Source organism: Schistocerca nitens, chromosome 7 (assembly GCF_023898315.1).
Source record: "Schistocerca nitens isolate TAMUIC-IGC-003100 chromosome 7, iqSchNite1.1, whole genome shotgun sequence".
In the NCBI taxonomy this organism is placed as follows: Eukaryota; Metazoa; Arthropoda; class Insecta; order Orthoptera; family Acrididae; genus Schistocerca; species Schistocerca nitens.
This window is the reverse complement of record NC_064620.1, coordinates 354,647,695-354,791,873: the sequence shown is the minus strand read 5'-3', so window position 1 is coordinate 354,791,873 and position 144,179 is coordinate 354,647,695. Positions and strand designations below refer to the sequence as shown.

General features: G+C 41.5%; 2 protein-coding genes and 3 non-coding genes across 7 annotated transcripts; 2 read left to right on the top strand and 3 right to left on the bottom strand.

Moving 5' to 3' along the window:
- Positions 1 to 19,277: 19,277 nt before the first annotated feature.
- On the bottom strand, positions 19,278 to 19,991 carry LOC126195618 (uncharacterized). The gene has a single exon (XM_049934244.1). The coding sequence runs from the start codon at positions 19,989 to 19,991 to the stop codon at positions 19,278 to 19,280; it is 714 nt and encodes a 237-aa protein (XP_049790201.1).
- An 11,438-nt stretch (positions 19,992 to 31,429) lies between these two features.
- Positions 31,430 to 140,768, bottom strand: LOC126194750 (vacuolar protein sorting-associated protein 35). 3 transcript variants are annotated; one of them, XM_049933024.1, is made up of 16 exons: positions 140,307 to 140,521; positions 140,161 to 140,197; positions 136,124 to 136,325; positions 133,579 to 133,702; positions 116,971 to 117,169; positions 116,559 to 116,753; positions 109,746 to 109,829; positions 103,623 to 103,835; positions 96,612 to 96,760; positions 72,962 to 73,169; positions 57,347 to 57,456; positions 55,695 to 55,863; positions 50,757 to 50,936; positions 50,121 to 50,360; positions 39,242 to 39,385; positions 31,430 to 34,329 (listed from the first exon to the last, which is right to left on the bottom strand). In XM_049933024.1, the coding sequence occupies exons 2-16, from the start codon at positions 140,167 to 140,169 to the stop codon at positions 34,150 to 34,152; spliced, it is 2,406 nt and encodes an 801-aa protein (XP_049788981.1). In that variant the 5' UTR covers positions 140,170 to 140,197; positions 140,307 to 140,521; the 3' UTR covers positions 31,430 to 34,149. The 3 variants fall into 3 exon arrangements, with proteins under 3 accessions (XP_049788981.1, XP_049788980.1, XP_049788982.1); XM_049933023.1 differs by lacking the exons at positions 140,161 to 140,197; positions 140,307 to 140,521 and adding an exon at positions 140,644 to 140,768; XM_049933025.1 differs by lacking the exons at positions 140,161 to 140,197; positions 140,307 to 140,521 and adding an exon at positions 140,617 to 140,632.
- Trnat-ugu (transfer RNA threonine (anticodon UGU)) lies at positions 130,420 to 130,494 on the bottom strand. Its single transcript has one exon. It is a non-coding gene; the product is annotated as a tRNA-Thr (tRNA).
- On the top strand, positions 130,708 to 130,782 carry Trnat-ugu (transfer RNA threonine (anticodon UGU)). The gene has a single exon. It is a non-coding gene; the product is annotated as a tRNA-Thr (tRNA).
- On the top strand, positions 131,114 to 131,188 carry Trnat-ugu (transfer RNA threonine (anticodon UGU)). Its single transcript has one exon. It is a non-coding gene; the product is annotated as a tRNA-Thr (tRNA).
- Positions 140,769 to 144,179: the final 3,411 nt, after the last annotated feature.

The following is a 144,179-nucleotide window of genomic DNA, read 5'->3' as shown; positions in this document are numbered from 1 at the left end:
GCAAACTTGAGAGGTATTGTCCAGCTTTGCTTCAGAACGTCGGACCAACAACTCTTTTTCCTCATCACTAAAATCCGCAAACCATTTTAAAGCACCTTTTTTGGCAAAGAAAGTGACATGACACTTTGTTCCACTATCTCCTTGCCCAATTGAGCAGGAAGGTATGCTGTTCCCTTCTGCATCCATCTCTAATCAGTAACTAAATAATGTATTTGGCCTCTAAGTGCAAAATAATCTGCTTAATTTTCAGACAAATTGCTATTGAATGAAATTATACACAATGTATAATACCAATGAAAAAATCTAATAAGAGATATATGCTATAAAAGACACAATCAAAACAATTTTTTGTAAATTAGATTACAAACTTTGATGGTCTTACGAATCACTTAACAAGCCACACTCACTCAAGAGAACCCACTCACTATGCTGCAGACACAGCACTGAAATACTGATTGTTCAAACAAGGCTCACCATAATGAAACAGTCTGATTGTTAAAGTACTTGTTGCCATTATATTTTCTATAAACAGCGAATCCTATGAATTTTCTCTGTGAAACTAGTGGCTACGTATTTACCAAGGTAGTAGGCTACATTTAAGTGTGATTAAATACAAAATTAAAACTCTTAGATGTTTAACCAACCAATTTCACGTTTCCCTAATAACTTTAAGACAAAAATTCACAGGTTACAACACCTAGGTATTAAAATCTCTGCAATATTGATCGGAAAATTTACATCACTTGATGCATGGTTCAAGCAAACTGATTCTTTTTTGGAAAAATGTTTTATACAACTGAATACAAAAATTAGGTCATTTTCCACTTGTAAATATTAACAATTTTGAGAAGTACAAAAAATATGAACCTATTATTCATTGAATTCTTTATGATCTCTCTGTTTTTTTTTTTTTTTTTTTTTTTTTTTTTATACAAATGAGAAGAGTTTTATGCAGATGAACACTTACGATAAAAGCAGAAGTGCTACTTCTCATAGTTTTCAAGTTTTTCTGACAGTCTCATTGCTTATTTACCAGATCTTTTTATTTTAATTATTCAAGGCACTAATAAACATTTATTAATCATAATAAAAGGTTTCAGGTATAATTTGAGTGCCAGAAAAATGTGTTCAAACTTTCAGTGCGCCTCTTTGATGATGGGCCTTATATGCTTGCATTGCAAAACCAAATCCACTTTTCTAGATAGTTTAGAATATGCTCTTTCTAATGACCATAGTTTAGGAGAGGTTGGAGAAAACACTTTTATGAAAAAATTGACTAAAAATACCCATTTTTAGCACTTTTTGAAAAATCGTCAACTTCACCCTAGATTTGTGAAATAATGGAAAGCAATAGGAGAATGAAATTTTATATTCTAAGACCTTGTGTTGGTGAGTTATGGTGTACAAAGTTTCATGTACATTGCACAATTACTTTTGGAGATATAAAAAACTAAAGTTCGCATTTTTTTTAAACAGCTATTTTTTCGCCCAACTTTGCTTCATATTATCTATATGAAAATTGCTCAGAAATCCTTTTCTTAATATTTCACTTTAAGGAGCTCTAAAAGTTGTATAAGATGGCCAAGTTTTGTTTCTTTCATGCAAATACTTACAGAGATATCTCATCTCAAAGTTGCCGAAAATTCAAGGATGCACTATTGGAAGCTGTGCTATGGTTTCAAACAAGTGACTATATCTCTGCAAGTATTGAATTTCTGAAACTGAAGCTTTACCAGTGTTCATTGAGAACATGTGTGAATGTTCATACAAAATTTAATCAAAATCCATGAGGGTCATCTGGGAACATTTGTCGATATTAGACCACTTGGCACGGAATGGCCCATTGTAATGTCTTTGTAGACATGTCAAGAAAAAAAAGTGATATTACAAAATCAATAATAAATGGGCTATCTGTTCATGACATATAGCATCTTGTGTTTAATGTTGAAACTTGTCAGGAAAAAAAATATATTAAATCTGAGTACGGGAGGGTAATAAATCAGTCACCAGAATTTTAGGCTGTTGTTCAAAGACATGAACTGCACAGATGTTTACAGTTCTGACTCAAATGGAAAATACAAAGCATTCATTAATAAAATTATTTCATCTTTTTAAAACTGTTTTCCCCTAAAGGTAACTCAAATGAAACAGAAGTCTAAAAATAAGCCATGGATTACACGAGGAATAACGATATAGTGTGGAACAATAAAGCAAGTAATCCAGAAATTTAAGCAGCTTTGTCACGAGAAAAAGATAATTACATCAGGCAAAAAATGAAAACTATGTGAGATATAGGGAAGACAGAGACAGGTGGGGCCAGAAACAAAGAGGAACAGGTAGCTCTAAAAATAAATGTGACATTGGTAACAAGTGCATGTAGTGTTGCAAACCTCATAAACAAGTACTTTGTTTCTGTTAATGACAGCTTGGGGTTATCATTTTTGGTAAACAGCGCAATGGAGTATTTGAGTCCAGTCATACATACATACATTAATACTTGTTCCATAGATCATGAATGCGACATTTTGTAATGATGTGGAACGCGTCACTCTAACAAAGTTTTCTTTACGCAAGGTAATTTTTATATATATATAAAATAGAAAGAAACATTCCACATGGGAAAAATATATTAAAAACAAAGATTCCATGACTTACCAAACGGGAAAGCGCTGGTAGATAGACACAATAAAAAAACACACAAACACACACACAAAATTTCAAGCTTAACCAACGGTTGCTTCGTCAGGAAAGAGGGAAGGAGAGGGAAAGACGAAAGGATCTGGGTTTTAAGGGAGGGGGTAAGGAGTCATTCCAATCCCGGGAGCGGAAAGACTTACCTTAGGGGGAAAAAGGACAGGTATACACTCGCACACACACACATGTATGTCTGCTTGTGTCTGTATATGTGTGGATGGATATGTGTGTGTGTGCGAGTTTTTACTGTACTGTTATGAGAATCTTGTGATAACATCTCCTGTACCTGCCTGTCTGAGCTTCTCATTAAGCTTAATTTCAATCAATGTTGGACGATTGGACAGCTGATCTTAGCCTAAAAAAGAAATATTCCCATGAGTTTCAGTGCCCCCCCCCCCCCCCCTTAAGATTTTGCTATCATCCCAGCCAGTTCACCCTTCCCTTTCCTACTGAAAAGCAGGCCATGTCTTGTGAAGTACCACCTACCTACCAACAGGAATCAAACCTATGCCTGACAAAGTAGCTGACCGAAGCAGCTGATCTAGCTCCATATTGACTCTCCTGACAGAGCTGTTCAATTGGGGCTGATCATACTGCATAAAAGGAGGAACCAAGCCAACATTTTATTGCTCATTGCAGTTGCTGTATTTACAAATAACTTCAGTAAAATGGAAATGACACCCACATCTCTCAAAGAAGTAGCATCCATCGCAAAATCCTTAAAATCTAAGTAGTCTAGTGTTTATGATAATAGAGGTGGTAAGTAATAAGACTCACTTTATATTCTAAGCACTACTTCTCAGTACATTTATTTCTTAATGCAATTTGTTGCAAGTAATAGATCTCTGTTTCCAACCAATAGCTCAATACATAGTATCAACACTAGGAATAAGAACAATCTATGTAAAACCTAAAATCACTTACCTTGGTCCAGAAAGAGGTCCAATACTCGGGAACACACATTTTCAATAAATTGCCATCAACCATAAAAAAACTTGGTTTCAGATAAAGCATAGTTTAAACAGTGTTTGAAAGACTTTTTGATATGTAACCCCTTCTACTTTATACATGAATATCTTAACAGGGACCGTTAGACCAGTAGTTGGTCACAACAGTCAATATTAGGTATTTTGTGTATTACAAATTTATAACTGTTTCATTCTGATAGAGCATTAATTCTGTAAATATTATTAGGTCCAGTTTATTGTAATGAATTCATCTGTTTTGACAATCTCTTGAAAAATGATCAGGTTAGTGAGTATTATATTCAGATGTTTGTTTTTTATGTGATACTGTCTGACTTGTTCCACACCCACGGGAGTCATCTCAGCAAATCACAGTTTGGGTTCGAGAAGTTTAGCTCTACTGAGAATGCCATTTGCATGTTCACTAACAGGATTATAAAAGCATTAAATAACAAAATAGCGCCAGTTGGTATTTTCTGCAAGCCACGTCAGGCATTTGACTGTGTGAATCACAATATTCTCCCAGATAAATTGACGTTTAATGGAATTTATGGTATAGGCAACCAGTGGATAATCTCATCTAACCAAAAGAATTCAGAAGGTTGTACTTAGTAATTCAATCAGTATAGTCTGGAAATAAATCACGAATGGGGTTCCCCAAGGCTCATTCTTAGGTCTACTTCGTTGCGCATATACACACGCCAAAAAAAGTTTTGCATCACCCCGGTTCCTAGAACTCCTGAAGATAGACATTGACTATTGATATTGTATCACAGACACCGTCCTTTTAACTTCAGAGATGTCACTAAACTTGCCCAAAGATGTAAACAACCATGCATGAGCAGCACCTTTTTGATGGAGAGAGTCCAACAGCCAATCATTTCCAGTCATTCCACCAGGAAGGAGGTACATGGCTCATTTTGTCTGTAGTTCAACCATACCTAGAAGGTCAATACCGTGGTTCGATTGTGTCTGCATTGTTACTTTGTGCCAGGAAGGGCTCTCAACAAGTGGTGTCCAGGCATCTCGGAGTGAACCAAAGTGATGTTGTTTGGACATGGAGGAGATACAGAGAGACAGGAACTGTTGAAACATGGCTCACTCAGGCCGCCTAAGGGCTACTACTGCACTGTATGACCGCTACCTTCGAATTATGGCTCGGAGGAACCCTGACAGCAACGCCTCCATGTTGAATAACGCTTTTTGTGCAGCCACAGGATGTCGTGTTATGACTCAAACTGTGCACAATAGGGTGCATGATGTGCAACTTCATTTCCGATGTCCATGGCGAGGTCCATCTTTGCAGTGATGATACCATGCAGCGTGGTACAGATGGATCCAACAACATGCCGAATGGACCACTCAGGATTGGCATCACATTCTCTGTACCAATGAGCGTCCCATATGCCTTCAATCAGACAATCATCGGAGACATTTTTGGAGGCAGCCCAGTCAGGCTGAATGGCTTAGACATACTGTCCAGCGAGTGCAGCAAGGTGGAGGTTCCTTGCTGTTTTGGGGTGGCATTATATGGAGCCGACATACGCCACTGGTGGTCATGGAAGGCGCAGTAATGGCTGTATGATACGTGAATGCCATCCTCCAACCGTTAGTGTAGCAATGTCACCAGCATATTGGCGAGGCATTTGTCTTCATGGATGACAATTCATGCCCCCATCGTGTGCATCTTGTGAATGACTTCGTTCAGGATAACGACATCGGTTGGCTAGAGTGGCCAGCATGTTCTCCAGACATGGAACCTATAGAACATGGCTGGGGTAGATTGAAGATGGCTGTTTATGGACAATGTAACCCCCAACCACTCTGAGGGATCTACGCTGAATCACTGTTGAGGAGTAGTGCCTTGATGAACTTTTGGGTAGTATGCCATGATGAATACAATACATCAATGCAAGAGGATTTACTACTGGGTATTGAAGGTACCGTTGTCTTCATCAATCTGGACCACCACTGTGAACGCCTCACTGTATGGTAGTACAACAAGCAGTGTGTGGTTTTCATGAGCAATAAAAAGGGCAGAAATGATGTTCATGTTGATCTCTGTTCCAATTTTCTGTACAGGTTCTGTACAGGTTCTCGGAACCAAGGTGATGCAAAACTTCTTTTTGATTTGTGTATGTGAATGATTTTCTGTCTAATACACAATAAACAGAGTTACTTGTTTTTGCAGATGTCACTAGTATTGTAATCAATTGAAGCATACATACAGAAACAGAAGAAATGGTAAACAGAGTTTGGCAAATAGTCTCACCCTCATTTTTTAAAAGACAATCAGTTCTGCTCATCTGCAGGTACTACACCAGTGATACGTGTGTCAATTCACTTAGCCGGAGCCATGTTTTTACACTGTCAAATGCAAATCAAACAAACCTTTGTAGGAAAGACTGACAGTTATATGTGTCCCAAAAGTTCAGACAGCAAGTCAGTAAGTACTGAGCACAGAAGGGAAAGCTGAAATGTTGAGGGAATACATGGAAGGTGTATACAAGGAAAGAACTTGAAGGCAGTGTTATAGAAAGGGAAGAGGAACTTGAAGGCAGTATTATAGAAAGGGAAGAGGAAGTGTAGTGGACTGACAAGGCAGCCAGTCCACAGTGACGGGTAGCCGAAAGGGCACACGTACACACACGCCGACTGGCGCGAAGTCTGGAACAGGATTCGTAATGAATGCAATAAAGAAAAGAACGTAGCTATGGAATATACTTAACTTTTAATCCTTATTTGTATACAGCATTCTTGATGATACAAGTGAGACTATCTTGAGATACATGCAATGTTACAAATGGTGCCTTGCTAGGTCGTAGCCATTAACTTAGCTGAAGGCTATTCTAAATGTCTCGCGGCAAATGAGAGAAAGGCTTCGTACGTGTAGTCGCTAGCAATGTCGTCCGTACAACTGGGGCGAGTGCTAGTACGTCTCTCGAGACCTGCCTTGTGGTGGCACTCAGTCTGCGATCCTGACAGTGGCGACACGCGGGTCCGACATGTACTAATGGACCGCGGCCAATTTAAGCTACCACCTAGCAAGTGTGGTGTCTGGCGGTGACACCACAGGAAGTAAACAAAGAAGAGATGGGAGAGCATTGAAAGAACTAAGTTGAAATAAGGCCCCTGGAGTAGATCACATCCTCTCTGAGTTATTGAAATCTTTGGGATAGCTAGGAAAATTATTCTACCAGATGCACCAGATGTGTGAGACAGGTTAAATACCCTCAGATTTGAAGAAGAATGCAATAACTCCAACACCAAATAAGTCAGTGTGAATACTACTGATTCATTAGTGTAATAAGTCATAATTGAAAAATACTGGCACAAATTATGTACAGAAGAATGAAAAAATTGGTAGAATTCGACATCGGGCGGGAAAGAAATGCGGGAACACGCGAAGCCTTACTGAACCTATGATTTATCTTAGAACATAAGTTAAAGAAATCTACTTATTGCACTTGTATATGTAGTGAAAGCTTTTGGCAGTGCTGACTGGAATACACTCTCTGAACATTCCAGAGATAAAATAGAGAGTAAAAAGTTTTTCACAACTTGTGTGGTAACCAGACTGCACTTATAAGAGTTGAAAGATGTGAAACAGATGCAGTGGTTGAGAAGTGAACGAGACAGGGTTGTAACATGTTCTCAATGTTATTTAATCTGTACATTGCGCAAGCAGTTAAAGAAAAAAAGGAGAAATTTGGAAAGCCGGCCGCGGTGGTCTCGCGGTTCTAGGCGCGCAGTCCGGAACCGTGCGACTGCTACGGTCGCAGGTTCGAATGCTGCCTTGGGCATGGCTGTGTGTGATGTCCTTAGGTTAGTTAGGTTTAAGTAGTTCTAAGTTCTAGGGGACTGATGACCACAGCAGTTGAGTCCCATAGTGCTCAGAGCCATTTGAACCATTTGAACCAAATTTGGAAAGGGAATTAAAGTACAGGAATAATAAATAAAAACTTCGCAGTTTGCTCATGGCTTTGTTATGCTGTCAGGAACAGCAAAGGATTTTGAATATGAGAAGATCACCAACAAAAGTAAAACAAGGGTAGTGGAATATATTTGAATTAAATGAGGTGACACTGAGGGAATTACATTATAAGATGAGACACTAAAACTAATAGATGAGTTGTGCAGCAAAATAACTGATTATAACTGAAGTAAAGAATATAAAATGCAGACTGGCTATAGCAATAAAAGCATTTCTGAAAATGAGAAATTTGTTAACATCTAATGTAAACGTAAGTATTATATGGTCTTTTGTGAAGGTATTTGTCTGGAGTGTCACCTTGTATAGAAGTGAAAAGTGTATGATGTGCAATTCGTAGAGATTAGGAGCTTTTGAAATGTGTTCAGAAAATTGCTGAAGATTACGTGGGTACATTGAGTAACTAATGAGGAGATACTGAATATAACTGACGAAAAATTTATGACACAACTTGACTAAAAGAAGGGAACAGTTGATAGGACACATCCTGAGGCATCAAGGAATCGTCAGTTTGGAAGGAATCGTCAGTTTGGTAATGAAAGTAAGTGTGGGAGGTAAAAATTGCGGAGGGAGACCAAGGGAAGGATACAGCAAGAAGATTCAAATGTTGTAGGTAGCAACAGAAATGAAGAGGCTTGCACAGGATATACTAGGTGGAGAACTGCATTAAATCAGTCTTTGGACTAAAGAAGATGATAACAAGAACAACAACAACAATGAACACGAATTATTTGTGGTGTTAATTTAACTATTAGGTGACCACAATACTGCATCTGGGAGTGAGGGCACTTAGGTTGGCTATTGTGACTTGTTATTGTGATATTTCATGAGGACACAATGAACCATGTGACAGTATATGCAAAACTGTCTTGAAATCATTCACAATGAGATGCATTATCTTTAGTCATCACTATACTTGTTTTTTTTTTTTTTTTTTTAAAGTCACTGCATGGCCAGGGGATGCTGAGTGCAGTAATCTCGTGGTTGGGTAATGCATACTGCAAAGGCCTGTACAAAGAAATGGGACTACTAGCTGCTGCTTGTCAGTATATTTATTCCTTAATTAAATTTGCAACAGGTAATAGAACTCCTTTAAAGTCTACTACAAATAAGAATAGTCTTGTATTTAAACTGATTAACTTTGATATACAAAGATACCCGTTACCCAGGAACACAAATTTTCTATAACTTGCCTGCAGCTATTATAAGTTTAGCTTTTACATGATACGGTCACATTAATGTGACCACCTATCAGAAGCCTGTATAACTATCTTTTGCAGCGTGTATGTGCAGGAAGAGAATCAGTGAGGTTTTGGAAGGTACTGACAGGCATTTGTTTTGTTTTAGGGCGCAAAAATAACTAGGGTCATTCGCGCCCACGTTAGAACTGTGGAATATGAAGACAAAGAGAGGAGTTGAAAATGACTACATGTTAATACCAATGGACGGAAGAGAAGAGAGATAAAAACGGGGACACGGAGAAAGAGGTATAAAATATGCCCTAGAGAAATGGAAATCTGGAACTAAAGATTAAATGTCCTTCGCCATATTGCTAAGATGGATGAAAAGTAGAACACGGTCGACAGCCCGCGCGTCATTTGCTAAAAAGGTCAATAAGTCAGACGGCAAACACAAATGAGAACGTAAGTGGTTCATAAAAGGGCATTCCGTCAGGAAATGGCAGACCATCAAAGGTTGAAGGCGATGAGCACAAAGAGGTGGGGGAGCACCACTTAACAAAGGGTGATAGCTAAAAAGACAGAGCCTGATATGCAACCTAACTAAAGTGATCTTCTCATGGAAAGTGGGCTGAGAGTAGGTCGTCAAAGCTGCTGGGAGAGGATTAATAGCCCAGAGCTTATTCATATGAAGGGAGCACCAGTAGTGATGCCATAGTGACACCACCTGCTGATGAGCGGCAATGCGGAGATCATTGGAAGGAATGTAAGAACTAGCAGCCTGAGGCACAAGGACTGCAGCCTTGGCAGCAGCGTCAGCGGCCTTGTTTCCTATCAGACTGATGTGACCAAAAACCCACATAAACACAACGGTGACTCCATCAAGAGTGAGCAAGTGACAGATTTCCTGGACACCTTGGACTAGGGGATGGACAATGTACAGCACACATAGGCTTTGAAGGACACAGAGAGTCGGAGTACGTGAGGCAATTGAAAAGCCTGTGTGACCAGATGTACTGTGTGGCCTGATGCGGGGCGAAGAGCCATGCTGTAAACACTGATCAGTGTTCTTGAAGCCAATAACAAAAAATGTCGATGCCAATGATGAAGGCACACCTGACACCAGGGTCAGTCCGAGAGCCATCAGTTTACACAAAGGCACTATCGCTAAGTTCTGTGTGAAGGTCGTGAAACTGAAGACATTAGAGTGAGGCAGGAATAGTGTCCTTAGGAAGCGAATGAAGGACAAGGTGAACACGGGCCGCCGCATGAAGCCAAGTTGGTGAAGGGTTCACACCCATCGGGAAAGTGGCAGGTAGTATAAAGTTAAGCTGCTGGAACAAGAGCCGAAAGCGAACTCCAGAAGGTAACAGAGAAGAGGGACGCGCAATGTAGTAGCTATCAAAGGAGATATCAAAGAAGGAGGCATAGGATCGATGACCACCTAAGGCACACAAATGGCATGCATATCTGCTGAAGAGAAAGTCATGGTGGTAGGACAGCGCTAGTTCACCAACTTCTGCATACAGACTCTCAACTGGGCTAGTGTAAAAGGTGCCAGTGGCTAAACAGATGGCATGATGGTGGGTAGTATTTAGATGGTGTAAGAGGGACGGACGAGTAGATGCACAAACGAAATACCCATAGTCGAGTTTTATGCAGACAAGGGACCGGTACAAATGGAGGATGGTGGTTTGATCTGCTCCCCAGGAAGTACTACTGATGACACATAGGACATTGATGGACCACATACAGTGGGCTGCCAGGTAAGACATGTGGGAGGACCAAGAAAGTTTCCTATTGAGCATGAGCCCCAGGAATTTTGTGGTTTCAACAAACGGAAAAGCAACAGGCCCAAGATGTAAAGATGTTGGAAGAAACCAATTGCACTGCCAAAAATTTATACAAACAATTTTGTCAGCGGAGAAATGAAAGCCATTGTCGATGCTCCATGAGTAAAGGCGATAGAGACATCACCGAAGATGCCGCTCAATGAGAGAGGTTCGTGGGGGACTGCAATAGATGCCAAAATCGTCAACAAAAAGGGAGCTGGAGATGCCCGGTGGGAGACAGGCCATCATTATAGGGTTAATGGCAGTAGCAAAAAGGATGACGTTCAGGATGGAATCCTGAGGCACAACAGTTTCCTGGATACACGTCTGACAAGGCAGAACCCACACTTACCTTGAAAATTCTGTCTTTTAAAAATTCCTGAAAGAAACAGGGCATGCGGCCATGGAAAACCCACGTGTAGACAGTACAGATGATACCACTCCTCCAGCATGTGTCGTACGCTTTCTCGAAATTGAAAAACATGGTGACAATCTGAGATTTCCACAGAAATCCATTCATGACATGGGTATACAAAGTGACAAGATGGTCAACTGCAGAATGGCATGCTCAAAATCCACACTGTGCAATTGTTAGTAAATAGCGAGACTCGAGCCACCATACCAGCTGGGCATGAATCATACGTTCCATCACCTTGCAAACACAGCTAGTGAGAGAAACTGGTCTTTAGCTAGAGGGAAGGTGTTTGTCCTTACCAGGCTTAGGTATGGGTATGACAGGACTTCACGCCAGTGTCTCGTTCTGCGTATGAAGGAGAAAGTGCTCACCTGCAGAGAAAGGTGCTGCAACCTCTAAATGTGAACATCGTCTGGCCCTGGGGCAGAGGATTGGGATGAAGTGAGAGCACGATGTAGCTCTCTTATAGTAAAGGCAGCATCGTTGCACTCACTATTCTGGGAAGAGAAGGGAATTGCCGAATCTTCCTCCACTCATTTCTGATGGAGGAAGGCAGAGTGATAATGGGAGGAGCTTGAAATCCCCAAAAAGTGGCGGCCCAACATGTTGCAGATAGCAATAGGGTCCACTATGACATCATCTGCTGCTGTCAGGCTGGAAATTGCGGAACGGCCCTTGGTCCTAGAGAGCCATCGGAGGGTGGCCCACGCTACGGAAGAGGTAGCAGAACTGTTAAAAGAACTAATAAATGGAATCCAGCTAGCTTTTTTGCTATCCTGAAGAATGTGACGACACTGTACATGCAGTTGTTTATAATGAATGCAGTTTGCCATCATAGGATGACAAAAATGCGGAGAGGATGTCTCGACTCGTGAATGTCATCGCAGCATGCCTCAGTCCACCAAGGGACCGGGACATGGCACAGTAAAGAAGAAATGCAAGGAATGGAAAGTTCTGCGGCTGTAAGGATATTCCAAGTGGTCATTGTAACTAGAGAAATGTTGTTCATCAAAGGTCGCCAGGGAGGAGTAAAGCCTCCAGTCGGCCTTAGAAAGCTGCTATTTGGGTGTGCATGTAGGTGGGGTAGGATTCAGCAATCGGATGGCACATGGGAAATGGTTGTGTGAGTAAGTGTCAAAGAGAATGGACCACTCGATATAATGGGCAATCTGGGCAGTGCAGAAGGAGAGGTCCAAATGGAAATAGGTGTATGTGAAGTCTGAAAGGAATGTGGGTGCTCCCATGTAAGGCAGATGACGTTAAGGTGACTGAGGTCATCCAAGAGGGCACCTCTCTGACAGGTTCTGGGCGAACCCCAAAGGGTATCGTGTGCATTGAAGTCACCAAGCAGCAGAAAGGGGCGAGGGAGTTGCCCAATAAGCTGGAAGAATTCTGCCCTTGTGATCCCGAATGGCAGAGGGATGTGAATGGTACAAAGGGAAAAGGTCAAATGCGTAACAAAAATTTGGACTGCAACAGCTTGGAGCCAGGTAGTCAGGGAGATGGGTTGACTGTTAACATTATCCTGGACGAGCAGCATGACTCCCTCATGGGACGGAGTGCCATCCTTGGGGGGAAGGTCAAAGCAGACTGGGAAGAAATGTGAGAGCTCAAAGTTGCCGTGAGGATGCAATTTTGTTTCTTGGAGGCAGAGTACAAGTGGACACTGCGATTCTAATAGCAGCACTTTGTTGGATCAAAGGTGCAAACATTCCATTGGAGGAGGAAAAAATGAAGGGGTGTCACCTTGGGGGCTGCCGAGTGGCAACCTTCAAAGACTTGCTGCTACAGAGTCAGGAGGATGCTGCTCCGTGAGGTCTGCAGAAGCATTGGCATTCTCCTTCTGTCGGTCTGCGGAGTCAAGGGCAGAAAAACAGTTAGTGGTGCTCACTGGCAACACGGAGGTCAGCCGGGCAAGGGTACCATGCGGCAACACCATTGGAGAGGAGCTCTGAGTTGGTGAAGGAGAAGGCCACTTCCCTTGGCTTGACTTCTTGGAGCCTTTCCAGTTGGCAGAAGAAGACTCAGATGTTTGTTGGCTGGAGGGATGTAGGAAGTCTTTGTGGGAGTATTGCTTCTGTCCTCTATGGTGTGCCGGTTGTGTAGTAGGTGACTTTGCCCTGTGAGGTGAAAATTTGGTGGCTTGTTACAAAGCTGCATGAGGAGGCGGGGATGCTGCCATTACACTGGGCGATTGTACAACCGTGGTGCTAAATTTGAGGTCACATGTCTGTGTGGCCACGTCTTTTGTGGAGCAAGATGTAGCAAGAACAGTACTGTAGGTGCCAGATGGAAGAACACAGAGTTTCCAACTGGCCAGAAACTTGCGAGCAACCGGGTAAGGAGCTTTGTCCTTCACCCAGATTGAGCTACATGGAACAATCTCGGGATGAGATGGCATGGTCACTATTGCAGTTGATACAGTGAGAAGGAGGAGGAGCATCCCTATCACTTGTTACATATTTGGCCGGATGTCAAAACGGCTCTCGAGTGTGGTTGTAATGATGACACTGGTAGCAGTGTATTGGGTTCGGAATGTACAGTCGTACTTTGATAACTTCATAGCCTGCTTTGATCTTTGACAGAATAACCACTCTATCAAAAGTGGGAAAAAGAGTGTGTGTGGGCACTAAGGATGCATCTACTTTTTTGTTCACCTGATGGACTGCAATGACACTCTGATCAGAGAGGTACTTTTGGACTTATGCCTCAGTCAGACTATCGAGCAGCCTAGTGTAAATAACACCATGGGAAGAATTCAGCATGCAATAGGCCTTTGCATCAACAGGATAACCATGGAGGAGCGAATGTTCAAGCAATTGTTGTGCTTGAGAATCAGTAGTAGTCTCCGAAAGCAAAGTGCCATTTCACAAACGAGAGCAGGATTTCACAGAGCCAGCAATTGCATCAACTTCTTTCTGAATAGTAAACAGATTTACCACAGGAAAGGACTGACCATCTTCAGTATGTGAAACCATGGGGAACCATGGCACAGCTGGGAGGCTCTTTGAATCATTAGCCTCATTCCATTTACATTTGGCAGACGTTGACGGTGAAAAAGACGATTGGCTCATTGCGAAAAAATCCCCCATGATTGCTAACATCTCCAATGGCACTCTCCTTCCAAGTGGAGACCCCCTCAGAAGGGGGCACTCCACCATAGGTGATTGTTCACACCTTCTGAACACCCAACAGAGGGACCTATCGGCAATGTGGGAAGGTAGTAGCTCAGGCAATCACCCCTCCCTGGGCCTGGCTTTTGCCAGGGGGTACGTGCAAACCCAATGTGTCAACCTGGTCTTGGAATTATGCATTACCCAGTCACCTGTTACTTGCCAGACATGTGGGCTGGCCTTCAGGAGCACACAGGGAGGAAGAAGAAAAAGAGGAACTTCCAATGTAGAAGCAGAGGAAGGATAGGAGAAGGGTAATGAAAAAAAGAAAGAAGGAATGAAAGACAATGGAGAGACTGTTCTGATATTGGTGACTGAATATGCAGAACACATTTCCTACAGCATCCCAGACATGTTCCCCAAGGGAGGAGAAAAAGAATAGCAAGAGGATAGACATGCAGCATGGAAGGGGAAAGGTGCTGCAAGGCAGGACCCCTGTGGTAGCCAAGCTTGAACCCACCAAAGAGTGGTGAGCCCCCTGGGAGCACTGACAGGCATGTAGAGCCATGCCAACTCCAGCGCTGTGGCCAACTGTGCTAGGTTTCCCTGTTGCAGATTCATGGTGCAGACTGCCCATTGAGGTGGTCCTACAGATTTTTGATTGAGTTTATATCTGGGAAGTTGAGTGCCCAGGGGAGCATGGTACACTCATCCTGGTGCTCATTGGACCATGCACATACTCTGCTAGTTGTGTGACATGTTGTATTGTTTTTCTGATGGACGCCATTGTACCAAGAGAAAAACAAACTGCATATAGAGTGGTCATGGCCCCCAAGGATAGACACATACTTACGTTAATCCATTGTGTCTCCCAGAATCACAGATTTACCCAGGAAATGCCATAAAAACATTTCCCAGACCATAATGTTCCCTTGCCTAGCCTGGACCCTTATGATGATTATTGCAGGGCCGTACACTCTAATGACCATCTGGCCGAAGGAGCATAAAAATTGATTCATCGTCACCTGTCTCCATTCAGCAGATGTCCAGTTGCAGTATTAGCCTGCGAATTCCAGCCTTTGTCACTAGGTAACAGCAATCAGTATGTTTGCTTGAAAAAGGTGCCTGCTGTGGAGGACCATATACACAGCATTAACTGAATGCTTATTGAGGAGACACTGATGGTATCCCCTGGTTTGTGTGGGTGGTCATTTGCTCAACATATCTATTCATATATCTCCACGGTCATAATTCACCCCTGTCATCTATGGCTTATGTTTCCGCAGCTGCCTTGGTGCTGGTTTCAGATACCACCATTTTGCCATACTTGCTGCACTTTAACCCTGGTGGCGCACAAACAGTTCACAAAGTCAGCTATTTTGGATGTGCTTCTACCCTTGGCCTGAAAGCCAGTGATCATGCCCTTTTGAATGTCAGGTAAATCACTCCATTTCTGCATTACAACAATCGCTGTACTGTTTTCCAAGTATCCGCACCCTCCACTACCAGTACTGCCATCTTGAGTGGTTACTGCACAAAGACAGTGGTCACATTAATGTGACTGGACCATGGAACAAAGTACAGTATCATTTAAGAGGGGCATAAAGTATTTGTTGGTGGACAATTACTCCTACTCCAAACTCCACTGACAAATATCTCAGTTGAAACAATTAATGTATATTAATAAAATATCATATAACATGTATATTACATAAAATCTGACTTCCAGTGCAGTAATGCAATCTATGAAAGTAAGTATTAAATTGTAAGCTGAATAGATTACTACTCACCGTAAAGATGAGATGTTGTGTTGCAGACACAATGAAAAGCCTGTTAAACCTTTAACTTTTGGCCTAAGTCTTCATCAGAAAAGAAAAACCCACATGAATTCACACAAAGAAGTACATATCATGCACACCTTACTACTATCTCTGGCTGCTCAGACCACTCTGCAATTGAAACGTTTCGAATGGGAGCAACAATCTGTAGGGGAGCAGAGAAGGGGGAGGGGCAGCAAGGATGGGGTAGGGAAGAGGAAACACTGCTGCCTGGCAGTGTGTGCAGACAAGGCTACCTGGCGCAGTGTTGGGAGGCTGCAGAGGAGGGAGGGAAGAGAAAAAAAAGGGAACAGAAATGTGAGAAGCAGAGGAGGGGTAAACATCAGCAGGTGCATTGGCAGAGAGCAGTGGATATTGAGGGTGAGGGGATGTGAGTTGAGGAGGGGTGACACATTTCAGTTTCAGTTTGGCCTGAGCAGCCAGAGAAAGCACTCGTGTTTATGAGGTATGGTTGCTTCTGTGTTTTTTGTTGAAAGCTTAATGTATAACAATCTTTTTGTAGTGTCTGAAACTCAATACGTCAGCTTTATCGCCAGTAGCAATCTGTCCTTTCCATAACTGTTGATATTCCAACTTGGAAATTCCATTGTTTGAACTGTAAACTCTTTATTTCTTGATGATATTTGGCTACAATAACGTAAGAATCATCTCTTGCACTTCGGTTAATATGCATACACATACCTGTGACAAATTAGATATATATTAGATAGATATTTTTTAATTAAAATATGTTTCAGATTTCTGACCTAAGTCCCACATTCTTGAGGACCATTTCATGTAATATTTGGGGGAAGGACACTAGCGTATCAAATTTTTTGTAAATATGTATTGTGCGTTATTGTTCCTGTAACAATGCTCTTCACTTCAGGTGGGTATCCGTGGGTTGAGTGGAGCCCGTGCAAGGCATCATGATGGCCAAGGAGTATCATACGCTGGTTTCAGACCAAATACACCACGTCATGACGATCATGTTTCGCAACAACAGTGGCGTTTTTCAGTAAGGTAATCCACCGTGTCACAAGGCCAGGAGTGTGATGGAGTGGTTCAATGAACACAGTGCTGAGTTCCAATTGATCTGGAGGCCCTCCAGCTTGCCAGATCTGAACCCGATCGAACACGTGTGGGGTATGATCAAATGTGGCTTCAGAGCTTGACGCCCCCTCCAGGGAATTTATGGGAATTATGTGCAGATATGGTGCCAACTCCCTCCAGCAATCTACCAAGGCCTCATTGCTTCCATGCCACGACACTTTGCTGCTGTATCCATACGAAAGGTGGACATACTGGCTGTTAGGTAGGTGGTCATAATGTTCTGGCTGATAAGTGTAGTGCGATATTATCGGTTTTCTTCCTGTTGTATTTCATGTTAAGTGAACTTTATTTTCAGTTTGTCCAATGTTGACATTGAGTGCATATCTGTTTAACTTCTTTGTAGTATGTGGATTCGAAATTAACTTGGAACAGTCTTACAGAATACATTTTTAAAAAGCCGTTACTTTTCTTCTGTTGGATAAAATATGCTCGTGTTTCTGAAAAACAGTTGTTTGGGTCTAAGCTTTCTTTGACTGCTATCTAACTTATGGCACTCTTTTGTGGGATTTTGTTTGGCAGGAGAAGGCCATGAGGTGTGTCTGGAATTTCCAAAATTAAAATATCTTGTCAGTCTTATTTTAAACAGTATGATGTATATAACAGTCCCATCTCACTTTGGCAACTGTTTTGCCACAGTGGATACACTGATTCCCGCCAGACCACCGAAGTTAAGCACTGTCGGGCATGGCTGGCACTTGGATGCGTGAACATCTGGGCCACCATGCACTGTTGCCATTTTTTGGGGTGCACTCAGCCTCGTGATGCCAATTGAGGAGCTACTCGGCTGAACAGTAACACCTCTGGTCAAAGAAAACCATCATAACCACTGGGAGAGTGGTGTGCTGACTACTCACCCCTCCTGTCTGCATCCTTGGCTGAGGATGTGGCCTGAAGATAGAGTGCTTTTTTGGAGTGCATCTTACTTTACATACTATTGCCTTCTGCATGCCAAAGAAAAATATAATAGTCGAAGTGTCAAGCATTAAAGATACCTTCAGCTCGACTTAAGAAAACACAGTGTAGTTACGAATGCCGAAATATTTTAAATCTGTTCAAAAGATAATCCAAATTAGTAAATAACTGATAAATTTAATTATACCTTCAGTCAGTACATTATTTGTGTGTTCTTGTATCTCTCTCTCTCTATTCGTGTAATTGGTTCTGACTCTTCGTGACCCCATGAACCAAATCGCGCCACTTTTTCCTGTCTTGCACTTTCTCCCGTAGACCTTCCAGGTTGGAACACATTGCTTCTGTGATGCCATCGATCCATCTCATCCTCTGAAGTCCTCTTCTTCTAGTTCCTTCAATCTTCCCCAGCATTAATGTTTTTTCCAGCGAGGCATGCCTTCGCATTGTTTGTCCAAAGTAGGTCAGCTTTTGTTTTAACATTAGACCTTCCAGGTAGAAATCTGATTTCATTTGCTCCAATATTGATCTGTAGGTTCTCTTTGCAGTCCATGGAACTCTAAGAAGTTTCCTCCAACACCACAATTCGAAGGAGTCAATTCTTCGCTATTCAGCCTTTCTAATGGTCCAGGTCTCACATCCATACATCACAACTGGAAAGACCAGAGCCCTCACAGTACGGATCTTTGTTGCTAGTGTTATATCTCTGGACCTTATAACCTTGTCAAGGTTTGACATCGCCTGTCTACCGAGCAACAGGCGTCTCCGGATTCCATGGCTGCAGTCGCCATCAGCAGATATCTGGGAACCGAGATAACTGAATGTGGTCACTACCTCCATGGTTTCTCCTGCTATATCCCACGAATTGGTAGGTGTAGTTGCCGTAATTTTCATTTTCTTCACATTCAGCCTAAGACCGGCCTTTTCACTTTTGTCTTTCACCTTCAGCAAGTGTGTTCTCAATTCTTCTTCACTTTCTGCCAACAGGATCGTATCATCCGCGTACCTGAGGTTGTTTACATTTATTCCAGCTATTTTAATTCCTGTTTCTCCTTCATCTAGCCTCGCATTCCTCATAACAGGTTCTGCATACAGATTGAATAAGTACGGTGACAGTATGCAGCCTTGCCAGACTCCTTTCTGAATCTTTATCCATTTCGTTGTTCCATACATAGTTCTCACCGTGGCTTCTTGGTCAAGGTATAAACTCCGTATCAGATGAATGAGGTGATCTGGTACACCCACGTTTTTCAGTACGTTCCATAATGTGTTGTGATCGATGCAGTCAAAGGCTTTGGCGTAGTCAATAAAGCAGAGGTACACATCTCTCTGGAATTCTCTTGCTTTTTCCATAATCCATCGAATGTTAGCAATTTGACCTCTAGTTCCTCTTCCTTTCCTAAATCCAGCTTGTTCTTCTGGTAAGCTCTCGATCTAGATATTGGCGAAGTCTTATTTTGTAAGATTTTCAACATGACTTTGCTAGCATGTGAGATAAGTGTGATTGTTCGGTAATCTGAGTGTTCTTTAGAACTTCTCTCCTTTGGAAAGGGGATGAATACTAATCTTTTCCAGTCTTCTGGCCACTGCTGTGTGATCCATATTTTTTGACATATTGAGTGCAGCACTTTCACTGCATCCTTTCCAGTGACTTTATACAATTCTGCTGGTATTTCATCATGTTCACTAGTTTTGTTATCAGCCATATTTTCAAGGGCCCACTGGATTCCGCTCTCCAAAATATCTGGCTCTAGTTCTAAATTAACATTAACATCAGCAGTAGGAGCCCTGTCATTATGCAGTTCTTTCTTGTATAGGTCTTCTACATATTCTGCCCATCTTTCCTTAACATCCTCTGCTTCACTCAGATCTTTCCCGTTTCTATCTTTTATCATTCCAATTTTTGCCTGGAATTTTCCTTTAATTTCTCTAATTTTCTTATAAAGATGTCTTGTCTTCCCCATTCCGTTCTTTTATAGGATTCTTTATTTAAGTATTTGTTATCCGTTGGTGTATGAATTTGGATTTCAAAATTCTGGCTTCTGTAAAATACAGCATATTTCTTTTTTCTATTTACCCAAATAGAAACAGCAATGTTTTGAAACCCAAATTTAATTTGTAAACACTGAAAAAGATCAACAGGAACTTTTAGCACAAGTAAGATTAGGAAAATGTACTTTTAGTAAATAGTATGTAGTATTACTATACAATGTGTAACCACATTTTTTCTAACATGTCACTCATCACTGTAAAAATTATTTTTTAATTACCCATGACAACATCAAAAGCCTGAAGATGGATTATTAAATAGATAAATTAGATTCTTGAATCTTTCTTGACATGTCATGTACAAGTGATCGATACTTTGCCACTTAAGCCTGTCGCAACATAGTGATGGTGACCCTCTCTTGAACTCATCCAATATGTGATGATGATTCCTGTGAAAGTTCACTGCAAGTCTCAACCAATTCTAGGCAAGATCAGTGGGGTCATTGTCAGCAAATATCCCATGGCTTTCCATTCAGCTGATTTCTGGAGCAAGGTGTCTTATGAGGTAGGCAAAGTGTTACATTGGGCATTGAATCAGCCTCACGTTTCAGCTGAAAGTTGCAATCATTTGCATGTGTGCCCACTGTTTTGTGAAAATTTCACAATGGCATCACAGTTTGGACTCTAAATTTATTTACTAGTTTTGTGAGCTTTACCAATTTCTCAAGTGAATTTCTGATAAATTTTAATATTTCCAGCTGAAGGTGCTAGTCGAATGTTAACTGTTTGTCACGAGTTAGTCACAGTTGGGATTTGGATTTATTTGCAGCTGCTAGTTCACTCAGGATCTGAATTAATAATATTTGTCACAAATGAGACATGTACATTTTTTTGAGGTGCAACGAACAGTTGGGACTCGTATTTATTCTTCATTTGTTGAACACAGATTTATGAGGGATGATCAGTAAGTAATGCAACACATTTCTTTTCCTGAAAGCAGGTTGATTTTAGTCAGGATTCCAATGTACCACATTATTCCCCACTCTTCTGGCTACAAAACCCCATTTTTTCAAAATAATCTCCGTTTAATGCGATGGCCTTACGCCATCTTACTGGGAGGACCTGTACGCCTGTGTGGTACCACTGTACTGGTCGACATCAAAGCCAATGTGTTGCTGCATCAATAATGTTCCATCATCCATGTACTGCTTCTCCCAGAGCACATCCTTCATTTGGTTAAACAATGGAAGTCGGAATGCGCGAGATCAGGAGCACAGGGTGGAAGAGGAAGAACAATCGAAAGACGTTTTGTGAGCCTCTCTTGCATGCACAGACTTATGTAAGGCCTTGCCTTATCATGGAAGAAGAGTACTAGTTCAAGTGCGCTTTTGTAGCAGTGACCATGCAGGAGTCACAGCTATGCATGGCTGGACTGCATGCGAGAGGCTGGACAGGTTTGCCTGCAGATTTTAGCAGTTTGTTTAAGCACACTTGGTGGAAGACTTTACTGTTAGTACTAGACTTTCAGTTTTATTTCAAACCATTTGCCTTGACTTCAATAATTTATAGTAGCCTGCAACTACACTATACTTTATTTGTGCACTTCTAGGGATCTTGGTGCAGTTAATTTATTAATAGAACTGAAAGCAGAGGATGCAACCTATTCCTACAAAACAATAAGCCATAGACAGTACTTTGGTTGCATTATTCTGCATTGTTGTATAATTTATTATTAATGGAATGGTATTAACAAAGCTGAAGTACTTTATGGTATTGATAATAATACTGTTTCATTTCTTGATAGCAACCTGTCAACTGGATTTGCTAGAACAAAACACACTTGTCTTGGCATACAGTATTTTAGATGGTAACTATACTTTGACACTGCTTCTGATAATCTTACTCTCAACTGAATATTTTTGAAGACAGAGAGAATTTCTATCTACAGTATCTCTCTTCCAAGTTAGTTCTGAACAATGACTGCCAGTGGTTGTGATTCTGTTATACCATTTTTTATGACAAACCTAGTTGGTCCCCATGTTTCATCACAGTTCATATTTCATCACCATGGTCATATAAATCATTTAATATTTGCGTCACTCCCAAGATATAAGGAAGTGGTTGGAACTAGTTGTCATCTGTCGTTGCACTACGATTCACAACTATCAGGAATTTTAGTGTAAAAAATCCAAAGATGGACTAAACAACAACAACAACTGCTACTACTACTACAGCTGTGTTGTAATGGTGTTGGTCTTCAGTCCAAAGACTGCTTTGATGCAGCTCTCCTGACTAATCTATCCTGTGCAAGCTTCTTCATAGTTACTACAACCTCCAACCATTTGAATCTGCTTACTGTATTCTTCCCTTGGTCTCCCTCCATAATAACTCCACCACCTGCCTGCCACACTTGCCTCCATTACCAAACTGGCTACTCTTTAATGCCTCAGGATGTGTCTCTTAGTCAGGGTAAAAAAAGACATCTATGGTATAACACGACTCCATTCACTACCTTCTCATTGGTTAACCAATCTACCCATCTTATCCTCAATCATTTTCTGTAGCACCAAATTTGAAAAGCTTTTCATCTAGACTGAACTGCTTATCATACATGTTTCACTTCTGTCCAAGGCTACACTACAGACAGATACCTTCAGAAGAGACTTTTTACATCTACATCTACATCTACATGATTACTCTGCAATTCACATTTAAGTGCTTGGCAGAGGGTTCATCGAACCACAATCATACTATCTCCCTACCACTCCACTCCCGAACAGTGCGCGGGAAAAACAAACACCTAAACCTTTCTGTTTGAGCTCTGATTTCTCTTATTTTATTTTGATGATCATTCCTACCTATGTAGGCTGGGCTCAACAAAATATTTTCGCATTCCGAAGAGAAAGTTGGTGACTGAAATTTCGTAACTAGATCTCGCCGCGACCAAAAACGTCTTTGCTTTAATGACTTCCATCCCAACTCGCGTATCATATCTGCCACACTCTCTCCCCTATTACGTGCTGCCCTTGTTTGCACCCTTTCAATGTCCTCCGTCAATCCCACCTGGTAAGGATCCCACACCGCGCAGCAATATTCTAACAGAGGACGAACGAGTGTAGTGTAAGCTGACTCTTTAGTGGACTTGTTGCATCTTCTAAGTGTCCTGCCAATGAAACACAACCTTTGGCTCACCTTCCCCACAATATTATCTATGTGGTCTTTCCAACTGAAGTTGTTCGTAATTTGTACACCCAGGTACTTAGTTGAATTGACAGACTTGAGAATTGTACTATTTATCGAGTAATTGAATTCCAACGGATATCTTTTGGAACTCATGTGGATCACCTCACACTTTTCGTTATTTAGCGTCAACTGCCACCTGCCACACCATACAGCAATCTTTTCTAAATCACTTTGCAACTGATACTGGTCTTTGGATGACCTCACTAGACGGTAAATTACAGCATCATCTGCGAACAACCTAAGAGAACTGCTCAGATTGTCACCCAGGTCATTTATATAGATCAGGAACAGCAGAGGTCCCAGGACACTTCCCTGGGGAACACCTAATATCACTTCAGTTTTACTCGATGACTTGCCGTCTATTACTACGAACTGCGACCTTCCTGACAGGAAATCACGAATCCAGTTGCACAACTGAGACGATACCCCATAGGTCCGCAGCTTGATTAGAAGTCGCTTCTGAGGAACAGTGTCAAAAGCTTTCCAGAAATCTAGAAATACGGAATCAACTTGAGATCCCCTGTCGATAGCGGCCATTACTTCGTGTGAATAAAGAGCTAGCAGCGTTGCACAAGAATGATGTTTTCTGAAACCATGCTGATTGCGTATCAGTAGATCGTTCCCTTCGAGGTGATTCATAATGTTTGAATACAGTATATGCTCCAAAACCCTGCTGCAAACTGACGTCAATGATATAGGTCTGTAGTTCGATGGATTACTCCTACTACCCTTAAACACTGGTGCGAACTGCACAATTTTCCAATGTGTAGGTACAGATCTATCGGTGAGCGAGCAGTTGTACATGATTGCTAAGTAGGGAGCTATTGTATCAGTGTAATCTGAAAGGAACCTAATCGGTATACAATCTGGACCTGAAGACTTGCCCGCATCAAGCAATTTGAGTTGCTTCGCAACCTCTAAAGTATCTACTTCTAAGAAACTCATGCTAGGAGCTGTTTGTGTTTCAAATTCTGGAATATTCCATTCGTCTTCCCTGGTGAAGGAATTTCGGAAAACTGCGTTCAATAACTCCGCTTTAGCGGCACAGTCGTTGGTAACAGTACCATCGGCACTGCGCAGCGAAGGTATTGACTGCGTCTTGCCGCTTGTGTGCTTTACATACAAACCGAATTTCTTCGGATTTTCTATCAAATTTCGAGACAATGTTTCGTTGTGGAACCTGTTAAAGGCATCTCACATTGAAGTCCGTGCCAAATTTCGTGCGTCTGTAAATTTTAGCCAATCTTCGGGATTTCGCGTTCTTCTGAACTTCGCATGCTTTTTCCTTTGCCTCTGCAACAGTGTTCGGACCTGTTTTGTGTACCATGGGGGATCAGTTCCATCTCTTACCAATTTATGACGTATGAATCTCTCAATTGCTGTTGCTACTATATCTTTGAATTTGAGCCACATCTCGTCTACATTTGCATAGTCAGTTCGGAAGGAATGGAGATTGTCTCTTAGGGAGGCTTCTAGTGACACTTTATCTGCTTTTTTAAATAAAATTATTTTGCGTTTGATTCTGGTGGATTTGGAAGAAACAGTATTGAGCCTAGCTACAACGACCTTGTGATCACTAATCCATGTATCAGTCATGATGCTTTCTATTAGCTCTGGATTGTTTGTGGCTAAGAGGTCAAGTGTGTTTTCGCAACCATTTACAATTCGCTTGGGTTCGTGGACTAACTGCTCGAAATAATTTTCGGAGAAAGCATTTAGGACAATCTCTGAAGATGTTTTTTGCCTACCACCGGTTTTGAACAAGTCTTTTTGCCAACATATCGAGGGAAGGTTGAAGTCCCCACCAACTATAACCGTAGTTTATGTTAGGTGTTGTGTTTCTCTTTGAGAAATGCTTTTCTTGCTACAGTCAGTCTGCATTTTATATGCACTCTATTTTTCTACCCAAATAGCAAGCCTCATAACTAACAGTGTCTCATTTTCACATCTAATCAGTGTAACCTGGATTTATTCGACTACATTCCGCTGCCCTTGTTTTAATTTTTGTTGATGTTCATCTTACAATCTCTTATCAAGCCACGATCCATTCCGTTCAATCACTTTTCCAAGTGCTTTGTTGTCTCTGACAAAATTAGCACACAAACTTTTTTTTTGTTCTTTCTGTTTCTTCTTCCTGAACTTAAATCCACTCTCCAAATTGCTTCTTGGTTTTCTTTATTGCTTGTTCAGTGTGTAGTTTCAATAAACTGAAACCGTGTCTCACTGGCTTCTCAATCACTGCTTTCTTCTCGTGTCCTTTGACTTGTACGACTGCAGTCTAGTTTCTATACAGGCTGTAAATAATCTTTTGCTCCCTGTATTTTAACCTTGCTATGTTCAAAATTTCAAAGAGTGTATTCCAGTCAATATTAGTAAAAGCTTTCTCTAAATCTCCAAATGCTATAAAATTTCTTTAACTTATTTTCTGTGTTAAGATCATGGGTTAAATTTTGCACCGTAGTTTCTGCAGCATCCAAATTTATCTTCACCGAGGTCGGCTTCTGCTAGTTTTTTTGCATTCGTCTTTAAATAATTTGTGTCAGTATTTGTAAATCATGAATCGTTTAATTTGATAGCTTGATAATATTCACAACTATCAGCACTTGCCTCCTTTGTAAATTCTGTATTATTCTTGAAGTGTAAAAATATTTTATCCATCTCATATCTTGCACACCACATGGAATAGCTCTATCAAGGGTGTCTTTTCCCGAGGATCTCAGGGAATGAAGGATTCTGAGGGAATGTTGTCTAGTCCAGGGACCTTCTTTTGACTTTAGTTATTTGATGCTCTGCCTGTATAAGCTTATTAATATTCTAACTGTTCAATGAAACTTACACTATATATTTCCAGTCCTACATGTTTGAATGTTCCCTGGTCTTCTGTAGTCATAACATACATTATGTGATCAAAAGTATCCGGACACCCCCAAAAACTTATGTTTTTCACATTAGGTGCATTGTGCTGCCACCTACTGCCAAGTACTCCTATCAGTGACCTCAGTAGTCATTAGACATTGTGGAAGAGCAGAATGGGGCACTCCACGGAACTCACGGACTTCGAATGTGGTCAGGTGATTGGGTGTCACTTGTGTCATATGTCTGTACGTGAGATTTCCACACTCCTAAACACCCCCTAGGTCAACTGTTTCCGATGTGATAGTGAAGTGGAAACGTGAAAGGACATGTACAGCACAAAAGCGTACAGGCTGACCTCGTCTGTTGACTGACAGAGACCGCCGACAGTTGAAGGGGGTCGTAATGAGTAACAGGCAGACATCTCTCCAGGCCATCACAGAAGAATTCCAGACGACATCAGGATCTACTGCAAGTACTATTACAGTTAAGTGGGAGGTGAGAAAATATGGATTTCATGGTCGATCGGCTGCTCGTAAGCCACACATCAAGCTAGCTAATGCCAAACGATGCCTTGCTTGGTGTAAGGAACATAAACATTGGATGATTGAACAGTGGGAAAACGTTGTGTGGAGCGATGAATTAGGTACACAACGTGGCAATTTGATGGCAGGGTGTGGGTGTGGCGAATGCACGATGAACATCATCTGCCAGCATGTGTAGTGCCAAAAGTAAAATTCGGAGGTGATGGTGATATGGTGTGGTCATGTTTTTCATGGAGGGGGCTTGCACCCCTTGTTGTTTTGCATGGCACTATCACAGCACAGGCCTATATTGGTATTTTAAGCACCTTGTTGCTTCTCACTGTTGAAGAGCAATTCGGGGATGGCGACTGCATATTTCAACACAATCAAGCACCTATTCATAATGCACAGCCTGTGGCAGAGCGGTTACACAACAATAACATCCCTGTAATGGACTGGCCCGCACAGAGTCCTGACCTGAATCCTACAGAACACCAGTGGGATGTTTTGGAACGCCGACTTTGTGCCCAGCCTCACTGACCGACAGCGATACCTCTCCTCAGTGCAGCACTCTGTGAAGAATGGGCTGCCATTCCCCAAGAAACCTTCCAGCACTTGATTGATCGTAAGCCTGTGAGAGTTGAAGCTCTCAAGGCTAAAGCCGTCGGTACACGGACCGTGCAACCGAACGCTGAGTGTGCCGAGTTTCTGTCGTCATAGCGTGGAATAGCACATTTGGGAGTCTTTCCGAACGTGCAGAGCAATATCTAGCATATCAGATATTCTGAGCTTGCGTCTGAGCGTTGACCAATGAGAGGCCACAATGTCACCTACGTCACATGCACGCCGTCTTCCTTCAGTACGGAGTTGTGAGGCGCCATATTGGCATTCATTTCAAGCCTGTACGTATAATGCCGTTTCTGGGCACCAGCAAATTGAGAATCACTGGAAAACCCATTGTTAACTGTGTGATTCGTTCCAATAAAATAATGAGAAACATCATATTCGTGGCAAAATAATTATTGTAACTTGTGTATTATGAGAGTATGCTATTTGAAGGCAGTGACACACTGAAGATCCACATCGACGATTAAAGTTTTCAGCAAGACCTAACATGCTATGATTGAGGAGTAAACCCTTGGTGTTGGTTTAACGGAGTGAGTAGCGTCACTGATCCCCATGCAGGATCAACTTTGGGCAGTGGTTCGGGACTCGATACTTTGAAATTTTTTTCAAACATTGCGTTTTTATTAGATTTTGATAATTTATTATTAGTTTAATGTAAGTATATACTATAATATTTGATGTTATGTAAATAGTTGACCTTTTCTTGAAGGGTGACTGTTTGACTGGCTTAATCTATAGGACAGTTTGTGCTACTTGTATAAAGATACATAGTTGCCATTTAAATTAAGGCACTTATCGTAGCGATGGACGAGCTTGGAAAGTCCTTTGTCGTAAAATTCGGCCGCCTGCACCTTCAACCACGTGGTTAATCAGTAACCTGGTAGAAATACGATTTTTGTGGATTTCCTGGAAAAAGGCACTACAATAAACTCTCAAAGGTATTGCCAAACTCTGCACAACCTCAGAAGAGCAATACAAAACAAGCGCAGGGGAAAGTTGGGCTCAAAGATCTTGCTGATTCACGACAACGCCCGGGCCCACACGGCAAATGCCTCTCGTGAAGTTCTCGAATCTTTTAAGTGGGAGTTGTTTACTCATCCGCCGTACAGTCCCGACCTGGCACCGAGCGACTTCCACTTATTCCCAGCAATGAAGAAGTGGTTGGCTATGCAGCGTTTTGATGACGACGCACAGCTTCAAGAAGAGGTAACCACGTGGTTGAAGGCGCAGGCGGCCGAATTTTACGACGAAGGAATCTCCAAGCTCGTCCATCGCTACGATAAGTGCCTTAATTTAAATGGCAACTATGTAGAAAAGTAGTATTGAAATGTGGCTTTCATCTGTATATAATAAAAAAAATTTCCAATGCTTTTATTTTTAATTCCAAAACGTTATGTACTTTGTGGATAGCCCTCGTATTTTGCTCCTTTTTCTTTTATGGTTTGTAATTCATATGTTGCAAAGATTCTGCTACTGGGTAAGAACAGTGATCAAGTCAGGTTGACCTTAGGGTTTTACTAAAATGTGGGAATGATGAAATAATGTTTATATTATGCAGAGAAGTATTGTGAATTTGTATCGCACTGTTTGTAGAGGAACTTTTATAAGCCTTTGTCCTTATTGATTGGAGATGGTACTATCTTTCTCGTGGGCGATGGAGGAAATATGCGTTTTAATGGAGCTAATGTGGGAATATTATGTGCGCCCTTCTCGTAAACAGTGTGATTTACGAACTAGAAACATCCCGCAACTGCTGCTGGAGTGCGTTGTGATCGCGTATACCACGTTGGGGCCCACGTACCGTAGGGGCCAATGTACCGTATGCACAAGTTGAGTCATTTCTGAGCGCTGAACTCAGCACGCTCAACATTGATGTTAAACAGCACGGCCTGTGTGCCGACGGCTTAAGGATGGGCCAACACCAAATTGAATTCCAGTGTTACTGATTGAGGGCGCCACGAACTTTTAAGTCTTTTTAAGCCAGATGTCTGGATTTTTTGATCATACAGTGTATGAAAAATTCACTAACCTGTGAAGTGTGGAACTTGATGGCACACTAACTTTCCCTCTACATTAATATCTACCTGCTATTTGATTTAACAGTGTTACTTGTAAACAGGCATTTATTGTTATTATAAGCAAATAACTATTTATTCTTTGACAACTGTCTGTGTAGTTATGCAAATATTAATTAAATAGTAGTTGTACATGGCAATTGCTTAATTGAAACTGCAATATATTCTCTCTTTTTCCTTAAGAGCACATACCTGATAGTAAAATTATGTTCAGTTATATATTCTATTTGTACTTACACAGTTTATGAGTATAGTTACAGGTAATTTTTAATGCAGTCTATAGAACTAGTTCTGCAGATACTCCATATCTACAGAATAAAAAGAATGAATATTTGGAGTTTGTGTGAGCATGAATGTACCTACATCATTTTAAAGACTTATTATCAAATGTGTGTAAATGTGGCATTGTGCTGACCACTTACATGTAAGTTATATTTTAAAATGAAAATACATGATAAATGTCTTAGTGCTATTTTATTGTAACATTAGAGAGCATTGAATTTTTTTTAGTCTTCAGTGTAATATATGGTAGTTTATAATAACTATGTAGTTAATAAATTACTGAGAAAGGAAGTCTGGTGGTCTGTGCAGGAACGTATTTTCTTTATTTATTTTGTTTCAGAAGCACTATTAAATTCCTAGGAACAACTGAATGGATAAACAAATTCTACACACTGCTGTACCACACTGTTCCATATATCCACCACGAAAGAGAAATGTCAGGAATGTGAAATTATTATACATTAACAATTTGAAGAGGCTGTTGGGAACTGGAGTAAATTATTTGTGCTTATATTGCAAAAATTTGACATAGAAAAGTTAACAAGAAGGCTACAGCTATTGAGATGGGGGACTGCTTCTTTAGAATACAATACATAAGATAGCTGTGATACAGAAATAGCCCAATACTCTTAAGTAAAATCAGTAAAGGGTGGCACAAGGAACTGGGGAATTTTGGACGTTAGTGTTGTTAACACTAGTGCCAGCAATTCAGAACCAATACACAATAGTTCTGAACACAGTGTCTTTTACTAATCGTACAGTACTGCAGTGGTGTGGAATGTGCTACTGCTGTGAGAGCATTTTACAAGCAGGGTGACAGGTGTGAGTGCTGCACAAAGGGACAGCATTACAAGCTAGAGATAATGGACATGTCCCACCTGCTCATGGATTTAGAATGGGGATGAGCAGTTTTGAAGAAACTGCTCCAGCCTTGAAAAATATGCCTCCTGATGGTGTTCAAGTGGTACGCCACCTGATGGAGCTTGTACGTACCCAAGAGATCATTGCAGCTGTTCGCATTTCCATCGTGAAGACGCCTTACAGATTCATTTGACTATGCATATCTGGGCTAGAGTTTGAGTGACAAATTGTGCAAAGAATACTGTACGAATTAAAGTTACACTCATATGAGTTACAAGTTGTGCAGCAATTAAATCCACGAGATGCTGTGTAGGGAGTTAAGTGAATGGGTGAGGCTAAAACCAACGAGGATGCCAATTTCCTCAGCATCGTATGGATGTCAGAAAAGTTTACTTCCACCTTAATGAATACTTTAACAAACAGAATTTCCATTACTGGGCACTGGAAAATCCTTTAGAGCTTCACAAGCGTCCATTACATAGTGCCAAGGGGACAGTATGCTGTGCTGAATTGTGTCATGGTGTCATTGGTCCTTAATTTTTTGAATGTGAGGATGGCACTGCAACAACATCTGCTCAGAGATCAGGACTCTATAAACAGGGTGTGAGCCTACAGAAGTACTGTATACATTCACTTTGGGTAATAAAGAATGTTTTTCCTGTCCTTATTCATGCAAATAATGCTGCTTCATCATTTCCTGTTTCCTTGCAGCAACGTGTAAAAAAGATTATCAACTTTGGAAATCTTCAGTAACGATATATATAAAACAGAAGAATCCACCACATGGAATTTTCAAGCTAATTGTAATCTCAGTCTTAAGCAAATGTTAGCCTTTCAGTTATTCAGGTCCAAGTTTAACTTTCATTAAACTAAACAAGTGAAGCATTCAAAAAAATAACAGGTAGGCACACAAATTATTGTGTTGAGGAATGGATTCAGAGCACAGCATACGACAGAAACAACTTTATTAAAAAATAGTACAATTAGAATCTCTTCATTACAAATTTTATTTTACTCATTTTGTAAAAAAATTACATATTTAATGCCTAAACTAGTTAACTGGAAATAAGGTAAATCTACGACTCACCCTGAAGTCTATTTACAGTTCAGACAAAATTCAATTGAATGGAACTATGTAATATTCACATGAAATCTGCAACAACAGATGTAATAAATATGTACACAACATGATTTATATTTGTACAATATATCACACACAATGGGAAACGAAGACTAGTAAAAACAAAATGATGGTTTGCACAATAGGAATTTCCAAAACAGGCACTATAATATATATATATTAAATAATGAATATAACAATACAAATTTTGTCAACCATGATCTGTATGAATCATTTCCATTATTCTGAAAATTAAAACAGTAACAAATATTTTCATGGTAAATAGTTTACCACTGACCCACTTTCATACATAGGTAGAAAATACAATTCAGCTCTTTCATATAATTGTGTGTCTGTTTTAATATCTGCATTGCCCTAAATGAAAATGTTCTTAGAATATTAGCACCTGATACTGTGAGTCAAATCCTATTCATTGTAAGTTGATGATTTTCGTAAGCTCCAAGACTACTGAGATATAGCCTTTTGGTTTCTTTTAACATTTTTTTGAAGGTTGCATACTGTAATAATTAATAGGCATGAGCGACAAGCATGTGGAATGTGCGGATAGTTTCAAGAAATGTTTGTGTGTGTTCAGAATACAATGAAATTGAGATAACAAAAGAAAAGGCAAGACTGAAAAGGCACTAATGAGAGATGCACCATAATTTTGAGCTGATTATTTCACACAGAAATAAGACTTTAAGTGAAACTTATTTAAAATATGGGTGGAATTGGGGAAAAAAAGCTGCACATTTCGTAGGAAATTTATGTCCCAATTAGATCCTTGGGATAAGCAAATGCAAATGATGTAACTTCAGAGGAGAGAGAGAGAGAGAGAGAGAGAGAGAGAGAGAGAGAGAGAGAGATGCCATTGGAAGCAGTATTCTCTGATACTGTTTTGATTAACAAATATGCATTTACTGCTGACATCCACTTTACGTTAGATTTAATGTTTGGCAAGAATCATTCACATGCACACAATTAAGTTTCCAATGGCAAGATGACGTGCTTTTTGACATATGAACATAATCAAAAGGGAAACAATATGATCAACAGAGCATTTTGCAGGACACATCACGAAACCTTACATTTACAGTGACTTAATAGATAAGAATTAAGTGTGTGCGTGCGTGTGTGTGTGTGTGTGTGTGTGTGTGTGTGTGTGTGTGTGTGTGTGTGTGTGTGTGTGTGTGTGTGTCAAAATTTAAAAATGCTACAATCTGCTCTAAAACTCAAATCCCATTTAAATTCTTTCATAATAAGTCACCTAAATGAAGAAATCGTTAGTTCTGCACCATATATAGACTTCTTTAATTGATAATTTTTCATATAGTGTGCCACAAATGTAGGCAGTGACTTCACTATCACCTGATTGCACAGGTAATTTCTGCTCATGTGAAGAAGAGGCTTTGACAACCCCAGGAAAATTTGGTAAGAAATTTTAATGTATTTTAACGAGGGAAAAATTTAATTGTTAATATCCCACTCAGTCACATGAATTATCAGCTAAGGTCAAGCGATATGGATAAGGATTGTTGTCAATACACTTTGCAGAACATATAATGTGAAAATGTTGATATAATTAGTATGACATTATACACAAAATTAAATGACTGTCCAAACTGTATTAATTGAATCACAATAATAATACTAATGCCACTGCTAAGAAATAAATGAGTATGATAACAGTGTTGAAACCCATGCATGAAGCTGCCAGACCCACACATGTGCAGCCCCCCCTCCCCCACTACACACACCCGTGCATGTTGATTGGTTTTTATTTATCTTATGTTTTGAGATTCCTTGGCTTCACAACAGATTTCTTTCTTATCCACATAGACTTTGTCCATATATATTTTTGAGGACTGCAGTGTGGAAAACTTCTGCACCAATTGTAATTAGAGCTTTTGCTTGTTAAACAGGAACTAGAATGTTCTCTAGACCCCTGACTAGATTTCTGACATACATTAACGAGATAAAGGATCACAATGTTAAAGATATTTTGCATGAATTTTAGCAGAAATTTGGAATCACATCACATTATCAGTCAGAGCATTGCTAATCACTGTGATTAAGCTCAGTTACTCTTATCACCAATTGTGCAATCAGAAAAAAGACTTACAAGATTTTTATGCAGGTTTCGCTGTTGTTTAATCCTTCACGATGAGGAAGTTCAACTTTAACAATAATTATCGACAACTGTAAAAATACCTTCCCACATCAACAAAAGTTAAGCATCATTCCATAAACACAACACCATCAGTTTCAAAGTTTCACAGACAGACATATACTAATATTACCAAAACAATACACAGTTGTGTGTCTCTGATCAGGCCATGGAATTTTGTACTTGACAGTTGCTAGGAAGTTTATTATGAGACAGCAGAAACAAATCTCTGTTGGAGATTGTATCACGCCAACATTGCACCATCAATGATAACATCTCCAAAGCAAATATTTGTATACACGTTATCCACCAAGTCAAATCAATTACCAATGGAGACCTATAACAGCATGTTCAGACAATCAATATGCCATCCAAGATGAACTAGATAGCTAGTCCCTCGTAAGAGGGACCATCAGATTCAGGAGATTCTAGTCGCATGCGAAGGTGCTCTAATGTATTGCTGAGGTGTTTTGTTATCTGGTCAGTTTCTTCACTAGCTTCTAGATTTGGCAGTTCCTCACTGATCTTTGCAATTAGTTGATTCAGCATTGTCACAGTAACCTGAAACAAAGAGTCACTTTGATAAATTATGCTTTCACCAATCCTCACCCTCATAGTTAACAAAAAGCAAACCAAATCTCTCATACAAGCTCTATTCAGAAAATAATGGAACTATTTTCCAGATGTTGTTGTTAATTTTACAGATTATTGGTCCTTCTCCTCTTCAAAGTCCTCCCATCACCTGTTTATACACTTAACCTAGTGATGTTGCCATTTCAGGAAGCAGTACTCGACAGCTTTATTCGAGATGGCCTGAGAGATCTGCGATGAATTTGCTTTGACATCCTCAATACGCTGAAAACAGTGGCCTTTCAGCACTGATTTTAATTTCAGAAATAAGAAGAAATGACAAGGACCTAGGTATGGGAAGTGAGGCCAAGGACCTAGGTATGGGAAGTGAGGCCAAGGACCTAGGTATGGGAAGTGAGGCCAAGGACCTAGGTATGGGAAGTGAGGCCAGGAGGACAGCCATCTGATTTTGACGCAATACTGAGAAACTGAACAAGCTGAGGGTAAAGCTGCATTGCTGTGGTGCAAGAACCACGAATTCTCTTTTTGCAGGTTTTTCCATGTAATCACAGCAAAATGCCTTGAGATTACACACGGTTCACTATTTCACCTTTTCTGAATGTCAAAGTCATCAGTTGTAGTGGATGTGGCCTTTCTGCTCGAGGATAATCTTTAATTGGCTGATAACTACTTTTAGATCTTGAAACTCATTTGCACAATTGCATGCAACATAGATCACCATCTCCACAAGCTTATTTCAGAAGATGTAATATTTCTGTAGTAGTTTTCCCCAGTTCGATGCAAAATTTTATGTTGCACCATTGCTCCAGAAAATCACACATTTGAAACAACTCCACGAACACATAACATGATGCACTCAAATAATGATATCACGAAAACTAAATGAGGTAATAACACATTGTTATAAAAGAGGTAATGTGCAAGGTAGTGTTGCCAACCGCATATCACTAAGTATATCTATCGGCGTGCAGTTCAAAATGTTCAGTTATTTTCTGCATAGACCTCATAAGCATTGTGCATGCTTCTTATTTCAAATGTTAGTAAAATAATTTATTAATGATTTGATTCAGCTGTATTGCAATAGAGAGGTCCCGATAAACTCTCATTTCAGACTTTTTTCCTTTTTTTTGGGTGGGGGTTTACTTATGATTATACAGTGGAATCTTGTTAGCACATCCCTTCCTCATAGTATTTTCAGTTTTGGAAGTCCCAGTCCCAATTGAATTAAACACACATCAAAATATCTTGTTTATACATTCTCTCTCTCCACTTAGCACATTAAAATTTGGTGGTATCAGTCCTGTTTGGCTGTTGCAACTTTTTCCGCAGAGAGTTTGGAAGTGGTGGGAGTGGACATTTGCAGCTGAGGGGTGAAGAAATGTGTGGGGAGAGACAGCATATTCAGTGCCGGCAACTTTGTGTGCCATACAGTAGTAATAGTAGTAGTAGTAGTGACGTAAGGAAGTAGTTTGTATAGGATGACAATAGAATGACTTCCACTACTACCAACAAGTACCGGTTGGAGGCAGGGGCAAGTTGTAGAGGCCAAACAAGAAACTATTTATTAACATGTAACTCAGTCACTGGTGTTCTTTGTTCATATTTAGCATTTGACTATCAGCGTGTGATTCCTTTCTGTACTGACATCATGGACAAAAAGACAGTGAGATAGTTAACTGAAGGAAAGTGCAACATTATTTAGGAAGTGACAAAAAATTCTCTTCATGTGAAGCATGTTGATATTGCACGAGACTTTTACTGAGCAAACAAAAAATGATTGACGCAATATGTATGGAAGGAGGAAATGGCTAACAAACACAAGTGTACGATGGCAGTTTCCAGAACTGGAAAATGTGCTACTGAAGTGGATAAAACAAGCACATGCCTTGAGTATTTCGACTGATGGTACTGAGGTTCATGCTAAAGCAATATATCTGGCACAAAATCTGGGACTCACAGATTTCAAAGCATCCAATGGTTGGATCGAGAGTTTGAAGAACTGACACAATTTACCTTTTAAATGTGTTTTGTGTGAGGCTGTTCAGTCATGGAAAACTAATCTTCCATCAATCATTGAAAGGTACAGTCCCAGTGATGTTTTTAATTCAGATGAAATGGGTTTTTTTGTCACTTTCTGCCTGACAAAAATAAATAAATAGAGTTCAGAGGCGAGAAATGTCACAGGGGAAAATTTAGTAAAGAGAAACAGTCTTATTATGTTGTAATGAAAGTGGAACATAAAAGCTGGTGGCACTAATTGGAAAGGTGAAGAGTGCACAATGTGTAAAACTGTGTGGACATTTCCATGTAACTATACATTTACCCATGCTTTCATATTAAAGACAACTACATTCGAACTATTCATGCATGCAAGGCTGGGTGTTGGAAGTAAGAAAATCATTCTTTTTACTGATTAGTGTGCAGTGCATCCCCAAGATATGTTGTACCCGTGTAATATAAATGTAGAGTTTTTTCCTCCTAACTGTACGAGTCACCTTTAGACACTCGACCAAGGCAGTATAAAATGACAAACAAAAATACAAGAAGATTTATGTACACAGGAATTTGGCCTGTCTTCAAACTACAATGAGAAAGGTAATGATCTTGGACACTATGCATTTTGTAAGACATGGGATTCTGTACAATAGAGCACAATCTCAAGTTGTTTCAAAAAGGCTGGCTTTCATTTGGTACTTACAGAAGACATCACGCCAAAAAATGAAGGAATTGCTGCTGAACAGTGACAGCAAATAATGGGGCAACAACAAAACAAACACTGATTACCTTAGTTTTGATGCATATGTTGACTGTGACAAAGGTGTGGCCACCTGTCAGTCCATGATAACTGATTAAGTCTTGCAGAAACGGATGACAGAGAAACAACAAGAAAGTGAATATGTGGAAGAACCAGAAACATTGCCAGTTTCTACACTATCGAAAACTACTGAAGCAATGGACTCAATTATGCATTACATGCCAAGTTCTGTAGTCAACAGAAGTGATGACTATATTAACTAAGAGTGACAATACAATATTAAAATTAGGACAAAAGATACAGTCAACTATTGATAAGTTCTTCAAACCTCTGAGACGACAGGACTATGTACCGTAAGATGTACAATATACCGATAGTTTGTTAAATGGCAACCCCTATTCAAATACCAGTAGAGATTTACTAATTTAGAGATGCTAAATGAACACATTAGAATAAAGAAGCATAAATTTAGAAAATATGGTGACTTTTGCTGAATCCAATATGTCAGATTTGTATATTTCTGCTATTAGCCAACTGGAATGCACTAGAGTCATATGACACAAGAAAGTCGCCTCTAACCTACAGAGTACAAACCTGCCTGGTAACATGATATTTAACTTTATTAATGAAGTTGGAACATGTTTAAATTGTTTCAAAATATGTATAATAAGGGTATGGGAGTTATGTGTCTATTCTTAAAAGTTTTTTCTGTGACTGGTATAGTGACTGATAGCTTTAAAATTTTAGTAAAACCATTCTCAAAAAGATCCTTACCTAAGAGCTGCAAGTGCTGATGCAAATGAATACTGTATTTTAAAACAGTAACATTCTTCAGCCAACTGGCACTAGTCCCTTGTGCTGGGAAAATATTACATTAACCTCTTCCCAGAATTAGGAATGAGTGTTAGCTGCTTGAAGAATGTGCCCTTTTGAAGCTGCTCATTTGTATTGTTCATGGTAGAGCCTAGGCAGGGTCCTTTATTAGATTTGTTATACTAATGTTTAAAGTATATTCAGTCACTTCACTTGTCGAAGAAAAAAAACTATGTGTGGATATGTTACTCACCATAACTTAGTTATACGTATCTAGTAACATTGGCTTAAACTCGTCCCCGCTTCATGAATAAATATAAACATCACATTCCAGGTTTGTATTCTGGACTCTAGAGGCTACGCTCTGATGTTACATGACTTCCCTGCATTTCAGTTGGTTGATGGCAGACATTTGTGTGTCCAACATGGATTTAGCCAGTGCTTTCAGATTTTTGTTCCTTGCATACTAATGTGTAATTATGAGAATTTCTGGGTGTGATTTTCTGAACATATTTCAAAAAGGTGTATTCTGAATTACAATTTTTTGAGTTAGCTCATATCCTCAATTATGGGACCTTTAATTCTGCATTCTCACAGTCGAAAAAATCAAATCATTACAAATCAGATATTTTTCAGAAGTATGTTCTGTCACTTATGACATTCAACATCTGGCATCCCTTCAAAAATGTGCATTAAGATTCCACTGTACTATAAAATTACATTTGCAACACATTCTTTCTGAGACAACCGTAAAATAAAACTCAACTGACACAATAAATGAGAAAAATGCTATGGCTAATGGGGTCCTTAAGTTTGCCTGTAATCAGTAACACAGAAATGTTCCAATGCTCAGCTCAAACCTGTTGTTTAACTTGGTTACAGCAACTTGAGAAACAATGCACCAAGTTCAATGGTAGTCTCACTGAACCTGTTACTTTCACCAACACTCTTTGTAGATTGTACCGATAGCTTTCAAGACCTTTTCATAAGTGTCTTATTAAAAGAAAACTGGTTGAGATTTGTGACATAACTACTGCAACCCTGTACTTACTTGGTACATATTGCTGTCTTTGACGTATGTGTGTGATATTCATTCGTGACAAGTCAGTGTATGATAGAAACTTGCTTGGTACCGGTATTACTTCTCTGTATGTCCTAACCCCCCCCCCCCCCTCCCCCCCAACGGTTTCACTGTTTTTCCTTGCTGAGCGTATGCACAAGGAGGGCCACAAAGGTATAATACTTAAAAAAATTCTAATCTGGCAGTACAGGATTATACGTCAAAATATTATTTGAGAATTTTTATGTTGGTACCTGTTCACATCCCTTCTCATAGAAGTATATGTAATGATTGAGCAATTCAACAAAGAGCTGCATCTGAACCAATGGATCCATGCACTGACTGCTGATCCGAACACCTTTCTTCAGGCATTCCAAAACACGCCTTTCATCATGAATCTGAAAGTAAAGAGTTATTTTAGCTGAATTACAGGAAAATTATAAGAAAATATCTAGATTTTTTTCTGTGGCAAGCACAATCCAAATTCCTTTCCCAATTCTTTTCAAAAGTGAGCTAGTGCCCCAGCTTTGTTCTTAGGGCAACATTTTTTATGACATGTATGAAATTACATTGCCATCATGAACAAAGTGTTGAAACACACACACACACACACACACACACACACACACACAGATTCACTTGAGAAAATTACAAAATTATGGGATAGAATTGTTTGGTTAGTTTGTGTATCTTAATACAAAGATCTTTGCCTTCCTTCGTCCTCACAGTGGGTAGGTGTGTCTCATTCTAGGGTCTGAGTGAACTGCCTTTACTTTTTTCCCTCCATATAATGGTTCCAAATAGATTATATAGAGTGCCTGCATTAAACATACAATAATATAAAATGTAATTACTTCAAATGTAATTGAGATTCATTGGCAGTTTGTTTTCTCTGTTTGCTTGTGGCAGTTGATACCGGCTGCACATGTGTGTAACTACTTTGCTTCACATAAGTGCGTCAGTAGTCATGTAAACTCCACAGCAGCAGGTGTTCTGTGTGCTTTCTCTTGCAGAGGTAACATCTATTACACGGACACAATCCTTGGCACAAGTACTGGTTGCAACCAACTGGCAATGTTCACATTTATATGGCAATCAAGAAATAGGACAAGCAGCTTCGGGGAAACTGGAGGTTTGCTCTCGATGGGGAGAGGTAGTCCATCAATTACATGGCCCCCTTGAAGTTCAGACATTATCCCAATGTGTGTGTGTGTGTGTGTGTGTGTGTGTGTGTGTGTGTGTGCGCAGCTAGCATTCTAACATACCTCTGTAACATTTGGAACAGTTTCAACTGAAGTTGGTAAACATGCGACTTAATACCAGGAGACCGTTACCATTTGTGAAGATGGAGGGGGGGAGTGGGAATGTAGTAATATGTAGGCAAAACTCTGGGGTGTATGGAGCAACTAAAATTAAACTTTGACTTATGAAATGGAAAATAAATTGTTATGGTAAGATGTCTCAGTGCTCTTAGGGGTGGGATGCAGTGGTGCATGTGAAGCAGGTGAAATGCAAAAACGTTCAGAAACAAATATGTATTAGTTATCACACCCTTAGTTTTCAGGTTTGACTGATCAAAGTCCTGATGACATTGTACACGAGGGGGAGGGGGGGGGGGTGGTTGTAGGAGGGAGGGTAGGACTCCTAGGAGGAAGGATAGTGGATGAAATTTGAAAATAACTGATATTAGTAATAAATCCACAACTTCACAGGTCACTGGGCAGTTTAGCAATCATTCTCATGACATTTGTGATGGTGTGGATAGAGTATAATATAAAAACAAACAGAAACTGTGGTGAAACTTGCGTGAAAGGCAAAGGTCCTGAGTTCGAGTCTCGGTCGGGCACACAGTTTTAATCTGCCAGGAAGTTTCATATCAGCGCACACTCCGCTGCAGAGTGAAAATCTCATTCGAGAAACTGTAAGTATTAGTGTTGCATCCATAAAATTGTCTCCACAGTTAGGTAGGGGGTATAGGATGAGGGTGGGATGGGGCAGCTGACATTTAAAGCATAAATTGTGACATGCATGGGGCACTTTCAACTGAATTTTGTACACATGTCAATATGTAGAGAGACATTCAGTTTATGACATGCCTATCACCCAAAGGCGTGGGGTTGGCAAAGTGGTGACATGGAAAAATAACTGAAAATGAGTGATATTAATGTCACATCTATAACCTTCAAGGTCATTGGTTGCATTTTGATAGTTCCAATGACAGGGCAGGTATAGTGGGGGTGACATGTCAAAATAATCTAAATTAGAGGTGAATCTGAAGTTTTTTAGGCTGCTAGCTGGTTTGACGAAAGCAGGGACATTGTGATACATAACCGAACCGTCAGTCAGTTACAGACGACAAGTGAAATTCTCAAACCAGGAACTCTTAATTAGTGAAATGTTGGCAAAATAACATGAAGTAAGGGAGTATTTTTATGAATATCCAGGGAAAAAAATGTGTCTATAGAAACAAGTGGTGGTTTGTAATGAGAATTTCTGAAGAAAAATTAGAAACAGTTCCACCTGTGAATTTTGTTGTCTTTATACCACCCAGTCGTAAAACTACATACAAGGATGGCACTGATTAAGAAAATGGAGATATAAATGTGAGAAATGACAAGAAGGGGGGAAAAAAAAAGAAAATACTGGTGACAATTACAAACGTGTGCATTGAATCGATCAGTTTAATGAGAGAGTCCTTGCAAAGACGTGGAATGCAGAAGAATAACTATAGAAAACTGATCGTTGGAAATATTTAAATTGCAGGGGCCATAATAATACAGAAATTGTTGAGTGCAGCTTATATAGGCACGAGTACTGATTTCTACAAATTCACTTACTCTGTTTATGAGATTTGAGACAGACTCATGGTTTGATATACAACAATGGATAAATAGAAATATTAAGGAGGAGGGAAGTTGAACCTAGTCCATGCACTAATTCATAGGTGGTGAGGCGTAGCGCCTTTGCATTGCTCCTGTCACTTGTTAGGACGATACCATTATAGGTATGAGTCATCGACAGATGTCACCAGCTGACATGGACCTGAGTTACAGAGCTGCACGTAGTTGTATTAGTAGGCGGCAGAGGTCATTAGTTGACGGACAGTGATAGCAGCCGTAGTCAAAACAATGTTGTAAAGTTATGTCTGACTAATATTTACTGTATTTGCATAATTATAATTGTTTTATATGTGTAGTAATTAGCAATTTGTGTGTGTGTTGTATGAGTGAAGAAGAACAGAAGTAAATGAAAATTGTTTTGTTTGTTCACGAAGTACCAGCTAAACTATACAGGGGATTTACTATAATTAAATGTGCAGTCAGTTTATGGTACTAATAAATCGTGAGTAGAACACAAATTAATCAGTAATTTCGGAAGGAGTAATTTTATATTTGATACTTTTCTAAATTTATTTATTTAGCAATTGCCATAGAAAGAAATGTTTTACTATGATTGGTCATTGAAGTAAAGCGCAGGTTAGCGCAGTATAATACTACAACCTGATTGCTGTTTGTGATATCAGCCAATCAGAAAAATGCAGGCTCGCGCCAATCTATGCTGGGAACAAAGCCTTTGGTGTGATCTAGGAAAAGTTGGGGCTGAGGGTTCGAACTAGTAACATCTCAATTGAAAGCAGCACTGACGAAAGTACTGTATGTCGCGGAAAAATGCTAATTATGAGTTCGCGAAGTAGTACAAAGCGTATTTAAGTGAACGGTATAGTGAAAGTCATGTGGAATTTCTGACGGAATATCAAAATTATTGCTTTTGACTGTTAGTTAAAACCGCGTGGCGTGTTGTGCGATCTAAGACTGGAACAGGTATTACGTGTAGAGCAGAGTGCACAACATTTGAGCAAGCATTTTCATAACTAAATGATCTAGTGAACTCTATTAACTTCGGTAACGGGTGTAAATACCATAAACTGGCTACATGTGTGATTGTGGTGTGCGTGGGAGCTTTACATTGTGTAGACATTTAGTACAGACTTGGCAGTATTAACTGTGATCTTTATCGTAAAAATACACCTGAAAAATTTACATTGCCAAGTTAAAACTTTTATTTCAGTAGCTGGCCACATCGCATTTACCGGACAATTCTATGTATGCTGCGACCTGCAGTAGACAGTAGTGGTCTAGTATTTTCTACTACAGCTTTTAGCTAGACAAATGAACATTGCTGGACATTGGCAGGGCGGTAAAAGGAAACGTGCCGCGCCGCAGTGGGAATTGCTAGAACTTTTAAACATGCAATGAAGTCAAGTAGGTATGTTTTGTTGGTCACATTTGTTCGGGTTGGTAAGTGATTTTGGTACATGCAGGCCAATCAAGTTATGTATGCACTTAAATTCTACATCATTAAACTAGATTTAACAGTTCATGTGTGTACTGCCAGTTAACAGTGTCCAGCAGATACACTATTTCATTGATCAGACATGTGGCCATTGTCAGGTGTTCTGACGAAATGACCTTGTGGGGGCAGAAGACTGACTATTGTACTATCCCCTTGTGGATCGCACTGTTTGCCCATGAGCACGCACTGACAGGGCATTGTGGCTGCGGCAACATGCAAGTGGGCATCCCACCTGCCGTGGCTGCCAGCTCATGTCGGCACCCCATCCACTGTGGCTGCCAGTTCCTTATGTCTGCTGGTTGCCAAGCCTTGCTGAGACTTTACCTGCATTCTCAGTTGACAAGATTGTCTGTGGTGCATAATGCAATGGTCTCTATAATCATGCTGCCTAGTATTTCAAAGTTTGTGTTCAAATCCTGGTGTGTGTGTGTGTGTGTGTGTGTGTGTGTGTGTGTTTTCTACTGCACGGATCTTGGACAAACAGTGCTCTGTGACTGCCAACTTGTTGGGATACATCAGCTGAGTGTGCTGCTGGTGTTCCTGGCATTGATCTTCTACATCCACATCCATACTCTGCAAACCACAACAACTTGCACAGCCCATTCCATTCACATATGTGGGAAGAATTATTGTTTTAATGCCTCTGCGCATGCTGTAATTATTCTAATCTTGTCCTCATGATCTCTATGTGAGTGAATGTAGAGTAATCATTTACAGTCAGTTCTTGAAACTTTGTTAGTAGACTTTCTCGGGATAGTTTACATTATCTTCAAGAGCCTGATTACTGTGACTCTCTCCCACAGGTCATATCAACCTGTGATCATTCGTGCCGCCTTTCTCAGTATATGTTCAATATCCCCCATTTGTCCTTTTTTCTACAGGTCTACACATCTGAGCAATATTGTAGAATGGGTCACACAAGTGATTTGAAAGCAATATCCACTGTAGACTGACTGCACTTACACACTATTCTAACAGTAAATTGAAGTCTACAACCTGCCTTGCTCACAACTAAGCCTACATGATCATTCCATTGCATATCCCTATGAAGTACTACACCCAGGTATTTGTACGAGTTGGCCAATTCCAACTGTAACTCACTGATATTGTAGTCATAGGATACTACAGTTTGTTTTTATTTGTGAACACCTTTTCATTTCTCAACATTTAAAGCAAGTTGCCATCCCTATGAAGTATTACACCCAGGTATTTGTACGAGTTGGCCAATTCCAACTGTAACTCACTGTTATTGTAGTCATAGGATACTACAGTTTGTTTTGATTTGTGAACAATTTTTCATTTCTCAACATTTAAAGCAAGTTGCCAATCTTTGCACCACTTTGAAAACTTATTAAGATCTGACTGAAAATTTATGCAGCTTCTGTCAGACAGTACCTCATTACAGATAACTCATCTCCAAAAAGTGTGAGTTACTATTAATATAGTCTGCAAGGTCATTAATATACAACATGAAAAGCAAGGGTCCCAACACACTTCCCTGGGGCACACTAACTTACTTCTATATCAGACGATGACACTCTATCCAAAATTTTAGTTCCTTTCTCATTCGTTAGGGACTGAACACTAACTTTGATGCTACTGACAGCCTTTACATACAACCAGAATTTCTTTGGGTTCTGCGAAGGATCACTTGACAATATTCTGCTACGGCAGTCATTGAAGGAATCACGTATTGCTCTCTTGACAGCCAAACATGTTTCATTCAGCATATCTCTATCTATAGCCCTAACATTTTGTTTTAGATCTATTACGCAGTAATCTCTGTTTCTTTAGAAGCTTCTTTACAGTAACTGTATAGCATGAAGGTTCCCTTCCATTATGAACTGTACTACTGGGTATGCATCTATCGAATGCATGGTCAACTATTCTTTTAAACTTGAGCCAGAGTTCCTCTATAGCCTCCTGACCTGTGCTGAAAGTTTCAAGTTTCTTATTGAGATACGACACTACCGATTTTTTATCTAGTTTACTGTTTGTTTGGGTTGTCCTTTGTACTCTGGTAATCATTTTTGCCATAACCGTGTCATGGTCACTGGTAACAGTTTCAATATGGACATACTCAAAGACATCAGTTGTATTTGTTGCCATTAGATCCATGATGAGAAATGAAAAAGCAAGTATATGGGGGTAAGTCAGATGAAAATAGATAGTTGGGTAAAAAGTAAGTGAATTCCTTATTATTTCAAAAGTTATCACCTTAAATATTAATACATTTATCCCATTATCAGAGACAACTGTCACTACAATGTTTGTGGTTTCGTAGAGAACCCTGATTGTACCCAGAATTCAGTGCCTACGAATGCCTTTCTTCAGGACTCTAAAAATGTGGAAATCACATGTGGAGAGATCTTGACTGTATGGAGGATGTGTTAAGGTTTCTGAGCAAAACTTCTGCACTGTAAGCTTGGCAACTTTTAGGTGGGTATTATCCTGCAACAGAATGGTGCCATCCCTCAACATTCCTGGGCCTTTTGTACTTGATGGCATGCATAATTTTTTTTTTTTGCAAAGTGTCCATGTACCTCTGTGCGTTAATTGTGGCATTTTGTTCTACACAGTCAATGTGCAGAGCGCACTCTTGCATTCGCAGGGAAAGGTCATCATAACTTTCCTGGACCTGGTGTGCCTGTTGTTTGAATTACACTGCAGAAGCTTCACTGGAAAGCCCTTACACAAAACCCAATCCACACAGTCCTGATCTCTCCCCATCCAATTTCCATATTTTCTGGAGCCCTGAGTTATGATATTCACTGCCATCAATTTTCTTTGGACAAAGAGGTGCATGGCTGGGTACAATCACAGTTCTGTAGGCATCCGCAAACTTTTTCAACTGGCCATTTCATCTCACAGAGGAATAAATGTGTTGACAGTTATGGCAATTACTTTTGAAATAACAAACAGTTTATTAACTTAATTTTTTTCAAACTGTTGCATTTCACTTGACTGTCCCATTATAGGTTTCTATGAGCAACAAATTCCTTTTCTGAAAGCAGTTTGGTTTTACTCGGTATTCCAATATACCTTGTTATTCCCCATTCTTTTGGATAAAAAACTCTATTATACAGCATAATCTTTGTTCAATGTGACGGCCTCGTGCCACCTTACTGGGAGGGCCGGTATGTTCACATGATACCATTCTACTTGTTGACGCCTGAGCTAATGTCTTGCTGCATCAATAAGCTCCCCACCATTCACAGGAGATTTTACAGGTTTGCACGACCTTGTTGCGATGATGAGAGGCGCCTCACCCAATGACTCACTGTGCTTTTGTTCACTGCCAGGTCTCTGAAGACATTTTGCAAGCACCTACGAATATATGCAATGGTCTAGTTTCCTATCAAAATGAACTCAATGACAGCTCTCCGATTAGAACGCATCTCCATTAGAAGGCTACGTATAGCATTGCCACGTATTGTGAACTTTGTGAAACTCTAGGGGCTGTGGACTGTTCCACAATGTCCCACAGCAAATTCTATGTTTTTCAGCTGGAACTAGCTGGGGGGTGGGAAGTTGCATGACTTATTGAGTGGCCCTTGTACAGTTAAACTGTGCTCAAATTGGCAAGTGTAACTTAATTGTTAGTTATGATCTGAAAGGTGTGTTCAATGCCAATAAAGCGGACTGTTTTATAATGGGCCACCTTCAAAATCGCTAGCAGTTTGATGTAAAATTGCACCGGCAGAAAAATGTCCAAGGAAAGACTCACTGTACTGCAGTGTGGAAACATGTTACATGAAATGGAGAAGCCACTGGTGATTGTAAAGATGGCAAAACAGCATTGTTTCAAAAACGTATACGTCAGTAAGCTTCCAGTCACATGCGAAGCAATAAAAATGGGTGGATGGTCTTGTGGAAGAATGGCTGGGCCCTTTCAATGCCAAAATTAAAAGAAAAGAAATTGCGAAGTTCTCCTTTTCCTGAACAATGCAACCTGCCACCCAATGGTAACATTATTAAATGTGAAATTCGTTTGGTTCCCTTCAGGTTCAACCAGGGGGTTATTTACATGTGTCATTATAGGCGATTACTGTTGTGTTCTCTTATTCTTGGTGTTGAAGAAGGTGAAAGTGCATTTACTCTTGCACAGTCAGTTTCTGTCCTGGATGCAGTAAATTGGATTGGCTTGGCAGTAAACGAAATAAAACCCCAAACTGTCGCCAAGTGCTTCAACAAAGCGGGGTGTCGCGAACAAGATGCTTCTGTGGCCATCAAAGTTCAAGAAAATGCAGCAGCAATTGCTGAATTAATGAAAATGTGAATCATTTCGTGTAGTGCAGATGATTACATGTGAAGTGATGACTGTCAACTCACTTCACATTAGCTTCAGCAACAGGTTTAATAGAAATTTGCAACACAGAGGATGATGATGAAACAAAGGAAGAAGAAGAGGAGCAAAATGATATCCATAGAAAAATAATACGCCTGAAGAAGCCATTGCATGCATAAACAATGTTATGCAATTTGCAGCAAACACAAATTCTCCCAACTTATTGGAACTATTGTATGGTGCAAAAAATTGCCTAGAACAAACAATTTCGAACAGGAAATTACAACAAGTTTCCCTACTTGATATGTGGCAAAAAAGAGTGAAATGTAATGCAAATAAACATGGGAATAATATGTATGTACATACAGTAAGAAATGGATTTAAAGTTCAAGTAAAAATATCGAAATGCCGTGTTATTTGTTAATTAGTGCCATGTTATTTATTAATTAGTGCAATAGTCTAGTGTTTTATTGTCCAATATACAGTAAATGAACATCTACTGTGCTGGAGTGAAGGTACGTAAATACAGTAAATGCATAATTAAAAATTATGGCAACCACAGGTGAGAGTGGGACTCCCTGCATACCAGTATCAGGTTCCGTATGGGCACTAAGGCAGAGGTATGACCACCATTCCTGGACCTCAAGGTCAAGAGAAGAGCAAATGGCACTGTGAACCACAGTTTATACTGCAAGCACACAGCGACCTGTACCTAAATGCAGAAGACTGCCAACACCATCTCAATTACACACTGTCTCCCCAAGGAACTGGAATACCTCAGAATGGTCTTCTGGAAAAACATTTACAAGTAACAGCAGATGAGGCACATTCTGTACCCTACCACTATAGTAAAACCTGTGGAAATGGACTACATTATGGAGGAGGAGGCGACCACAGCCTTTACACTGTACACCAGCACACTATCAGGAAAATTTGAATCCAACTAAAAATGCAGAAAGTAAAAATTGTCCTTTGCCCAACTAATAAAGCACTGGTATTTCTGGGGAGTATGAAAGATGACGTCTGTTTATGGAAGGCTATGTATAGCAGATTCCATGCCAATGTGGCAAGACGTATACTGGGCAAACAGTGCACAACATCAAAGACTGTTGCCGAGAACACCAGTGGCACACTATACCAATGTATCCTAAACAGTTGGCAGTCACAACACACTTTTTGTCAAAGACATCAGATGATGTAATACAAACACATCCGGATTTTAGCACAAACTCTTAAATACTGGGACAGTATAATTGAAGAGCCATCAATTCATGCATCAGGTACAATCTTACTGACCTGGAATGTGGCTATAGTCACAGCAAGGCTTGTGAACCAACACTGGGCCTTATTATGAAGACACTCAGCAAACACAAAATGGCAGCCAGGGAGCCTACATCCAAGTGGCCACAGTCATCACACCCCATCAACTTATACCCTCATATGCGGGAAGAGTTTTCCAAGTTGGCTGTGCATCCCCATGAGGCCAGTTCAACAACACCTGACAATAGTGGACTGTTTGATCAACTAACACAGAGAAAGTGAAGAATCACAGAAAAACTTAGGTCATGGCTGTAAAGTAAACATGTATTACAGTGGCACATACAGACTGCTTCACTTTGATGAACCATGTTACACTGTGTGACAGTCTGATGAACATATACAGTCATCATAAAATCCTTGTGTACTAGAAATCCTTGTGTACTAGGTCAAAGTGAAATTTTGTGGGAGAGTCATATCTTTTGGTACTTTGGTCTTGGTTCATTGCGGTCTTTTGATCCTTATCCAACCAATACTTTCACGCTACTGGCTAATGTTCACCTTCACATGCAGTGATATTTTGTCTTTCAAGCTACTGCACTTTTTATGGCTTCTGGGTTATGTGCTGCCCCCCACCCCAAATGGGAAAAAACACACCCACACACACATTCACAACTCACAGACATATGGCCATTGCCTCCAGGCACTGGAGATAGTGACCCTGAAATGGCGGCTTGATATTTTAGCAGTCTTTTTCATTTTGCCTGCCTGTGACTTGACACGATGTCTATGTGGTGAGAAAAAAATATAAACAATAGATGAATCAATAATACCATTACCAGTGATTTATCATGACCTGCTTTATCAAGAACACAAAAGAACTGTAATTTGGCATCTGACATTAAATGTAGGCAGTATGCCAATCACTTAGATTGCATTTTTAATGAGTTCTTGTCCATAATAGTGTGCAGCTAATCACACAACTTGAGCAAAGGGTCTTAACTATTCTGGAATCGATGTGATATTGTGTATATTGTGACAGCAAAACTAGTTATACACAGTTCTGAATTTTATGTCCCTCAGTAGAAACAATTTTTCTAATACAGAAATTCCTTGTTAATCTTAATAGGAGAATTATAATGCCTGTATCATTTTCAGTGACAACAATTCTGTTTCATAGTGGTTTACACTTAGTGTTTAAGGAACAAACCCATCAAAGCAAGGCATGTACTTACCTCCTTGCCACCAGTTGCGAGGCTCTTTCCAGACCAAAAGAGGTGCGCACACGTGGCAACACCACGACACTGGTCTGGCTTCTTCAGCAGTTTAGAAGCTGCAAGTGCACACTGTGTCCGTAACGGTTCATGGCTCTCTTCACTAAAACAGGAAGTCTGCTCCACAGTTGCTACAATCAGTGTTATAGCTGCCAACTGGGCTTTGCTGTCAGAGATTTCATCCTCATACAGTGAGAATGCCTGTGTGTGTGAGAGAGAGAGCATAAGTGAAAGTCAGAGAGAGAGAGAGAGAGAGAGAGAGAGAGAGAGAGAGAGAGAATGCATTACCACTGTACTTTGTTCAAAGCATTTAAACACTGTCAGCAGAGGTGCACCATATGAAAACATGTTTTAATATATCTACAGATGAAGGTTGTATGGAATTAACCAATGGACAACCCCAAACAGGAATATTTCTTTGATATATTTCTTGACAAGTTATGAATGAAGCATCTGATCATTTTGAATACATGTACAGTACATTTGTGTCTGTTCTTTATGGTGATGCTGAAGTTAACAACTGGATTCACACTGAGTAATGGAGGTTACACACACAATAAAATGTATATGTTACTGTATTACTATGCAGCTGGTTACCTGAGACATAAATTCATATGCAACTGTTTCATGATTATCAAAACCCACACGACCAACGGCCAAAGCTCCCTGTAGGAAAAGTCTTAGTGGCAACTCAGCCAAATCAGCTTTCATAAGAGCACTGATAGTCTGATGGCAGAACTGGAAGATTTTTTGACATTTCTTCTCCCACATGTCATCCTGCAAATGAAATGTGTTGTACTTAGTGGACTAAGTTGAAATACTTATCTAATCACATCATCAGTAATACAATAAGAGGAAAACAGTACATATTACACATGTGATATGTATTCTGTTTAATTTCTCTTTTAAGTCAGTGAGCATAATTTTTGTATTGAATGATAGAAATACTATAAGAATATGATATCAGAAATGCATTTTAGTGTTAGAAAATTACCCCCATTCAGGTTACACAACAGTGAGGGGAGCAGAATATGTGATACAAAATGAATACTTACATACTTCATTTGGCTAGTCTGGAAGTAAAATGATGAAAACCAGTTTGAGATACCTTACATCTTAATAATAAAAAACTTAATCAATCTGATGTGGTGACCTGGGTAAGATTCCACACCCACGATCGAGAACAGTTGTACGGCATGCCATAGTAATCGCAAGACGCCAGTACTGGCAGAGGCCCTCACTCTTGGATGCGCATGCAGCTGCTCTGTAGTGCACTCTACCGGCTGACGGAACTGCTTACAGAGCCAGACCCAGCCAGACTCACCATCTGATGTGTACTTTAGCCAATGTGACCTGGACTAGTAGGGCTGCAACTCCGTGGCAAGTATTTTTACTGTACTAATATACCTGAAGTAATAATGTCCTGTGTTCTTTATTATCTGTGTATTCTTGTAGCCAGAACAAACTGACGATGGGTAGGATCATTTTGCACGAGTTACTTTGTGCCTTTGCTTTTTTCATTTGGTTGCAAGATTTTTCTTGTGGTGACAATGAAAGCTCTGCATCGAACACTGGTGCAAAAACAGATAGAACTTCTTATGGTCCTGTAACAGGTTGTGCTGACATTGCTCTCTCCCCCTTCGTCAGCAGCTACCTTTCCTCCAGTGTTCACACCGTTAGGTAGGTGGCAGAAGATTGGGAAGCATACGAACACCGCCTATGACAATATTTACACACCTTTCACATTGACAAACGTGGATGTATGTCGTGCACTGTTCTTGTCCTGGATTTTTGCTGCCTTGCATCAGGTGTTGCGGCTATTACAGGAAGTTTTGTCGTCGTCGTTTGAAAATTTATGCTTGTTGTTGTCTTCATATTATTGCCAGTGCACACACATTGTGGCTACTAGGTTAAATTTTACCAATGCAAAAAATGGCCCCATCAGTCTTATCATGCCTGGGCGACTCTCCATGGCCTTAGTCGCAAGCGCCATTTTGTCATGTCCGAGTCAAAATTCCTGTATGCAGCCAACACGATTTGAGATGATATAAAACACACTGCTCCGGATAAGTAAGTCCGGCAATAGGCCCTCCAATTAGAAAACCTTTCCCTTGACGAGGTGTTGCCCATTATCCAGTTGTATGAGGTCCTCTCACGCTGCTGGTCGGAAGTTGGAAACATGGTGTGGCAGCGCATGATGGCCTGGCTGCATCCAATGTGTCCGGGGAGACTATGTAGTGGTGGAACAAGCCAGCCGATCCAGCAGCTTCCACACAGCATGTAAACAGCATTCCAGCCACTGCTCCCTGTTGTCGTCATGTGCATCATTTTACTCCCAACATGATAGATCAGAGTCACCAGTGTTGGGCTGTCTGTCATGCAGGAAAAAAGGCCACATTGCAGTAGTCTGCCAATCAACAGCACAGAACGCAGTATCAGACAACATGGATATCCAGAAAATGTCATTGTCAGGACCGGTTCTCAATCAGGCATCAACAAGCTTTTTATCTTGAGGTTTTGATTCTCTCACAACTGTGTCTGCAGGTGAACACCAGCATGGCAGTTCCCCTGATTAATGCCCAAGCATATTCAGACCTTGGCTCTCCTGTGCTGTCACCGGTAAATGGCTGCCTACTTGGATATGGTAAGCAGCAAATCCCCTACTTGGTCAGTTCACAGCTCATGTTACCTATAGATTGGTAACTTGGCCTTTACCTTTATTGTTGTTTATAATACCTTCCAGACCTTTGGCTTTTCAGTCATGGACTCCATACAGTTGGTATCTGCTGACGTTCCCTATCAATCATTGGAATTTCTGTGCTTTGAATTTCAGGATATTTTGTGGAAGGCCTAGGGTGCACGACAGACTTTAAAAAAGCAGTCCGCTTGTCCTAGATTTTTTCATGCTTGGCAGATTCCGATAGCTGTTCACGTCCAAGTCAAGGCAGAGTTGGACTGGCTGACTTCTCTCAGGGTTGTGGTTCCTATTTCCTCTAGTGAATGGGCCACACCCCCTTGTTGTAATGATGAAACCCTTGGGTAAACTGCAACTTCGGAGTGATTCTAAGGTCACTGGGCCATGACTCTGGGTTACAATCTACAGAAGTCTTTATGGACCTGACAAATCCATTGTCGTTTCTTGGAATTGCCTATTAGCACTGATCATTTCTGGGGCATCCATCATTGTGCGCCCTTTCTACCTTCTTCTCCACAAGCATGCTTCCTCTGTATGACCTCCGGCGTGCAACCAGGCCTTTTCTATGCTGAAGGACTGCCTCAGGTCGGCACTGAATCTAGCTACTTCTGATCCTAGCAAACCATTATTCTGGCGAAGGATGCCTTACAGTACCGACTGGGGGTTGTCCTTGCCCATTGGAATGTCGATGGGTCTGAGCAGCCACTGGTGTTCGCATCCAAAACTCTCAGTCAACAACAGGTAGATTACTCTCAGGGTGAGATGGAAGCTCTGGCCATTTTGTATGCAGTCATTTTCACATATTATTCTGTGGCACCAAATTCCAAGTCATTACGGGCCACAAGATGTTAGTTTTGTTAATCAATCCATCAGCTCGAGTCCCTGATAAGGTGGCCCACAGGTTAGAGCAGTGGGCACTGTTCCTCTCCAAATACCACTATGACATCCATTTTCGCCCCAAATGGGCACCATTGCCAATACGGACAGCTTATCCAGGCTGCCTGATGGCCGGGAATTGCTCTCCCCTTTTGCCTCCGAGGCCTCTGCAGATGCGGGCACCACCCATACATTGCGGCTGTCCAATCCTGACCTGGGTTATCAGCGATGCTCCGCCCCCAAAGGGGGATGGGTGTAGTGACCCACGTACGATTCCACACCCGTGATCTCCAGGCGCGCAGCTGTATGGTGTGTCACAGATGTGGCAAGACACTAGCATCGAGCTGGTGACTTATAGAGTTGGGCCTGCCAACTCTGCGCACAGTCTTATGTGTACTTCAGCCGATGTGACTAGGACTAATAGGGCAGCCACTCCATGGCAATTTTTTTCTTTTTCTGTACTAATATACTTGAAGTAACAAAGTGTTTGTTATTAACTGTGTGTTCTTGTAGCCAGAACAGTGCACAGGACAATTTCTCAGCAAATGCCTGAATTTAAAAATATTAAAGTGTCAAAAACAAGATTCCTCAAGACAGTTAAAAACAGACATAGTTGCTGGCTATTACTTACCTTCAGCATGAAAAATGTTTAGTACTACTGACAGATATCTTTAAAAATAAAAGTTACGGCACTATTCTAGATTTTTAAGCTATGACATTCTTCCTCAGAGAGGAGAGAGGAAGACAAAAGCTAGAATAGCGTGTGTACTTTTGTGTGTGTCTATCAGCAATAACCAATATTTAATAATACTAGTTTAGAATTGATACATACATCAAATTTTATATAGTTATTAGAATTGATACACACTTCAAATTTTATATAGTTATTAGGTGCACTTTCCCTTAGTGACACTTTTAAAGCAGACCACTTTTTCTTACCATATGATGTATATAACAAATAGTGTTGCTTATTGTTCCTACAAAGACAACTATTGTAGCATACACTTTGTTTCTAGTATTCTGTCCCACAAGAAAAGGTGAAACTGTAAAGACGATGTCTTTCTGCTAGTTTCATGGGGATACATTAAACGAACTTGTAGGAGCTTCTTCAAACAAGTTATCTCTACCGAAATGTAAAGCGTACTGCTGAAGAAACCACAATTTAATGGCAGAGGCTCAATTCACAGGACAAATCCCTACTTAAAAATCATTATCCTCAGCTGCTCCTATTGTGCAACATCCATTGTAGTTGTTAAACGTGAAACGCTACAAACATTGACAATATAATCACAACTACTATGAAAATGCAATGGCCAGAAAAGATTAAAAATATTCACTACCAGATCGAATATAACTGACTAACAGTATGTGGTGTAGCTCCTTTATTCCCTGATCTCCAAGTACAAGTCAAACTTCCTCCATCAGAAATAAATAGTGTTTATGACAATAGCACAAGCTTTGGAGTTCAGCAACTCACTAGGATTGACAGAGATCTTACCACACGACTCATTAAGCATACTATTAACTCTCAACACTGCAGCAAAACAGAGATGTTTGTTCATCTTACGATCTTAAGATGAAAGCAAAGAGAATCAACAAGCACCCATGAACTCATATTTGGTTGCAGACCAAAAGGTGTCCTATTGTATGTGGAAAGCCTTGAATTGGCTAAGAACAGGAGTGTCATGAACCTGATAATAGTTGCAAATGTGGCAAAGAACACTCGAAGGTTCATCTCCTTGCCTGCCTCAAGTGAATGACAGGTGCAGAACTGGAGATTTAGCCCTGGAAAATGATGGTGCAAAGCTAAGTTAAGAAGCACTGGGGTGGTGCTATTTAGTTTGTTATTTATGGACTTTGAATATAAGTAATAGTTTAATTATATTTGGAGTCTATCGGTTTAGCCTGTTGATAACCACATTCACATTTCTCTTTAAAATGAGAGTTTTGCTGTCAGAACCCACCTGGTCCTTGATGGCCCTGTACTTAAAAGCGAGCTGGTAAGCCTGAAACACTATTGGTGGCAGAGTGTACTTGATCCTTCTGTTTCCACCTGCTCCGAAGTGTTTCCGTGCAGTGCTTAGGATGAGGTACTGCTGATCAGGAGTGTCAGAACGCAGGTGGTGTATAAATCTGCCAAACACAACACATACATTGGAACATTTTTGAATCAGTTCACAATTAAGACATAACTTCTCTCTCTAAATATACCTATTAGATCACAACTTCATGCTTTGTTAGTAATAAACAAATGCCTTAATTAACCTTCAAATAAAATGACTGCAATCTTTGCAGAGGTTTCCTTACACATTATTCTTTGTGGAAATTTCAGTAGTAGGATTTTCAACACAGAATTCGAAGGTAACTACAGGGCATTAGTATTTATATATGATAACACCGACTGTAACAGCTCATATGAATCCTCATATGAATCAGGAGCTATAACATCAGATAACAGTTCAAAATCAGAAATAAATATGGTTGCCTTATGGGTGGTGATCTGCAGCTTGCAAGGTGGCTAGTGAGTTATGAAAAAAGATCAGAATGAAAGTGACAGACATGGAACATAGTATTATAGCTGGAATGAAATCATGGGCTTACTTTAATATCACCCAATCATCTGCGATTAGCCAAAGAGTATAATGTCACAACACTAAAGTGTGTGTCACATCAGAAGTTAGCCCAGTTTTGATACATTCTGCTCATCCCCCTCTACGAATTCCCAGCAGCCAAGCCAGATGGCTTATGGGGAACAGCACTAAATGGTGATAAATGCCCTCCTTCACACTGTGACACAGCCATACTTCAGTGGCGAGACAAACACACACACACACACACACACACACACACACACACACACACACACACACGCACACAAGGTCTCTCTCTTGTAAGTCACCAGGTGTATTTTCTATGGTGTTTTGGCAGATATTTGCAATTTAGTTTTTGCATTGTGTAGCGGGAGTCAGCCCAAACAATTAGTGCTCATCACATCATTTATGTGACACCCGGTGACAACAAGGCTTCGGTTTGATTACCTATTACAAACAAAATTATTTTTAAATTGAAATTTTATGTGACCATTCGATAGAGCGCTCCCAAATGAGTCTAGTTCGACATTTGTTTTATCAATATGTATTAACTGTGACAGTAAAATATGAAGAATAAACAGCAATCCAGCAGTGACTCAGTAGTGCTGGATGCTTGGCGGTAGCAGTCAGCGCGATTCGTTTTTTATTGTCCCTTTTAACACACACAAAATTAGTACCAAACCACAATAATGTGGACCACCCTATCGAATGGGCACATAAAATTCTGCTTGCAAAATCATTTTGTTTGTAATGGTAAACAAATCAATGCTTTCCATTGAAATGCCTTTTGATGTGACATATAGTAAAACCAATCATTTTACAGATAAGAACTGCTTGGTTGATAACTATTTCTGAGCTTGGCTGCTTAGCACCTCCTTGCTCTGTAATATGTGGAAAAAATTAAGTCTCAAAATTCATCATCATTGAATAACATTAATCCAAAATTTGTGTTCTCTGTAATTAAGATTCATTCACGAACACAAATTTTGGTTTTAAATTATATGACACAGGGATATTCTACACACCTTCCAAGAAGTCCTTGTTCTTCTGCAAAGTCCTCTGGGTCATCTTCAGCTGCAGGCTGGTCTGGCTGATCTTGGACCAGTGGCGAAATCATTGCTAATACAGCATCCACCTGGAAATCAACCAAGTATTAAAAATGACTTCATGAAGTTTATTAAAATTGGAAAAATCACTTTCATTATCCTCATCACTTCCCCAACTCCAGTTGCCTCAGTGTGGTGCACAAGCAGCAGCTATTTCTTGTTCTGACTACATAATTTTTGGTCCACAACACATTCCCACTTTTTCATTCTGATGTGTCTACCTAACATTTCTTTGCCTTTCCTCTTGATCTTTTACCCAGTGCTTCTGCATTAAAGTTGCATCACTGCATTCTTCATTTTTACCAGTGACCATACCATAGCACTTTTCTATAATATCTAAACTAAACCCCTCCTGTACTGGCCATGAAAGCCCAAAGGTACCGACTGGCTGCCATGTCACCCTCAGCCCACAGGCATCACTGGATGTGGATATGGAGGGGCTGTGGTCAGCACACCGCTCGCTCGGCCGTACGTCAGTTTCCGAGACCAGAACCACTACTTCTCAATCAAGTAGCAACTCAGTTTGCCTCACAAGGGCTGTGTGCACCCCGATTGCCAACAGTGCTCGGTAGACCAGGTGGTCACCCATCCAAGTGCTAGCCCAGCCCGACAGCGCTTAACTTTGGTGATCTGAGGGAACTGGAGTTACCACTGCGGCAAGGCTGTTGGCTTTCTATATCAGTAATTGGCATTTTGATGTCAGATTCATTTCTGTTTATTTCATTTTGCACTTCTTGCAAATTTACCAACAGGAGGGTACACGTTTCCAAATCCGCAGGTCAAAATTGGTACAAAGTAATTGTGAATATGGTTAATTTAGCTAGTATTTTGCTATCCCACAGTAGCTTTCTCACTTGGATGTGGAACTGCCAATGCCTTTAGTGTCCTGTTGTGTATTTCCTGTCCTGCTATATTGTTCATGGATAAAACACTCTCCAGATATCTGGAGACGGGAGCCAATTCCAACTAGTTCCATCTAAAATGTATTTGAAGTTGTTCCTCCTCTTCTGACTACCATTTCTACTCTCTTAGTTATTATTACTTTAAGCCCAAACTCTCAGAACTGGTCATTTTCAAGAAAATCAGTCACTCTTGTAATCGTACTTCAGATATTCTCCTATGAGATCATTTGCATGTACCAGGATATTACGTTTGCCATAACTTTCGTTATTGGATTTAATGATTTGGTCCATAACTAGCATAAACATTAGTGATAAGGCACTTTCTTGTTGAGCTCAGCTCCTATGTTTCAAACCAATCAGATATTCACTCTGAACACAGCCGTACCATTTTTACGAGGGCAGTTCAAAAAGTAATGCAACACATTTTTTTTCTCAGCCAATTTTGGTTGAAAAAACCGGAAATTTCTTGTGGAATATTTTCAAATATTCCCGCTTCGTCTCGTATAGTTTCATTGACTTCCGACAGGTGGCAGCGCTGTACGAAGCTGTTAAAATGGCGTCTGTAACGGATGTGCGTTGCAAACAACGGGCAGTGATAGAGTTTCTTTTGGCGGAAAACCAGGGCATCTCAGATATTCATTGGCGCTTGCAGAATGTCTACGGTGATCTGGCAGTGGACAAAAGCACGGTGAGTCGTTGGGCAAAGCATGTGTCATCATCGCCGCAAGGTCAAGCAAGACTGTCTGATCTCCCGCGTGCGGGCCGGCCGTGCACAGCTGTGACTCCTGCAATGGCGGAGCGTGCGAACACACTCGTTCGAGATGATCGACGGATCACCATCAAACAACGCAGTGCTCAACTTGACATCTCTGTTGGTAGTGCTGTCACAATTGTTCACCAGTTGGGATATTCAAAGGTTTGTTCCTGCTGGGTCCCTCGTTGTCTAACCGAACACCATAAAGAGCAAAGGAGAACCATCTGTGCGGAACTGCTTCCTCGTCATGTGGCTGAGGGTGACAATTTGTTGTCAAAGATTGTTACAGGCGATGAAACATGGGTTCATCACTTCGAACCTGAAACAAAACGGCAATCAATGGAGTGGCGCCACACCCACTCCCCTACCAAGAAAAAGTTTAAAGCCATACCCTCAGCCGGTAAAGTCATGGTTACAGTCTTCTGGGACGCTGAAGGGGTTATTCTGTTCGATGTCCTTCCCCATGGTCAAACGATCAACTCTGAAGTGTATTGTGCTACTCTTCAGAAATTGAAGAAACGACTTCAGCGTGTTCGTAGGCACAAAAATCTGAACGAACTTCTCCTTCTTCATGACAACGCAAGACCTCACACAAGTCTTCGCACCCGAGAGGAGCTCACAAAACTTCAGTGGACTGTTCTTCCTCATGCACCCTACAGCCCCGATCTCGCACCGTCGGATTTCCATATGTTTGGCCCAATGAAGAAGACAATCCGTGGGAGGCACTACGCAGATGATGAAGTTATTGATGCAGTACAACGTTGGCTCCGACATCGACCAGTGGAATGGTACCGTGCAGGCATACAGGCTGTAGCATTGAATGGAGATTACGTTGAAAAATAGTGTTGTGTAGCTAAAAGATTGGGGAATAACCTGGTGTATTTCAATGCTGAATAAAACAACCCGTTTCAGAAAAAAAATGTGTTGCATTACTTATTGAACTGCCCTCGTAGCTCATCTTATTAATCATGAAGATTGGCACATTTACATTTAATAGGAATTTTCACATTGATGTACCTTCACTCACAATGAGCGCGATAAAGAGGATGAGCTTCTGTACAGTTCACAGGCTCACTAATAGAGGCCACCTGGCCTCCTGGTATACTCTAGTGAGCTGCCAAAAGAACAGAATTATTTAAGCATATCGCAAATGAGTACTCTGCCTATTCTGTAACCTACATTACTGCTGTCCAGTCAATGTATTTGGTGCTACGCACACCCTGTCCTTTATTGTATCTTACATGTTGCTCTATAAAGCACTATGCACCATAGATAAGTCTTTGTTCTTGCTATAGCAAACTTGGCGACAAGTAAGGTATAAGTTTTCTCCGCCAGTTAGTGTCAGTGCTAAGTCACCTGACAAACATCTTGATGGAAGAAATACTCCAACATATCGTTGCCCAGCAGCAAGCTTTCGTGGAACAACTATAGGCTCTAGCCACTGCTCTCACTCAAGTAGCATCTGCGTATTCATGGCAGGTTACTTTCCTGTTAGAGCACTTGCATATGATGAATCAGAAGACTGGGACGCCTACAAGACACTGTTCCGTCAACATTTCCTGTTTTTTTAGCGCGCACAATGCAAACCTATGTAGGGCTTTCTTTCTTCCTTTCTTTCCTGGCTTTCACTGTGCATTATCAGTTGTTGGGCCACCAAGTACCCTTGCAAGAACTGGCCAGCTTATTATTTGATGAAATGTGCAAGCTTCTCTCAACCTATTACTGTGACAGAACGCATATCACTCAATGCAAGTAGAATTTTACCATTGTCAGAAGCCCAAACCAATCTTTCAAACCCTGCACTGCAGAATTTTACGGGTTGAGCCATCACTGTAAATTTGTCACTAATATCCATCACGAATCCTACTCTGATCACAAGGTGCGTGATGATGTTAATTGTCTGGCCTCAGATAGGGAAGTCCACGAAAAAGCACTTCAATGTGAGAATATAATGATTTCATATATGCTCAATGTAGCACAGTCCTTTTAACTGTCACAGTCTGCAGGTGATCAGATCGCTGCGTGGGGGGAGATATTGGAAGTTGCTCAGTCAACCCCTATTAGGCACGCTGCAAGGGTTCAGGATGACAGGAAAACCGCTGCAGCAATAAAACCTCGACTCACTATCGCATGGGGCAGAGTCGGTTATGGCAACAGCAGCAACAGAGCCGTCGTAAGAGCAGCCACATGGTCCCCCTTCCATCTTGCCCATACTGCTTTGTCCAACACAAGCACGCTGCATACCCTAAGTATTGGACTGTTTGCCACAAGTGTCGAAAGAGAGGCCACATTGTGTCGACAGAACAGAGAGGCCACATTGTGTCGACAGAACTGAGAGGCCACATTGTGTCGACAGAACTGAGAGGCCACATTGTGTCGACAGAACTGAGAGGCCACATTGTGTCGACAGAACTGAGAGACCACATTGTGTCGACAGAACTGAGAGGCCACATTGTGTTGACAGAACTGAGAGGCCACATTGTGTCGACAGAGGCCACATTGTGTCAGTGTGTAACTCCTTTTCAAAGCTGCCAGACAGTAGTGCCAATGGACATAAACTGTATGTCAACAACTGTTACCCAAAACAAATTGTTTATTCACTTCTGTGTGTTTAATAAACCTCTAAAAATGCAACAGGACACAAGAGCTTTAGTAAACACACACCACAGTGACTTTAGCAAATGCACAAACATATGTGGACTTGGGCTCCCCTTGCCTCACACAGGTTCCATGGAAATTGGTTAGCTACAATAAACAGCAATTCTGATCCTAGGTCAGTTCTCCACTCCTGTCTCTTAAAAATCTGTTGTTCGCCCTCTCACCTTCCTTGTTGTGGATTCCACCCATACTACAGACCTGTCATGTTAGATGCATTTAACGCTTTCAGTTCTCCACTGTTGAAGAGGTAAATTTAGTGTCAGATCAAGTTCCATATCAGCAACTGGAGTCCCTACACTATGAGTTTTCTTCTCTATTTTCCCCTGGATGCAGTTGTGCTATTGTTTTTCAGGTCCACATTACCATGTAAGTTTTTAGTTTTTTTTTTTGGTGTGGCAGGCAGCTGTCACGTCATGCGACTCTGTCATAGCCGAATTACACTGTTTGATGTCACTCAATGTCATCTGGCCTGTTTCTTCCAGTAAATTAGCTACACCACTGTTCATCGCTAAGCAGGCGACAGGTAACCTCCACCTCTGTGGCGACTTAAGTTTCACGATTAATGCACAGCCTGTGCAATACCCCTTGCCCCGTCCTGACGAATTGCTCACAAAATTATCAGCTGGCCACTACTTTTCAAGACTGATTTGTCAGAAGCGTACCTCCAGTTCCCCTTGTATGAGGCCACTAGGTACCTTCTCATTGTCAATAAACCTTTCAGCCTATACCAATATCAATGCTTGCCTTTTGGCATCATCAGTGCGTTCACAATTTTTCAGCATTTTTGTAGAACAGCTTACAGCCTCTGTGCCTGGCTGCATCAATTACTTCGATGATATTGTTTCGTATTCTTCCGCCAAAGACCACCTTAGAAATCTCCAATAGTTTTTTTTCTGTTTTGCAGTCTGCGGATCTCTAGTGGATTCTTGCCAAATCTCAATTTTTTCAGCTGTCAATGGAGTACCTAGGTTTTCAAGGTTTCTTGCACCATGATCAAGCTGTTGCATCACCTAGTTGATGAAATTGAGGCTGTGCTGTGGCCAACCTCGGTTAAGGAACTGCAGGCATTTCTACTTTAAGTTACATACTACCAAGAGTTTTACTGGACACATCCGCTGTTGCTTGGCCCCCCTGCATGTGCTTTTGTATAAAAATGCTTTTTCCTGGTCCTCAGCTTGTGGCGAAGTGTTCGCTTTGATTAAATCTAATCTTCAATCTGTTCCGGGTCTGGTCACTTATCACCTGGCTCAGCATCTTGTGCTAGCTACAGATGCCTCTCAGCATGGTCTTGGCGTGGGGTTGCTGCACTAATTGCAGGTGGGTCTGAATGACCCGTTGCTTACACTTCTAAGAGCTTTAAATCCTGGTCAACAGCAGAATTCTCAGATTGTAAAGGACGCTTTATCGACTGTGTTCACCCTCAAGAAAGTTCACATCATCTTGTATGATTCTACGTTCCATTTAAACACACATCACAAGCCGTTGGTTGCTCTTTCTAACCATTCTACTTCCTTGCTGGACAACGGAGCACATTGTCTGCTTCCTCCCCCGTTATCATCATGAGATCCATTACTGGCCGATGCCTTATCTCACCTTCCAGTTGGTCTGGACACAGCATTTGATCAGGATGAGTTGCTTTGTTTCTATTTAGATACTGAGAACCACAACAAGGTTGATGGTTTTCCTGTCACTGGTGTGATGCTAGGATCTCGTGATGGATTCTATACTTAGTCAGGTCTCTCTCTTGTGCAGCATGGTTGGCCAGAGAAAACCCCGGGCTGTGAATTGGATGACATGCATAATTATTTCTCCCTCCAGCACTGCCTTTCTGAGTTTGATGTGTATGTGTGTGTGTGTGTGTGTGTATTTTTTTATTTTTATTTTTTTTTTAATTTTTGTTTGCTATGGAGAGCGCTGCTCCCCAGGTTGCGATTCCCACTTCCTTATGCCATAACATATTGCAGCTTCTGCATTTTGGTCATTGGGGGGACCTCTTGCACCAAACTTTTGGCCTGTTGGCATATGTATTGGCCTGGCATAAATGGGGACATAATGCGGCTTATCGCCACTTGCAGTCACTGTGTTCAGCAACAGATGGCTCCGCTGGTGTCTTTTTTCCCCGTCTGATGCCGCAGTGCCTGTGGGAGCATCTAAATGTCTTGCTGGGCCCTTCCTAAATCAGTATTGGCTCATTGTAGTGGACGCCTACTTCAAGTTCCCCCCCCCCCCCCCCCCCCAAGTGGCACATTGTCCATCCACATCCCCAGCAGCCACTATTTCGGCCCTGTCTAAGATTTTTGCAGCTGAGGGTCTTCTGTATATTGTGGTTACCGACAATAGCTCCCAGTTTGTTTCTAGAGAAGTTCCATTTTTTTTTGTCGGACTAGTGGTGTTTGCCATCTCACAGCTCCCCCGTTTCATCTTCAATCTAATTGTGAGGCAAAATGCATGTTTCACTCGTTTAAAACTCAAATGAGGAAGTATGTGTCCGGAAAGTCCCCTGAAGCTGCTTAAGACCATTTTTTTTAGTTCATACCGTTTTACACCGGTGGGGGACAAGAGCCCACCAGGATTGTTATATGGACAACCACCTTGCACCCTCCTTCACCTACTGCACCTGAAACTGTGTCTGCTGGTTCTGCAACAGTTCCATCCGGATGCACCTGCCTTAGCTTGCAGTTTTGACCTCTGCTCATACATGGTTCCTGCCATCATCAAGCGTCGCTGGGGCCGGCATCTATGCATTGTCCACACTCGATGGGTGGACATCCCATCACTTTGAGCAGCTGTGACCACACATGGCAGGGTCTCTTCCGGAAGGCCCACCACTGCCGATGACTGTTCCTGTCCGGTTCGCCTGGCAGCAGGGGTCTCAGCCTGGCAGAATGCTGTCTGGGGTTCCTGCCTCTGCCCCCACTTCTTGACTGCCATTGCCAATGCAGCTGCAGCCACCTCTGCTGCTGGGTTCTGTGCGGCTGTTGTCTCCGACACAATGATACCTGTTGCTGACCACTAACTTCAATGAGGACATCGCAATGGAGACGCTGTCCCCGGTCCTGCCCTATGGACTCTCATGAGTAGGGGGCTGATATGCCGAACTGCCCCCTCATCATTTCAACCTGTACCTTCATTTGTGATGCATGTGATTTTAGAGATTGGGCTTCTATACAGTTCACAAGCCCGCTTACAGAGGCTACATGGGTTGGCCCCCTGGCACGTTCTGGTGAACCGCTGAATAAACAGTATTATTTAAGCGATTGCAAATGACTGCTCAGCCTGGTCTGTAACCTGTGTCACTGCTGTCAAGTCAATGTGTTCCGTGGTATGCACAACCTGTACTTCACTGTATCTTATGTGTTGCTCTATGAAGTACAATGCCACATAAATAGTGTTTGTTCTTGCTGAAATATTTCTTCCATCCTAAATTTCCATAATTTTTCTAGTGCAAGTATATATCCAAATCCTGTTCTTGACTAGTTTATATACTAACTGGAAACGTAAGTGAAGGCGGGTCAGCAGATCCATCCTCTGTGGGTCTGTAAACTCAAGAGTGAGCAGCTGAGTCCCCAATAATTCTACCCTCCCCCCACTGCCCCCACCTCGCAACAAGAAACTAAAAAGTTGTTTCACAAAGTTATATCAACACTTCCACAGCGTACTTCATAAATCAGTGGCGATGCAGTGGCAGTGCGCAGACATTTTCTGCAATAATACATTTACATTGCATAGAAAAAGAACTGAGTTACTAATGCAAGAAATGCATATGTACAGAATCTGCATAAATCTCTGCACAATGCTCCAGGTTGCAGGAGGAAATTGATTCTTAGTTATCCTGTTCAGTAGTTGTAACATTCTTCCAGAAAAGATGACTTCTCATACCACCAGCATTGCTTGTTTTTCAGTTTACAGGCACACTATACCTCACCTGCATTTCCTGACCAGTTTCTCTTACATGAGTAGACAAAGTAAGTTTACTGTGCTTGTGTTTATATGGTGGAGTTATTTTCTGTCTATTAAGTTTGCTTTCATCTTCCATGTAAAAAAAATTGTTTGCTATGTTTGGTATTCTTCAAAGTGCACAGGCAAACAAGAAGGAGGGACAGACGTAAAAACAGCTGCCACAATAATCTTGGAAGATACAGAGTTGATAAGAATATGACATTTAGGTTTTCCATCTTCTGTCAAATTCTGTAGTGTGGCTGAGGAAATGGTATCTCATACACTCCCTATCTTCAACAATGGAAAATCCAGGCACACTCACTCGAATGCAATGCATACACATATGACCACAGCCTTTGGCTGTTGAGGTCACACCTGTGTGTGTGTGTGTGTGTGTGTGTGTGTGTGTGTGTGCGCGCCTAACAAAGGCCTTATTGGCCGAAAGCTCATCTTCTGACAGTCTCTTTGTTGTGCCTATCTGCAACTATGGTGAGTAGCAACTATCCTTTTCATAATATTGATACACTCTATGTTCATGGACCACATTTCCGAGAAAAAAGAAAAGTGAAAAGAAGCTGATGTCTGTATCCTATGCCCTCATTATTCCCATTGTCCCCTATCACCCATATCTTCTAAGCTACATGCTGACATTGTCTTCATTCACACGAAGTTTGGATGAAAAAACTAGTGAATTTACTTGCTGGTTTGGGATTAAGTGATATCTATCACGAAGCTGAACAGTTGAAGCAGTCGTCAACTGTCTACCACATTAATGACCACGCCCCAAATACAAGGTTCTCTCAATTTGTAATAGACAATATTGTTTCACTGTCCCCGCTAAAATTGGCTGGCAATTTTTCACAACATGAGGGTATCAAATGCAGCAATCTAGCCTCAGTTCTCCCATCATCTACAGAGTTTCACAAGCTTAAATTGGCTCAATCTGCAACAGCAGTAGGTCAACAATATACAGCAATATATTCCAGCCTGAAATTTCCACAATAGTAAGTCAGGTGTTATGGAATGTCAGATGTTTAAACATCTGACAGCTAATGCACTACAGCAGATTACTGTTCAAGTTTTAAAACTGATCAGACCCATTCCTCGAGATGTATTAATGCCCAGTTTGTAAGATATGCTGTGGATGTATGGGACGTGGCTCCACTCAATGTAGCACATACTACACATATAAGCAATTCCTTAATGGAAGATATTTATGCAGTCTACCACTAACACAATTAATGGTGAGAGAAATGCAGTAACCTTCCTGCCATTCATAAAGTCACCATTAAGTGACTACAACAAGGTGTAAACAGCTTTACAGTACACCAGCAGCAAATTGCCATGTTTAACAATGCAATACCGTCCCCACTAACATAACATAGGTCACGAACATCATCACATTTACAAATTAACACTTCTCAGTAATTCTTTATAGGAACTTATTTTACATAAAGACTCACTCAATAATTGCTCAACTTACTCAATCAACTGAAAATAATTCTACTATGTAAACAAAAGCACAGAGAAGTCATTTTGTCCACTCAAGTAAGGGAACTGGCTAGGAAGGTACAGTCTATAAACTGAGGAACAAGCAGTTCTGGTGGCGGGAAAGTCATCTTTCTGAGAAGAATACCACAACTATCATTCCCCTTTACCAATGTAGTGCAGTGCGCAGATTTTAGTTGGGCTGCAGCCTCCGGAGATAATGGCTCTGTGTGTGTTTTCTCTATTTCGGAAGTACTTCGTCCAAAAGCTCAAAATTTTGGCAGTCTTTTTCACTGTACCTGTCTGTGACTCAACATCTCATCTATATGGTGAGTAGCAATCTATCCTTCCCCTTTCTTGACTAGTGCTTTCCACTGATCCATTTACTTTTCTTGCTTTAGTGTCATTAGTAGCTCATATCTGTATCCCATGTAGTGATAATGCATTTTGTGGAAAATAAACAATCCCTGGGCTTGTTCTGGACACTATACTGCCTTTAATTTACAAGGAGCACTGTGGTAGTGTTGGCAATGGCCTTGCCGCATTGGATACACCGGTTCACGCCAGATTACCGAAGTTAAGTGCTGTCGGGTGTGGCTGACACTTGGATGGGTGACCATCTGGGCCATCATGCGCTGTTGCCATTTTTCGAGGTGCACTCAGCCTCGTGATGCCAATTGAGGAGCTACTTGACCGAATAGTAGTGGCTCCAATCAAAGAAAACCATCATAACGGCTGGGGAGAGCAATGTGCTGACCACACGGCCCTTGTATCCGTATCCTCAGCTGAGGATGATACGGTGGTCAGATTGTCCCGAAGGGCAACTTGTGGCCTGACGACGGATGGAGTACTGTGGTGGTGTTGGTATAAGTTTGTGAAATACCCTGTGCCTGCTTGCTGTTAACTTGGAGGGTTTGGGGGGGGGGGGGGGGGTAGGATGATTGTGGATTCGGCTGCTCTGTCTTCAGTTTACAGACCCACAAAGGAGATAAGAGCATGAACACAATCTGGTGACCTGCCTTACTTCACGCTTCCAGCCTCCAACCCCACTCCCTCCCCTCCACCCTCATACATCCTCAGTATACAATTATCCTTCAAAATGGATCTCCTACAACTAAATGTGGCACACACATTTAAAGAAATAGTATCGACAGAAACTGAGAGATTTACACCAAATAAATTAACAAATGTCGGAGCTGATTGCCCTTGGTACACAAAATGAGTCAGAACACTATTGCAGAAAAAAACATGCCAAATTTAAATGAATGCAAAATCTCCAACACTGGTGATCTTTTACAGAAGCTTTAAATTTAGTGCGGGCGTCATTACGAGACGCTTATAACAGTTTCCACAATGAAACTGTCTCAAATACTGGCAGAAAATCCAAAGAGACTCTGGTCCTATATACAGTACGCTTGTGGCAACACACAATCAATGCCTTCTCTGTGCAATAGCAATGGAAATACTACTGACAACTGTGCAGCCAAAGCAGAGTTACTAAACACAGCCTTCTGAAATTCCTTCACCGAAGACAATGAAGTAAATATTTCAGAATTCAAATCAAGAACAGCTGCCAACATCAGTAACTTAGAAGTAGATACCCTCAGAGTAGTGAAGCAATTTAAATCCCTAATAACCAGTTATGTTCCTTTCAGAATATGCTGATGCAATTACTTAATAATCATATACAACCACTGACTCGATGAAAGATCCATACCCAAAGGCTGGAAAGTTGCACAGGTCACCCCAGTATTCAAGAAAGGTACAAATAATCCACTAAATTACAGGCCCACATCATTAACATTGATATGCAGCAGGATTTTGGAACATATATTGTGTTCAAGCATTATGAATTACCTTGAAGAGAACGGTCTACTGACATAGACATACAGTCAACGTGGATTTAGAGACATCGTTCCTGTGAAACAAAAGTAGCTCTTTACACACATGAAGTGTTGAGAGCTATTGGCAAGGTATTTCAAACTGATTACATATTTCTATATTTCCAGAAGGCTTTTGACACTGTACCACACAAGTGGCTTGTAGTGAAACTGCTTTCTTATGGAATATTGTCTCAGTTATGTGACTAGATTTGTGATTTTCTGTCAGTGATGTCACAGTTTGTAGTAATTGATAAAGTCATCAAGTGGAACAGAAGTGATTCCTGGCATTCCCCAAGGTAGTGTTATATGCCCTCTTGTTTATTGCATAATAAAGTCATCAGAAGATCAAAACAAATCGCAAAACAATTAAGAAAAGATATCTGCACAGTGCGGAAATTGGCAATTGACCCTAAATAATGAAAATTGTGAGATCATCCACATGAGTGCTAAAAGGAATCCTTTTAAGTTTGGTTACACAATAAATCACTCAAATCTAAAGGCTGCAAATTGAACTCAATGCCTAGGAATTAGAATTATGAACAACTTAAATTGGAAAGAAGACATAGAAAATGTTGTGGAGAAAACAAACCAAAGACTGCGTTTTATTGGCAGAACACTTAGAGGATGCAGATCTACTAAAGAGACCACCCACACTACACTCGGCCCTCTTGTTTTGAGTACTGTTGTGTGGTCTGGGTCACTTGCCCGATAGGATTAATGGAGTATATCGAGAAAGTTCAAAGAAGAGCAGCACATTTTATATTATCGTGAAACAGGCGACATGATACAGGATTTGCTATGGAAAGTTGTAAAACAAAGGTATTTTGTTGAGCCAGAACCTTCTCATGAAATTTCTATCAGCAACGTTCTCCTCTGAATTCAAAAATATTTTGTTGACGCCAGCATACATAGGGAGAAACAATCATCATCATAAAATGAGGGAAATCAGAGCTCGCACAGAAGGACACAGGTGTCTGTTTTGTTCAGGATTGGAATAATAGAGAATTATTGTGAAGGTGTTTTGATGAGCACTCTGCCAGACACTTAAGAGTGATTTGCAGAGTATCCATGTAGATGTGGATGTAACCCACTTCATTTACCAAAACACATTAATATCATACTGTTAAGTGCCATTTTTAATACTCTGCATTTTTTAATCCCTTGCACAAACCATTAGTCCAAGAGAAAAAAATGAATAGGATCTTTCTTGTAGGAAATTTAGTGTAGTTTAACTTTGTTCTGGTATATGTTTTCACTAGATGCTGTGGCTGTTGAGTTATTAATGAAAAACATAAAAAAGTTATTCAAACACCCGCCCCTGTATCAGTAAGTACTTTCAGTATGTTGTTCATTGCACTCTCCCCCCCCCCCCCCTCCTGCCACAATACAGAATTTTTACAACTACATAATTTATTTCTCCTATTCAACCTTTTTTGGTCTTCATTGACTGGGCTCCATAGGCTGTTAGCATTTTTCCCTCTAAACTTTTCGAAGTTTTCCAAAAACTGGTGAATCCCACAAAAAGCAGCAATTTATTCTTCTAGCCGGTTGTCTACTGCGCTATACCCAACATTTTGCTTCGCTTAACTGCAATCCATTGTTTTTTCTATGAAGATGGTAACTTTACTGAATATCTTGAACATAATGGGGAAGAGGCTGATAGATCTGTATTGTTTTCTGTCTTATCTGTCTTGTACAGGAGAACAAATACAGCATTGCCCCAGGACTGAAGAGTTATCTTCTTCTCAGACATTCTGTGAACAATTTTGCGTGTTCCTTTTTTGTTATTGTCCTTCTGTTCTACAGAAACAGTCATCTGTAGGTATCTTTTCTACCTTGTATATTAGATGCATCATATGTCATTACATATGAAATTTCAGTATTAACTATCAATGTTTCCGGTTCATCTCTTAAACTATACAAACATTTAAAGATATATTTGAATTCATGTACAGTTTTCTCTCTGTTGCTGGTGACTTATCCATCAGCTTAAATGATGAAATGTGATGTAAAGCCTACATAGTTTCCTATTTTCTTTCCTCCACACTACTATTGTTCTCAATTGTTTCTCTTCCCAAATTTTCATTTATCTTCTCACATTCTCAAATACTTTCTGTATTATTATACTGAATTATTTATTACCTGCAAGAGGTAACTACAGTAAAACACTACATAACTACTACTTACTGAAAAATACAAACCCTTAATACACCCATCAAAAAAAGCTTTTGCATCACCCTGGTTCCCAGAACTCCTGAAGTTAGATGTTGACTGTGGATATTGTATCACAGACACAGTCCCTTTGACTGTTCAGAGATGTCACCCACCCAAAGATGTAAACAACCATGCATGAGCAGCGCTTATTAGACGGAGGGGGTCCGACAGCTAATCAGTTGCAGTCATTCCACAAGGAAGGAGGTACACGGCTTGGGTTATCTGTAGTTCAACCATGCATAGATGGTCAATACTGAGGTTCAATCATGTCCGCATTGTTACTTTGTGCCAGGAAGTGCTCTCAACAAGGGAAGTTTCCAGGTGTCTCCGAGTGAACCAAAGCGATGTTCGGACAGGGAGGAGATACAGAGAGAGAGAGAGAGAGAGAGAGAGAGAGAGAGAGAGAGAGAGCACAAATGTCGATGACATGCCTCGCTCAGGCCGCCCAAGGGCTACTACTGCAGTCGATGATCGCTACCTACGGATTATGGCTCGGAGGAACCCTGACAGCAATGCCACCATGTTGAATAATGCTTTTTGTGCAGCCACAGGATGACGTGTTGATTCAAATTGTGTGCAATAGGCTGCATGATGCGCAAACTTCACTCCTGGTGTCCATGGCAAGGTCCATCTTTTCAACCACGACACCATGCAGCGCGGTACAGATGGGCCCATCAACATGGCGCATGGACTGTTCAGGATTGGCATCACGTTCTCTTCAGCGATGAGTGTCGCATATGCCTTCAACCAGACAATCGTCGGAGAAGTGTTTGGAGGCAACCCGATCGGGCTGAACGCCTGAGACACAATGTCCAGCAGTAGGATGGAGGTTCCCTGCTGTTTTGGGGTGCCATTATGTAGGGCCGACATACGTCGCTGGTGGTCATGGAAGGTGTCATAATGGCTGTACGATACGTGAATGCCATCCTCCGACTGCAACCATATTGGCAGCATATTGGCGAGATATTAGTCTTCATGGACAACAATTTGCGCCCCCATCATGCATATCTTGTGGATTTCCTTCAGGATAATGACATCGCTCGACTAGAGTGGCCAGCACGTTTTCCAGACATGAACCCTATCGAACATGCGTGGGTTAGATTGAAGAGGGCTGTTTATGGACGACGTGACTCACCAACCACTCTGAGGGATCTATGCCGAATTGCCATTGAGGAGTGGGACAATCTGGACCAACAGTGCCTTGATGAACTTTGGATAGTATGTCACGACGAACATCCATCAATGCTAGAGGACATGCTTCTGGGTATTAGAGGTAAGGGTGTGTACAGCAATCTGGACCACCACCTCTGAAGGTCTCGCTGTATGGTGGTACAACATGCAATATCTGGTTTTCATGAGCAATAAAAAGGGCGAAATGATGTACATGTTGATATCTGTTCCAGTTTTCTGTACAGGTTCCAGAATTCTCGGAACCGAGGTGATGCAAAACTTTTTTTTTGATGTGTGTACAATTATTAAAGATCATTATGAATTATGGTGTCATACTCTAACAAAAACAAATGGAATTTTTTAGCTTGATTACTGTTTTGCTTACCAGGTACCTTTCTTACATATGACTATCAGTTTTAGTATGGACAATTTCTTGTACACTGTTGACAAAAATTAATAAAACGATTTACAGTATTACTTCTATGAACTACTTAATGTGTTGTTAAGACTTGTAATACTTGCAGACCTGTTCCTGATTGGAGACATATGTCTCATTTTCCAGAGCATTGCTGACAATATAGGCTGCAAGCGATTTACGGCCATGATAGTCAAAGTGTTCCAGTACAGATGGGTAGTTCTCCAGTTGCAATACTGTTAGCAAGTTACTGTAATGGTCCACTGGAATCTTCATCAGTCTTGTCAGTTCACGAGCAAGAGGTGTGTTGTATTCAATCCTGGCAACATGATAAATGGATAAATATTGAACTATTATACAACTACTATGAACAGTATTCCAACATTAATTCTTAATTCCAAATCAAACCCTATTTTAAATACAAGTACCTGAACTGGCATCTTTGCCAAAAATTGAATGGTTCATGTTTATTAAGCAATTCAGTGTCACTCAAATGCCAAATAACATGAGGGCTGAAATAATACGAGGGCTGTTCAATAAAGAATGATCATAATTTTTATGGTCATAATTTCTCGCACTAAAATTTAATTGTAATTTAATTGTATGATATTCTGTGCAACAAACATGCCATAGTAGTTTCATTGTTGGGAGTCCTGGTCCCACCTGTGAGAGGCAGGCAGGGTCAGTCATGTTCAGTATTACCTGTCGCTGTAATGTAGGTAACATGCGAGGAACAATAGGTGGCTTTGAAATTCTGCTTTCATGTCAACATATCTTCAGATGAGGCCTATACAATGTTACAAGAGGCCTATGGAGAGTGTTCTTCCCCACAGCAAAGCTGAAGGTGGTTTAAAATGTTTAAAGACGGGAGAATCAATTTCAAAGTAAGGTGGGTGCTCCAGTTACTGCTCTTACAGAAGAAAACATCAACAACACTGCTGCTGTCATTGCGAGAGAGGATCGACGAATTACCTTAAGATACATTTCATTGGGTGCCACCCACAATTTTTTTTTTTTTTTTTTTTTTTTTTTGTGGTTTTAGGGCGCACAGCGTCAACGGTCATTAGCGCCCAGACTACGTGAGGAATGCACCGCGAGTCACAAGTTTAAAACAGCAACAAAACGGAAAACACGATGAAAGACATACTGACAGGCATAGGATTAAAAAAGAAAACAGCATAATCAAATGTCATTTGAGAGGGTTGTCAAATTGATAAAATGAAGAACGCGAGCAGCTGCTCGTGGGTCATCCGCTAAAATGGCTTCTACAGTACATGGCAGGCCAATATCGAGACGTAGGGTGTTAAAATTCGGACACGACGTTAAAATGTGGCGGACCGTCAGCAATTGCCCACATGGGCAGAACGGCGCCGGCGCAGCCGTCAGCAGATGGCGATGGCTGAACCGGCAGTGGCCAATTCGCAACCGGGCCAAAACTACCTCCTCCCGCCGAGAAGGGCGTGAGGAGGACGTCCAAGCCACGGGTAGAGCTTTCAAGGCCCGAAGCTTGTTGTCTGAAAGTGCAGCCCAATCGGCATGCCACAGCGAGACAATGCGCCGACAAATTACCCTGCTACAATCTGACGAAGGGACACCACAAGAAGCTGTCCGAGGCTGGAGGACCGCAGCCTTGGCCGCGGCATCTGCAGCTTCGTTCCCAGGGATACCGACATGGCCAGGAATCCACATAAAGCTAACCGGAGAACCGACGTCCACCAGCTGCTGAAGAGAGCGTTGGATCCGGTGCACGAAAGGGTGAACCGGGTACGGATCACCGAGGCTCTGGATAGCGCTCAGGGAATTGGAGCAGATGACATATGCAGAATGTCGGTGGCGGCAGATGTAAAGGACAGCCTGGTAGAGGGCAAAGAGCTCAGCTGTGAAGACCGAACAATGGCCATGGAGCCGATATTGGAAACTTTGTGCCCCGACAATAAAAGAACACCCGACCCCGTCATTGGTCTTAGAGCCATCTGTATAAATGAAGGTCATATTAATGAACTTCGAACGAAGTTCGACAAAACGGGAGTGGTAGACCGAATCGGGGGTAACCTCCTTCGGGAGCGAGCAGAGGTCAAGGTGGACGCGAACCTGAGCCTGGAGCCAAGGTGGCGTGTTGCTCTCGCCCACTCGAAAGGTGGCAGGGAGTGAAAAATGAAGGTGTTGAAGGAGGCGACGAAAGCGAACTCCAGGGGGTAGCAGGGCGGAGACATACAACCCGTATTGACTGTCGAGAGAGTCATCAAAAAAGGAACGATAAGATGGGTGGTCAGGCATTGCCAGTAGCCGACAGGCATACTGACAAAGCAGTGTATCGCGCCGGTAGGTGAGTGGCAACTCACCAGCGTCAGCATGAAGACTCTCGACGGGACTAGTATAAAACGCTCCGATCGCAAGTCGTAAACCCCGATGTTGTATGGAGTTGAGGCGGCGTAAGATGGATGGCCGTGCAGAGGAGTATACGAAGCTCCCATAATCCAGCTTGGAGCGGACGATTGACCGATATAGGCGAAGGAGGACGGTTCGATCCGCTCCCCACGACATACCACTGAGAACACGGAGGACATTGAGAGAACGGATACAACGGGCAGCCAAATAAGACACATGTGGAGACCAACTAAGTTTCCTGTCAAATGTAAGACCTAAAAATTTTGTTGTCTCCACGAATGGGAGAGCAACGGGACCAAGTCGTAAAGACGGTGGGAGAAATTCTTTGTAGCGCCAGAAGTTAATACAGACCGTCTTCTCGGCAGAAAAACGGAAGCCATTGGCGACACTCCACGAGTAAAGACGGTCAAGAGAACGCTGAAGACAGTGCTCCAGGAAACACGTACGCTGCGCGCTGCAATAGATGGTAAAATCGTCCACGAAAAGGGAGCCTGATACATCAGCTGGGAGGCAATCCATTATTGGATTGATCGCTATGGCGAAGAGAGCGACGCTCAAAACTGAGCCCTGTGGTACCCCATTCTCCTGGCGAAAGGTGTCTGACAGGACAGAACCCACACGTACCCTGAACTGTCGATCCATTAAAAAGGAACGAATAAAAAGAGGGAGGCGACCGCGAAGACCCCATGTATGCATGGTGCGGAGAATGCCCGCCCTCCAACAGGTGTCGTAAGCCTTCTCCAAATCAAAGAACACAGCCGCGGTCGGGCGCTTCCGCAAGAAGTTATTCATAATGAAGGTCGACAAGGTAACCAGATGGTCAACAGCAGACCGGCGCCTACGAAATCCACGTTGTACATTGGTAAGTAGGCGTCGAGACTCGAGCAGCCAAACCAATCGAGAGTTAACCATTCGCTCCATCACTTTACAGACACAGCTGGTAAGCGAGATGGGTCGATAACTGGAGGGCAAGTGCTTGTCCTTCCCCGGCTTAGGAATCGGGACAACAATAGACTCGCGCCAGCATGCGGGAACATGTCCCTCAATCCAGATGCGATTGTAAGTACGAAGAAGAAAACCTTTACCCGCAGGAGAAAGGTTCTTCAGCATCTGAATATGAATAGAATCAGGCCCTGGAGCGGAGGACCGTGATCGGCCAAGTGCGTTTTCGAATTCCCGCATGGTGAATGGGGCATTATAACTTTCACGATTCGAGGAGCGGAAGTTAGGTGGCCTAGCCTCCTCTGCCTGTTTGCGGGGGAGGAAGGCAGGATGGTAATGAGCGGAGCTCGAAACCTCTGCGAAAAAGCGGCCGAAGGCATTGGAGACAGCCTCAGGGGCCACAAGGACGTCATTCGCGACCGTCAAGCCAGAAACTGGTGAGTGGACCTTAGTGCCAGATAGCCGGCGCAGGCTACCCCAGACAACAGAAGAAGGAGTAAAACTGTTGAAGGTGCTTGTGAAAGCAGCCCAGCTGGCTTTCTTGCTTTCTTTAATAATACGACGACACTGTGCACGTAATCGTTTATAATTGACACAATTCGCCACTGTAGGGTGGCGTTTAAAGGCGCGTAAAGCACGTCGACGAGCACGTAGAGCGTCTCTACATGCTGCGGTCCACCAGGGGACCGGTACGCGACGTGGAGAAGAAGTAGGGTGAGGGATGGAATATTCAGCAGCAGAGAGAATGACTTCCGTGAGGTGTGCGACCTGACTATCGCAGCTTGTGAATGTTTGATCCTGAAAGGTCGCCCTTGAAGAGAAGAGCCCCCAGTTTGCTTTGGAGATGTTCCAACTAGATGAGCACGGAGAGGGGGTATGCTGCAGGAGATGGATAACACACGGGAAGTGGTCGCTCGAATATGTATCAGAAAGAGCATACCACTCGAACCGGCGTGCAAGTTGGGGAGTACATATAGAGAGATCTAAATGGGAATAGGTGTGAGATGTATCCGAAAGAAAAGTAGGGGCGCCAGTATTGAGGCAGACGAGATTGAGCTGGTTGAAAAGGTCTGCTAACAGGGAGCCCCTCGGGCAGGATGCTGGAGAGCCCCAAAGGGGATGGTGGGCATTGAAGTCTCCAGTTAACAAAAATGGTGCAGGTAGCTGAGCAATAAGTTGCATCATGTCTGCCCTGGTAACGGCAGACGACGATGGAGTGTAAACGGTACAAATGGAAAATGTAAAAGTGGGGAGAGTAATGCGGATGGCAACTGCCTGCAGGCCGGTGTGCAACGTGATGGGATCGTAGTAAATATCATCCCGGACCAGCAACATAACCCCTCCATGAGCTGGGATACCTACCACAGGGGGTAGGTCAAAACGCACAGAGGTGTAGTGTGCCAAGGCAATTTGATCGCATGGGCGTAGCTTCGTTTCCTGGAGGGCTACGACGAGCGGACGGTGCAAGCGAAGCAGCAACTTCAAGTCCTCTCGGTTGGAGCGAATGCTGCGAATATTCCAGTGAATAAGTGCCATCGTAAGAAAAAAGGAAGATGAAAGAAGGGGTCACCTCGAAGGCCGCTGAGGGCCTGGCTTCGAGCGAGCACTGCCGCCGCTATCAGTAGGCGGACAGTCATCGTCCATTGGGTCTATAGGTTCATCGGCCATCTTGGGAAGATGGCCGGGAGGGGGAGCTTCCTCCGCCGGTGAACGGCCAGATGTTCGGCTACCAGCGGTGCGGCCAGGCGAAAGGGATGACGGCCTGGGGCGGCAACCGCTGGGTGGCGCAGGAGAAGAAATGCGCCGTGGCGGAGAAGGAGAACTGTGCTTCCTATTAGCCTTCTTGGATGGTCGTTTGGTGGAAGTACCGGACGAAGGCTGGGAGGTCGAGGTACGTAGGAAGTCTGCACGGGACGGTTCCTTCTTGAAGGCCCGTGCATCTGACTTCTGGGTCTTCGTCTTAGCAGAAGCTGATGAAGGGGCTGGTGTCTGTGGGGTGATGGGACGAAGAGGAGACGTCGACCACGCGATCTTAGCACTGGCCGAACGGACGACCGTGGTGCTGAAGGTCAGATCGCAGGTCTGGGTTGCCACCTCCCTGGTAGTCCGAGGAGAGGCGAGGACAGTACTGTATTTCCCCGCTGGGAGCAGCGTGGGCTTCCTACTAGCCAATAGCTTGCGAGCAGCCGAGGTGGACACTTTCTCTTTGATCCGAATTTCTTGGATACAGCGTTCTTCCTTATAGACAGGACAGTCGCGGGAGGATGCAGCATGGTCACCCTGACAGTTCACACAACGAGGAGACGGAGGTGGACAGTCACCCTCATGGGCATCCCTGCCACAAGTGACACATTTAGCCGCATTGGAACAAGATTGGCGAGTGTGATTGAAACGCTGACACTGGTAGCAGCGCGTAGGTGTCGGGACATAGGGGCGAACAGAAATAACCTCGTAGCCCGCTTTGATGCGCGATGGCAGCTGAACACTATCGAAGGTCAAAAAAAGTGTCCGGGTCGGTACAAGGTCATTGTTGACCTTTTTCATGACCCTATGGACAGCCGTCACGCCCTGCTCAGCGAGGAAAGATTGAATCTCCTCGTCAGTCAAACCGTCGAGGGATCTAGTGTAGACCACACCACGAGACGAATTCAAAGTTCGGTGAGCCTCCACCCGGACAGGGAATGTGTACAGGAGTGTGGCCCGAAGCAGTTTTTGTGCCTGAAAGGCGCTCTCAGTTTCGAGTAATAAGGTACCGTTACGCAACCTGGTACAGGATTTGACAGATCCGGCTATGGCATCGACGCCCTTCTGGATAACGAAAGGGTTGACAGAGGAAAAATCCTTTCCGTCCTCAGATCGAGAAACGACGAGGAACTGTGGGGCAGGCGGTAGTACTTTTGTCACTGGTAGCTGGTCACGTTTCCGTTTTTGGGCAGAAGTCGAGAGAGATGGAGTGAAATCCATTGCGGAGAAATCCCCCATGATTGCCAGCGTCTCCGATGGCGCGCTCCTTCCTTGTGGGGACCCTCTCAGAGGGCACTCCCGCCTTAGGTGAATGTTTACACCTCAGGTCACACCTCCCGAGAAACAGACGGAGGGACCAATCGGCATGGTCAGAAGGTATCAGCTCAGGCAATCACCCCTCCCCGGGCCTGGCCTTTACCAGGGGGTACGCGCGTGCCTTACATGTCTACCCAGGGCGGGGAATTACGCGTTACCCCGTCACCGGCTACGCGTGCGAACGCGTGGGTCGGCCTTCAGGCGCGCACAGGGAGGAAGGAAGAAGAGGAAAAAGGAGAGAGAGAGAGGGAGAGAGGGGGGGAGAGGGAGAGAGAGAGAGAGAGAGAGAGAGAGAGAGAGAGAGGACAGTGTCTCAAACGCCGAGGCGGAGACCAGAGAAGGCAAGGAGAAGAAGGCAATGAGAAGGCAAGGAGAAGAAGGCAATGTTTAGGCAAGGAGAAGAAGGCAATGTTTAGGCAAGGAGAAGAAGGCAATGAGAAGGCAAGGAGAAGAAGGCAATGAGAAGGCAAGGAGAAGAAGGCAATGAGAAGGCAAGGAGATTATGCAGGGGAAAGAGTAAGGAAGACAGTGAGGTGGAGAAGAGCAAAGAAAGGAACCAACCAAAGGAAGGAAGAAACGAGAAGTGAAAAAGCAAAATGACCGCAAATAGAGGTCGTGGAACCGTCCGTCTCCGGACGCAGGCGCTAACTACCCCCTTGAGGGGGAGGGACTCCTTTTAGTCGCCTCTTACGACAGGCAGGAATACCTCGGGCCTATTCTTACCCCGGCCCCGCAGGGGAGGCCATCCACATGTTGCTGACAGAAAAATTACACAACACATGTTTGTGTGCGATGGGTTCTAAGACAGTTGATTTCCGAACAAAAAGACATTCGCGTGCAGGTCTGCATACAGTTAAAGTTGATGTTAGATGAAGATCTGGAGTTTCTTTCAAATGTACTCACTGCTTACATCATTTTGATCCTGAGAGCAAACAGCAAAGCCCAGTGTGGAAATCTCCATCACCAACCCCCAAAAAAGCAAAAGTAGTTGTTTCTGCTGGGAAAGATATGGTCATCTCATTCTTTGACATTCATGGAATGGTTTATCAGCATTTATACCTGCACACACACACACACACACACACACACACACACACACACACACAAAATCAGTAACTGGACAATACTACAGGGATGTCCTGAACACATTGCAAGTCCATATCAGGCGCAAAAGACCACATTTATGTGACACAGGCTGGATGCTGTATTGCGATAATGTGTGGCCGCATATTGCCAATGTTGTTGCTGAATATCTTGCACAAATAAAAGTAAAGTGCAGCCCTTCCCTCCCTATAGTCCAGATTTAGCCGCATATGACTGTTTTCTATTCCCTAACACAAAGAAATGCCTTCATGGGAGGGATTATCAATCATTAGAAGCAGTGGTGAAGATTGCGGAGGTTATTTTGAAGGACCTCTCAAAAGGTGGTTTCCAGCATGTATTCGAAGACTGGCAGAAACAGTGGGACAAGTGCATTGCATTCATGGGAGACTACTTTGAGAAGGACCATCAAAATTATGAGGATGAGCAATGGTACATTGTCAAAAATAATTATGATCATTCTTTATTGAAGAGCCCTCGAATATTAATTGGTGAAGACCTGTATTGAAATTTCCTTATAGAGCAGCAGCACTTTCTTTGACCACACACCATGCATATATATGTCAGCCTGAAGACAAAAAGTAGTGAAGAGAACAGGGAATCTATTCATGCTTTCAACTTGTCTTAGAAAATCTGTCCTTGTGTAGTTTATAGATAACATTCCTTACTCTCTTTCAAAATATATACTTCTCTGATACTGAAATCCTTAAGGTCATCAGAGGTCCCACACCAAAGAAATAGTGAAATATTACTTTCAAAATGCCTACCTTATAAATTTAGTTCAATACTGACTCATAGTTAACTTTCCTCTGTCCAGAAAAACAAAAAGTCCAGAGCACAACTGTCTACAGTCACGTATTTGGCAACTTTGAGAAATTTCTTACATGTATTCAGAACACAATGGATAAGAGGGGGAAACAAAGGTTCAAAGAATGCTATCAGTTAAGTACATCTACACAAAATTGAGAAAATTTTAATAACTGATTGAAACTTGATTCTGTAATTGTAGCAATGATTTTTTGTGGTTGGCGTGTGTGTGTGTGTGTGTGTGTGTGTGTGTGTGTGTGTGTGTGTGTGTGTGTGGCGGGGGGAGGGAGGGAGAACACAGCAACAGCTCATATGTGGCTGATTTGTGTGTGTGGCACATAGGAACACAACTCATAATATTTAATTAGCTGTTACACTGCCACATTTTTCACCATACTTTTCAGTGTGTGTGTGTGTGTGTGAGAGAGAGAGAGAGAGAGAGAGAGAGAGAGAGAGAGAGAGAGATGGTTTGAAGAAGATAAAAGTGTTTTTGACTCCCAAACAAAATCAATGCAATCACGCATACTGTGAGGTGACTGAAATGCAGAATGTAAACTGTTCTTTCCTGGAAAAATCATCATGGATAACAAGACTCGATGTTATCCATACAAACTGCTACAAAATGACAAAACTGCAGAAAGTCACATGAAAGATCAATGACAGCCAAGCTTATGTGACATGCGAGTTAAATAACATCCCAAAGAAAGTCTTTTCTGACAGTTAAACACAGTTGTATGAATGTTCTGTGCACTGTGCTAAAGTTGGCGAGACTATACAGAACACCTTAAGCAGTGAGACTACGATCTTAACTTTTATCCATATTTTATTAATGAAATCTCAAAAGCTTCTGGACTGATGGGGTAGATTAGGTCAAGTGCCTAAGAGGAATACAGTGAGTCTTTTTTAAACAAAATTCTTTTCTTGAACAATGGAATAATGACAATTTTACGAAAAGGATAGTTGCTACTCACCATATAGCGAAGATGCCGAGTCACAGATAGGCACAATGAAAAGACTATCAAACAAAGCTTTCAGCCAAACAAGCCTTCTTCAGCAGAATTAATAAAACACACACACACACACACACACACACACACACACAGTGGGCATTGTGTGAGTTCCATTTGCCTGTTTGGTCAAAAGCTTTGTTTGACATCTTTTTGTTGCGCTTATCTGCGACTCAGAATCTCTGCTATATGGAAATAATTTTATTATATATTTTCAGCCTCTTGTATAACAGGGCTGGCCAATGCTATCTGTCTCGGCGTTGCTAGGTATAGCATGACATGTAATTTAGTACTCTGGCATGACCTTTTTCCATCAGAACAGCTATCTTCAGGCCGGCAGATTCACGATGTCAGTAAAGTTTTCCCTTTGCTATTTGTTTGTGGTATGAAGTATGCTTGTAGGGCCAGTGGATGTTTGCACAAAAAGAGGCAGTCTAGCAATCTATCACCTGGCAGTCTAGCAATTAATTGTCAGAAGCCTTTAAAAATGAATGGGAACAACAGACAAGAGGGATGAGAATTCTCAATATAAACAATCACGTAAGCGACAGGTACTGCAGATTCGCTATGGAATGGTATTGATGAGAATTCTCAATATACATTATACAATCATGTAAGCGTCAGGTACCGCAGATTCGCTATGGAATGATATGACAATACCATACAGAAAAAAATTTAAAGATTTGGTTGACAGTTAAAAAGCAAAAATTTATGAAGTGCAACTGACAGGATTCACTGTTTATTATATCAAGAAGCATTTTGTTCTAAATTTGCAGATATGCAGCGTGTTAAGGTATTGGTTGTATGAACAAATTCCTGAAGTCGTTTTCATTATTCCACTGCGAGTTTCAACATTTTTTGATGGAACCGAACAAAGTGTATGAAGACTATATATTACAACAAAGTACATTGGTTAAGTCAATGGGCATGTCTGGAGAAAAGGAGTGCAAGAATGAAAATTAGAACATCTGGAGTGGCTTGCAGATGGTGCATTTCGAGGGATTTGACTGCACATTCCCCACAGTAGACAAAGTTATAGAAGGAACATGTTTTGATAAACACAGTCCAGTTCCATAAGCTCACTTCTGTTAAATAAAATTCGAGGTTGGAAGAATTCATTGTGGCACTGAAAGAATTACACGGTTAGTTTCCTAATCATTTTGAGGACACTGTCTGTCTTACATTTATTTTTAAACTGTTTTCAAGACAGCTTTCGATTTCACGTGGAAACACTCCTGTGGATGAGCACATGTAATTGACTGACCTGCAAGGTAGGGCTAATTTCTGTTTTAATGACAAATCCTCTTACGCTTAAACTGTCTAGGATGTCCACATTGCTTTTCTCAGGTAGAGTTTCTAAGTCTCCATACTAACATTGCAAAAAGTACTACGATATTTAGATTGACATATCTGTGTGTAATACCATTTTTCGATTACGAAAGTATGTCACGATTACAGGGCAACTTGAGTGCGAAAATCTGAAACTGTCTAAATCAATCTGTATGCCGACAGTTTGTACCAGATAAAAATTATATTGTCTCTAGTGCGGCAAAAATAATTAAATAATACTTAAAATTTGTTTTGTTTGTAATATGTGTTATTGAGAAATGTGAAATACAAAACCAAGTCATAAGCTGTGCGACTGCACTGCCATTTAAATGTGATAAGTTCACAGTTTACCAATCTCCTGCTCAGACAGCGCATTGTTGCAATGGGGGAAACATGTAGCACGGCTCTGTGCTATGGCACTCGCCCCAGCGCACGGCTTGCGAGCTGACACCTTGAGCAACCCTGTTATACAATGTGCGATGTAATGGCTTTTTTCAGAAAAATCTATCGCTCTAAACTACAATTAAGGAGAACACTATTCCTATATATTGTCGCAGAAGCAACTGAGTAGCACCGTGGTGTAGTGGTTATGATACTAAACTGTTGCATGGAGGGTTGTGAGTTCAATACTCACCTGGACTGTACAACTTTAATTTCTATATTCAGTTCAAGTACATTCTAGAAGTATCCGCAAATGTCAAGCATCATTGTACTGGAATGTTCTGTAGCCATATATATATACTGTACGTGTTCTGGCCGGAGGCAGTTTGCTCCGCGCTCTTTTATGTGTGAGCGCTGAATAAACCTTCGTAAAGGAAAGTTAGTGTTTGTCATTCATGAAATTACACCTTCTTCTACATGACATCATTCTGTTGGAGATACTGGGTATTGGAACTTGTGATAGTGCACATTATCGATGGCACAGTGGCTCCCATCAGGCCATGACAGAGCCGTTGTTTGCGTGGCGAGAAACCCAAGTTCAAGCCATATTCAACAGATCGCAATCTATCAGAGACAGGAGAAGGAGAAGGAGAAGAAGAAGAAGACGACGTTATGATGACAGCAACTGTGTGCCACCACATCAGACATCCTTCTGGGTTCTCTGGTGACGATGGCCAAGAAAGTGGCTGAAGGTATATGAGAGTACAGCCAAATTTAACAAATGGGATGACACTGAGATTGGCTAACATATTTTTCTACTTAGTGGGCACTGCCAAGCAATGGTATGAGAACAATGAGGAGAAGTTCACAAGCTGGGGGCAGAACTGAAAAGTATTTCGGCGACACACAACGACGGAAGTGCAAGGCTGAAGATAGATTAAAGTGCACGGCACAGCGTCCAGGAGAAACGACAGCGTCCTACATTCAAGATGTCTTGGAGTTGTGTAAAATGTGGATCCTAGAATGGAGGAGGAAGATAAGGTTGCACATCTCATGAAGGGTGCTGCTGAGGACATGTATCAAGCCCTAATCCTGAAGGAGGTTTTGACAGCAGACAACTTCATAAAATGGTGCCAGTATATCAAGACAATTCATCAAAAAAGAATTACACGCAGGAAGTTTGAACGGCTTCCAAATGTCGTATCGATGTCTGTGATGGAGGAAGCAATTGATTTCACAAGTGTTCTTCGTCAGATAGTGAGAGAGGTCATCAACATGCTGATCAAGGTCTCCATCACCGTTTAGAAGCTCCATCTGATCATCTAGCCGCCGCAGCCTGGGAAACTAAAGGGCGAGGCCGCTGAAGAGAAAACTCCGCCGTCGATCACTACAAAAATGATAGGAAACTACGTCGATATTCTCATGGAAGGCCGTCCAGGCCTAGCTCTTGTGGACTCTGGAGCATCATATTCGGTCATTTCGGAGAAGTACCGTCGCCAGTTGCAGAAAACCGTATTCGTCGACAACGAAACATCTCTGCTGAAGGTGGCTAATGGGAAATATGTAAAACCTACAGGAAGATGTACCATTCGTGTGGGTATAAGTGGCCATACACAGCCCTTAGAATTAATTCATTGTCTTACAAGAGTGTGGTCATGATGTCATTCTCGGATGAGACTATTTGAAAGCTTCTCAGGCAATTATAGATTGTGGTCGCTCGAAGATTCTCCTAGACGAGATGAGATACTGTGGACAGGAAGACATGCATCCGTGTGTGTGGAGACTGTGTGTGCTGGATGAAGTGATCCTTTCTGCAGTCAACACTAGAAAGGTACCTGTCAAGTACCATGCCATGCATCAACCCATGGATCTTTCAGTGGAATGTAAGAGAAGCATACCACTGTAAGATAACTTGGTCATCCCAGCCTCTGTTGTCTCGTTTAAGAACGGATTCATTGAATTGTGGATAGTTAACTGTCGCCGAAAACCGCAGATGCATGTGCGTAGCAATTCTGAGCCGTTAATTGCAGAACAGCTGAGCATCATAGAAACCTCCCATGCTGAGTCTGTGGGCGAAATTAGCGCTAGCTCTATGAGACAATATCTTATAGCTCGACTATCACCAGATCTCCCTAAGGAACAACAGAAGAAGCTACTTGCCATTCTTAAAGAGTTCTCTGAATGCTTCAATCCACAGGTGAAGAGCAAATTAGACAAATCGACTGTGAAGCACCGGATTAGCATTGGAGACCATCAAACGATAAGTCAGAGAGCATACAGTGTGTTAACAATGGAATGTTGAATAATTCGCGACGAGGTAGAGAAAAAAATGAAGAATGACATCATTCAGCCTTTGCAGAACCCATGGTCATGACCAGTGGTTCTCGTCAGGAAGGAGGATGGCCGTTGGCACTTTTGTGTTGATTACAGGAAGCTTAATAAGATAACTAAAAAGGACGTTTACCCTCTTCCACGAATTGATGATACACTAGATTGTCTGAAGAGGGCTAAGTTTTTCTCAACCATGGACATGTACCCGGATACTCGCAGATTGAAGTAGATGAGGCTGATTGAGAAAACTGCATTCATTACCCCTGAGGGCCTGTATGAGTTTAAGGTAATGCTGTTTGGTTTGTGTAATGCACTAGCAACTTTTGAATGGATGATGGATAATCTTCTAAGTCACCTGAAATGTACAATGTGTTTTCGTTATTTAGATGACATTATAGTGTTCTCAGAGATATTTGATGAACACACAAAAAGACTGAGGGCCGTTCTTAAGTGTCTCCAACAAGGCGGACTGAAACTTAATCCAAGAAAGTGTCTCTTTGGAGTAAAAGAAATCAAAATACTTGGACACCTTGTGTCAAATGAAGGTGTGTGGCCAGACCCAGAAAAGGTGATATTTATTACGGAATTTCCTATTCCTACAAGTATTATAGATGTGAGAAGCTTCCTTGGATTATGTTCTTATTACCATTGTTTTATCAAAGACTTTTGTATCAAAGCCAGACCACTCCAAGAGTTGTTAAAAGCTGATGCTAAATTTATCTGGGGTGGTGCTCAACAAGATGCTTTCGATGTGCTGCGAAAAGCTCTGATGATTGATCCTGTACTTGGTCTGTATAATGAGAGAGCACCTACAGAACTACACCCAGATGCCAGTGGGTATGGGATCGGTGCTGTTCTGGTGCAAATTTCAGATGGAAAAGAGAAGTTTATAGCCTGTGCTTCTAGGACACTTACAACAGCCAAGAGAAATTACTCGACTACAGAAAGAGAATGTCTTTCTGTGATCTGGGCCATGTGCAAATTTCGACAGTATCTCAATGGAAGGCCATTCACTGTTGTTACAGACCATCATTCACTTTGTTGGTTGACAAGTCTTAAGGATCCAACAGGACAACTTGGCAGAGGGCACTACATCTTCAAGAGTATGACATTAGCATAGCGTACAAAAGTGGAAGAAAATACCAAGATGCCGACTACCTCTCGAGAAACCTTGTGCAAGACTTTGATGAAGATAGTGACTGTCTCGCTGCACTCCAGGATCTCTCTGCTGAGCAGGAGGAGGACGCCAAGATATCTCAAATTATGCTTCTTAAATTGGTCAGAGAATGTGAAAGGACAATTTAAGGTAGTCAATGTATTATTTTGCAAGAAAAACTTTGATCCATTTGGAAAGAAGTGGCTACCAGTGATTCCTAAACACATGCGCTTAGATGTTTTACAGAAATTCCATGACACAACTGAGGCCGGACATTTAGGATTTATTAAGACATATGATAGGATTTGCTAGAAATTTTTCTGGCCAGGTTTATTTAGGAGTGTCCGTCACTTTGTGTCACACTGTTGAGCGTGCCAGAGGAGAAAGGTAGTTCCTCAGAAACCACCTGGCTGATCATACCAATTCCACCAGCCGAAACGCCTTTCCAGCGTGCTGGGATTGACCTCCTTGGACGATTTCCAACGTCTGCTAGTGGTAATAGCTGGATTATTGTTTGCACTGATTATCTGACATGTTACGCCATTACAAAAGCCATAAAACCATCCTTGTGTGAAGTCCTGCATGGCAGAGAGCAGAAATGAAATGGCAGATACTGCTGCATGGGTATTTTATGCACAGGTAACTATTCCGTTGGAGGCAGAAGTATCTTCGCAGTATGGAAGCTCAATGGATTCTGGTAAGTGCACATGTAAATTTGCTTAATTATTGTAATGCATGTACACCAACCAAATTGTAGGATGCAGGACCTCAATATTGTATTATGATTCTACCAGATTATTTTGATCTTTCTTTGATGGTGTACCATTCTCTCCTGGAGTGGTGGTGTATTAAAGTGGAATCAGAGTTTAATATAGCAGCACAGTGCATGAACAAATGCATAACAGGTAAGGGTAGGGAAGGTTAAGAGATCGAGTATGTGTGTCTGAAGCGAGTATTCAATACTCACCATCAAAAGGTAGGTCTGTGTTGTCACTCAGTCATGCACACCTTTTAGTCCTCTGCTTAATAGGTCTGGCAGTTTGAACTTCATACATTGCATGTTATGGTTTCATGATGTTCATCCAAAAATGGCACATTGACTATGAACTGTCTGCAAGATAATGAGGTACTCCAGTGGCCAACAAGATCCTGACCTCTGTCCATGATACAACATGTGTGGGTCCAGCTTGGATGCAGTATCGAGTTCCAGTATCCAGAATACCAACAATCAGTTGTAATAGCTGTGGGCCAACTTGTCTCAGAAGAGGTTACAACAGCTTTACAACACCCTACTGAACTGAATCATTGCATGCATCCAGGCAAGAGTGGGTGCAATGTCATTCTGCTAAGTGGGTTCAAGTAGCCAAGAACTTTATAAATTTGACTCGATTTTATAATCTCTGAAATGCCTCAAATATCCTCTCAACCTAAGATGTTTCATTTCGTTTCCTCTTCCCCTTCTATAGGTGCTTCTTTTTTTTGTCACACAATGTAATTATCAAATTCAAATAAAATGGAGGAAATTATGATCCTACTGAGAACTGAACGAGTGACTTCATGATTATGAGACTAATTTGTCACACAATAAGCTACTGGTAGGTCTGTTAAAATGTTAAAAATGTTGTAGACTTCAAAGCACCCCAAATTCTTCAAATATTCGAAGGCAGTTTTTTTAAGTCTGAGAAGTTCATCCTGCTGCTTTAGGATATTTATCTCCAAATGTTGATATTCAGATTTTATAAGTATGAAGAAAATCGAAGAGGGCCAGTCTGCATGGTCCCTTTGTCAGCAGGGCACTCTGTAGGCACTAAGGTGGGTAGGAAAGGGATTGGTTGAGATGGCAGTTGGTGAACTTCAGCAGTCACAGGGAGGCAGCAGTGCCATTTCCAAGGATGGTACCAATCCGTCTGTACTGTATGACGTCACATCTGTCAGGATCTGCTGTGTGCTGCTTAATTCGCATTCCTATGACATGGAAATTTGATCCATCCTTGGATGATTCTGGCAAATATAAGGGCACACTGCAAATAGTGGCAGCAAGAAGTTTCATCTTCCAAAGCCAGTGGCAGTGATACTGTTAAAAGCTTGAAAATTATAGATCAACTAAAAACAATTTTTTTTATTTAATCTTGTTCTTTATTTAGTTACAGTGACTGACCCACTTACATTTATGACAGAAACTAACACTTGTTTGCTCAAAGAAAAGTTTACTCTATCCACAAGAGACAGAGGCAGAAGGTGAACAGCAATGGTGTTCAGAAGCATTAGTTCGTACTAAATCATCCACAACAGCAATGAGATTACAGAGAAATGACAAGTGAGTATGGAGAAGGTAAGTCAAACATAAAATTAATTCTGGATGACTTGTCTCTTATTGGCAAGTCTGTTAGCTACATTTTAAAGAGGAATCTCAAGAAACTTGCTGCTAGAATCTTGTGAAAAAGGATGAAACTCTTATATTGAACAGAAGATAGGATGACTGCAAACTGATGTATGATTTCATAACACTGTATTCTACACTACACTGAACAGACATACTTTGTCAAATACCATCTCATTACATTTTCATTTTCATGCAAGTAATTGCTGTCACCTGACAGCAAACATTCACATTACTGTTATTGTTGAACTTTATGATATTACTAACTGATCACAGTTCATGTGCGCTGATTAAATGCAAAGAGAAAGTGCATCTGATGGGCATTAAGATGGCAGTTTGAACTTTATGCCACTCCTGCTACATCAGTTTGGCAGCGATACAAAAAATTTGCTCATCAACATAATTTATGACCTGGGAACAAACATAACTGCAGGCAGAGTCAAAAAGAGACATGAAAGTTTTTTTTATGGCAATTCCATGACTAGTCAACTGTTGCATTCACCAATCTCAACATCCAGGAAAATTATATGCAACCATTTATTGGGAATACTGCACATGGCAATTCGTGCACAAGCATACAACTAATGATCTGATAAAGAAGGAAACATTATTTGAGAATTTTATGGCCATTTTTTAATACAGTGCAGTTTGCCTTAACAAATTATTATTAGTCATGCAGAGCCATTTTACATCTACATATGGGGAGGCAACATACTCAATGCTCAAATATATGTCGCTGAAAAATCCTGCACTGTCAGGTAAAGGTTTCTGCCGTTTCTGATTGCGAAGCATGATTCATTTTTGCCGAGAAAACTATGACAAAAAAAAGAAATGTTGGCCTCATAGCATGACACATGACAGAGGAGAAGGGTTGGTTGGTTTGGGGAGTAAAGGGACCAAACTATGGAGTCATCAGTCCGTTTTTCCTCATTAAAATAGGTCTCAAGTTAAAAACAGTCCCAAAAGAAGTCATGGAAAGTTAAAGGCATAAAACTAACTTCAAATCACACTGAAAGACAAAATGACAGCAGCTAACAGAAAGGAAAAAGTACTGAAAGATACCGAAAAAATATAGTAGATGGCCTGCATTGGCTGATCACAAAAATGAAAAAGGATGAGCCAGCCACCATGCAACACACTAAAATCTCAAGCTTTAAAGACAACGCTGGAGGAACAATGATCCCACATCACTAAAACTTTATGGTGGAAGATCGATCGGAAATCAGTCTCCAACAGGCCAATTCCCAGAGTTGGTTTACCAGTAGCCTGCTTGGCCAGGCTACGAGCAAGTTTATTACTCGGGATCCTGACATGTCCTGGGGTCTAAATGAACGTCACCGAACGTCCACTATTGCTGAGGGCATAAAGTGTCTGCTGGATACTCATTACCAAATGACTGTGAGGGAAGCATGATGAAGGACCATGCACGAGCGGATATGCTCAAGAGTGCACAACTCTGCATTGAAGACACTACAGCCGATCAGAAAGGAGCACTGTTCAGTATGTCCAACGTGAGCGTAAGCAAAGGTAAGTCCGGTGACCATGGAGGTGCATGTAAGTGGACCCGCAGGAAAGGCGGTAGAGGGAAAGTGTCTAGTTAAGTGACATGACACTGACTGCAAGGGATTCCCTGTTTTGGGACGCCATTGCGGAAGATGGATCGCTGTGTTAGGGAAAAGGAGATAGTAATTTGGATGGTGAGGCAAACTATGAATGTGGAAGGTATATTTTGCAAGCAGTAGTTGCCACCAGAATCGCAATGGAGTAACGCCAGCTTACAGGAGGGGGCTGTTCACTGGGCTTGTTCAGAAAGCTCCTGTCGCAAGCAAAACTCCATAGTAGTGAATAGGGTCTGGCAGCCGCAGCATGGAGGGCAATGCTGAACCATACACCAGGCTCCCGTAGTCCAGATGGGACTGCTCAAGGGCTTTGTACAGCTGCAGCAGTGTAGAGCGATCAACACCCTAGTTGGTGTAGATCAGGCGTTGAATAGTATTAAGATGCCACTACCAGTTTTCCTTAAGCTGACAAACATGGGGAAGTTGGTGTCAAAGACCAGTTCCAAAAAGCAATACGTCTCCACTACAAAAATAGTTGGTCATCGAGGTAAAGTTCTGGATGGGGTGGACAGTACGACGACGACAGAAGTGCATGAAGAAAGTCTTGGTGGCCGAAAACCTAAAGCTGTGAGTGAGGGCCAACAACTGTGCCTTTCGTATGGGTCCTTGCAGCCGGCTTTCAGCCACCGCAATAGAAGAGGACCAGAAGGAAATACAAATATCGTCAGCATACAGGTGTTGAGATACTGAGGACCCACTGCTAGTGCAAAACCATTAACGGCAGTTAAAAAGAGGGGGGACACTAAGGACAGAACACTGCAGGACCCCATTCTCTTGGATCTGGGGTGCACTGTGGGAAGCATGGAAGCACTGACACGAACTCTGAAAGTGCAGTGTGACAAGAAGGAGCAGGCCCTAGAGACCTCTCTCATGCAAAGTAATGAGGATGTGGTGTTGCCAAGTGGTATCGTAGGCCTTCATCAGGTCAAAAAAGATTGCAATAAGGTGTTATTGCTGGGAAAGGCTGATCGAATGGCAGACTCAGGTGGACCAAGTTGTCGGTGGTGGGGAACCCTTGTCGAAAACTGTGGGATGGAGCCAGGAGGCTCTGAGACTCAAGGAGCCAACACAACTGCTGGCTCGCCATTCGTTCAAGCAGTTTGCACAAACTGTTGATGAGGCTGATAGGACGATAGCTAACCACATCTAGTGTGTCCTTACCAGGCTTTAGCACTGCAATACTTTCCTGCCATTGCGATGGGAATTCACCATCACTCCAGATGTGGCTGAAGATGGTAAGGAGGTGGTGTTGGTAATCTGCTGACAGATGTTTAACCATTTGGTAATGGTTGTGGTCTGGGCCAGGGCATGAGTCTAGACAATTGACAAGGGCACTGAGAAATTACCACTCACTGAAGGGAGCATTATATGGCCCAGGGAGGTGTGTAGCGTAAGAGAGGTGTTTTAGTTCCACCCGCTGTTTAAGGAGACAAAAGGTGGAGCAGCGATTCTCAGACACAGAGATGGAAGCTTTATGTTCAGCAAGACACTTTGCGATTACGTCTGGATTGGCTGATACAGCTCCAGGTATGAAAATTCCAGGTACAACTGCAGGGGTCTGATAGCTGTAAAGGCATTGGAGCTTGGTCCAAACCTGAGAAGGAGAGGTTCGTGTTCCAATGGTGGAGATGTATCGTTCCCAACACTCCTGCTTCCGCTGTTTGATGAGTAGGCCAACCTAGGTGCTGACTTGTTTGTAGGCAATGAGGTTCTCCACCGACGGGTGGCCCTTATGACATTGCAGGGCCTGCCTACAGTCTCTAATGGCCGCAGTGATTTCCGGCAGCCACCAAGGCACCGACTCCCGCAGGTAGAGGGGGGGGGGGGGGGCAACCTGAGAAACAAGGTATTGCCAATTCAGCTGTGGCAACAATTGTGGTAGTGATGGTGTGGATCGCTTCATCGATGTTGCCATGCAAAGGAGATTCAATGGTGGATGGTGGTAGTGGAGGTGAAAGTGCCCCACTCAGCCTTGGGAAAAGCCCATCTGGGCAAGCATCCAGATGAGTGACACTGGGCTACGGACAGGAAGAGTGGAAAGTGGTCACTACCACACAAGACGTCGTGAGCTCTCCAGTGGATAGGTGGGAGAATACCAGGTCTGCAAACCAAGAGATCAATGGCTGAGTATGTGCCATGTGCAACACTGAAATGTGTGAGAGCACCTATACTTAGGAGGCAAAGGTCGAGCTGAGTTAGTAGGTGCTCGACATCTTTATCATGGCCAGTAACCTTGGTTCCCCACCCCCACAAAGGGCTATGGGTGTTAAAATCACAAAGATGTAGCGAAGGTGGGGGGAGTTGGGAAATTACTGTAGCTAATACATGGGATGGCACTTCACCATCTGGAGGGCGGTAGATGTTACAGATGGTTATTTCCTGCGTCATCCTCACCCTGACAGCCACATCTTCTAAAGGTGTTTGAAGGGGCACACAGGTTTTATACAGACAGACTACTCCCAATAGCCACAAAGGGTGGGGTCCACATTGCGGGAAACCAGGTTTTCTGAAGGACAATGCAGAAAGCAGGTGTAACGCTTAAGAGTTTTAGTTAATTCAGCCAGGTGGGAGAAAAAACTGCTGCAGTTCCACTGGAGGATGACACTTTCTGTAGGTGGGGAGAGCATCAAGTGACAAAGGAATAAGTTTATGCCTTAGCATCACCTGCTGTCATCGGCTGAGTATTTGTATCCATTTCCATTGTGGATGAGGCATCAGTGAGATCCAGGTTCTCAGGCGATCGTAAAATCTCCACCTCATCCTCAGACGCAGAACTGGTATGGAGTGGTGGTGTTGGGGCCACCGGAGGGTCCTGTTTCTTAGCAGACTACTATTTCATCTGCTTGCTCTCTCACTTCTTGTTAGAGGCTTGCTGGGAGGGTTTCTCCGAAGTAGCTTCAGGTACAGAGGAAGACGCCTTTCGTCCAGCAGCTCATGGCTCCTTCAGCTACTGGCGAGTGTCCTCTTTGGCATTAGTGGAGACCTTGGAAGGGAGAGTCCCAAGGGACCTCTTCCATGTGAGAGGAGCTGGTGGAGGCTGTGGCCCCTCTGGCACTTAGGGGGTTATTTCTCCTGAAATAGGTGCTTTGGGGACAATGGAAGAAGAGGTGCCTCCAACAACCAAGGGGACGGTTGTATTTGGGCAGCGTGGAGGGCCCACTGTGCAAGACAGATATATCAGAACTACCACCGCAAGTGAGGGTGAAATCAGCGTAGTTGCGGCATACGTAGATGTCATGCAAATGGTGTGCAACCATTCAAATTTACGTTTAGTCTCTTAGTAAGTCAGCCAGTCCAGGGTCTTTTTCTCCATAATTTTCCGCTCCTTATGGAGTACTGTGTAGTCTGGTGAGCAGGAGGGTGGTGCTCTCCACAATTGACACAAGTGGGAGGAGGTGACATGGAGTATTTGGATGTAGTGGACGTCCGCAGTCTCTACATGTGGTGCTGGAATTGCAGTAGGAAGACGTGCCTGAATTTCCAGCCCTTAAAGCACCATACAGGAAGAGGAGCATACGCTTTTACTTCACATCGGTATAGCATTACCTTGTCCTTTTCAGTGTGAAAGGCCAAGATGAAGGCACATGTAGCAACCCTATTGTCTTCAGGTCTCTATAGATGTGCCAGATGAAGTAAACACCCTGCCGTTCTAAATTGGCACAGAGCTTGTTGTCAGACTGCAAGAGAAGGTTGCAATGGAAAATAATCCCCTGGATCATGTTAAAAGCTTTTATGGGGGCGACAGACACAGGAATACCATCCAGCTGGTCACAGGCGAGCAATGCCCAGTACTGGGCTGGAAATGCTGTCTGAATGAGGACTGACTCATTTCTCTTTTTCGACAGCGCAGCCACTTCCCCAAACTCATCCTCCAGGTGTTTGACAAAAAAGAGTGGCTTTGTAGCTGGAAAGGAGTCCTCATCCTTTCTGCTGCAGACTGAATACCTTGGCAAATAAGGCTCTCTCTTTTCCATAGTTCTATGTTCCTCCAATGGTGTGGCTAGGGAGGGGAACGGTTTGAGGTCATTTCTCAGTATTAAATTCGACTTTCCCTTTTTTAGACACATTTGGTCCCCAGTAAAAGATGACTTAATCCACTTCATTGTGGGTCATCTGTCCTGATGCCACCCATTCCAATCAGGGGCTCTCCCCACAGGAGCCACAGCAAACGCCATATGGCATGATAGCCATTGCTGGGAGTTCTGGTGCCCCAAGAAGATTAGTAGCTACTCTTAGGCATATATGGGGAGTATGCAGCTCAGGCATCAGCAATGTAATCACTGTGTTGTCAGGGGGCTACCACCTAATGGGTACATGATGGCCCCACAACGACGGACTGGCTGCAGCTGGATATTAGGTGCCGAGATCAGCGGACGATGAAAGTAGATTATGTATGCTGTAAGGCACCCTTGCCCGGATAACTGGATTGCAGATAGAGTTGCAAATCCAGGACAATATCAGGTGCAGAAGGTCTAATTGCACACTGGATATATGGTGCCCCAAGTAAGGCATCCTTCCACAAATGACCCGCACTTCGGATAACTTTGAAAGGTGTGTAGGTCAAACCTTAAAAGGGAGGCCATAACTGATTAGGCCAAAAAATGGGAGACTCCTTTTAGTCACCTCTTGCCGCAAGCAAGAATACCTCGAGCCTAGCCTAAGCCCCCACCCGCAGGGGACCAAGGGGGAAGGGACAGCAGTTCAGTTCATTCTCCAAAAAGATAATGCTTCACTGAATCCCAATGATAGAATGGTCATACTTTAATTGCAACCAGCACCACTACAACGCCTTTCCATTTGTGAGATCTTTCAGTGTGTGGTAACTTTATGTGGGATTTTTATGAAGACAGAATTTGCATCCCTCAACATCCATTAACTTTGTCAGGGCTGAGGAAACAAATCCGAATAGCTACCACATCCAGTGCCTTTGTCAAGGCTGAGGAAGCAAATCAGAACAGCTAGCAAAAACATCCAAACATAACTATTTAGGTGTGCCTGGTACAAACAGAATCACTGGCTGCACATCAGTTGCATTACAATTGAGACTGTCTTTTGGTGCAAATCAGTCTAATAATTTCAAACTTTGAATCTTTGTTGTGTATTAAGCTGATATTGTTACTATTCGTCTTGACTGAGATATAATGATATGAAAGTATTAAATAATTTGTTATCACTCTTTACTTCACAATTAAGCATCTTATTAAACAATGGAATACGAAACCTACATGACACCATGTGCTGCATTTGCACCATTACTCACCTATCAATACCAAGCCTCTGGAATATTTGTACAGTAGTGAGCAGCACCTTGTCTACATAGTCCACCCTGTCAGGGTAGCACTTGTGAGCCAGGTTCACAAGTGATACTTGCAAGGATATTATGTCAGCTGCTGGCATGTCCTGGCGGCACTGTAAATACAATATATGCTTCAGGACTATCTGAACACTTAGGACACATATATAAAACTTACTAACAACAAGAATCATACAAACGTCTTATGTCAATCACAAACTGCTCTGAACAAGAAGCTTTTTTGTCAAAACCTCCATTTTTCTAGGAAAATAACTTTTCAATGACAATTATTTGAGGTGATGCAAATAAGAAAATCATGTGCGAAGAACTATAGTGCACGATAGAATGTCTTGTAAATCTTCCCAAGTTAAACATCTAATTTTTTGCATGGGGATGCTGACTTAAGTTCTCAGGCTGACAGAGGGGAGGACATGGAGACATGCAATGGGCACAGTTGCATGTTTGTGGACTTGGAGTTAATTTTACAAGCACACTGGAGTTAGTTCTAGGTGAAGAGCAGCATGTTCGTGGTTCAGGAGGCATCAACGTGTGTTGTTATTATGTGCAGCGATAAATAGCAAAAATATGTTTAACATTACAGTTATCTGGAACAAACTGTGTGTAAATCAAACAACATTGGGCAACAGGGATCAACCAAATGAGGCAGCGCAGTTGTCATGTCATGAGCTCATATTCGGGAGGATGGAGTTTGCTCTGCCTGGCGATCCAGATTAAGATTTTCCTAAATCACTTCTAGCTATTTATTTTCATAGTAATTAATGACAAATCCTAAGTAGGTAGGTAGCTTCGTGTTCCACTTTTAGTTATGCAAAGTGCAAAGTTGCCACAACTATGTTGTTCTGTAAGTCCCAAAAGGTGCTGTTTCCAGTTTTGATCCTAATTAATATGGACAGCTAAAAATGTGGAAGATTCCACCCTAGTTATTATTTCCCCACCATGAGTCACGCTTATAATTGGTGTAGTGCCTCTAGATGTGCAGAGAGAACATGTGTGTTTTTAAAACAGAGCGAGAGACCATTCGCAGAAACCAGTCAGATACTTTTAAGAACATTGTTTACTATTTCTTCTGTTGATTTATGTATGTTTGGAATGATTAACTAATTCTGCATTTGTGTATTGGACAGAAGGTCACTTACATATATGGGAAACAATAAGGGACCTAAGACTTAGCCTTCTGGAGCTCAGTAAATGATTTCTCTCCTGTCAGAAGAATCTCCCCAGCTATACATTACATTGTTGAATTATTAAGTTCAACTTATTGCATTCTTTTAGTTATGTCTGGCATTATCCTTTGGTTGCCTATACCATAAATGGCCTAACACATTAGTTTATCTACACGAATATTGTGATTCAGGAAGTGAGATGTCTTACATAGGTCACAGAAAATACCAACCATTCCTATTTTGTTATTTAGTGCTCATAAAACTTGTGGAATCAATGCGCAAATGGCATTTTCAGTTGAGCAACGCTTCTGAAATCCAAATTTTGATTTACTGAGGAAATCATTGTTGCCCAGGTAGGATTCTATTCTAGAATACATAGCCTTCTCAAAAATTTTGGAAAATATTGTCAGTAGTGAAATAGGTTGGTAGTTGTTGACATCTCCCCTATCACCTTTCTTGTAGAGGGCTCTAACAGTGGCATATTTTCATCTCTCTGGCATAGCATTAGATATTACATTTCAGACAGGACTTGTTATATGGGAACAAATCTTTAGTACTGTGTTTGTAATATTATCAATACAAGATGAGCTTTTATTTTTGAGAGTGTGTGTATATTATTTCCAGGAGGAGGAATTTGTGACACATTCATATGACTGAATTTTATGAGATATGCTGTTCAACATATTGCTTTGATATTTCTCTTTAACAGTTTGTCCCCACATTTTCTACTAGGTTTAATAAATGCTTATTAAACATATCTGCTACCTGTGTGTAATTATTTTTAGTCCATCCATCTAAATAGTGACGAAATTCTGTACTGTGATCTTCCATTCTGTCTCTCATTTTACTGCATTCCTTCTAGACAAAGTCTGTTCTTGGAGTCAGGGATTTCTGATATAATGTGCATGTTCCTCCTTTTTTAAATAACTTTTTTATTGCTTTTTAGTAGTTTTTGTAGTGTGAAGCTACTGCACGGTCTCTACTCATTCTTGTCAACAGACAGATTTCCATTTTCCTTTCACAAGATACTTTAAACCCTCAAGTGATCCATGGTTTTGTACATGGCTTTTTAATGCCCCTTCTGATTAGCTTGTGCAGAAAGCCAATTTTAAACAATGATATGAATTTATCATTGAACAGATCAAATTTTGTCAGCCTTTGGTTCATTATAAATTTCATCCCAGGTCATCTCTTGTAAACTATTCTTAAAATCATTTATTATAGTAGATTTCCACTGAGAAGTGTCAATACCCATAAGGCAGTAGCTTATTTAACCTAACTAACTTTGCATCATGATCAGAGAGGGTATTGTTAAACAGTATACAGTTATTTTCCTACTCTGGGCTTCATCCCTGGAAACATCAATTAGGATCCTATTACCTTCATCCACCTGCATTGCAAACCTAATTAATGAGATTAAATGTTATCCAAATAAGGTTTCTAGATAGTCTCTCCTATCTGAATACCATAAAAAACTTATATTGAAATCACCACAGACCATTAGTTGCATGCTGCAGTTTGACTGATAGGTTAGTAAGAAATTGTTATGCATCTTCAACAGCTGAAAAAATACTTAGTAACAAAAGTGAACTATTTTACAGTAATTAATACAAAAGCATACACTTGTATGTGCTGAAACTACAAGATCTACGTGTTCCAATGTTTTTGAGCTTGTGTTCTGTCTTTGTGTATGTAAAAACTCCTCCCCATATTAATTCTGCGTAAGATCCTGAAATGTAAACATTATATTTAACTTCTCAACTCTGTGCTTATGTGGTAGTCAATAGGCATAGGAGGTCATTGTTTCATAACTCTCTTAAATTTCCCAAACAGACAAGAAACTCTTATACCTTATTACTCCATCCTCTTTTATTGTGATGAAATAAGCTAACCTTACTTTTCCGTGCATTCTTCATTATTTTCCCTGCTCCACCTACTATTATAAGCTGATCCTCTTTGTCAAAACATTTAAGCAGTTTCCCCATGTCCTCTGTTACCTGGCTAAGATAGCACATAGCTTCACAATACTTGTGACCTGGTACCCTGTGCCATCTGGCCTACATCCTTGTCACAGCTACTACCTATCAACAACACACTCTTCTTCCTGCTGTCTTTGGTACCAACCTACACACAGTATTTTTACTAGAAGCCTGCTGCATGCTTCCATGATCTACAGCCGAATGAGACTTTTCCCCTCCTGCTTCATGTAAGAATTCACTGTTATTAGATACTATAAGCTCAAACATACTTTTACTATTTCCCCTTTCAACCTAACTAGTAAAAAATTCAAACACAGGGTATGTCCAGAAAGCAATGTGTCTGATTTTTTTGGGACACTATTATACACCGTAGAGTGCTTGGGCTGGTTCAGGAGGGTAAGGAGGACCCTTAGCTTTCCAGCAGTAAGCCACTAAATTGCCTCTGTGCTCTTGGAGGGTTAGAATGTCTTCTTCCGAGAACTTCTACATGTTAAACTTAAGATCACGAAAGCTTTACAGCAACACTATGAGACAAGTTTTGCAGGAGGATCAAAAATAGCTACAGGTTGCCCAGATGTTTAGAGGTGGCCAGCATGAGGTCGTTGACAATTTCTGTCCAGGGCACCCGTCAACATCATTTGACTCGCATGCAACGGTTACTGACTTCAGAGTGAATGAGTGTTCGTTTGATGTTGAAATTATTTTGACTTGCCGAAAATGGCTGTTCATGAGATTGTATCAGATGACTTGGCCACGTGGAAGTTTTGCGCAAAACTTGTGCCCAGAGTTTTGACTGATGCGTTAAAGCAATACCAAGTGGAGGTGTGTGAAGAACTCGTGCAGCTCTGTGAAGATGATCCCAATTTCCTGGACAATGCAGTCATTGGGGATGAATCAGAGGTCTTTCAGTAAATACTGGAGGAAGTTTATACACTTTTATACACAACATAGCTAAAAATAGTTTTCATCATTTCAAGTCAGTGTAGCTGAACAACTGTCAAAACTTGGTAACTGACACAACCAATATTTCTTTGTGTCAGTTACTAAGTTTTAATGGCATAATGCCATTGTTTTATGACCACTGTTCAATTGTACTGGCCACAAATCATGAAAAGCTATTTTTAACTGTCATGTACCATTGTTAACATTGTAAGAAACATTTTAACACGATTTGAATCTGTAATGGGCATGAACACTAATCATGACTGTTTTATGGTCTGAAGATGACTAAATTGACTAAATAAACATGATTTCATATGCAATCTTGTCTTTATTGGTTTTCAGTCCCTAATGTAAAACATGAGTATATCAATTTCAGATTAAAACACTTACATAAAAAGGTTAAGGCTATGTAAAACTGTAATGTTTCAAAATATGTTGAGTGTTGCACACTTCAGTGACAAGATTACAGACCAGTAACATTTTACCAAAAAATACCTTACTGTAATACTTACCAACTGCTAACAGTAATAAATGCAGTCATAGGCTGAAATGTTGGGGGAAAAGGTAGCAGAGGAAAGATCGACAAGTTGCACAGAGAAGGCCTGTGTGTGTTGTGGTGTAAGTTTTTAAGTAGCTCTTCCTTTCTAATAGTGATGAAAGCATCATGTAAATGTTCGTCCAATTTAAATGGCAGACATTACAAGAGAGACATTGTGTAACACACTGTGTATCACTGCTTAAATCTGAAGAATGTAAAGAATGTACATTCCTGGAAGAGGCAACCAATATATTGCTTCATACTACATATAAGAGTGATGGATCAAGAAGTAATGCCTTCTGTGTCATAAAAAGTTAAATAATGAACCTATAAAAGCAGAATTAGTACAAATCATAGTGTACACATTTGCACCATCATTGAACCCAGTCATAAAAACCAGTTTGGAAAAATCTACCGTTTTGCTTTTTGACCCATGATTTTAAAAACCCAGGTTTTGCTGCTGATTATGAACTATAACACTTCTAAAGGTTAGACTCATTACAATGTTGACACATACATTTAAACAATATTTCTTCCTACGCTTCATACATGTACGGAATGGGAAGCTGCTTTAATAACTGGTACAACAGGAAGTGCTCTCTGCCAGAGAATGGATGTAGATGTGCACTGTACTGACTGTGTGTGTAATAATGTGGACATAGACTCCTGAAAGTGCAACCGTGGTGAAATACCTAACGACAAGAAACGTATTTCAGCTCATTAGCTTCATTATATTTGAAAGGTAATAGACAATACATGAAAAATACTTTGTGAAATGTATGTACCACTAACAGTAAATAAGAAAGATATGTACAAGGGTTCTACAAAAACACTGCAGTTTGACAAACACACTACTACCTGAAAGTCAAAACAAAAAATAAGAATAAAAAGGACTGTGATCTCTCACATGTTTGTGGATAATTTTTGATGCAGAATGAAGTCAGACCTGCTCCCCTCCTCCATTTTATGAATATATTTCAGCTACCACCATATATCACGTACCTCCAGATATATACGTCAAAATGGTTGAACTTTTGTGAAGACCAGGCTTCCAGAGAACAACAAAGACATAAGAGAGGAACATATGACGGTCTGCCATACCTGAATGTGCATAATGTAGCTCTCTTTAAGGTTTAAGTATTCGTCCATTTTCGAGTTAGTACATTCTATTCCTGGAGCGATTCTGAAAAGTCTGCAAAATATGCATCTTTGACTGCTATAGTCTCTTCACTGAATTCAATATTTGTCCATCTATAAATTTCTTTACATGTAGAAAAAGGTAGAAAGTAGAAGGCGCAAAATCTGATGAATAATGTTGATGTTCCAATTTCAAACAGTCGGTATATCCATTGTTGAAGTGCATTTCATTGTCTTGATAAAATATGAATTTTTCCCCTTTCTTTTGTAACTTAGTCCCCTTTAAATATGTTTATTCATATCATTTGTCTAGACGATTTGTGTAGTATCTGCCACTAACTGTTTAATTCTTTGCAAGGTAATCAATGCAACAAACTTTTTGCACCCCAGGAAATGATGGCCATAAACTTTTTGGTGTATTTAACAATTTTGGGACTCATTTTGTATGAGGTTACCACACAACTAATTAATCATGTAAAATGTGCAGTGCTCCTTCTGATATCCTAGAGTGTCACCTATCTCAAACACCTCTTATCACCAGCTGTCCAACACCATATTGTGCATTTCTCAATGTTTTTATTTATTGTGACAGTTTAGGGACATCCTTCACACAGATCATTTTTAAGCAAAAAAAATTCCATGTTGAATTCAAATGTTCATTTTGGAAATGATTAAATACAAGGAGTGGACTGTTTACACAGCTTGTGGATGAATTTACATTGGCAATCAAGTGTCCAAAACAAAGAATTCTACGATGATGCATTACAGTATTTTAGTTCATCCTTTTAAACGAAACACACAGAATACAACTATTTTATTAAGTTGTATGAATGGAACAATTCTGCTGGTCAAGTTGAGACTTGACTTACGTTATTGCAAAACATGTACCAACACAACGTAAACCAAATTCCATTCAGGTCAACACCTTCTCTGTGCTAGACCGAGAAATTTCCAGCTCACCCATGCAGCTTAACCCTAGCACCTAGTACATAGCAAGATAAGGGAAACACGTTGACCTAAAGGGAATATACTGTAATTAGCAGCTAATTCTATTTTCTTTTTGGCAAATTATCATTTACACAAAATACCTCTAAAATTTTCAGTTGTAGGCTACTTCTTATTGCAGATATGATTTAAAACAGCACACTAAAATAATCTCTTTGTGAATTTTGAGTATGTTTCAAAACACAATACTGACCTGTATGATAGTTGCAACCTGATCAGAGAACACATCAAATAGCTGCACATCATTGGGCAATGCAGCCTCTCCTTCACTCGCACGTTGTGAGAATGTTGATAATCTGTCAATCAGTGATATTATAATATTCTTTACATTAACACCTGGCTGGAGTTCTGCACAAGATTTGAGGAATGGGTGCAGAGTTTGAAGGTGAAACTCATCTGGAAACACCTAATAAATACAAAGCGATGAATTAGTCGCTTGCACAAGGATGCTGACTTATAAATTGGTTAATGTGCTTATAAATGCTTATACACAAAAAATATATATAAATAAATGTGCACAACATTTAAATACTTTGTCAGCTAAACTTATCTGTAGTAATATGGCTGTACCTAGAAGACAAGTTACAAAAAGGCAAACCTATTTTATAGTATAAACGTAGAGAAAGTTTTGAGAATTTTGATTGGAGTACACTCTTTGGAATTTTAAAGGCACCAGGGGTAATATATAGGGAACAAAAGGTTACTTACAGTTCGTACAGAAACCAGACGGCAGTTATGAGAGCTGGACAGGAAATGGAAGCAGTGGCTGAGAAGGGGGCCAATGTTATTCAACCCATACGTTGAGCAAACAGTAAAGGAAACCATAGAAAAATTTGATCAAGGTTAAGGGAGAAGAAATAAAAGCTTTTTCCCAATGACACTGTCATTCTGTCAGAGAGAGCAAAGGACTGAATAGCAGCTGAATGGAATGGAGACTGTCTTACAAGGAAGATATAATGTTCATTAAATACATCATAATTCAAAAACAGCCTGTTTTGAGTTATAAATACCAGTGTAATAGGCCTTCCATGCACTTTTAATTGGTAGAATGTCATAATCCGTAATTCAAAAATGTAGCCACAGAGGACAGCTGTGTGGTTTTTACCCTTCCCTTCTTTGCATACCACTTGAGTTTTTGGCCTTGGCACTGTGTGGAATATGTACTACTGTGGTTAATAAAGAGTGACCTATTTTGAGCCATGACACCATTGTTATGAGGTAGGTAAGTATGTTATGTCATAGAATTTTGCATGCATAACACATTATTTAGACACAGTGCAATATGGACTGTACGTCTGCCCATATTATACAAAATATGACATTCTTGCCCCCAGGAAACATATTTTATTTGTACTATTTCAACTTTTGACATTATTCCTACAAATTACAGAAATAATTTTAGGTATAAATTTAATACTTAATAATATTATGCTGCTTTAGTGACAAAGAAGTCTTGTTTTTAGGATATGTCATTGGATTATTTTTAGTTACGACATTGTTGCTACAATTGGTTGCATCCAGTGCTGGGATAGGTCAAGATTATTTCTGTAGATCATCATCATCATCTCATTATAGAGTGCTGATTCAGCTAGCCCTTACTGATATTAAATTAAGAGAAACAACAGAACTTCATCTTCTAGTTTTTTGTATTCTGAAGATTGCAACAACTTGCTCTGTGACAAAATGTATTTTCCCAAAGATGAGTGTGGAAATAATAGTGATGATGGTTCTGATATTGCTACTGATGTGGCTGGAAATCTTTGTAAGAGAAGCCTTTTGAAAAAAAGGAAGAAATGTTGGACAGGCATACAAAACACTCGCACAAAGTAAAGGTGTGACCCCAGAGGGAAATTAAAGCAGGATGTAAAGAAAATTGCAAGCTTCAGTACGCATCAAAGTGCAGTAATGAGTGCAAACTGCAACTGTCTTTGGCATACTGGTCATTAGGTGATAAAGAACTCGAGAGGCAATTCATTGCCAGTTCAATGGAGCATATTGTTCCTAGATTTTGCTATACTCATTTTGTAGGCAACAGAACTCCACAAAAACTTAGTATGGCATTTTATGTTTCCCTGAATAGTGAACATGTTTGTGTTTGTAAAATGTGTGTGTGTGGTTTTCTTTAGACACTTAAGATATCAATGGTCAGCCAGTCCCAAACAGTTTTGGAAGAACATAATAATGTAGGAGAGACTTCTTAAGCTGGATCAGAGGATAACATGGGAAACAGAAAACACTGTAGCCACGTATGTACGCAAGTAAACTGTAGCATTTTGAAGCTATTCCTAAAATTGAAGCCCCCCCCCCCCCCCCCCCCCCCCGAGTTAATACTTCAAGGCATTTTATAGATGGAAATAGGTCACTTGCTGATATTCACTGAGATCATATTGCAATCTGAGAAGCAAAAATGGAGCCATATTGATGTTATGCAGTGTTTCATCACATGTTTTTATGTAAGATTATAATTTCTCTCTTTTTGTGTCTACGTAGGCTCTATGTGTAACATGCACATTGCCTACGAGAAGTCTAATTATCAAGAAAAGAAACTGCTGAAAGTGAACTATGATGGATGTTTGGATGAGAATAGTTTGTCCACAGCAAAATAGAAAAATGATAAAGAAAACTTCGGTGGTACAGTGGCAGTACATGACGTCCAGACTGCTGCATAGTTGCCAAAGGGAGACGTTTCTGCATTTTATTTGTGAGCTCAAGACAATGCATATTGACTGCTGTGTTCAGTATGAGCCCAATAGTCATTGTGGAGTGAATGATAGAAAGCTGTATTCTTATGCAGTTCTTTTTCTTGGAATAAAATCCATAACCCACAAAAATCTTATAAAAGTTGACACGTAGAATGAAGGAGGCTCATCTTGCTCTTTGACTGAGACAAGTGAAGCACCAATTGAGAGCTGGACCATCTATACCACACCACTGAATGGTTTATAGCTGCTATTTGATCTGCTAAGAAACATGGCAAACCTTTTATGTGTACAAATTAAATAACAAGAATTTTTTATGATGTGAAACATGTTGCTTCTGTGGTCAGTTCTCTTAAGCTGAAATATTTGAAAGTGACAGATGTGAAAGTTATCAGAGTTACCACCAATTGTTCACTTTCTGTGTTTTTTAAGAATTCCTACAGCAAATATTTACAAGCAGTAACTGTGTTGTGAAAAGAAAGACTTAGTTTCTATGAAGAAAGAATGCCTTCATGATTTACTGGCAAAGAAATTTATCTCAAAGACTTACACTCACTTTTAGATGTCTTCATAAAAAAAGTGATATGTTAACAAGCAATGAAATCATCTTCAAATTACTGATGATGGTCGTTTCTGAAAGTATTTGTATGGAGTGTAGCCATGTATGGAAGTGAAACATGGACGATAAATAGTTTGGACAAGAAGAGAACAGAAGCTTTTGAAATGTGGTGCTACAGAAGAATGCTGAAGATAAGATGGGTAGATCACATAACTAATGAGGAGGTATTGAATAGAACAGGAGAGAAGAAAAATATGTGGCACAACTTGACTAGAAGAAGGGATCGGTTGGTAGGGCACATTCTGAGGCATCAAGGAATCACCAATTTAGTATTGGAGGGCAGCGTGGAGGGTAAAAATCGTAGAGGGAGACCAAGAGATGAATACACTAAACAGGTTCAGAAGGATGTAGGTTGCAGTAGGTACTGGGAGATGATGAAGCTTGCACAGGATAGAGTAGCATGGAGAGCTGCATCAAACCAGTCTCTGGACTGAAGACCACAACAACAACAACAACAACAACAACAACAACAGTCCACAGCTGATGCTTATGTTTTGTTGCACTTGATGGTACTATTTCACTGTGTAACATTTCATCGTGGCCTTTCCCTTATTTTATTTTGTTTGCGTAAGGAGACATGGACATTGGTGACAACTATCACCAACATTAATTTGGGACAAGAATGCCACATTTCGATTTGAGTTGTATATTAAGCAGAATTTTTGTAACAACAATGACAAAATTGTGCATGTGGGCTACTTCATAAATTCAATACTCATTATTACTGCAATGGTTTATATTGTCAAATAGTCAAACTTGGTACTTGCATATATATGTCTTGAAATGGCAGCCCTTGATAAACTTTCAAATGCTCTTTCTTAAAAATGACTGTTTTTGAGTTATGACAATGAATTAAATGAGCAATAAGAGACCAAAACATGTAAAACAAGGGCAGTGGAATATAGCTGAATTAAATCGGATGAAGCTGAGAGACATTAGGAAATGAGACACTAAAACTAGTAGATGAGTTTTGATATTTGTTCAGCAAAAAACTGATGGTGGTTGAAGTAGACACAATATACGGTGCAACGTAGGTTGGCAATGGCAAGAAAAGTGTTTCTAAAGAAGAGAAATTTGTTAACACTGGATACAAATTTAAGTGCTAGAAAGCACTTTCTAAAAGTATCTGTCTGGAATGCAGCCTTCTATGGAAGTGAAATGTAGACAAGACGCAGTTCAGACAAGAGAATAGAAGCTTGTGAAATATGAAGAATGATGATTAAATGGGTAGACTGAATAACAAATGAGATGATACGGAATAAAACTGGGGAAAAAATAAATCTACGGCACACCTTGACTAAAAAAAAGGGATAAGTTGATGAAACACATCTTGAGGGATCAAGAAATAGCCAATTTGGTAATGGAGGGAAGTGTCCAGATTAAATATTGTAGAGGGAGACCAAGGCCTGAATACACCAAGGTGGTTCAAAAAGAGGTAGGCTACAGCGGTTGTGCAAAGGTGAAGAGGTTTGCACAGGATAGATAGCATGTAGAGTGTTGCATCAAACTAGACTTTGGACTGAAGACCACAGCATGTTCGAATTAACTTTTTAAGTCCCTTTCCCTTTTTATTAAGAATAACATATGTAAATGATATGTGGCTGAAACAACTAACTATTCTCAGTCTTAAATATAGTATTTTATGCAAAACTATTTGTTAGCACCATGAGAAAGATAATATAGGCAAAGGGCGAGCACCACAGTGGGGAAAGACATCCACTAAAAAATGAGGCCAACAATTATAGATAAAGCATTCCGATATTTGGTGTCTGCATATATACAAGTGTTCATAATAAATTATGAATCACTACCAACAAAAACCTTAATCTACACTCCAGTTCTCCTCTGGCTATCTAATCTCAAAGGTCAAGGTAATATGGAGATTTAATGTTCCAAAAGCAGAGCAGACATCTGCATTATTTCTTCTGTACACAGTTAATTCTCTCTATACAAGGCATTATTTACAACTAAAGATTTTAATGTCACAGGATGATCACCAAGGAGCTATTGTGGAAGCGCTATATGGCAGAGATTTTAAAGCTTAGTTACAGCTATTGGATTTTCCACAGCAATGTTAACTTACACAGAAGTGTTATGTTCCATAGTAAAGCTCTAAAAAACTATTATTGTTACCCAAAGCATAATAAATTGGTGACTGTACTGACATACACTTTAACATGTCAAAATATATCTAAAAACAAAGATGATGTGACTTACCAAACGAAAGCGCTGGCAGGTTGATAGACACACAAACAAACACAAACATACACACAAAATTCAAGCTTTCGCAACCAACGGTTGCTTCATCAGGAAAGAGGGAAGGAGAGGGAAAGACGAAAGGATGTGGGTTTTAAGGGAGAGGGTAAGGAGTCATTCCAATCCCAGGAGTGGAAAGACTTACCTTAGGGGGAAAAAATGACAGGTATACATTCGTACACACACACATATCCATCTGCACATACACAGACACAAGCAGACATGAAAAATGTCAGCTTGTGTCTGTGTATGTGTGGATGGATATGTGTGTGTGTGTGTGTGCGTGTGCGTGTGCGTGTGCGTGTGCGTGTGGTCGCGCGTGTGCGAGTGTATACCTGTCCTTTTTTCCCCCTAACGTAAGTCTTTCCGCTCCTGGGATTGGAATGACTCCTTACCCTCTCCCTTAAAACCTACATCCTTTCGTCTTTCCCTCTCCTTCCCTCTTTCCTGACGAAGCAACCGTTGGTTGCGAAAGCTTGAATTTTGTGTATATGTTTGTGTTTGTTTGTGTGTCTATCAACCTGCCAGTGCTTTCGTTTGGTAAGTGACATCATCTTTGTTTTTAGATATATTTTTCCCACGTGGAATGTTTCCCCCTATTATATTAACATGTCAAAAGTTACAATTGGTTATTAAATTTTTATCAGAAGCATTAATATACTATTACGAACAGTAGAGATCTTCACAATTACAAAAATTAACTTTCTCGTGTGGTCCTGTAGATTTAAGTGTTCGTTCTTACCTGTATGATGCATTCCATCAGGTATTCCTGAGCAATAGCATCCCTACAACTAACAACTTGCTCGAGAATTCCTGGTAGCACAAGCTGAAACAGGAAAACACAAATATCAAGCATTTCTACAAGTAAGTGTTATTTATATACAGTGATCTAAGTTTTAAAAGGTATGAGTAATAAAGATAACAATGATACCTTCATTTAAAAAGGAAGACTGACGTCAAGAATTTACACAAATGTAGTATTTTACTGCAGAGTGATAGGTACAGGGTATCTTGCACAAAGAAGAAAAACTATGTTTACTGCTAATGCTATTACCACCACCGCCTTTGCTTTTAGAACCAGGGACAATCCAGTTACTGTTAGCATGACAATTAATAATAGTTGATAATAATAATAATAATAATAATAATAATAATAAAAAAGGGGGGGGGGGGAGAGAGAGAGAGAGAGAAAAGAAAAGAAAAGTATTTGTATATTTGCAGAAGGCCTTTGATATTGTGGAATGGATAAAATGCTTTCCACTCTTATGATACTGTCGTGTTAACTACAGGGATTTTGACTACCGTGCACTTAGTGTTTGCAGCTCTCATGTCACATGCTGATGTTGGTTATTTGTTAATGTTGATCATCGTCAATTGGATGATTGGATACAATAACCAATGAGAATTGCTGAATCTAATTATTTCTTTCAGCAGAAGGTGCGAATTTATTACATTTGTTTTTGATATGGAGAGTGCCAGAATAACTTTTACTGATCTGGTTATTATAAATTTTAAGGTTGGTTACCAATTTTCGAATTTCTTTGTTGATTAGGGGGAGGAAAAAAAAAAAAACATAATATATGACTGATTTGCAGTGAAGCTTGATGTCTAGGTTACATTGGAATATCAACAATATTATGAAAAGAACAGACTGCTACTCGCCATAAAGATGATATGTTGAGTTGCAGACAGGCACAATGATAAAACTGTTACAAATAAGCTATCGGCCCAAAGCCTTCTTCAGAAAAGAAACACACACACACACACACACACACAAGCAAGCAAGCAAGCAAGCAAGCACATCTCTTACAAACATGACCACTATCTCCAGCCGCCTCGGCCAGAATGCATCTGATATGGCAGAGAAGTGGGAGGGATAGCAGGGAACAAGTGAAGGGAGAAGAATCGGAGCTGCCTGGCAGAGCATGGGTGCACTGGCAGTGAGCAGCACTCAATGAGGGCGAGGGGAGGCAGCAAATTGTGGGAGGTGACAGGACCGAGGGCAGGGAGGCCAGAAACTGTTGGATGGAGGGTGTCACATCCTATACCAGCTCTGCTGCAATCATTGCTTAACTTTTTATACTGGTATGCCAACTTACTTAAATCTTCATAACCTGCCACTGTACTAGCGGTAACTGATCTAACATTTGTGCCAGTCACTTGTGTTATAAAGGTGTTGCCAATCGCTGTGCCATGTTCTTCCTGTTTACATATCTCTGCATTTGAATATGCATGCCTATACCAGTTTCTTTGGTGCTTCAGTGAAGAAGTAACTGAACTACTATCCTCCTCTCCCAACCCCTACCCTTTCCCCCTCACATTTTGACGTAAGCTCATTTGGTCTTCCATTGTACATTCCCTATTTACTGAACTAGTTTCTGCTATTAAGAGAATCTCCTTCAAGCAGGGATATCTATCAAGTAACTTTATCTAGGATGAAGTCTAATCCTTTAAGAATTTATCATGAACTGATTCATTCATTACAATATAACTTTCAGCTTAATCTACCAACCCATTCCCTTTGTATTTAAGTATACAGGAAATTTAGTATAAGCTGGTGTGGGATTAAGCTAACAGTCACCAACAAAATATACAGTTTGTCAACAGTCTTCAGAACATTGTATTCCCCATACTAACTTGCATTACAGCTGTGTCAAATTGGGACTGAACATGCTGCCTGAATAAGTGCACTAAGTGAACATTACTGCTGAGAGTCTCCAAACCTTTCAGCCATCTATAACCTTGGTCCTCCTCTTGGCCATTTGCTTCATCTCCATTTCATATATCTTCTTCGGAATCCTCTTGTTTTCCATTCTCTATAAGTGCCCATACCATCTTGGCCTTGGTGTTTCTATCCTGCTCTGCAGAGGTTCCACTTTCACGGTTTCTCTTACCCTTTCATTCCTCATCCTCTCTCTTCTTGTTACTCCTTTCCAACTTCCAAGGAATCTCATTTCACATTCCTGTAATCTGCTTGGATCTCTCTCTTCACTAATCATCTTTCAGATGTGTAGGTCAAGTGTTGGGTCGTAGCAACTTTTATATATTACTTCCTTTCTTTTTTAGTGGGATGTTTTTGTTCCAAACCAGACTCCTGAAACTTTGCAGAAATGCTTCTGCCTGTCTGCCATGTTCACTGATCTCTCTCTCTCATTTCTTCCATTGACCTGTATCACACGTTTGTTTATCTCCAACCCTTATTCTGCTAGTTGGTTTATCTTTCTTTCGTATTGTAGTCAGGATCTTACCTTTGTTTATATTAAATTTCATTCCATACTGTCTCAGTTTCTTCCCAAGCATCCAACTGTTCCTGAAACTTAACTACTACTACTACTACTACTACTACTACTACTACTACTACCACCCCCCCCCCCCCTTACTACTAGTTTTCTCAGATCAAATCATCCACAAAACACTGCTTTAGTCTTGTCTTCTCCAGTTTTTTTTTTTTTTTGGAACCTTATTCAGTATATCATCTAAGAACACAATGAAGAGGAGAGGTGACAATGCTCTGCTCTGTTCCACACCACTTGTTTCCTGGAATAAATCTGGATTTGAATAATGTTCCCTAATAATGTTAAGATCTGCTGCATTCTTACTGTTTCAATTCTTGGAGGCTCTTCTCCAATGGACTCTCGCAACTTGCTAAACAAACTGTTAATGTTCCACATAGAGGCGAATGGACCTTTTCACACTTGCATTTGCACTCCTTTCCAAACTTTCCCCACAGCATCCAACTGTATCACCTTCCTTTATGCCTGAAAGGCACAGAGAGTGTATTCTTGCTTCTAAACCAGTGATTACTATTAAATATGTTTCATCTATTGGAGATGTCTCCACAAGGCACTCATTAGCCAACCTGTTACAGTCATTCTGATGAAACCACTAGCTACAAGTTTGTGCTGTACCCCACAATGCACGAGAGCCTAATTTTCCCGTTACTCACTTGAGGTAATATTTTATAGTATTTTTGTACAAAATAAGTAAGAGAAACTAAGCTGTGTAAACATACCAACAGTTTCACTGTAACTACTCACAGCAATCCTTTATAGGAATAAACAAACTGTACAGATAATCACAGGGGAAAAAACACCAATTTTCAGCAAAGAAATGCTGGCACACATGATAGAATTCACAGGTTCTCCAAGTAACGAAATGTGTGCTGAAATGTACGAACACAAACCAATAACTGCACTCTGAAGAAGCTCAGGCAAAGGCAATATTCACTTATCTGAAATATCACAAAACTAGAGACATAACAATCTTGCACACAATCTCAAATCCTTGCAAACATTACGAAGGGTAGGCAAACTTTTAACCACTATCTTAAGAAATGAAAGTTGTTTTATTAATTTTTTGTTTGTTAACAGGTACATGTCTGTAGCCTTGGTACACATTAAAATCACCACATCACAGGTGTCATTAGAGGGGCAAAAACAAAATGATACAGCACATCAATACATAAATCAATAATTCATTTTTTGCATATGAAAGAGTAAGTCCATGCTGAGTTGGCTGAAGTGCACAGAAATCATGCTTCACCATATGACACAGTGGTTATGTGGTGCAGATGCTTCCATTATGGTCAATTAAATCTGAATGATGATGAACCAGTAATCACAATGAAGGTCCTGGTACTTCAAGATTGGCTTATTGCATTAAAGCGATAGTGGAAAAAGTGAAAATCAGTCATAGATCAGTATTTTGCACAATATTTTGAACACAACAAAGATCATTACCCCCTTGGTTCTAAACCTGTCCAGACCTGCTCAAAACACCTGCCAAACATAGGCAGCAGTTACCTAATTACCAAAGCACATGTTGGGGATGTCAATACGACTCTGCAGAAAGTCAACTGCAGAAGCATGTGAGGCAAAGACCCAACCATAATTGGGTAAGGTGTTACTGAACGTTTCCTGGGACTGTCATGGTTTCGTAGGATGTTAAGATGATGTGTCACAGGCAGCTGTCCAAGGGGCATTTTTGCTCCAAGATAATATCCCCCCCCCCCCCCCCCCTCATTCTGCGCAGGGCAGTCACATATGCTGCATATTTGGGCTCTAAACTTTTGCCTCAACCCTTTATTTTCTTGACATGGCACCTATACCTGGTCCGCTGAAATATATCATTTGACAGCTCGCATGTAGTTGATTATGCTGTGATTGCGAAATTGCAATAGCTGCCATCGCACATGCCCACAGCTGACAGCTTTGAAGCATGTTTTGTAAATGTAGGTTACAATCAACATATATATAAACCATCACATAATAATGTATGTATACATAATGACAACAAAGAATATTTTTCCAACAATGGAAAGAACGACTACAGAGAAAGCATTTGACAGTACACAAAACTAGGAAATAAACAACACCCAAAGTTAATAACAATGTCTGAGACATCGTTCCAAATTGTAACCACAATAGCTGCACATGAAATGTTGTATAATAATGTAAATCTTGGTTGCAGAGAGAGACAGACTTAATTCTGTATACATTTACACTCACCAGTTTACCAAGTCAATGGCTCATCCAGTTCTCCTCCACTACCAACTGAATTTTTCACTGCCAGTATTTGGCTGGCAAGGGGAGGAGAGGCAGTGGCCTGAAGTTCCTGATCAAAAGACTTTCTGCCAATTTCCTGGTTTAAATACCAAACCTCTCCACAGTGTGCCTCAAAGTGAGAGCATGTGACACTGCTGATAGTGATCTGTCAGTCGGATGGAGATGTGCAGCATGGTGGACCCCCTTGTGCTATTTGCGAGGGGTAGGAGGCAATGTGCAGGCACTGGGTTCCGCCCTCTCCCTTCTCTCACATCATCATCCAACACAAAACAGTAGTACACCCCCCCCCCCCACACACACACACACACAGACCCACACCCCTAGTTGTACAAATACTGTAATGGAGCATGTTGTAAATAAATAAACAAAAGTTATCATCGGAAACAGCACCAACACTACCATAGTGGTTATTCATCAAAAGAAATCATTAACTGTTCATTCTAATGGTCTGTGCTTTTCTAATAAATTTACTAACAAAGTCTACACTTTCGCCCATGAGGTGGTGCCTACGGAAGCAAAACCTGATGTAATAGCCTTTCTACTTCCGTTATGGTAATAGACTTGTTATTATTTCTAATTTAAGTCTTAACATCACTCCAATCGGGTTGAAATGGGAGTGATAAGGTGGTAGACGAATTACAATATGACCTCCTTTCCTTGCAATTTCATCTACAACATATATACATATCGCAGGCTTATTTTGTTTTACAAGTGAAAATAACAGCAGCTTTGTCATGTTCATGTTGGCAGCAATGTCTCTCGCCTGCAACCATGGCAGCATAGTTTCCTTGTTGTCACAAGTTGTTGGAGTTTTGTCTAATATCACAGAATGGTAAAGTGCATTATCTATTACAACCATTGCTGTAACATTAAAAACCACTGGAGAAATAGTGGATGGTCCATATCTTCCTGGTAGTCACAGGTTTTTCTCGATCGAAAGTCTAAAAGGGCTTCACGCATAAAACCATTTGAAGAACCTGCATGGGCCACAACTTATCTGACTCCTCTTCCCGTTAGCTGATGACCACTGCTATTCAGAGAATCGCCTATCCAGCATTTATCAACTGCTTCTCCAGCTTGGGCGCAGGTTTCATCTAACCATCTAACTGAATGTATACCCTTCCCAACAATTTTATGTACGGAAATACTACAAGCCGCAATAACACAAGCTTTTTCGAGCAAAAGTTTCTGTCCAGCTAATTATTTTAAGTGACTGCTCACACTTTTTAGTTCTTTGATTGAGTCCTAGAGTTTTCGAGGTATGCTCTAAACCTTTATCAGCAGGAACTGATACATGGCCCTGAAAAGAAATATTCTTTTTCTAGCTCGTAAAACTCCTGCATCCTTCATAGCAATTCCCAAGCATGACTATTTAATGCCACAAATGGTAATAAACAAACAGTAGTTGAAGTGGTAACATAACACGACTATATAGAAGCAGGCAGTTGCACACTAACACACAATGTTTACACAGAAGCTGCCAACGTGGTAGTGTTGATGCCAGAACCAGATTTTGTAGCTGGGCTATAATTGGTTCAGAAGACGCAGTGCCTCACGTTTCTCATCTGTTTGTAAACCATACTGCCAACCTACGGTGCATATGTAGTGACTATGAAGTGACATGTTTCAGTGGTTCAGGTTTGATTTTTAACTTCTTCCTCTTTTGCCAGATAAAGAAACCACTGAGTGGCAGGCATTTTCAAAATCATGACAGGTGGTTATTGAGGTGGAACATTTCCTGAACAGGCCAAACCAAAACTTCTATAAACAAGGTCTCCACCAAGCCATCCACCATTCGGAAAAATGTATCGAAATTAAGGGTGAATGTGTAGGGAAGGATTAAAGCATTACCACATTTCATATTGACTGATTTCAGATGAGTAAAACTTTATGGCAACCCTCATAATTTATAAATATTTTCTGGGACTTTGCGCATTATAAACTAGTTCTTATAAATTTTGTTAATAAGATGTTCTCCAGTGATGCCTTACCTTGCGGTACTTATCAAGGTTGACTGTCTCCAGTTGTGAAAGGCGCACAAGGTTTGTCCCAACCAAAATTCTTAACTCCTCACGTTCCTTTTCTCGCCTCTCTCTATCCCTTGAATGTCCTTGATGTTGCATACGCACCCACAGTTTATTCATCTCAGCAAAGTTCATTAATACAAAATCAATTGAGTCTCGCACCTATAAATGCATCACAATTTCATGTTACTAAATATTACACAGTTCATATAAATAGGAAGTAGAAATTTACTTGTCTTCAGAATGAGCTAATTAGCAACAGAGTCACAGAAAACAAACTTTTATTTACAAAAGTCTTTTTTAACTGTCAGGAGAAAGTGTGTGTGTGTGTGTGTGTGTGTGTGTGTGTGTGTGTGTGTGTGTGTGTTCTCACTCTTACCGTTCCCTCAGCTTCATCATCTACGTCTGCAACATCGGGCAGCACATTACGTGTACACTGCAAAAGATAGTTGCGAAGGAAGAGACCACGTAGGGGATGCTGCACCCCGCGGCACATCTCCACCAAATCACGCAATAAATCACGCTTGCGGCATGTGCCAGTCTTTATGTAAACAAGACCTACAGTAATCAGCAGATACCTGAAACAGTATTTCCATTTCAGGGTTTCATCACTGGCAATAATATTATACCTGCAAGCCAGTTACAACTTTTATACACTACAGTAAATAAATAATACAATCACTATAACTATTCTTTCTTTGACAGATAAATATCTACACTGATGTCAATGCTATTGCTGCTAAAAACCTATGTTGTATAATTTACAACACAGTCAAATGAAAATGAGACAGACAAAAAAAGTGAGTAAACTATTTAGTGTTTCAAATGTAATTGCCAAAACTGTTAATACGTTTATCCAATTGTGAGACAAGATGATCAGTGTCTGCATGGAAAAATGTTTGTAGTTGCCCACAGAATCCTGACTGTATGCAGGTGTTCACATTTTCAGGGCTCCAAAAATTTGGAAATCGCATGGGGAGAGATTGAGACTGCATGGAGGATGTGTAAGAGCTTTTCAGCTTCTGCAGTGCACTCTAAACAATATTAGGGCAGGCCACATGTCGTCAAGGTTGTTTTGACTACACTGCTGAAGTTTCAGTGGGAGGTCCTTACACATCTTCCATACACTCCCAATCGGCCCCTGTGTGATTTCCATATTTTTAGAGCCCTCCAGAAAGACACCTGTGGCCTCATATTATTCAAGAGTCATCCTGTGGTATTTAATAACCAACATGATTGCCTGTGTCCATCACAGCACTGACCTCATGGGCCTCTTGAGGAAAATGGTATACAAAAAGTTTAAACACTAGGGCTGCAGACCTTGAGGTCAATGGCTAAAAAATTATCGAAGTTCCGAACTGAAATGAGTGGGGAAGAAATTACTCAGTATTTAAAGGTCAAGTTTAGAGTTGCACCATGAATTATTAGTGGCATTACAGTCACCCAGTAAAAGGGAGTGGGGGTGTAGCAGGGAGATCAACTCTATGATCTCTCAGTATGAAATCTATTCCTTAAGAGGGAGGCAGAGTTTTTTTTTGTTATGGTTTTAGGGCGCGAAACTGCTACGATCATTAGCGCCCGGTCTGTGACTTAGGAAAAGGTACACACACACACACACACACACATCCATCCACACATATACAGACACAAGCAGACATATTTAAAGACAAAGAGTGTGTGTGTGTGTATATATATATATATATATATATAAAGCGCTGGCAGGTCGATAGACACACAAACAAACACAAATATACACACAAAATTCAAGCTTTCGCAACAAACTGTTGCCTCATCAGGAAAGAGGGAAGGAGAGGGAAAGACGAAAGGATGTGGGTTTTAAGGGAGAGGGTAAGGAGTCATTCCAATCCCGGGAGCGGAAAGACTTACCTTAGGGGGAAAAAAGGACAGGTATACACTCGCACACACACACATATCCATCCACACATACAGACACAAGCAGACATATTTCACGTGGAATGTTTCCCTCTGATATATATAGGGAAACATTCCACGTGGGAAAAATATATCTAAAAACAAAGATGATGTGACTTACCAAATGAAAGCGCTGGCACGTCGATAGACACACAAACAAACACAAACATACACACAAAATTCAAGCTTTCGCAACAAACTGTTGCCTCATCAGGAAAGAGGGAAGGAGAGGGAAAGACGAAAGGATGTGGGTTTTAAGGGAGAGGGTAAGGAGACATTCCAGTCCCGGGAGCGGAAAGACTTAGAAGGGGTATACACTCGCGCACACACACACATATCCATCCGCACATACACAGACACAAGCAGACATTTGTAAAGGCAAAGAGTTTGGGCAGAGACGTCAGTCGAGGTGGAAGTACAGAGGCAAAGATGTTGTTGAAAGACAGGTGAGGTATGAGCGACGGCAAATTGAAATTAGCGGAGATTGAGGCCTGGCGGGTAACGAGAAGAGAGGATATATTGAAGGACAAGTTCCCATCTCCGGAGTTCTGACAGGTTGGTGTTAGTGGGAAGTATCCAGATAACCCGGACGGTGTAACACTGTGCCAAGATGTGCTGGCCGTGCACCAAGGCATGTTTAGCCACAGGGTGATCCTCATTACCAACACTGTCTGCCTGTGTCCATTCATGCGAATGGACAGTTTGTTGCTGGTCATTCCCACATAGAAAGCTTCACAGTGTAGGCAGGTCAGTTGGTAAATCACGTGGGTGCTTTCACACGTGGCTCTGCCTTTGATCGTGTACACCTTCCGGGTTACAGGACTGGAGTAGGTGGTGGTGGGAGGGCGCATGGGACAGGTTTTACACCGGGGGCGGTTACAAGGGTAGGAGCCAGAGGGTAGGGAAGGTGGTTTGGGGATTTCATAGGGATGAACTAAGAGGTTACGAAGGTTAGGTGGACGGCAGAAAGACACTCTTGGTGGAGTGGGGAGGATTTCATGAAGGATGGATCTCATTTCAGGGCAGGATTTGAGGAAGTCGTATCCCTGCTGGAGAGCCACATTCAGAGTCTGATCCAGTCCCAGAAAGTATCCTGTCACAAGTGGGGCACTTTTGGGGTTCTTCTGTGGGGGGTTCTGGGTTTGAGGGGATGAGGAAGTGGCTCTGGTTATTTGCTTCTGTACCAGGTCAGGAGGGTAGTTGCGGGATGCGAAAGCTGTTTTCAGGTTGTTGTTGTAATGGTTCAGGGCTTCCGGACTGGAGCAGATTCATTTGCCACGAAGACCTAGGCTGTAGGGAAGGGACCGTTTGATGCGGAATGGGTGGCAGCTGTCATAACGGAGGTACTGTTGCTTGTTGGTGGGTTTGATGTGGACGGACATGTGAAGCTGGCCATTGGACAGGTGGAGGTCAACGTCAAGGAAAGTGGCATGGGATATGGAGTAGGACCAGGTGAATCTGATGGAACCAAAGGAGTTGAGGTTGGAGAGGAAATTCTGGAGTTCTTCTTCACTGTGAGTCCAGATCATGAAGATGTCATCAATAAATCTGTACCAAACTTTGGGTTGGCAGGCCTGGGTAACCAAGAAGGCTTCCTCTAAGCGACCCATGAATAGGTTGGCGTACGAGGGAGCCATCCTGGTGCCCATGGCTGTTCCCTTTAATTGTTGGTATGTCTGGCCTTCGAAAGTGAAGAAGTTGTGGGTCAGGATGAAGCTGGCTAAGGTAATGAGGAAAGAGGTTTTTGGTAGGGTGGCAGGTGATCGGCGTGAAAGGAAGTGCTCCATCGCAGCTAGGCCCTGGACGTGCGGAATATTTGTGTATAAGGAAGTGGCATCAATGGTTACAAGGATGGTTTCCGGGGGTAACAGACTGGGTAGGGATTCCAGGCGTTCGAGAAAGTGGTTGGTGTCTTTGATGAAGGGTGGGAGACTGCATGTAATGGGTTGAAGGTGTTTATCTACGTAGGCAGAGATACGTTCTGTGGGGGCTTGGTAGCCAGCTACAATGGGACGGCCGGGATGATTGCGTTTGTGACTTTTAGGAAGAAGGTAGAAGGTAGGGGTGCGGGTTGTTGGTGGGGTCAGGAGGTTAATGGAGTCAGGTGAAAGGTTTTGTAGGGGGCCTAAGGTTCTGAGAATTCCTTGAAGCTCCACTTGAACATCTGGAATGGGATTACCTTGGCAAACTTTGTATGTAGTGTTGTCTGAAAGCTGACACAGTCCCTCAGCCACATACTCGCGACGATCAAGTACCACAGTCGTGGAACCCTTGTCCGCCGGAAGAATGACGATGGATCGGTCAGCCTTCAGATCACGGATAGCCTGGGCTTCAGCAGTGGTGATGTTGGGAGTGGGATTAAGGTTTTTCAAGAAGGATTGAAAGGGAAGGCTGGAAGTGAGAAATTCCTGGAAGGTTTGGAGAGGGTGATTTTGAGGAAGAGGAGGTGGGTCCCGCTGTGACGGAGGACGGAACTGTTCCAGGCAGGGTTCAATTTGGATAGTGTCTTGGGGAGTTGGATCATTAGGAGTAGGATTAGGATCATTTTTCTTCGTGGCAAAGTGATATTTCCAGCAGAGAGTATGGATGTAGGACAGTAAATCTTTGACAAGGGCTGTTTGGTTGAATCTGGGAGTGGGGCTGAAGGTGAGGCCTTTGGATAGGACAGAGGTTTCGGATTGGGAGAGAGGTTTGGAGGAAAGGTTAACTACTGAATTAGGGTGTTGTGGTTCCAGATTGTGTTGATTGGAATTTTGAGGTTTTGGGGGGAGTGGAGCTGGAAGTGGGAGATTGAGTAGATGGGAGAGACTGGGTCTGTGTGCAATGAGAGGAGGTTGAGGTTTGCTGGAAAGGTTGTGAAGGGTGAGTGAGTTGCCTTTCCGGAGGTGGGAAACCAGGAGATTGGATAATTTTTTGAGGTGGAGGGTGGCATGCTGTTCTAATTTGCGGTTGGCCTGTAGGAGGATGCTCTGAACAGCCGTTGTGGATGTGGGAGAGGAAAGATTGAGGACTTTTAATAAGGATAGGAGTTGACGGGTGTGTTCATTGGCCGAGTTGATGTGTAGGTGAAGGATTAGGTGGGTGAGGGCAATGGATTGTTCAGTTTGGAACTGGTATAGGGACTGGTGGAAAGAAGGATTACAGCCAGAGATGGGAACTTTAAGTGTGAGGCCTTTGGGGGTAATGCCAAATGTCAGACAAGTCTGAGAAAATAAAATATGGGAGTGTAATCTGGCTAGGGCGAAGGCATGTTTGCGGAGGGAATGTAAATAAAACTTAATGGGGTCGTTGTGGGGACGTTGTGAGGGTGACATGGTATTAGAAGGTGGAAAGTGTAACATGAGGCTGAAATGAAAACGAAAATAAAAATAATTGGCGAGAGATAAGGTAAACTAGAAAGCAACTGGAGATCTGGTGTGAAAAAAGGCGAAAAGGTGTTGGTTATAGCTGGGCTATGTTGATCCTGTGGTGAACTTGGGTTGGTAGACAACAATGTGCACAAAGGTTATGTGGTTGTGTTGCCGCCAAAACACGTTAAAGGGTGGAGCAATTCGGGAAAATTTCGAAAAAACTGCGTGTAAATGTATTAAAAGGAGTGGTTTTGTGGTGGCAGATTGTGAAAATGAGGCTAACAATTGTCTGACGAAGAAATAATGACGTTAAAACCTGTGGGAAGCGACTAAAAAAGATCAGAATTGTGGGAAAAACGGAAATGGGAAAAAAAAGCAGAAGTTATTGGAACTAGCCGAAATGGCTGTTTAATAGCTGAAAGGAACGGTTTGTGAACTGGAAACGGTGGATTTTGTAGCAGCAGTACTGTTGAAAGCTGAAGAAAAAAAATTTTTTTGGTTATGGTATGGAAGTGGGTTACGTATTATTGAGTATATATAGGCGGGATAAAATTGTATGGTAGACTCGGTAAAGAGGAGAAGGTGAATACAAAGTGAAACTACTTGATGAAGGATGGGAGACTGCATGTAATGGGTTGAAGGTGTTGATCTACGTAGGCAGAGATATGTTCTGTGGGGGCTTGGTAGCCAGCTACAATGGGACGGCCGGGATGATTAGGTTTGTGAATTTTAGGAAGAAGGTAGAAGGTAGGGGTGTGGGGTGTTGGTGGGGTCAGGAGGTTGATGGAGACAGGTGAAAGGTTTTGTAGGGGGTCTAAGGTTCTGAGGATTCCTTGAAGCTCCGCCTGGACATCAGGAATGGGATTACCTTGGCAAACTATGTATGTAGTGTTGTCTGAAAGCTGATGCAGTCCCTCAGCCACATACTCCCGATGATCAAGTACCACGGTTGTGGAACCCTTGTCCGCCGGAAGAATGATGATGGATCGGTCAGACTTCAGATCGCGGATAGCCTGGGCTTCAGCAGTGGTGATGTTGGGAGTAGGATTAAGGTTTTTTAAGAAGGATTGAGAGGCAAGGCTGGAAGTCAGAAATTCCTGGAAAGTTTGGAGAGGGTGATTTTGAGGAAGAGGAGGTGGGTCCCGATGTGACAGAGGGCCTAGGGCTTCGTGGCAAACGAATCTGCTCCAGTCCGGAAGCCCTGAACCATTACACCAACAACCTGAAAAACAGCTTTCGCATCCCGCAACTACCCTCCCGACCTGGTACAGAAGCAAATAACCAGAGCCACTTCCTCATCTCCTCAAACCCAGAACCCCCCCACAGAAGAACCCCAAAAGTGCCCCACTTGTGACAGGATACTTTCTGGGACTGGATCAGACTCTGAATGTGGCTCTCCAGCAGGGATACGACTTCCTCAAATCCTGCCCTGAAATGAGATCCATCCTGCATGAAATCCTCCCCACTCCACCAAGAGTGTCTTTCCGCCGTCCACCTAACCTTCGTAACCTCTTAGTTCATCCCTACGAAATCCCCAAACCACCTTCCCTACCCTCTGGCTCCTACCCTTGTAACCGCCCCCGGTGTAAAACCTGTCCCATGCACCCTCCCACCACCACCTACTCCAGTCCTGTAACCCGGAAGGTGTACACGATCAAAGGCAGAGCCACGTGTGAAAGTACCCACGTGATTTACCAACTGACCTGCCTACACTGTGAAGCTTTCTATGTGGGAATGACCAGCAACAAACTGTCCATTCGCATGAATGGACACAGGCAGACAGTGTTTGTTGGTAATGAGGATCACCCTGTGGCTAAACATGCCTTGGTGCACGGCCAGCACATCTTGGCACAGTGTTACACCATCCGGGTTATCTGGATACTTCCCACTAACACCAACCTGTCAGAACTCCGGAGATGGGAACTTGCCCTTCAATATATCCTCTCTTCTCATTACCCGCCAGGCCTCAATCTCCGCTAATTTCAATTTGCTGCCGCTCATACCTCACCTGCCTTTCAACAACATCTTTGCCTCTGTACTTCCACCTCGACTGACGTCTCTGCCCAAACTCTTAGCCTTTACAAATGTCTGCTTGTGTCTATGTATGTGTGGGTGGATATATGTGTGTGTGTGTGTGTGTGTGTGTGTGCGAGAGAGAGAGAGAGAGAGAGAGAGAGAGAGAGAGAGAGAGGCGCGCGCGCGCGAGCGAGTGTATACCCCTTCTTTCCCCTTAAGGTAAGTCTTTCTGCTCCCGGGATTGGAATGACTCCTTACCCTCTCCCTTAAAACCCACATCCTTTCGTCTTTCCCTCTCCTTCCCTCTTTCCTGACGAAGCAACCGTTGCGTGCGAAAGCTTGAAATTCTGTCTGTGTGTGTTTGTGTGTTTTTTATTGTGTCTATCTACCAGTGCTTTCCCGTTTGGTAAGTCATGGTATCTGTGTTTTTAATATATTTTTCCCATGTAGAGCTGACAGTTGTTTTTGTCTCTATTTGTAGCTAATTAAGGAGATTTACTGGGCTTATATCCTTCCATGTTAAAGTAAGTTGACTGATCTGATGATATTGCTGGGCCCATATGATCACTAACAGGGTTTAGTTCAATACTTTCTACTGGGATTCATTTGCCATGGTGCCACCCAATTTGATCATGTACCTTCCCCCTAGATTGCCACCCCACCCAGGTAATGGTCACCTGACAAGGAGGTCATTGTCCCAGGTCCCAAACAACAAACAACACACACTCCTGCAAATTCACAGTGACATATCAGCTCAGGCACCGATGGTGTGTTTCCTGGTAATCATGAGACTACCACAGTGTGGATCACCCAAAATGCAGACCACTGGTTACCGTCCTGGACATGGGTGACCTTCCACATGTGGCCCACACTACTAAGAGGTCAAACCTTGTAATGGAGGAGCCATTTGTAAATGAACTGAAAGGGGTGCAGGATTCAACAAAATGGCAAAGCTAGCTGAAAGCAAGCACTGGAGGTAGGGCCGAGTGGACATCGAACAGAGCATCCTGTGGAGGTTAAGTTGAAGGGGAAAAAAATAATCAGAGAATAATACTGTCACACAGGAAGAGGTAAAATACTGCAACGACTCAGGGCCCCACACTTGCCACACATGTATTCGCAAAAAGAGATGTGAGACCATATTCAGGGTGTGTCCAGAAAGCAATGTTTTTCTTTTCTTTTTTTCTTTTTTGTGATTCCACTATATGCTACAGAGCAGTCAGACTGGTTGGGGAGCGTAAGATGGGGGTTGGGGCGACCCTTAGCTTTCTAGCAGTAGGTCACTTAATTGCCTCCATGCTTCTTCTGTGAGCCTCCATGGAGTGGTCACGCCAACTCACGATGTAGAAAACTTCAGAGCTCTTCTAGGCGATAAAAATCTTGAATTCTTGGTGCTCCACAGCTTTCAGATATTTATTACAATATATCTTCTACACACCACATGAACTGCACTAGAAATGTTTTATATAAAAACTTGTTTTCAGGTTTATAACGCATTGTCAGTGGCATATTATGCACTTCTATACCAGTGACATGCTTGTCAGTTAATTCAACAGGATCTGAAATATGCCCTATAACATTGTACACAGTTTGTGTAGACTGCTAGACAAGTGCATAATATGCAACTGATGATGGGTTATAAATCCGAAAACTGGTTTTGGCAAATAAAACATTTTTAGTGCAGCTCATGATGATAGGAGATGACTTTTAATAATCATGCAATAAAGCTTAGTGAGAAGCTCAACAAGACACTGCTGGAAAGTTTGGAATGCTTAAAGAAGACTCAAGCAAAGCCTACTTGACCAGGATTAATGTGACAATGATGCTACAGCAGCCCTACAGACCCGACCTGCCCCCGACAGACTTTTTTTTTGTTGGATGAAAAGGAATATAAAAAGAAAGCCTCTCAAGTTGGTATATAACGTGTAAGCTACTCAGAGCTTCCCTGAAGAGCACACCCCAGTTGAGGAGTTCCAGAAAGCATACAACACATGGAAATCATGCTGGCAAAAATATTTTGCTGCAGAAGAATCACGACACACTTCAAAGAATTTGAAGTAGTTTAACATATCCGGTGGGGGGTGGGGGGGTGGGTGATATATTACTTTAAGACAAACCCTGTGTAAATGAAAAATGTGAATAAAGAATAGAAATTTACAGGGCTGAAATCAATATAAGCTCGCTGCCTGTTACACTATAATGAAACAGACCTTTCTGCTCCATTCTGATTACATACGACTGAAACCAACAACAAGATTTTTCCCTAGTTCCTTAATGGTGTAATTATTGTAGTACACAATAAGAAAATCATAAAAAAGATTCCAAATGATAGCAGCTTTTATTAATACTCTCTACTGCAAAAAATACATCAGATATAGTCACAATTGTTGACGCATTCCTAAAGCTGGGCTGTAAATGTGACCTCTTTTCTTTTTAAATGTCAATTAACACAGTACTATCTCTTATTAAGACATTTGAGAATGCAAGTAACTCAGATTCTTCCACTTAGCCATCTATATCTCATTGTTATTTCCTGTCACAAAATCTCATAACTTCCTATTTAAGACTGTCTCTAAAACAGATCTACCAGAATACATTACATGAATGTCCAAATGTGCTGCTCACAAAGTTATATAAAATTATGACTGGGTGTGTGTAAGAGAAGTTCTCTAAGACTTTTCTTGAATGAGCTCTTCTGTCATAACTGGGGAAGCTCTGGATAGGCTTAGGAACAGCAGTGCAAATGAGAGGCCAGAAGTAACTGATTTCTATACTGATTGAAAAACTAGCTACTAGGAAGAGGCCTTTACAGAAGAACTGTCACCCATAAGCACACCATTAGCTTTAAGTTCCTCTCCAGGGGACACCACCTTGATGATGCACTGTCCACGCGGGTGGAGAGGCTTGCGTATCTGCGGGATGCTGAGGGCTATGCCGAAGGTAGAGGACCTACTGCTGGAAAGGCCTCAGCCGATGGATCAGACGAAGAGTGTCCCATAACATCCCTTCTTCCCTATCCACTCCTAGTCCTACCCTATTTCCTGACCCAACCCAAGGTGTGATGCGATCCGTGCCGAGGGGTGTGTGGCACATGGGAAGATGTGTCGCAAACGGAGACTCAGGGATACCGGGCGACCTCCCTGAGTAATTAGGCTTACACCGCGCAGGGTATGCGTGGTGTGGACCTTCTAGATCCCCAAATCTCGTGGGACCGACATGGACACGATTACAGAAAAAGAAACTGAGGGGCAAATTGAAACCCCAGATACCCAAACATCGGGACTGAACCGATGGAAGACACTTCTACAACTGAATCAGGGTCTAGATCTGAGTCAGAAGTGGGAACTGTAACCGAGAAGCTAGACCAGATTAAGATCAAAGGCTTGTCTGGGGCCCAAAGGAGGAAGCTACTCAGGGAACAGAGGGAAAAGGAAGGAAAAGAATGGCTTCCTAAACACAAATGGAGGGAAGTAAAGGGACTAGAACCCAAGACCCCCAGGAAAAAACTGTCTCAGGTTGAAGGGGACACGCAGAGCCCACAACGTCAAAGACAGGTAGTAAGCGGATACGGGAGGAATCAAAGGCTCCCTCCTCCCTGGATAAGCGAGTCCAGAAAAAACTGAGGCAAGAAATAGGGAAACCGACCTTTTAGGATGGCAGTTATCCAGGAAGGTTATCCACTGCTGGCCATTACCTCGCAGCAGGAGGAACTAGTACAGATGGCCCTCTTGGAAAAGATTGGGGGGAGGGGGGGGGGGGGAAGCTGGTCCAGGTCCCAACTTCAGGAGGGTCTATCTAGACCGTGGTGCACTCATTTTTGTCTGTGAGGGGGTGCACACAGTAGAATGGCTTATCGCGAAAATAGGGGCCCAGAACCCAAAAGTTCCGACAGAAGAGTGGAGAGTGATTAACAAGAAGGTTGCTCCGGAAGGACGAACCCTGGTGGTGGAGGTTGATGAGAAGTCCCTGAAGGCGATGCGGGAGCAGGACCTGAAACTGTTTTTAGGGTTCTCGCAGGTCACCGTCAGGGTTCTCAAAGACCTCAAAGATGGCAGTAAGACGGAGCCTGGAGGTGCTGCAGATTAATCTGCAAGCACAGTAAAGGGGCCTCTGCTGCCCTGAGCCACTGCATGGAGAGACAGGAAGTGGATGTGGCCCTGATACAAGAACCCTATTTATACAAAGGGGGTGTATCGGGCCTCGGAGGCACTGGAGGTAAGCTGATCTATGCTGGAAATCTAAGAAACTCCAGAATATGCATCTATGTTAGAAACGGCATTTCTTTCATGCCAATGATGGATCTCTGCTCTAGGGACTTAGTGACCATCAAAATGCAGCAATGTGAGGAAGGTATCACGAGGGAAATTGTCTTGGCCTCAGCATACCTTCTTTACAAAGACAGTTCTCCCCCTCCCTTGGAGGTGAGGAGACTGGTAGAGACTTGCCATCGGCAAGGTGACCAACTGCTGGTGGGGTGCCACGCCAATGCCCACAACCTAGTGTGGGGCAGCAAGGACACCAACAGTAGAGGTAAGTACCCTCTTAGCAAACAAGTTAGAGGTTCGGAATAGGGGCAATGAATCTACATTTAGGAATAGCAGAAGGGAAGAAGTAAGTGATATAACATTTGGTTCCATGATGATCGGTAGCTATGCCAAACAATGGCATGTGGTGTTGGAGCCATCCTCATCGGACCACATGTACATTAAATTCAAGGTTGAAATGGGAATCAGACAGACCATGACTTATAGAAATCCCAGGAAAACAGACTGGGAGACATACAGGAGAGACCTTGACTTAGGCTTATCGGAAATTAAAACCACGTTAAGGAAGCCAATAGAATTTAAGGAAGTAGCGGAGGCTGTTACCTCTGCCATAGTGACCTGCACAATCACCAGGAAGTGCACAAATAGGAGTGTTCCTTGGTGGAATAACAAATTGGAAACACAAAGAAAACAGGTACAGAGACTGTTTAATATTGCAAGACGCAAAGGACAATGGCCTAAATATCATGAGGCCATTGTCAGTTACAACCTTGCAATAAGACAAGCAAAGGAGGGATCCTGGAAGGCATTCTGTGAGGAAGTGGAAGGCACGGCTGCACAAGCCAGACTTCACAAGATTCTCACTAGAGTACCCACTAACCCAGGAGGTACGTTGAGGAAGGAGGATGGGGAATATAGAGAGACAGCACATGAGACGCTGGAATTGCTCCTCAAAACTCACTTTCCTCAATATGCTCTGCCGGCTAACACAGACCAGTATGTGACCCCAGAGAGACAACGGTTCTCACACACTCGAAGAGAGGACTGGGAATCGGCCAAGGAGTGTGTGAACTTCAACAAAATCCAGTGGGCAGTGGGAACATTCCAGCTGTTCAAGTCACCTGGCCCAGATGGAATTTTTCCAGCTCTCCTGCAACAGGCAGGAGGAAAGTTTATAAGAATCCTATGCCGGCTATTTAGGGTTAGCTTAGCAGTAGGAATCATTCCCAATGTTTGGAGGGCAGTGATGGTTGTATTCATTCAAAAGCCAGGGAGAATTGATCATACCAAGGCCAAGGATACGAGACCAATCAGTCTGTCCTCCTCCATTCTCAAATCACTGGAAAAACTGGTTAATGTATACGTTGGGGAGAGGAGGCTATGTAGGGTCCCTCTACACCTGAGCAAACACGCATACCAACCAGGTAAATCATGTGAAACAGCTCTCCAACAACTTGTCAGGAAGGTGGAAAAAGCACTTCACTTCCAAGAAATAGCCCTCTGCATCTTCCTGGATATGGAGGGGAGGTCTTTAGCAACACGACCTTCGATTCCATGGTAAGGGCAGCAGAGGTGCATGATCTGGAGACCACTATATGTAGGTGGACCAGCGCCATGCTTAGTGGAAGGAAGGTAGAGGCTACTATGTTGAATGAAAAGATGGTATTAAGACCACTAGAGGCTGCCCACAAGGAGGAGTTTTGTCCCCTCTATTGTGGAATCTAGTGGTGAACGGATTCATTGAGGAACTAAATTCGCCGGCCGAAGTGGCCGTGCGGTTAAAGGTGCTACAGTCTGGAACCGCAGGACCGCTACGGTCGCAGGTTCGAATCCTGCCTCGGGCATGGATGTTTGTGATGTCCTTAGGTTAGTTAGGTTTAACTAGTTCTAAGTTCTAGGGGACTAATGACCTCAGCAGTTGATTCCCATAGTGCTCAGAGCCATTTGAACCATTTTGAACTAAATTCCAGACAGTGCTTCTGCCAAGGATACGCAGATGACCTTGTCATGGTAATACTTGGCAAATTCACTGACACAGTTAGGAATATGGCACAAGGAGGGTTGGACATTGTGCAAAAATGGTGCATTAAACAGGATCTGAGAGTTAATCCTAAGAAGACTGTCGTGGTGCCATTTATGAAGAGACATATTCAGCATGCAAGTTGGAATCTAAAGCTCTTCGATGAAATTGAAATGATAATTAAATGAACACCCTAGCTGCAAGCAGGCGTTGATACACTTCGTTGGGGACATGTTGAAAATGTGTGCCCCGACCGGGACTCGAACCCGGGATCTCCTGCTTACATGGCAGACGCTCTATCCATCTGAGCCACCGCGGGCACAGAGGATAGTGTGTCTGCAGGGACTTAGCGTTCGCACACGCTATGCCCGAACTCGTACGGGACTTGGTAGATTAATCTGCCACGAGTAATGAGTATGATGGGCAAACATCTAATAGGCGCACTACGAATGTAGTGTTGTGGACATGTTGGGAATGTGGATCTCACGGGGAGCGTGCAAGGGATAAGTCCCTGCAGACACACTATCCTCTGTGCCCGCGGTGGCTCAGATGGATAGAGCGTCTGCCATGTAAGCAGGAGATCCCGGGTTCGAGTCCCGGTCGGGGCACACATTTTCAACATGTCCCCAACGAAGTGTATCAACGCCTGCTTGCAGCTAGGGTGTTCATTTAATTATCATTTCAATTCTAGCAAAGCTGCATGGTCATATATAGTTAAAATAAATATGGGTTCCCGGCCTTTGACCTTCTTGTGTGCGAACGCACACGCTATGCCCGAACTCGTACGGGACTTGGTAGATTAATCTGCCACGAGTAATGAGTATGATGGGCAAACATCTAATAGGCGCACTACGAATGTAGTGTTGTGGACATGTTGGGAATGTGGATCTCACGGGGAGCGTGCAAGGGATAAGTCCCTGCAGACACACTATCCTCTGTGCCCGCGGTGGCTCAGATGGATAGAGCGTCTGCCATGTAAGCAGGAGATCCCGGGTTCGAGTCCCGGTCGGGGCACACATTTTCAACATGTCCCCAACGAAGTGTATCAACGCCTGCTTGCAGCTAGGGTGTTCATTTAATTATCATTTCAATTCTAGCAAAGCTGCATGGTCATATATAGTTAAAATCTTCGATGAAACTCTGAAAAATCTAGGGGTAACCTTGGATGAGAAGCTAACTTGGACCCCTCATATTAAGAGTATCTGCTCCAAGGCAAAAAGCACTTTAGTGAGTACTAGGAGGGTTTGTGGCAAAAACTGGGGCTTAAGCCCCAGGGGTATGCACTGGATATACACCACAGTGGTTAGACCTTGGATTTCCTATGAGGCCGTAGTGTGGTGGAAGAAGGTAGAACAGCGGGTTGCTGCTAAAGAGCTTGCTAAGGTGCAGAGATTGGCCTGCTTAGCCATAACAGGCGGAATTAGCAGCACACCAACCACTGGAATGGAAGCCATGCTGGACATGCCTCCACTTCACCTTTGGGTTAAGATGGAGGCAGCAGCTGGGGCATACAGACTTGAAACTGGCCAAAACTGGGTCTCATTTGGATATCCAGAATCACACACTAACATAGTGAGTGAGGTAAATATAGGTATGGCTGGGGAAATGGCCGCTGACTATATAATAGCTCCTAACTGCTTCGACAAGCCTTACAATATAATAATTGGAAGTAGGGAGCAGTGGGAGAAAACAGTTTGACACCATACGGGGGACATCGTTTGGTTCACAGATGTGTTGAAAACAATCAAGGTGTTGGGGCAGGGTTGTACGGGGTTCAGCCAAGACTGGAGAGCAGCATCTCTCTAGGGAAACTGGCCTCTGTATTCCAAGCCGAAATTACTGCAATCAGGGCATGTGTGGAGGAGAATATGAGTAGGTGCTACAATGATCATAGCATCTACATCTATTCAGACACCCAGGCAGCCCTGAAATCATTGGCAGCTCCTGCAACAAGCTCTAAGATTGTTGCAGATTGCCACAGGGCTCTGGTGGAGCTAGGGGGAAGCAATAGGGTGTACCTAATGTGGGTCCCTGGCCACTCAGGGATCTGTGGCAATGATTAAGCCAATAGATTGGCTAGGATGGGGGGCAACAACTCCATTTATTGGACCGGAACCTGTCTTGAAAATCACCAAGGCTATGATCAAATTAGAACTACGGAACTGGCTTAGGAAACAGCACGTAGGATATTGGACCAAGGTCCATAAACAAAAACATGGTAAGGTAATGATGCCCAAGCCATGTTTTAAAAGAAGCTCTGTAATCCTGGGATTGAAGAGGAAAGAGATCAAACTCATGACTGGACTGATGACCGGCCATGGGAACTTCAAAAAACACCTACTCACTATGGGTATAATGGAAGAGGACCCTAAAAGTAGGATCTGTGATGAGGGTGAAGAAACTTCATCACATCTAATCTCTGAATGCATGGCATTGGAGAGTAAAAGATACAGAATCTTCGGGACAACTAGAACTGAAGAAATTGTGTCTAACAAAAACTGGTAGAGGGTCTCCTTGCACTATTTTAGGGCACTGGTTGGCTTCACTAGATATACAGGGAGTGATACCGCACAATAAACCTAGTTTTGGTGCGGGCAGTGGTGGGTTAGACCTAAGCTGTTTTAGATCTCCTGATCAAATCAAATCAGCTTTAAGTTACAGGCATGCCAGGAAGAAAGTCACAAGTTATTAACATATTTAAGTCCATTGCAATATTTAGTCAATAATAGAGGAGCTGGAAGCATAATGAAAATTCAGTATTAGTGATGGTGGAATAAGAAATTTTACAAAGTTAGTGCAAGAAAGTAAGTGGTAACTTGGTAGACATCTTCTCAGATTCATTGTCACAGTGCGTATATACTCAATGTCTTTATTAGCAGCAAACAGTGACACAGGTTCATTTAATCAGCAAATATAAAGTATAATGATTATGTCTGACATTAAACATATTGCTTTGGTATTAGTCCATGCTATTTATAAATTTAAGTTCACTATGTATCTAAATATTCTTGAAGAATTATAGCAACACTTGTTTCCCGTGTACAGCAAACAAAAAAGGGACAAAAGAATGCCGTGTCCATAACAAAAATCCTCATTCAGACAGCAAATTAGAAATTCATGAAATGTTGCAATAGGAAACTGTTTAACGATTAGATTATATAAATTTAAACTGCAAAACCTAATTTTCAACCTGTTCCTCTCCAGTGTAAACATTTCACTACTGCTACAGAAAAACAAACTTAATCTTAATCACATGAAACATGCCTGTGGTCATTATGTCCAACTTTTAAAACTACTACTGATTTAAGGAAAACAAATTTCACCATTACCAGCTCTTTTTTTCGCCCACCATTAAAAACAATTGTTAGAGGTAGTTGACAAAAGTATTACAAATAGATACTTACAACCTAGGAACAATATTGCCTGCATACTGCACCAGTTCATAGAGATCTGCAACTTTTCGACCCTTTTGAAACTCATCCAGGAGGTAGAGCTCTAGGTGACGTAATTCATCTGTGATTGACATATCTACACATTCGTTGTCAAGGTGTCTACAAATGAACTACCTGCATAAACAGCTGTTAACAAGTCAAAAGCACTTGCTAGGGCAGGGCTCAACACCTAACAGACCCACATGAATCTGAAATGGAATTCTCCTGTCAGAGCATGCTGGCAGTTTCCCCTCCCTGGTAACAGACTAATCTGTAGCATGGCCCAAAATCTACATTAGCTTGGAGCATGTCCCTTTGGTTGTGAACATGTGTGAAGGCATGTAATGTGACTATGAACTACAGGCTGTGGTAACAGATTGATCTACAGTGTAACCAGGATACGTTAGCTCCATTAGTTAATGGAATTTTTGTGTTATATATATATATATAAAACAGAAGATAAATTCAGAAAAGTTTTTATTGCATAACTAGACAAATTAGCGCATTTTATGAGCTATATACTGCACATCAACTGTGAAAATGAGTTTATATGACAAGACCACTAGTATGGAGCAAAGGTTGGATTGGTGTAGGAGGAGAAGGAAATTGGTCGAGTCCTTTCAGTGCCACCATTACAGCATTAGTCATTTCGAGAAACAAAGAAAAACATAAATCTGGGTGTCCAGACAGAGATTTGAACCTCTCCCAGATTGGAGTCCACTGTCTTACCACTGTGGCGTCTCACTTGGTGGTTAGATTGGAAAGTAACAAACTGGTTATGAGTTGGCAAAGCCAACATGTGCAAATACAAGTTAAAAGTTTCTGTAACAGACTTATTTGCAGCATAGCCCAAGATGCTTATTTTATGTTCTTTCCTTTATAAATAACTAAAACATGATAAAATCAGGAAAGCCGAACTATTTAAACAGAGAAATATCCAACATCAGCACATTATGTGGGGGTACCCAGAAGAAACTGAACTAATTTTATGGTGGGAAGAGCTTCTGTAATACCGCATTTTGCAGAGTGAACATTCAAGAGTCTGTACGCAAGTAGGTCAGGACTAGTTTTGGCAGAGTTTATAGCGGCAAGTTTTTTGTGCAATTGTCATTTTTGCAATGGCTGATTTTAGTAAACAGCATCAGGTGGTGAAATTCTGTTTTCTGCTTTGGAAAAAAATGGAACAGAAACTCTTGAAACATTAAAAGTGGCATACAATGACGATGCTATGGGAAAAACTCAAGTGTCTGAGTGGTTTTCCCATTGAAAAAATAGTGAAATGTTAACTGATGACAAACCTCATTATGGTCGTCCTTGCCCTGCCCAAACACATGAAAATGTTGAAAACATTCATGCAATCATCAACAGAGGCTGACAATGGACCACTGAAGAAATTGTGGAGCTGTTGGGAATGACGAAGTTTAGTGCAGCGAATTGCAAAAGAATATTCAGGAACAAAAAGGATGGCTGTTTAATTCAAACAAATGACTGCTGAACAAAAACAGAGTTACATGAAAGCATGCTATGCTTTGAAAGAAGAGGTCTGAAATCATCCAAACATTTTTTCAAAAATTATAACAGGTCATGAACCTTGCTGCTATACTTACAATCCTGAATCAAAGCAACAATAAAGTCGGTGGAAGAAGTTCACCTCACCCCAAGAAAGAGTGTCAGGTGAAACCTAACATTAAGCAATATTGATTTATTTTTTCAATCTGAGGAGTCATCCATTCAGAGTTTGTTCTGCAGGGTCATACAGTAAACCAGGCTCTCTCTACATGGAAGTTTTGAAAAGACTGTGCAACAGTGTGCAGCGGAAGCACCTTTATTTGTGGCAGTTGGGTGACTGGTTTTTCCATCACAATGCCCCTGCTCACACAGCCATATCTACATGACATTCTTGACCAAAAATGGTATGACCCCTGTTCCTCCCCCCCACCCATACTCACCAGACCTTGCAACTTTTTGTGTCCTTGAACAAAAAGAGACATGGAAGTCAAGTTATTTGACGATGTTGCTGAGGTGAAGAAAGGAACGATGGAGACCCTGTCAAGCATCACAAAAGATGAATGTAAACAATATTTTAAAACATGGAATAAAAGATTAGACACATGTATTATTGGAAGTGGAGAGTACTTTGAAGGGATTGATGGTTTGTGCTCCAAATGTGAATAAATAATTTAATAACAAAAAAATAAGTTCAGTTTCTATTGGGCAACCTTTGTATACATTCAAGGCTTAAGAGACGGGTGAGGGCAGCAAACAGGCGAGACATGCTTGGGAGTGTAGAGCTAAAGTTTGTAATGTGTGGAGAAATTAATATTGGCCCAAGGGAGGCACACAGGTTATTTGCCCAAGGAAAAACTCTTTTAACATCCACACACAATAAACTTGGTTTCTCTGATTTTTCTACATAATAAGAGAAGGCTAGAGTCAAGTTCACATAGTAATTGATATTTTGGCATTACAATACTGAACACACACTACAGTATAGATAGATAATATAAGTAAAGGATACAAAGTTCATAATAGCTCTTCGGTGACAGCAACGACGTTCTCAGTTCACCGAGCATAGTGGATGCATGCTTTAGCCCATCCATGAGCTTGTTCTTATCTAGGCAGCGCTTCATCTGGAAGGCCTGCACCTTGACCACACCAAGGGCCTCATCCAGCAGCTTCTCCTGCTCCTCCACAGGAGAAAGCTGCACTGGGCTGGTTGGCTGCAACAAGGAGATAACAGATGGGGGCAATGCATCACAACACCCAGAACATTGATATATAAACAACATATTTCAACGAGGTGACTTCAAAAAGTGAGTTACAGATTATTACACTATGCCAAGTAAATTTTACTGAATTCTGCACTACACTTCAAAGCCATACACCGTTTTTCAAGTCACCAAGTTTCTTTAATCAGTTGGAATGCTCTAACAATCACTCAATTCCTCGACACTAGAAATCCACTCCTTGGTCACGAAGACATTCAAGAGCTGCTGTGTGAATGTCCTCATCACTGCAGGATCATTCATCCCAGATGTTCCTTCAGCTTGCTGAAAATATGGAAATTGTATGGGGCAATATCCTCATTCCTTCTCAGTTAGCATTAGCCTTATCTGTGTATCCTTGGTCAAACTGTTGCTATAATTACACTATAACTGGACATGACATTGTATTTGGACCATATGCTGCCAGGATTTCATGCTGAATCTGTATGCAGTTTAGACATTTTATCCACAAAAAGCTGGGTACGCCACAAAACTGAACGCAGAGGCACATTTGAAGGTTGTCAGGAAGGATGTTGGGAGGAGGGGAGGATGGGGGGGGGGGGGCAGGGGCAGCAGTAGTTCCAATGAGGGAGCAAGGGTGGAGTACAAGATAGGTAAAAGTTTACTGTATGGTATTCACAATCTGTGTATCTTTACCTACGATCCACAAGCTACCTTGCAGTGTGTGGCAAAGGGTACTTTGTGTACCACTGCAGGGGGGGGGGGGGGGGCAGGGGCAGCAGTAGTTCCAATGAGGGAGCAAGGGTGGAGTACAAGATAGGTAAAAGTTTACTGTATGGTATTCACAATCTGTGTATCTTTACCTACGATCCACAAGCTACCTTGCAGTGTGTGGCAAAGGGTACTTTGTGTACCACTGCACTTCCTCCATTTCCTGTTGCAGTCTTTAACAATTTGCGGAAGAATGATTGCCAGTAAGCCTGTGTGTGAGGTCGAATTCCTCTAATTTTACCTTCATAGCCTTTTCATAAGATACGCATAGGAGGAAGGAATATAGCTTTTGACTCTTCTACGAACATACATGCTTAGAATTTTTAACAATAAACCACAATGTGATGCAGAATGCCTCTCTTGCAGCTTCTGCGACTGGTGTTAGTTGATCAGCTCTATGATGCTTTTGTATTTACTAAAAGAACCTGTAACAAAATGTGCTGTTCTTCTTTGAATTTCCCTCTATCAGTTCTATCGGATAAAATACTGACAAGCAATATTCAAGTATTTGTAGAGCGAATGTTTTGTAAGCTACTTCCCCTGTTGACGGGCTATACTCCATGAGGATTCTTCCAATTAATTTGTGATTATTTTTATGTAGTCGTTCCACACCAAATCTGTATGCATCTACTCCTACATATTTTATGGAAGTAACTGCTTCTAGTGATTGTTCTTTAATTTTGTAATCATAAATAAAATTGCATATTTCTGCCTACATATATGCAATACATTACATTTGCTTTACGTTGAGGGTCAACTGTCACTCCCTGCAGATCTTCCTGCATTTTAAAACAATTTTCTAGCACTGTGTCTTCTCTGTATGTAACAGCCTCATCTGTGGAAAGCTTCATGGGACTTCTGACGTTATCTACTAGATCTCATGCATATTGTGAAGAGGAATGGTTATCCTGGTTATCACATTTAGCATTCAACCGCGATTTTTTATATATATTTTAACAACGCGTTTCGAGAGACAATGCTCTCATCATCAGGAGAGCATTGTCTCTCGAAACGCGTTGTTAAAATATATATAAAAAATCGCGGTTGAATGCTAAATGTGATAACCAGTATAACGACAACTGCTACCTCGACTCCATAATGGATTATATCAAATCGCGAAGAGGAATGGTCCACTATATCCCCCTGGAGCATACCCGAAGCTACCTTTACTTCTGAAGACATATCACCATTCAGAATGACATGCTGGGTAATGGTTGCTAGAAACTGTTCAATCCAGTCACACAACTGGGCAGATATTCCCATAAACTTGTATTCTGTTCATTAGGCACCTTGTGCAAGTGTATTGAAGGCATTCCATAAATCAAGGTACGCGAGATCTACCTGGGCACCTGTATCTACTGATTACTGGGTCTTAAGACTGAAGAGAGCAAGCTGCAGTTCATGCGATTGTTGATTTTGGAACCCATTGTGGTTCCTTTGGCCTCCAGAAATGCCATAATATGCAAACGCAAAACATGTTCCAAAATTCTAACACTGACCAATGTCAAGTGATACAGACCTACAATTTTGTGCATCTGCGAACCTTCTTGAAAACGGAAGTGATCTGTGCTTTTTTTCTAATCATCAGGAACACTTCACTCCTCTCAGACAAATTATTTTGCATATCTTATGTAGAATCATACTGGTATCCCATCAGGTCCAGTGGCCTTCCCTGTTGAGCTATTTCAGTTGATTTTCTAAGCAGTGGTCACTTATTTTGATAGCAGCCATTTTGTCATTTGTTTAAAGGAGTCCCTATAGCACGATCTACCTCTGTGAAACAGTGTTGAAAAAATGTTTAGTATTTCAACCTTTTTTGTATTGTCTTGCGTTTCAATTCCATCATAGTCACAGAGGCCTGAATAGATGGATTCAATCCATCTAGTCATTTAACAAATAAACAAAATTCTTAGGGTTTTCTGTCACAGTGAATTTTACTTTCAAATTTGGTGAACTCTTCACGCATGGCCATCCTTATATTAATTCTGGTTTCGTTTAATTTCTGTTTGTCTGTGAGACTCTGGCTATGTTTGAATTTTCAGTGAAGTTCTTTGCTTTTGTAGCAGTTTCCTAAGACAGCTGTCTAACCACACCACGTCTTTTCCATCCCTCACAACTCCACTCGGCATATGCCTAGGCCTATCTAAAGTGTATGGTACAATGCTCTTCTATTTTGTTCATTGATACTCAAAATAATTAGTGCTGGAGATGAACTTTTCCTGCTGACCAGTTAGGTAACCCAAAACCTGTTTCTTCTTGCTCCTGCTATCTTCTTGAAGTCTCTATTTGTCCTAAAGAACAGCTGCATCATAGTTTGCAGTTGAAGGTAGCCAATGGGAGGATGGTAATTGAGTAGCCAACAAGCTCTTAACCAGACATCACCTAGGTGTAAAAAAAAAAAAAACTCTTGCGTCCTGAGAACACCACTTCATTCACCTGCTCTTGAAATTTTTTATATGAGTATGTAATACTTCTGCATTTACTTGGTTGTGTTGTAAAAGTTATTGATGTCTGGTAGATAATACATAGTTTGGGTCGTGATAAACTGTTGTATATGCCCAAGGTCTATGTAGGTCTGGTAATAGTTTTATTTACACAAAATAGGGTTTGTTCCCTCATGGACTACTAAAACTTTCCATTAAAAACTTATCCTTATTTATTCCTGATCAACTGCCGCTTTGAAATCTTAATTATCCACAATTAATTATTGCAGCTATATCAACAGTGAACTACAGAAATGGTCAACAACATATTCCGTGTCATTTTGTTTTGGCACACATTATGAAACGTCAATTCTGCTGATACTACAGTTTTTATTATTCTAAACGTTCATATGAGGACGCCTTATATATGAGAGAGAGGGGAAGAGAAGTTGTTGACAGTAACATTAAAAAGCCTACTGGAGTGATTTTAAATATTTTCCAGCTACTACAATAATTACTTTGTTGACAATTTTGGTTCTGCAAGATATTCAAATGTCATTCAAGTTACTTGTTCTGCAACTTAATGTACGGTTCAAAGTATGAACGATATGATTTCCAGTGTCCTTTGTACGCACCTTGAACATATCTGGTGTTAACTTTGTGTTCTGGTTTCTGAAAGGTGACAAAAACCATCAATAACACTACCAAAAATAATGTACTAAATTGTATAACAGCACGTGATAAATGGTATGCATTTGTTTCTTTTTTTTTCGTTTACAACCTTGGAAGAGGAGACGTCCAGTACCGGTGACACACATAACACTAGAGCGACCGTCTCGGCCTACGAGGCAATGCTAAAACTCTATTTGAATCGGTAAAACGGGAAAACTAGCTGTTCTGTGTGAAGAAATAGTAAAACAATTTTCTCTATGGCCAAACTCCGGAACATAACCTAGATGATATAAATAATACTAAACATCAAATGAAATGCACCACGAACGTTCGATGTGCAGAAACTGTTGTGCACTATAAATCTACTGTACGCTAAGATCACAAGCGAACTGTTGTCAAATAGCAACAAACATGCAGACCTGCTGCACTAGCAGAGTTACACCTACCATTTTCCTCCCATCAACACCACGCAATTGACGTAACATGGAAGACGAACTCAAATGTACATTTCTATGTCAAATATCTGTTACTCAAAGGTAGCACCGTATAAGAACATATCATTGTAATTGACCTTTATCATCTTACTTCCTTATGATTGGTAAATCTGATAAGTGTGTACGATAGAAGCTGAAATGACTCCGCCTCGAAATATACGCGCGTAATTCGAACAACATACGGTTTCTAATCGAAACAAATTGACATAAATAGCTGTACAAAGTTAACCTAAAATATTTCGTACCGTATAATAGTAACACAAATCTCTTTGTTGCATGTTATTATACGTTAAAATGAAAAACACTGATATAGACCTTGCTGGTCATTCTATATAATGTTAAGAATTTAATTCAAGAGCAGATGAGATTTTATTTATACTTATTTTCAAGATCCGTGGATGCTCGACATGAGTTTGTCGCCAGGATGTAGAACATTTTTATGGATGTACCGGCATGCACTTTCAGAAACTCACGAGGAATTTTCAGCACTGAACAATCAGACGAGAGACAGAGATGATTTTCACAGGCATACCTCTGAAAGAGCTCTCTACCAAAACAGTGTACATTATATACCCAAAATACTTTTTAGTACATTGAATGCTACAATAAAGAAAATTTATGTTCATAAATTCAAGATAGAGCTAAAACAATTTTTAATAATGCATAGCTTTTATAACATGGAAGAATATCAGAATGTGAAAAAGTATAATTATTTTGTTATACTGGTGTAAGATGATTGTATTTACATGTAAGTTTGTAAATAACTCTAATATAAGAAATTTTATTGTAACTAGCCCTGGCTATGAATTGACACATCCATACAACAGATGAATGACGAGACTAAATGAATTGAATGGAACCATATGGTATTGGAATACTTCTATGCTTGCTCCTTTCTGTGTCATACTGAAATTGAGTATTTCCAAGTCACAAATAAGTGCAATAGATAAAAAAGCAAATGCTGTCGAATTCAGTTTTGGTCAAAGATGTGAATTGATCCATTAGGGTTATTATTAATAAGTAAGCCCACGAATTTGGAAGACTTAACTCTAAATATTTCTTTATCACCACATTTTATTTTTATCTTCTTGTTTTATATGAACTGTGTGAAACTGAATGATGCTTACATTAAGAGACAGACTGTTTGAAATGAACGAGTCTAGAGCTTCTTTGAATATAGTGGCCACAATGTTTTCTATGTTGCATTTGGATCCTTTGTTAATCATAATGTTTCTGTTCATCTGTGAATAAGGTGAACTGTTTTCTTGGCTCATACACTATGGCAGATCAGTGATAAGGATTAAGAGTAGTAAGGGGCCAACAGCACTGAGCCCTGCTAATGCTATTACTGTACTGTTCCCTGAAGGCATAATTATAGTAATTTCCATATAGGTCATTCCCTGACAAGTCAACCAGAGGTACTCACCTAACATATCCAATTTTGTTAAAACTTTTACAATAGCTACAGGCACATTTCAAAGGAAGTTCTGTAATGTTTTAGCTCAACACGTTTTACTTTTGACATCTGTTTTACTTTTGACATCACAGCCATTAGTTTGGAAGTTACTCAGCCAATGTGCATATTATTGCAAATAAATGATCATGCTTAACAATACTTTATAAGATGACTATTGCAGTATGAAATCTGTAAACTGGTATTTCTTCACAAGCTGTGCTCCATAGTTGAAATATAACACTGACGAGTTCAATTAAGTAGCATATTTTTCCACAATTGCTGCTCAAAGTGGGCAGCCCACTGCACGAATGCCATCTCAGTTTCAACCATTGATATTTCCAGCCTAAAAATATTTTTATATCACTATATTGTTTTTTATCAATGAAGTTGATGTAAGATCACATGATACACTACTGGCCATTAAAATTGCTACACCACGAAGATGACGTGCTACAGATGCGAAATTTAACCGACAGGAAGAAGATGCTGTGATATGCAAATGATTAGCTTTTCCGAGTATTCACACAAGGTTGGCACTAGTGGCGACACCTACTACGTGCTGACATGAGGAAAGTTTCCAACTGATTTCTCTTACACAAACAGCAGTTGACTGGCGTTGCCTGGTGAAATGTTGTTGTGATGCCTCGTGTAAAGAGGATAAATGCATACCATCATGTTTCAGACTTTGATAAAGGTCGGATTGTAGCCTATCGCGATTGTGGTTTATCGTACCATGACATTGCTGCTCGTGTTGGTCGAGTTCCAATGACTGTTAGCAGAATATGGAATCAGGGGGTTCAGGAGGGTAATACGGAACGCCGTGCTGGATCCCAACAGCCTCGTATCACTAGCAGTCGAGATGACAGGCATCCTATCCGCATGACTGTAATGGATTGTGCAGCCACGTCTCGATCCCTGAGTCAACAGATGGGGACGTTTGCAAGACAACAACCATCTGCACAAACAGTTTGACAACGTTTGCAGCAGCATGGACTATCAGCTCGGAGACCATAGCAGCGGCTACCCTTGACGCTGCATCACAGACAGGAGCGCCTGCGATGGTGTATTCAAGGACAAACCTGGGTACACAAATGGCAAAACGTCATTTTTTCAGATGAATCCAGGTTCTGTTTACAGCATCATGATGGTCGCATCTGTATTTGGCGACATCGCGGTTAATGTACATTGGAAGCGTGTATTCGTCATCGCCTTACTGGCGTATCACCCAGCATGATGGTATGGGGTGCCATTGGTTACATGTCTTGGTCACCTCTTGTTTGTATTGATGGCACTTTGAACAGTGGATGTTACATTTCAGATGTGTTACGACCCGTGGCTCTACCCTTCATTTGATCCCTGCAAAACCCTACATTTCAGCAGGATAATGCACGACCACATGTTGCAGGTCTTGTACAGGCCTTTCTGGATACAGCACATTTTTCAGATCTCTCACCAATTGAAAACGTCTGGTCAATGGTGGCCGAGCAACTGCCTTGTCACAATACGTCAGTCACTACTCTTGATGAACTGTGGTATCGTGTTGAAGCTGCATGGGCAGCTGTACCTGTACATGCCATCCAAGCTCTGTTTGACTCAATGCCCAGGCGTATCAAGGCCGTTATTACGGCCAGAGGTGGTTGTTCTGAGTACTAATTTCTTAGGATCTATGCACTCAAATTGAGTGAAAATGTAATCACATGTCAGTTCTAGTATAATATATTTGTCCAATGAATACCCGTTTATCATCTGCATTTCTTCTTGGTGTAGCAATTTTAATGGCCAGTAGTGTAAGTATTAAGTTTCAAGCTTGTTTAGTTTATGAGATATTTGGATGACTGGGAACACCAATCCATGAAGTAACAGTACTGCTGGTCGCCCTTGGTGTCACACAGGAAACTCTTTGACCTAGTCTCATGACCATGCCATGTTCAGTTGCTTTTCCATTGCTGGTTCATATTGTCGACAAATATGTTATGCAGAATATCTAGATTGAGTGATTATTCATTGTAATTGTCTCCTATACTCTGTTTAT

Coding starts and splice junctions, on each gene's coding strand:
- LOC126195618 (XM_049934244.1), bottom strand. CDS start 19,991: ATGGGGAAGACAAGACATCTTTATAAGAAAATTAGAGAAATTAAAGGA.
- LOC126194750 (XM_049933023.1), bottom strand. CDS start 140,682: ATGTTACGTCAATTGCGTGGTGTTGATGGGAGGAAAATG. Junction 133,703..136,123: donor GAAGAGCTATTATGAACTTT/GTATCCTTTACT, acceptor ACGAATGTGTAG/ATATGTCAATCACAGATGAA. Junction 103,836..109,745: donor TGATGGAATGCATCATACAG/GTAAGAACGAAC, acceptor TGTATTTATTAG/GTGTTTCCAGATGAGTTTCA.